This window comes from Hyperolius riggenbachi, chromosome 11 (genome assembly GCF_040937935.1).
Source record: "Hyperolius riggenbachi isolate aHypRig1 chromosome 11, aHypRig1.pri, whole genome shotgun sequence".
Classification (NCBI taxonomy): Eukaryota; Metazoa; Chordata; class Amphibia; order Anura; family Hyperoliidae; genus Hyperolius; species Hyperolius riggenbachi.
The window spans coordinates 159,813,698-159,957,876 of record NC_090656.1 but is presented as its reverse complement, the minus strand read 5'-3'; the positions used below and the strand labels follow the sequence as shown (position 1 = coordinate 159,957,876).

The 144,179-nt window shown below is 45.8% G+C and overlaps 1 protein-coding gene across 1 annotated transcript; it reads left to right on the top strand.

Annotated features, from left to right (window-relative positions):
- Nucleotides 1–37,093: 37,093 nt before the first annotated feature.
- On the top strand, nucleotides 37,094–133,254 carry WDR74 (WD repeat domain 74). The gene is made up of 11 exons (XM_068261363.1): nucleotides 37,094–37,358; nucleotides 58,602–58,708; nucleotides 63,368–63,489; nucleotides 71,353–71,416; nucleotides 84,625–84,768; nucleotides 101,026–101,127; nucleotides 110,288–110,388; nucleotides 115,358–115,413; nucleotides 120,565–120,707; nucleotides 123,452–123,508; nucleotides 132,707–133,254. The coding sequence occupies exons 1-11, from the start codon at nucleotides 37,301–37,303 to the stop codon at nucleotides 132,893–132,895; spliced, it is 1,143 nt and encodes a 380-aa protein (XP_068117464.1). The 5' UTR covers nucleotides 37,094–37,300; the 3' UTR covers nucleotides 132,896–133,254.
- Nucleotides 133,255–144,179: the final 10,925 nt, after the last annotated feature.

The window sequence follows — 144,179 nt, the reverse complement described above, 5'->3', positions numbered from 1 at the left end:
CCCCCTTAGTGTGTCCTTCTTAATCTTGCTACCCCAGCAATCAAACCCTTCTCATGGACTAACCCAGACTTGATTTGCTGGGTCTCTAAAAAACGCATTTTACACCCTGATTGCATGTATAACCTTGTGCTATGTTGTATAACCATTTGCTCCCTTTCAGTCTGTCATCCCTTGTTTACAATGTATGTATCCCTATATATTGCCTAGTGCTGCGTAATAATGTTGGCGCTTTATAAATACAATAAATAATAATACCACAGCTCGTCGAAATGGCTATTAGAGTTAATGAAACATGGCACACTGCCTGCGAAGCGATGGAAGTGCTCCGGGTAACGCATAAACTGCAATGCGTTACAGTGCAAATTCTGCAGTAATCCTGGAAATGCATCAGTAGTTACTTTTTTTTTTTTACACATCGCACCGCACCAAGTGTAAAAGGACCTTTAATGTTTCCTACGTTTGCACAATATCATTTTGCAATAACAAAAAAAATATAGGACTGGCACCACCCAATAAATGTGCATATAAGTCAATTGCATGACAAGAGAATGGGGGAACAGTAAAACTCAACAAAAGACCCAGTATTTAAGAAATGGAGACTGTTAAAGTAGAGTGACCAGACGTCCCGGATTGCCCGGGACGCGTCCCGGATTCGGGGTCCGCTGTCCCAGGCAGCATGAGGTCCCGGGAAACATCCTGCTTTTAGCTGCGGGACGTCTCGGCCTCGGGCCACTGTAACTGCATGAACTGGCAGCGGAGTCTATAGACGCCGTGCCAGTTCATTGCCCGCAGTCCCGCTCCAGCCTCCTTAGTCTTCCGGTGTTCTGACACCGGCAGGCGAGCAGGGCTACGGTAAGATGGCTGCCGAAGCCCTGTACTGGAGACTATTTGTGTCTCCAGTACAGGGCTTCGGGCGCCATCTTGCCGTAGCCCTGCCTGTCAGCGTGGGAGACTGTAGGAGGAGGAGCAAGACGGTCCTAGGAGCAGCGCGCCAGAGGCCATCCAGGAGTGAGAGGAGTCTTCTGCCAGGTGAGTAAATTCTTTTTTTTTCCAGGTAAAATGTGCCCCCATTGCGTTTATTTTGTGCTGAAATGTTGCCCATTGCGTTTATTTTGTGCTGTAATGTGCCAACATTGCGTTTATTTTGTGCTGAAATGTGCCCCCATTGCGTTTATTTTGTGCTGTAATGGGCCCACATTGCGTTTATTTTGTGCTGTAATGGGCCCACATTGCGTTTATTTTGTGATGTAATGTGCCCACATTGCGTTTATTTTGTGCTGAAATGTTGCCCATTGCGTTTATTTTGTGCTGTAATGTGCCCACATTGTGTTTATTTTGTGCTGAAATGTGCCCCCATTGCGTTTATTTTGTGCTGACATGTTGCCCATTGCGTTTATTTTGTGCTGAAATGTGCCCACTTTGCGTTTATTTTGTGCTGTAATGTGCCCACATTGCGTTTATTTTGTGCTGAAATGTGCCCATATTGCGTTTATTTTGTGCTGAAATGTGCCCACATTGCGTTTATTTTGTGTTGAAATGTGCCCACATTGCGTTTATTTTGTGCTGAAAGGTGCCCTCATTGCGTTTATTTTGTGCTGAAATGTGCCCACATTGTGTTTATTTTCTGGTGTCTGGGGTAACTGTTGCTGCATTTATTATTTAATGGTTATAGTTGGCTATATTTGCTGCTTTGGGGTTACGGTATACTATTAAATAGCATCACACAGTTTCTGCACACCCATGATGCGAATCCGCGTTTGACCACATCATGGCGTAAACACTGCTTTCTTATGCCTCGCTGTTACATCATTATGTTAGCTCCACCCATACAATGTAATGGCCACGCCCATTTTTAGGCACGGCACGCGCCACAGCCTCCAGTTCTTTGGCGCGGCGCGCATTCCCATTTTTCGTCGCGCCGCGCCCCGCCTCCCCCCCTGTCCCAGGTTGAACCGACAAAAATCTGGTCACTCTAGTTAAAGGAACCCTGAGCAGAACCATAAAATGGGAAAATTAACGTACCTGGGGCTTCCTCTAGCCCCCTCATAGTTGGTGAGGTCCCACGGCGTCCTCCGGGATACCTCTGTTCTGCCCCCTTCGGTTCCATTAGAGCGGCGACTTCGGTCGAAGTTGTGCGCCACTGTGCATGCCTGGCCCCTCCATGCACTTGTCACCCTAAGTGTTCTGCGCACATGCAATTCTCAAAATGACGAGCCGCGCACGACTTTGGCCAAAGTCGCCTCTCTAATGGAGCCGCTAAGGGCAGAACCGAGGGAGCCTGCAAGACGCCGAGGGACCTCAATGACTACGAGGGGCTGGAGGAAGCCCCGGGCAAGTTCATTTTCCCATTTTATGGTCCTGCTCAAGGTCCCTTTAAATGTTGGTATATGTATAAAGTGTCAGTAGAAGACTACAAGGCATAAAACAATTAAAAAAATAATAAATTAAATGAATGCGGTGATATTATGATATCATAGTAAATAAGAATGCTCTTGGGAATTAAACCTAAGCAAGCCCACCAGCTAAGATGTACAAGACAGCCAAATCAAGTTGAAATTCTAGTGGAAGGGATCACCTACACTGCTGGTGAGTGCTGAACAAGAATTACATGAGTTTACCGTTGGTCAGTTGTTTTAGGGCTCATTCACACTTAAAAGCGCAAAGCGGTAGCACTTAGCAATATCGGTTTGCGCAGATGATTTTACCGCGATTAGTGAGCTAAAAATCACTGTACACTCTCGTGATTTCCAACTATCACGATCAGCACTTTTATAAGCACTGTGTTGTAATCGCTCCTGAATCGCAAGAAAATGCTGCAGACACGTTTTGCGATAGCCGTTAATCACGAAATAGCCCGCGGTCGGCAGCAATCACAGCAGTGAGGTCAGTACCATAGGGTAAATACTGCGCTAGTGCTTTAAGAAGCGCTTCAGTGATTAACGGGAATCACCCGCTAATCGCTCTAGTGTAAATGGGCCCTTACTGTTTACAGTTGTGTTCAAAATTATTAAACCCCAAATGCTATACGGGGTTTTAGGGAATTTAGTGTACATTTGTAATTGTGTTCAGAATGAAATCTTACAAGGACTTTTTAAAGAACCAAATGCAACTAAAATGACATCAAATTGTTTTTGTAATACAGTATTAATTTTTTTTTTTTGTGATTTCTTCATTGACACAATAATTCAACCTCTTAAAGGGACACTTAAGTCAAACAAAAAAAATGAGTTTTACTCACCTGGGGCTTCCAATAGCCCCCTGCAGCTGTCCGGTGCCCTCGCCATCTCCCTCCGATCCTCCTGGCCCCGCCGGCAGCCACTTCCTGTTTCGGTGACAGGAGCTGACAGGCTGTGGACGAGAGTGATTCTTCGCGTTCCTGGCCACAATAACGCCATCTATGCTGCTATAGCATATATCATATACCATATAGCAGCATAGAGGGTGCTTATGTGTCTGGGAACGCAAAGAATCACTCGCGTCCCCAGCCTGTCAGCTCCTGTCACCGAAACAGGAAGTGCCTGCCGGTGGGGCCAGGAGAATCGGAAGGAGACGGCGAGGGCACCGGACAGCTGCAGGGGGCTATTGGAAGCCCTAAGTGAGTAAAACTCATTTTTTTTGTTTGACTTAAGTGTCCCTTTAAAGAGAGTCTGAAGCGAGAATAAATCTCGCTTCAGACCTCATAGATAGCAGGGGCATGTGTGCCCCTGCTAAACCGCCGCTATCGCGCCACTAAACGGGGGTCCCTTCACCCCCAAATCCCCCTCCGTGCAGCGCATCCCCTCTTCCGCATAGAGGCAGGGCTAACCGCCGCAGCCCTGCCCCACGTGCGTCTGTCAGCGCGTATCTCCGCCTCTCCCCCGCCCCTCTCAGTCTAACTTCACTGAGAGGGGCGGGGGAGAGGCAGCGATGCGCCGCTGATAGACGCGACTGGAGGCAGGGCTGCAGCCATTAGCCCTGCCTCCAGGAAGAAATAAATCACAACCAAGTTTGCGACCAAGGTGTGCGGGGGTGGGTTTGGGGGTGAAGGGACCCCCGTTTAGCCGCGGGATAGCGGCGGTTTAGCAGGGGCACACATGCCCCTGCTAACTATGAGTCTCTTTAAAGACTACCACTCTTAAGAACAGAGGTTCATTCAAGTGTTTTCGTTCAGGTATTAAAAACACCTGTGGGTGTTAACGAGCAGCAATCAAGCATAATAAGCACCAATTAGGCAGATTTAAAATGACTGTGATACTCAGCTCCTTCTAGACATTTACTGGTGTGTTTACAAACATGGTGGAGTCAAGAGAATGGTCCAGGAAGACAAGAGAAGAGGTGATTTCTCTTCACAGGAAGGGCAATGGCTATAAGAAGATTACAAAGATTTTAAACATACCAAGAGACACCATGGGAAATATCATTCGCAAATTCAAGGTAAAGGGCACTGTTGAAATGCTACTTGGTCGTGGCAGATAGGGATGCTCGTCGGATTCAGCGGAATGGAGATTTCCGTGATTCCGGTCGGAAATTGGTAATTCCGTTCCGTTGAGCCGGAACGGAATTATAGCTATGGAAATAATCGGAAATAGCGGAATTTCTATGCGGAATTCTGTCGGAATTTAATCAGAAGGGTGTAAAAGCTGCATTATCCAATCAGAAGGGATAGACCCATCACAGAAGCTTAAAACATGCTGATTTCTGCATTAAAAACAGAATTTCTGCACCAATTAAAGTCTTAACAAAAACCAACCAATCCTACGTTAGCAACCAGCTTCTAGCTACCTATCATCAGCTATCCCACCCATTTTGTATATGAGAGAGGTGTGACAGGCACGAAAGCTTGTGGGTTTCAGTCTAGTGTTGGAGAGAGGAGAGACAGACCCATATTATTTGTTTCAACATAAAACAAAAGTATTTTTAAAGACTGTGTGAGAGAATTAGATTGAGTGTGAGCTATATTAGTAGTAGCTAGCTAGGTGTATTTGTGAGGGAGTGACGGTAGATTGTTAGTTTGAGTGATAGATTGTAGTGTAGTGTACTAGTAGTTGCTGTGTGGAGAGGGTTACACAGTGCTAGCCAGGCCGCAGGCTTAGGGCCCGTTTCCACTACATAGCCGCATCGCACCGCGGATGTCAGCACTGCGTAATATGTTGGCGCTTTATAAATACAATAAATAAATAATGTGCTGAAACACATGCACGCCAGTGGAAGAGTTTCCACTGCGTGCATGTTGTGCGGTGCGGAGCGATCCGAAAATCTGCAGTATGCTGCAGATTTTCTCACGCCCGCATCCACTCGCAGCCGCATCCCATCTCCTCCATGGACTTCTGCATCGGGAGATGCGGAAGTGATGCAGACGGCGGCGGAAGTGATGCGATACGGCTACGTAGCCGCATTCGCATCACTTACTAGTGGAAACGGGCCCTTAGTGCTTGACAGAGTGAGAGAGGTGATTGATTAGTTGAGTGTAGTGCAAGTTTTTTTTTTTTATTTGTTTTCTAAGTTTATTTTAATTTTTTTTTGTTTTCTTTATTTGGTTTTTGATTTATTTTCTTTCTTTATTTTACTTTGGTTCTGTCGTTCATACCATTTCCCTAATAAAGTTTTTGGCCCCCAAAGCAATGGAGCGAGAGCAGCAGCAATTTCCTGCCACTCCTAAAAGAAAATGGAATGATGGTGGTGTTGGTGGATCACGTGAAGTACGTGATCAGGTTGAGGGTGGCAGCAGCAGCATGAAGCGTTCCCCCCTGGTCAGAGATGTCTTCCCTCTGTTCGGACGAAGGAAAATGTTGACAGAGCAGCAGGCGAACAGAGTTGTTGATTATTTAGATCAGGAACCCTCTACCCAGTCTGAGGGACTTGAAGCTAGTGGCAGCAGCACCAGTAGTGGCCACCAGGTTCCTCATGACCAGAACCCGACCGCAGCTGCTTCTCTTGACGAGGTTGCTTCCTCCCAGTACTCTCCTCCATAAGTAAAGCACACCTACGTCGATGAGAGAGATGTGGAGAAGGATTGGGAGGAGACCATGGGACCAAGGTCCCAAGAAGTGGTGGGTTCTGTGGTGACAGAAACGGCCAGTGTTTTCTTCATCCAGTAGTAATCCATCACAACTGGGAGCTTGTGTCACCACCAATCTACATCATCACCAGTCAAATACAAAGGTGTTTTGTGGCCAGGTGGAGGGTCCAGAAGAGTTCCTTATGGGTGCCAGTGATTTAGTTGAACTGGATGATGTTTTGGATGATGAGGCGGCTGAACCAATGTGGTCGCTATCTGGTGGGTTAGGCACTAGCAGGCATGAGCAGCATGGAAAAACAGAGCAGACGGTTGGCCAGCAGCCAGCAAGTGCTTTACCGTCTGTCAGTACCCACCAGTCCATTGCTGAGCATGGATGTGCTAGAACAGGTCGCACCACTGCTCCACGTGCACGCACGTCCCGTGCATGGAATTATTTTACTGTTCTGGAAGAGGATGAATCCAGCGCAGTCTGTTCTGTGTGCCGTGAATCGGTGAGCAGAGGAAAATCGGGCACTGGGTTCAGCACTTTAGGGCTGATAAGCCATCTGCGCAACCACCACAGATGGGAGTTTGAATATGTAAAAAATCACAATAAGATGGGTGGAAGAAAAGCAGCAGCAACAGGCCCCTCCCCTTCTCTTTCTACTCGTCCTGTCCCTATCCAACCTGCTCAGTCCCATTCTAGTTCAAATCCCTATGTATGCCAGGCTGGATGAGGACTCCAGACTTCGGCAAGCACTTCATCATCACCCTTGTTGGTTTCCTCTGAATCACCAGTGTTCCAAAGTCAGGCCTCTGTGCCAGAAATGTTGCAGATAAAGCGGATGCTCTCTGCAAGTGATCATTTTGTTGTGAAAAATAATGCGTTCCTGGCAAGGCTGTTAGGCCAACAGCTGCTGCCCTACCAGTTTGTGGACTGTGCCCCCTTCCGCAGACTGATGAACAGTGTTGCTCCACAATGGCGGATCCCCAGCCGCCATTATTTTGCCAGGAATGCCCTTTACCAGCACATTGTGGAGTGTGTCGGCCAGTCTATGGTTCACCCTCTATGGTGCTGCTGAGGAGGGTGCAAGATCTGGGGCATCTCAGCTGGTGGTGCCGCCATGTGGGTTGAAGGGGAGGCCTGTTCTACTTCCCTCTGCTACCTGTTCTGTCCAAGGCCAGTCTGCCATTGCTGAGCCTCCCAGAAAGTGGTCCCGCTCCTTCACTGCACCATTGATGCCAAGCAGTGCTGAAACTCGAATCCATGGACGAGAACAGGAAAACCGGATCTGTAATCCTTGCAGCCTTACAGGATCAGATTCGGCAGTGGCTTTTCCCCCGAAAACTGGACACAGGTGTAGTGGTGTCTGATAATGGTGCCAACATGCTGGCCACCATTTCGGAAGGTGGCTACACTCACTTACCTTGCTTGGCCCACGTCTTCAACCTTGTAGTCCAAAAAATTCTACACACTTTTGATGGGTTGAAGGACGCTGTGGCCTCAGCATGAAAAGTGTCAGCCCACATCCGTCGAAACCGCCACCGCGGCCTTGAAACTGCTGCAGCGCCGCCATAGCCTGCCGCAGCACAGGCTTATTTCTGATTGTTCAATGTGGTGGAACTCCACCCTCCACATGCTGAAGAGGTTGTGGGAGCAGAGAATGGTGGTCAGGCTATACCTGTCTCAGACATCTTCCTACAGAACAGGGCCACTAGACTACATTACTGGGGACCAGTGGCAGCTGATTGGACAGGTCTGTAAAGTGTTGGAGCCGTTTGAGCAGGCAACAAAATTGGTCAGTGAGGAGCACTGCAGCATATCAGAAGTGCTCCCTATTATCTTCATGCTGGACAAGGCTCTTGACAAAGTGCTCGGACAGGGGGGAGGAAGCCCTACTAAACAGTGGTCAGTCAAGTGGGGGAGTGAGTGAGAATGGAAGCGGAAGAACCCATTGTCTGGGGGTGGGAAGAAGATTCTGATGATGTGGAGCTGGAGCATGAGGACAGTTCTGACAGCCAGGAAGAGGTGATTAATGTCAGACATCGCTTCCCTATGGCTGTGCATATGCTCCAATGCCTCCGTAAGGACCCCTGATTAAAAACTTAAAAATCAAGGCTCGACATGTGGGTGGCCACCATCTTAGATCCAAACTCTGTCCTCATGTACCACCAACTGTGAATGTTTTGTAGAAAACCACAATCCTTCATAGATGAGGTAATTAAGTCTCAGTAGGGCTGATTAACTACCTCTGTGGATTGCCATAAAACATGTACTGTTGGTGGTACTTCAGGACAGGGTTGGGAAGCCCTAATGGCTGGTGCACACCAAAAGCACTTCTGAGCTCTTTTAATAATGCTAGCGCTTTTAAAAGAGCTTGGCTAATGTATTTGAATGGGATGGAGCACACCAGAGCGATGAGCTTTTTTCCCACAAACGCGGGTCCTGCAGCATCTTTGCCGATTTCGGAGGCGATTCAACCTCAATGTTAAATATAGGAAACTGGAAAATAGCTCTGAAAAGCGCAAGATCAGAGCGATTTTCCAAACATTTTTGTTTTAAGCTGTTCAGTTACAGCTGTACTGTAACAAAAAATAAAAAAGCTACACCAAAACGCTCCAAAAATCGCTAGGCACATGCCTACAAAAATCACTTCAATAGGCGTTAAGCATTTGCGACTACGTTAGCGCTTTTTGGTGTGCACTGGCCCTCAGACTACGTAAAGTGGACCTCAAGATGTTGTTAAAACAAAGTTTCACATACCTGGGGCTTCTACCAGCCCCCTGCAGCTGGACCTGTGGCTGCAAAGTTACCAAACTATTCTCCAGTCCCCAGCAGCAGCTCACTTTCACTTCTGCAAATCCATAGCCACTGTGCCTGTGCGCCCATGGACGCACGCATCCTCGTTCGCGCTCCTGCTGCCTGGAGCGTAGTGCACATACTTTTCTCGTACTGTGTCTGCGCAAGACGCTCCTGGCCACGGGAGAGCGAATGAGGATTCGGCACAGTGAGCCTCGACTTACAAGTCGGCGGTTCCCGAAAGTCAGCCACACTGGAGAAACGGAGGATCATTTGAAAAGGGCATGGGTACAGGACAGCTTCAGGGGGCTGGCAGAAGACCCAGGTAAGTGAAACTTTTTTTTTTAACATCTTCAATCTGCTTTGGGGGCTGATCAAAGCGCTGCTACTAATGGATACATTCACACTGCAGTGTTTGTGATTTCGATCAATCGCAAATGTGCCGCATGCAGCGTCTTTGGGGCGATGGCGCCGATTCTCGTTCTATTGACAGAAATCACAAGCACAAATCGCGCTGAATCATGAGATTCTGCCCGCAAATCACAATAGTGGAGCCGAACGTGATCATGGACAAGCGGCACTCCAAGCGCCAAGTGTGAACTAGCCCTATGGGATTTTATCAAAATCTTTTAAGTTAGAGATCTGGTTCAAAACACTGAGCACACCATGTATGTAAAACTGTGCCATTAGAAAGACAGCCTTGAAAACATCTGGGGGAAGAACCACCATGCATTATTTGATGTCTTTAGCAGGGTTCACATATACCAAAATTGTGTGCAAACAGCGATCCTCCAAAATCATCATTGCCGCACAGATACATAAATTAAGTAGCATCAAGTAGTCACTTGCCTCCAAATAATAGAATCAAGTAGTCACTTGCCTCCAGATAAAAGAAACTAGATGTCACATGCATTCAGCAAAAAAAAAAAAAAAATAACAGAAAAAGACAAAATAATTAAGTAGTCGGCTGCCTCAAGAATTACACAGCCAGATGCCGCAAGATAAAATTAATAGTCAAGCGTTCCTTATAAATAGGTAGTAGTGTTCCCGGTATAGGTAGATAGGTGCTTCGGAATAGGTAGCAAGGTGCCCACAGTATAGGTAAAAAGGTCCCCCCAAGCATAGGTAGAAAGTTGACCCCAGTAATGGTAGAAAGTTGCCCCCTGCCCCAAGTATAGGTAACAAGGTGCCCCCAAGTAAAGGTAAAAGGTTGCCCCCTGTCCCCAGTATAGGTAACAAGGTGGCACCCATATTATAGGTAACGAGGTGCCCCCAGTATCCTATACAATAAAACCTAACTGTCACTGCGTCACCCACTTTCACTGTCTGTCGTTTTTTTGTACTGCGCATATGCGCAGTACAGTCAACTGTTGGGACGGGAGGACAGGCCAGGGAGCAGGGTGGCCGCGCGCGCGCACTGAATAGCGGCGGCGGCGTGGTATCACTACCAAGAGCCGTTTTATAAACGGGCATAGGTAGACTAGTTATAGATAACACGGTATCCCAGTATAGGTAAAGACATTTTTTTTCACACAAAAAAAAAACAACACTCCTGATCTTTTATCGAATAAAAATGGGAAATTCGATCAGATTTCTGGAATTAATGAAAAAACTGCTTTCGATTTTTTGGGGGACAACTGATCGTTTTTATGGAATTGCCATAAAATTGGATCATTGTATTGTACAGTATGTGGCATCCTTTAGGGCCTGTTCATACTAAGGCCCTAAAGGATGCCACATACTGTACAATACAAAGATCCAATTTTATGGCAATTCCATAAAAACGATCAGTTGTCCCCCAAAAATTCGAAAGCAGTTTTTTTCCTGCTAATCGTCAAACCGCTTATTAAATCGCTAGTGATATTGTAAACTATGGCAGTAATCTCACTGCTGGAATTGGCGCAGATCGCGGGCGTTTTGCGATTAGCGCCAATCACGTTACATGCAGCATTTTGCTGAGATCGTGGTACAGTGCTTATAAAGCGCTGACCGTGATCGATCTGAATCATGTAAGTGTGAGCAGTGATTTTACTGCGCTAATCGTGGTAAATTCACCCTCGCAAAATGGTAGCAATAAGCACTACCGTTTTGCAATTCATAGTGTGAATGGGCCCTTAGGCTGTAAAAAAAAAAACACAAAAAAAAAACCTGAGAAATTGCTACAATATTAAGTGGCAAAATACAGTTTGGAACATCCTGAGTAAGAAAGTAAGCACTGGCGACTTCAGCAAATTAAAATGACCTGGACATCTACGGAAGACAACAGTGGTAGATGATTGCACAATCACATAATCATTTCCATGGTGAAGAGAAGCCCCTTCACAACAGACAACCAAGTGAACAACACTCTCCTGGAGTTAGGTGTATCGAAACCCAAGTCTACCATAAAGAGAAGACTGCATGAGAGGGTGCCACTGCAAGGTGCAAGCCACTCATTGGAGTTTGCTAAAGGACATCTAAAAAAAAGGCACCACAGTTCTAGACAAACATTCTTTAGACAGATGAAACAAAGATCAACCTCTACCAGAATGATGGCAAGAAAAAAGTATGGAGAAGGCGTGGAACAACTCATTATCCAAAGCATACCACATCATCTGTAAAACAAAATGGAGGCAGTGTGATGGCTTGGGGTTGCATGAGTGGGACACTAGTGTTTATGGATGATGTGACACAGGACAGAAACAGTCCAATGAGTTCAGAGACATACTGTCTGCCCAAATCCAGCTAACTGCAGTCAAATTGATTTAGTTGCCTCATTTTATGCAATAGTTATATACACCTAATTAAATTAAAGCTGAAAGTCTGCACTTCAACACTAAAAATAAAGCAGACCGCTCAAAATCCTCCATTTTAACTTACAGCCTCTTGTAATGACAGCTCAGACCAGGTGATAATTCCTCACACACTGGGCCATATGTAATTCAATTTTTTCACCTGAGTTTTCTCCTACGAGACAAATGTAAATCTTCGATTTTAACCTGCCTGGCGTTCTGATTCCCACGGCCCTGCGAACGTTTTTTGCAAAAAAATTTTTTAATTTATTATGTAGCTAGCCTAGCGCTAGCTACATGATTCCCCCCTCCCTGCGGCGTCCCTCCCACCCCTCCGATCGCCGCTGGCTCAATCACCCCTCCGGAAATCCCGTTCTGAACGGGATTTCCAGGAGGGCTTCCCCCGTCGCCATGGTGACGACCGTCGTGACATCATCGAGTCACAGGGAGTCCCGATCCACCCCTCAGCGCTGCCTGGCACTGATTGGCCAGGCAGCGCACACGGGGTCTGGGGGGGGGGGAGGCTGCATCGCGGCGGGTAGCGGCGGAGATCAGTCACAACACGCAGCAAGCAAAGTGCTTGCTGCGTGTTTTTTAAAAAGAATTATTCAAATCGGCCCAGCGGGGCCTGAGCGGCGACCTCCAGCGTCTCTGGACGAGCCTAGCTCGTCCAGAACGCCAGGGAGGTTAAATAACATTTTAGCATTTTGCAATGGAAAAAGTATCAAAAAGTAGGCAAAAAGTACTATCAAAATTATTTTGAACATTTTTTAGCTTGCAGATGGTTTAAAATTCATTTTACTGACAAGTTGCAAAATATCACCCAGGAGAAAAATTTAATTGCATATGGGCCACTGAGTTATTTGCATTCACTCTGAAAAAGGAGAGCGAGCGGGCGAGCGTAAGTTGTGGTGTTTAGTGCGTTTGTCAGATGTAGCACTACATATTTGTCTCTATTTGATGAGTTCAGAGGTCAGGAACCTTTTTGGCTGAGAGAGCCATAAACACCGCATATTTTAAAATGTAATTCCATGAGAGCCATACAATGTGTTTCAAACTGGATCGGTAGGGCTCACGTACCTGTTGCCATGGCGATGTGTATACAGTTGATCCTCCAGGTAACGAAAGTGTCAGACACATCTTTAGCTTCTCTTGGGTTTCAGCAACATCAGCAATTTCCCAGAGAGCCAGACAGGAGAAATACTGACTAAGGGGCAACTTCCACAGGAGCGTTTGCGTTTCCCAGAAACGCAAACGCAGGACCTGCAGCATTTTGGGAGCGTTAGCGCTTCAATGTAAAGTATTGAAACGCTAGCAGAAACGCTCAGCAAAACCTAAACTGAGCGGTTTTGCTAGCGTTTTGCGGTTCAGCACACTGTAACAAATGTAAAAATAATTCACAGGACCAATCAGGATAAAAACGCGAAACGCAAAACGCTACACAACCGCTGAGCAAAAAAATACACTGTTGCAAAACGCGACCGAAAACGCGCATGAATCCGCTTGCAAACCGCTCAGACAAAACGCTAGCGGTTGCGTTTTGCGTTTGCGGATTTCAGTGGGTTCCAGGCCTAACAGCTTGTACAATTAGCTAGCAGACTTGGGGGTTGATTCACTTTGTAGGATGAGATCCCTGCACTTTGGCTCAATAGGCTGCCTGTCAAGTGAAAGGCAGCCTATTGGGCCAATCAAAGTGTGGGTATCTCGTCCTACAAAGAGTGGAACAATTGGAGTGGCCGTTCATTTTTATGTAGTGCAAGTAAATTAGTAGTGCATGCTACAGCAGTAGCATGCCTACTTTGAAAATTTTATTTGCGCTGCCACACTAAGCTGCGCTGCTTGAGCAGTGTAGCTTAGTGAATCTACGGATTTGTATGTGAGCCAGATGTAGCCATCAAAAGAGCCACATCTGGCTCCTAAGCCATAGGTTCCCTACCCGAGTTAGTAGCTATTGACACTAAATGGATGGTGAAATGTGTAATAATGAAGGATGCTTTGAGCAGAGATTTCCTTTAAGATCTCTGAATATGCAAGGATATCAAAGCCCAATCGTTGTTCTGGTGCTATGCATGTCTGATCACATGGGGGGGGGCAAAAGCATCACGTGATTGGGTAACTGATGGCCGGCCCCACCTCCTAGGTTCAGCCCTGCCCCATGGGTCAACATGCATCAGACCAAACAGTTAGAACTTATGCGACTCTTGGCGTGTCATACTGGCGTTTTTTTAATGAGACTTTGTGGCAATATACTCCTGGATGCAAATGCAAGAAGGAAAACACCTTTGGTAAAGTAACTGAGCAGAATGGTAGTGTTGAGGATAGCACTATAGCCTTGTAGCACTGGGTCTCCGGTTCGAATGCCAGCCAGGGCAACATCTGCAAGGAGTTTGTATGTTTTCCCCATGTCTGCATGGGTTTCTTCCCACATCCCCAAATCATACATGTAAGTAAATCAGAATCCATTTATCTCGCCAAACATGACTGGGTCATTCCCGGAATTGGTTTTAGCAACAAGCAGACACTTAGGTGGTACATTGAAAGTGCAAAAGAAAGCAACACAAAAACAGAAACAAAACAGTAGTGGCAAGGGTACCACCACTCCCAGTAACATGGCGTGGCAACTTAAAGGGATACTGTAGGGGGGTTGGGGGAAAATGAGCTGAACTTACCCGGGGCTTCTAATAGTCCCCCGCAGACATCCTGTGTTGGCGCAGCCACTCCCCAATGCTCCGGCCCCGCCTCCGGTTCACTTCTGGAATTTCTGACTTTAAAGTCAGAAAACCACTGCGCCTGCGTTGCCGTGTCCTCATTCCCGCTGATGTCACCAGGAGTGTACTGCGCAGACACAGACCATACTGGGCCTGCGCTGTGCCCTCTTGATGACATCAGCGGGATCGAGGACACGGCAACGCAGGCGCAGTGGTTTTCTGACTTTAAAGTCAGAAATTCCAGAAGTGAACCGGAGGCGGGGCTGGAGCATCGGTGAGTGGCTGCGCCAACACAGGAGGTCTGCGGGGGACCATTAGAAGCCCCGGGTAAGTTCAGCTCATTTTCCCCCAACCCCCCTACAGTATCCCTTTAAAAAAAAGTGCATCTTTAAGTGGGGATCTCAAAGCCAACCCCCCTCCCCCCCCCCCCCCCCCCCCCCCATTAAAGAAGCACTTTTTTACTTTCTTTTTTTATTAGGGGAAATTGGCTTCCCCAAAATTGGCCTATATGTAGACTACAATAGACATATGATTATGGTAGAGATTAGAATGTAAGCCCATCTAAGGACCGTTAGTGACAAGTATATATCACCTGTAAAGCGCTGCGGAAGATGTTGGTGCTATATACTGTAAATACTAAATAATAACTATATCCATCCTTTTACTCTTGAAAACTACTTTTTTAGAATTCTAGATTTGTTTTTTTTTTCTTTAAAAGCTAAAAAAGTAGGTTAAGGTTGTAATCTCATATGACTAATACAGTCTTTGGTCTGGAACCCAATAGCAGGACTGTGAAGTCTAGAGTTAAGGAGTCGGAGCAATTTTGGGTACCTGGAGTCAGAGGTTTCAATATACTGAGGAGTCTGATCATTTTTTTAACCAAATCCATAGCCTTTGTAAAAATTAGACTAAAGGTGGGTACACACGTCAGATAAAAGTCTTTGGAAAATGAAAGATCACAGACCAATTTTACCCCCTTTCATGTAGTATGAGAGCCATACTCTACACAGTCTATTCTATGGAGCTGAACTCCCCATCAGACAGAAATCTTTGCAAAATGCTGCACACACAGATGCTGTACACATGCAACAGATCAGTATCTACAAAAGATCTGTTCCTGCAAAAGATCCATTCCTGCAAAATGCATTCATAGTCTATGATATCTGCAGATCTCATACACACCTTGTTTAACGGACAATTATCTGTAGATCAGATCCACCAGGTTGGATCTTCAGATCGGCAGATAATTGTCTGATCTGCAGATGAATGTCCATTAACCACCCTGGCGTTCTATTAAGATCGCCAGGGAGGCTGCGGGAGGGTTTTTTTTTAATAAAAAAAAAACGATTTCATGCAGCCAACTGAAAGTTGGCTGCATGAAAGCCCACTAGAGGGCGCTCCGGAGGCGATCTTCCGATCGCCTCCGGCGCCCAGAATAAACAAGGAAGGCCGCAATGAGCAGCCTTCCTTGTTTCGCTTACCTCGTCGCCATGGCGACGAGCGGAGTGACGTCATGGACGTCAGCCGACGTCCTGACGTCAGCCGCCTCCGATCCAGCCCTTAGCGCTGGCCGGAACTTTTTGTTCCGGCTACGCTGGGCTCAGGCGGCTTAGGGGACCCTGGATCGCCGCACTGCAGCGGCGATCAGGCAGCACACGCGGCTGGCAAAGTGCCGGCTGCGTGTGCTGCTTTTTATTTGAGCCAAATCGGCCCAGCAGGGCCTGAGGGGCAGGCTCCGGCGGTACTGGACGAGCTGAGCTCGTCCAGACCGCTCAGCTGGTTAAACAAGGTGTGTATGAGGATCTGCAGATGTCATAGACTATGAAGGCATTTTGCAGGAATGGATCTTTTGCAGGAATTGATCTTTTGCAGATACTGATCTGTTGCATGTGTACAGCATCTGTGTGTGCAGCATCTTGCAAAGATTTTTTTCTGATGGGGAGTTCAGCTCCATAGAATAGACTGTGTAGAGTATGGCTCTCATACTACATGAAAGGGGGTAAAATTGGTCTGTGATCTTTCATTTTCCAAAGACTTTTATCTGACGTGTGTACGCACCTTAAAGGGAACCTTAACTGAACGGGGGGTAAAGAGTTTTATTTACCTGGGGCTATTACCAGCCCTCTGCAACAGTCCTGTGCCCTCGGCGCCGCTCTGGTATCCTCTGGTCCCCAGCTGTCACTTAGTTTCGTTTTTGACGACTCACCAGTCGCCGGCCGCCATGCGTATTATTGGACGCATTCACCAATGCAATTAGCGCTATTGCGGACCGCAACGTGTACAAAAATATGCGTTGCCGCATATCTACGCGTGCGGAATGCGGCAACGCGTATTTTTGTATGCGTTGCGGTCCGCAATAGCGCTAATTGCATTGGTGAATGCGTCCAATAATACGCATGGCGGCCGGCGACTGGTGAGTTGTCAAAAACAAAACTAAGTGACAGCTGGGAACCAGAGGATTCCAGAGCGGCGCCGAGCGCACAGGACTGCTGCAGGGGGCTGGTAATAGCCCCAGGTAAGTAAAACTCTTTACCCCCCCCCCCCCCCCCGTTCAGTTAAGGTTCCCTTTAAGGAGTTGGAGTAATTTTGAGTACTCGGAGTCGATGGTTTCATAAGCTGAGGAGTCAGGAGTCGGATGATTTTATACCAACTCCACAGCCCTGCCCACTAGCAGTACATTTCTAAACGCTTGTGATTGGAAAAGCTCTTGCCAATGTAATGCTATGGGTGTGATCCCACTTGAGCGATGTGATTTTATAAAAATCAACCATAGCCTTGCATTAGCAAGAGCTTTTCAAATCACTAGCAGTTCTGGAGCATTTTCTAAAACGCTAGTAGGGGTAAAACCGCTTGGCTAATGAAAGTGAATGGGATGGTGCACACCAGAGCGGTACATTTTTTCCACAAACGCAAACTCGGGGGCTGCAGCATTTTTTAGATTTCTGAGGCGTTTCTGCCTCAATGTTAAAGTATGGGAAAGTGGAAAACAGCTCTGAAAAACGCTAGATCAGAGCGGTTTTCCAGGCGTTTTTGTTACAGAAGCTGTTCAGTAACAGCTTTACTGTAACAATATTTGAACTCTGCTACACAAAAACACTGCAAAAAACGCTAGGCATGTTTACAAAACCTCTCTATACATGCCAGGGGTCTAGTCCTGGGAGAAGAAGTGAGTGGACTCACCTAGAAAACCCATGGGCCGAGCTGTGCGCGGCGCTCCAAAAAAATGGGCGTGGTCAAGCATGCTGTGGGCGTGGTCATGGGTGGGGCCAAATACACATGACCTTAGCAGTGATGTAAAAGGAAAAGGTCTGCCGGGGAAGTTTGAGCTCTGCCGTAGAGTATCCCCCCAAAATAGATGTAATCTGACAGCATTTCACCAAAAAGACACATAATCTGGTAGAAGTTCCTCCAAAATACAGATAATATGGCAGTGGTTCCCCCAAAATAGACAATGTGGCAGCAGCGGTTCCCCCAACATACACAATTTGGAAGCAGCTCCCCAAAATGTGCGAAACCTGGCAGCGGACCACCCAAAATACATATAATCTGGCAGCAGTGGTCCCCCAAACATACACAATCTGGCAGCATTTCCCCAAAATACGCATAATCTGGCAGCAGCCGTTCCCGTAACATACACATAATCTGGCAGCGGTTCCCCAAAATGCATGTAATCTGGCAGCAGCCATTCCCCTAACATACACATAATCTGGCAGCTGTTCCCCAAAATAAATAACAGCGGTTCCACAAAAATGCAGATAATCTGACAGCAGTTCCCCCAAAATAGGTACCCCCAGCATAGGTAGCCAGGTCTATAGGTGTCCCCAGTATAAGTAGCCATGAGTATAGTAGTCCCCAGTATATGTAGCCAGAGGTATATGTGCCTAGTATATGTAGTCAGGGGGTATATGTCCCCAGTATATGTAGTCAGGGGGTATATATGCCCAGTATATGTAGCCAGGGGGTATATGTGCCCAGTATATGTAGCCAGGGGGTATATGTGCCCAGTATATGTAGTCAGGGGGTATATGTGTCTAGTATATGTAGCCAGGGGTATATGTGTCTAGTATATGTAGCCAGGGTTATATGTGTCTAGTATATGTAGCCAGGGGTATATGTGTCTAGTATATGTAGCCAGGGGTATATGTGTCTAGTATATGTAGCCAGGGGTATATGTGTCTAGTATATGTAGCCAGGGGTATATGTCCCCAGTATATGTAGCCAGAGGTATACGTGCCCAGTATATGTAGTCAGGGGTATATGTCCCAGTATATGTAGCCAGGGGTTATATGTGCCCAGTATATGTAGCCAGGGGTTATATGTGCCCAGTATATGTAGTCAGGGGGTATATGTCCCCAGTATATGTAGTCAGGGGGTATATGTGCCCAGTATATGTAGCAAAGGGGTATATGTCCCCATTATATGTAGCCAGGGGGTATATGTCCCCAGTATATGTAGCCAGGGGGTATATGTCCCCAGTATATGTAGCCAGGGGGCATATGTCCCCAGTATATGTAGCCAGGGGGCATATGTCCCCAGTATATGTAGCCAGGGGGCATATGTCCCCAGTATATGTAGCCAGGGGGTATATGTGCCCATTATATGTAGTCAGGGAGTATATGTCCCCAGTATATGTAGTCAGGGGGTATATGTCCCCAGTACATGTAGCCAGGGGGTATATGTGCCCAGTATATGTAGCCAGGGGGTATATGTGCCCAGTATATGTAGTCAGGGGGTATATGTGTCCAGTATATGTAGTCAGGGGGTATATGTGTCCAGTATATGTAGCCAGGGGGTATATGTGCCCAGTATATGTAGTCAGGGGGTATATGTAGCCAAGGGGTATATGTCCCCAGTATATGTAGTCAGGGGGTATATGTGCCAGAATAGGTAGCCAGGTGTCCCCCCAGCAGGAGGGGAGCAGCACAGAGAGGACGGAGAGCTGTGAGCAGCAGTGGAGAAGGGGGCCATCTCCCCCCCTTCTCTCACCTCGGGGCTCTCCTTCCCTCGCTCTCCCCCTCCACAAGTAATGTGCGGGCAGCCGGCAGGACTTACCTCTCCTCCTCGTCGGAACACCGGATCTGCATGCCGCAAGTCTGGTCTGGTTCAGACCAGACTTGCGGCATGCAGATCCAGCGCCGGAACAAGGAGAGGTAAGTCCCGCCCGCTGCCGGCTACCTGCACATTACTTGGAGGGGGAGAGCGAGGGAAGGAGAGCCCCGAGGTGAGAGAAGGGGGGGGGGAAGATGGCCCCCTTCTCCACCGCTGCTCACAGCTCTCCGTCCTCTCTGCGCTGCTCCCTCCACACATGCCAGCGTGGACGGCGTCCACCCCAGGGAAATAGTAAGTGGACGCCGTCCACGCCCCACTCGACTCCTGATACATGCCTAGAATCGCTCTGAAAATCTGCTTCAAAAACCTCCTCTAGCGTTTTGCGGATCTGCTAGAGGTTTTTGGTGTGCACTGGGCCTTAGAACAGGCTGCTAGTGGGTTTAAGCCCTTTCAGTGTCCCAGAAGCTAAAATAAATGAACTATACGCATGTCACGGACGGTTGCGGGGCCGCAGGCGCGTCCTGGAACCGCCCGTGAAGAAAAAGCAATCGCACTCGATTCCCTGCATCGATTGCGCTTCAAATCGGTACAATCTGGGTTGAGTGTGTAGGGACAGCTGAAGTCCTTTTCTTAGCAAAGAGAGCACCATCCTAAAGGCTGGATGGCTCTTTTGATATGCTAATGAGCCTGAGCCTAATCTGCCCCAGAGAGTCCCTGGCTTCAAGCTGTGCTGATGGCCCATCCATCAGGTATAAGGTGACAAGCATCATGGCAGAAGCAATCTAGTTGGGCTAAAAGCCAGACCCACTGGCTCATTCCCAGCAGGGGAGGCGACACCTCGCTGGCTGCTCCAAACTTCAAAGAGCCTTTGCCTGGGAATAACCTGAGTCTCATAGCAAATCCATAACTTCCCAGATCTGTCATATTTCTGGGGTTCCTGAGATGGCAGCTTCGCCAAACGTGGGGGAAGTGTAGCATGAGCCCCGGTGCTGGTTCTGAGGAAGTTTCAGAACATTCTGAGGTAAGGACTGCCAGTTAGGCAGTTTGAAAGTGCCTGATGATACCACAGGGGTCCCACCCCTCATGTCTGGTATCAGGGCGCTAGGTAAATCGAGACAGACCTGAAAATGTTAATAAATCTGCCCTGACCTGTACGGTTCGGTGAGATAGAGCCCATATATGGGTAGATATGATTTCTAGCCCCAGTACAAGGGGAGGGCTCATCTCATCTTCTAAGGGGGTGTATGGCTCCCCGCCCTCACTCCCTCCTACTGAAGCAGGGGCATAAGAATGGCAGAGGACCCAAACTCACTGTCCTCCAGCCTGAAACATCTTGCACTCATCAGATGCCAGCTTGAGGATATGCTGGCATCCACCTGGTCTGAACTCTGAACTTTGATTGAAATCCAGAACTGATTTTTCCCACAAAAAGGACATCTTTCCAGGAACTAAGTATTTTTCTCCCTTCTTTTATTTTCTATACTGGCTATTACTGTTTTAATAATTGTTGATTTTAATAATTGTCTGTATATATTAATTATTTATATTGCGTGAATAAACGACTTTCTCCAAGTCATTCACTGTCTGCTACCCTGCTTATCAGCACACACAGAACTGATCCCGGGTCTCTGAAGATACGCTACTGTTTGTTTGTTGTTGGCTAGACAGAATATCGTGTGTTTAACCGTTTTATTCGCAGGATTAGTCAGTTAATGGGCTCCACGGTCCCATGGTAACCGCGGTGGTGGCAGTACCCTGAACCAGTGGGTGAAGTTGTAATCACCCGTGTCTCACAGGCTCCCTTCTGAGTTGTCTGCGGCTAATTCTTAACGGTTCCTGCGCATTGACTGCGACCAGAGTTCGCACGATCTGTGCGCTGGCACCGTTTAGAAGGCTAAGTGCGGTCAGCCACTAGGGCTCCTGTGACAGTGGTGGCAGCGGTGGGATCTGTGTTGTTCCCTACCAATTTAGTATACCAGATAGTCTTCATGTGCTTAAATTCGTTTAATTACAACTTGCAAAATTTTCATACAAAAGGTGAATCACAGACACATTTAAAACATCCTAAAATCATTTACAACCAGCACTGGAACTGCATCTTGCTTAAATCCCACTGTCACTGTGAAATTATAATACCAAATTGGCCGCCCAGCCTCAGCCTATGCATGCCAATCGGTTGTTATTCACATTGTGACAATAGTGGGCCCACCACCAGGCGCACACCCGAGGCCTCAGCATGCACCCCCCTGCTGCAGCAAACTGTTGCTCAATGTTGGCCGGCAAGTCTCTCATAACAGGTAGTGTTTCCACTTGCTGTCAACCGTTAGGTACACAGTATTGGGAGTATAGCACAATTATTATATCCTTCTCCTCACTTCAAACAGAAGGGCACTCTCCTCACTCCCCACTGTATCGCTGCCCCTTTCGTTAGTAACTGTCCCAACTGCCACTTAGCCTGGCTATGAGCATACATATCTTCCGCCTTCTCGGGTTGCCATGCTGCTGGCTGGGATAACTTCCCACTACTCACGGACAATTCTCTGGCTTTTCAGCTTCTCAGCGTGCACGAGGGAGCAATGCTCAGGGCTCCTGTGATTGCCCGACGCGGATACCGCATCACCTCACTCCGCTCCGCTTCCTACTGCTGCCATCATCCTCCGCCGTAGAGTTGCGTTGGTGCGGCCCGGCGTCCCGGGCTTCGTGAGCACTCACGTGTGCTGGTCAGTCCCCGCCCACTGACGCGTTTCGCCCTGCCCACGGGGCTTTCTCAAAGTGAATTGGGGTCTGTGTTGTGCTGAAAGTATCTGCGGTAGCGCTAGCGCTATCGAGAAACGAACTAATTCGTTGGTGTAGCTGGAAGGCAATATATTTTTTATATATACAGAGAGACTGTGTAGCCAGTACCCCTCCCCAAAAGTTTTATTTTATTTGGCGTGGAAATGTCCGGGAACTACAAGAAAATGTGCCTGGCGGACCTGCAAAATCTTTGCCAAGAGAGAGGCATTGATGTCGGCCGCAAGAAACAAGGGGACCTGGTAACGGAATTGTTTCAATGGGATACCCAGCAACTGCAGGAGCTGGATGTGTCTGCTGAGGTAGACGCTGACCCATCTGACTCAAGGCAAGGGGAACCAGAGACTGAGACTCCTGACCGTACAGAGGTTGTGCATCCTGAGGGCCCTGCATCAACAGTTACGCAGGAGAATGTCAGTGTGGACCCCAATCCCAGAGTTTCTGAAAGTACTCGCCTGGAACCGGCCAGTACTGGACTGTCCGTTTGTACTGATCCGCTAATGCAGCAGGCATTACAAAAGCTGATGGACACTGACCTGGACAAGTACCTGCAGTACATGCGTGAAGAGCGCCAAATGCGGGAGGAACGGGAGCGGCAAGCTGCTGCTGCTGCTGAACGCCACGCAGAGAGGGATGCCGCTGAGCGAGAACGGGAGCGCCAATCTGCAGAGGCGCGGGAGAGACGACAGCATGAGCTCAACATGGCAAAGGTTCAACAGGCCAGCCGGAGTTCACCGCCCAGCCTCCCTGCTGAAGGAGCTGCACCACCCGTAAGTGCAAAATTTAAATTTGCTAATATTGAAAAAGACACAGACATTGACTTGTTTTTGCGGTCTTTTGAAAAAGCATGCCGTCAGTATCGTCTGTCCCAAGACCAGTGGGCCAGACATCTGACACCTTTGCTGCGCTACAAAGCGCTTGATGCCTTCGCAGAATTGCCTGCGGAGAAGGATAATGATTATGCTGCTATAAAAGACGCTATCATTACTAAGTACCAGCTGACGCCAGAAGCCTATCGGAAAAAGTTTAGGGCCTGGCAGAAAAAGTCTTCTGATTCGTACCGAGATGTGGCCAGCAGCTTGCTCACCACACTCCGCCAGTGGACACTAGGCCTCACCAAAGGGTCTTATGATGTCCTGGAGGACTTGATAGTCCTTGAACAATTTCTGAACATTTGCCCTGCTGATGTACGACAGTTTGTGTTAGAACGCAGGCCGGCTTCAGCCACTGTCGCTGCAGACCTTGCTGAGACTTTTGCAACTACCCGGGTGTCTGATACACGCAGAACTGTCCCATCCAGCTGGAGAGGAGGTCAGCCCAATACTCTGGCAGACTCTCCTGCCCCTGTGAGCCGTCCGCCACAGAGGCCACCCAGCGCAGCTGCTGCACCCAGGCCTGCAGCGCCTGGAGAGGTCACCTGTCACTACTGCCGCCAGCCCGGACACATGAAATTCGACTGTCCGGAGCGGAGACAGACACCACCAGCACCTGGATCATCTGCATCACCTGTTCCTCACCCACAGCAGAGGCAACTCGCCAGCGAACCACAGCCTTTTTGTCCTGTTTGCTCGCGGAAAGGAAATCCGCGACCGAACCGACCAGCAGCAACTTGTTAGAGTGAACGGCAAAGTTGTCACCGGATTTCGAGACACCGGAGCTGACATCACGTTAGTTCACTCACATCTTGTGCCAAAGGAGAGCATCAGCTCCAGCCGATCCCTTGCCCTTACTGGAGTAGAGGGCACCCTTTTTCACATAGCCCACGCGACAGTGAAGCTGGATTGGGGAGTGGGAGGAATCCAAGAAAGGGTTGTTGGGGTTATGAAGGATCTCCCAGTCCCTGTGTTGCTGGGTACTGATTTGGGCAAGCTTGTGTCCTACTATGAACCTGCCACGACCATCTTGTCGCTCACGGGAGGAGACGGACTCTCCGCCCACCACCAGGTACTTTATACACTTGGGGGAGCACCAGGGGGAGGCGGGTTGAATGTGCCCAGTTCAAGGGTACCAGGTTCAATAGTGCCTGCTTCAAAGGCACCTGAGTTTGATGTACAGACTGTCTGTTGTGATGATGCTGTAACTGTACCTGAGTTTACTGTACAACCTGTCTGTAATGAAAAAATGTCTATACCTGTCAATGTCATTACTGCATGCAATGATGATTTGAGTAATGTCCGTCTGTGCCATTCTGACAGTGTACCTGTGCTAGCAGTACCAGGCAGCTGCACTGCTCAGAACCCGAGCTCAGAACAGGTGGAGGGGGTTCCGGCCTCCTCCCCCTCCTCTGACCACAGGGATGAGACCTTTCAGCCGCTGGCCTCGTGTGACATGAGCCAGTTGGCTGAAACTGACAGCGCCGTATTCTCAGCCGCACTACAAAGTGACCCAAGCCTGAAGGTGCTCAGGCAGCAAGCCGCTGAGCCCCTCGCAGACGGGGCCGCTTTCAAGGTGTACTGGGAAGGTGGGAGACTGTACAGTGAGTCTGTACAGCCCCCTACAGGTAGATCCCACGCGAATACCAAATGGCTTGTGGTCCCGAGTGCGTTCAGGGGACATGTGCTGAAATCCGCACATGGTAATCCTCTGACAGGGCACTCAGGGGTCCGCAAGACACTTGCCGGTATTCGGAAACAGTTTTATTGGCCCCGGATGAACAGGGATGTAGCAAACTACTGCAGAGCATGTGCCGTCTGTCAGGAGCTGGGAAGGTCCAGGGATCCCCGCGGGGTTCCCTTAGGTCCACAGCCACTTAGCAGGGGAACCCCGCGTGGGCTGGCTGTTGACCTAACCAACCCACTGCCCGTTGTCAGCAGTCCCGGCAGACACCACGTCCGACTGCAGTGGCGCAAACGCCCTGTCCAGAACGGTCCATGTCGGGTCAACCCTGAGGGTAGCAGACCGCGCCCGGTCCAGGGAAACCGAGCCACAGGCTCCAATAGGTTTTCCCGCCGCACCGGCAACCCGAGACCCGTCAGCCAGGTTGGCCGACACGCAGCGGGCAGCCGACCCCAGAACGCCAACGGGGAACTAGATCAGATCTCGCAGGTTAGCGGCAACGACACACATCTTGCTGATGAATGTCTATCTGCCTTCTCCCCAGGGGGGGCTGTCACGGACGGTTGCGGAGCCGCAGGCGCGTCCTGGAACCGCCCGTGAAGAAAAAGCAATCGCACTCGATTCCCTGCATCGATTGCGCTTCAAATCGGTACAATCTGGGTTGAGTGTGTAGGGACAGCTGAAGTCCTTTTCTTAGCAAAGAGAGCACCATCCTAAAGGCTGGATGGCTCTTTTGATATGCTAATGAGCCTGAGCCTAATCTGCCCCAGAGAGTCCCTGGCTTCAAGCTGTGCTGATGGCCCATCCATCAGGTATAAGGTGACAAGCATCATGGCAGAAGCAATCTAGTTGGGCTAAAAGCCAGACCCACTGGCTCATTCCCAGCAGGGGAGGCGACACCTCGCTGGCTGCTCCAAACTTCAAAGAGCCTTTGCCTGGGAATAACCTGAGTCTCATAGCAAATCCATAACTTCCCAGATCTGTCATATTTCTGGGGTTCCTGAGATGGCAGCTTCGCCAAACGTGGGGGAAGTGTAGCATGAGCCCCGGTGCTGGTTCTGAGGAAGTTTCAGAACATTCTGAGGTAAGGACTGCCAGTTAGGCAGTTTGAAAGTGCCTGATGATACCACAGGGGTCCCACCCCTCATGTCTGGTATCAGGGCGCTGGGTAAATCGAGACAGACCTGAAAATGTTAATAAATCTGCCCTGACCTGTACGGTTCGGTGAGATAGAGCCCATATATGGGTAGATATGATTTCTAGCCCCAGTACAAGGGGAGGGCTCATCTCATCTTCTAAGGGGGTGTATGGCTCCCCGCCCTCACTCCCTCCTACTGAAGCAGGGGCATAAGAATGGCAGAGGACCCAAACTCACTGTCCTCCAGCCTGAAACATCTTGCACTCATCAGATGCCAGCTTGAGGATATGCTGGCATCCACCTGGTCTGAACTCTGAACTTTGATTGAAATCCAGAACTGATTTTTCCCACAAAAAGGACATCTTTCCAGGAACTAAGTATTTTTCTCCCTTCTTTTATTTTCTATACTGGCTATTACTGTTTTAATAATTGTTGATTTTAATAATTGTCTGTATATATTAATTATTTATATTGCGTGAATAAACGACTTTCTCCAAGTCATTCACTGTCTGCTACCCTGCTTATCAGCACACACAGAACTGATCCCGGGTCTCTGAAGATACGCTACTGTTTGTTTGTTGTTGGCTAGACAGAATATCGTGTGTTTAACCGTTTTATTCGCAGGATTAGTCAGTTAATGGGCTCCACGGTCCCATGGTAACCGCGGTGGTGGCAGTACCCTGAACCAGTGGGTGAAGTTGTAATCGCCCGTGTCTCACAGGCTCCCTTCTGAGTTGTCTGCGGCTAATTCTTAACGGTTCCTGCGCATTGACTGCGACCAGACTTCGCACGATCTGTGCGCTGGCACCGTTTAGAAGGCTAAGTGCGGTCAGCCACTAGGGCTCCTGTGACAACGCATTTTTAGCTATCTCCTATACTCAGAAGCTGTTTTCTTTATGGCAAGAGTTTTACGGATGGTTCATTTGTGAAAACGGACAAAGTTCACAGAATGCAGGAACTGATGTGTAAACAATCCTATGTTAGGTATAGGACTAGTTTACACTTGCCATTATGAATGGATCCAATACAGGAATTAGAATGCACAATGCAGACCTGCACATTTTTTTTTTTTTTTTTTTTTTACAGATTTCACAGATGATACTGATGCCACCGGAGTCAATGATAGACTAGAGCAGTGATGGCTAACCTTGGCTCTCCAGCTGTGACAAAACTACAAATCCCATCATGCTTCTACCTCCCTGAGTTATGCTTAGAGCCGTCAGAGTATTGCAATGCCTCATGGGACTTGTAGTTCCACCACAGCTGGAGTGTCAAGGTTAGCCATCACTGGACTAGGGGTACAAACGTAAAGTGTCAGTTCTCACTATGTACTTTTCCCCATATGTTCCTGCTTTACTCCCATGTTCTACCTTGTTTTCAATCAACTTAGGCTCGGAACAAGTGCAGGTATACAGATTGGAAGCATCAGGATCCCACTGGAATGCAAAACAATGTGAATCCTCCACAAGCCTGATACTTCTGTCAGGGCTCCAATCTGTATAATAGCGCTTGACCCCGTGCAGTGAAGCTGAGCAGCGGTGGTCGAACAGAATGGCAGCGTTGGACCAGATACACAACAGTGAGCAATGTGAATATATAGGTACAAAATAGCCACTCAGTGTGGACCTAGATGTAGGCCAGGGTCACACTTAGTAGAATTACATGAGTTTTCCCACTATGTGCTATGGGGAAAACTCATGTGATTCTGCTAAGTGTGACCATGGCCTTATAATTCCCTATAAATGTGAGGCATCCTGCGCAGTGGAGCCATATGCATTCATGGACATCGCTTGACAAGCTGACTATCAATGTATATATAGAAAGGACCATAGTACAAAAAAAGCACAAAATATTGCAGGGTCTTGAGGTACAAAAATATCACAACCTTTATTGACACAAAAAATATTATTTTAAAATCAGTCTCTGTTAGAAGCTCCTTAATTGCATAGACATTCGTCCAAAGCAGAAAAATCTTAATTAGTTGTAGAATAGGCTTAATATATCTAGCAAAAGCATTAGGCAATGACACGCTCGTTTCGGGCACATAGAGCCCTTCTTTAGCACCTTTGAGGCTAGAAACCCACTAGGTGAGCTTTTCTGAGCGCTTTGTGATTTGAAAAGCTCTAGCTAATGTAATGCTATGGGTGTGATCCCACTTGAGTGATGTGATTTTATAAAAATCCCCCATGGCATTGCATTACCAAGAGCTTTTTCAAATCACTCACGCTTACAAAGTAGAGATGGGAAGTTCGGATCTTTTCAATGATCCGGATGATTCGAATCGGATCATTGAAGAGATCCGGATCTTTGATCCGAATCTCGGATCATTTTACTACCGGAAGCATTCGGGGGTGAAATGAACAGCAGGACAGGTCTGTGGACAGGAGAAGGAGAGGGGGGTGGACACACAGAGAAGGGGAGAAGATGGACAGAGGGCAGGGAGTGGACAGAGATGGGAGGAGGGACGAGCAGAGAGCAGAAATGTTTGCACGTAATACCCACATTTATGCTTTACATATATTTCACCTATATGTTCATCTGTACACTTTGAAAGAAAAGGTCGCACAGTGAAAGAAAGCATTCCCAGAAGATAAGTGCAGCTGTTTAGTGCCCAGTGCAGGAGGATTATATTGCCTTTCAATCACACTGTCTGCAAAGTTACTGAGCTGTGCTGAGCCAAAAGCTTCCAATGTGATCACTGTGCAGCACTACGGAACAGACAGCCTGTAATGGGCAGTACATTATAGCCAGTATGTGTGCTCTACACATATCTGGCAGTGGCACCCATGTCCCCTCTACCTGTCTCCCTGCAAGGCTGCCTCCCTTCCAACAGAGCGATCCATCTCAGCTCTGCTTCCAGGACCCCGCTGCCCGCTGAGAGGGGGGCGTGTCGCTCCTGGCCCCGCCCCTTTTGCGATCCGAATCGTTCATTTGATGATTCGGATGATCGACTCATAAAATAGATTCGGATCAAAGATCCGAATCGTTCATGATCCGGACAACACTATTACAAAGCGCTCCCAGTGGGTTTCTGGCCTAAGAGTAAGGCCTGGGGCACACCAGAGGGGTTTTTTGAGCGTTTTGAGTTTTTAAATCTGCTTCTAATGTTATCCTATGTGTCTGTGCACACTGGAGCAATGAGGTTTTGTAAAAAAAAACCATAGCATTACATTGGGAAGAGCTTTTAGAGGTTTCAAAAGCTCTTCCCAATGTAATGCTATGGGTTTTTTTTTTACAAAACCTCATTGCTCCAGTGGGCACAGACACATAGGATAACATTAGCAGCAGATTTAAAAACTCAAAACGCTCAGAAAAACTCCTCTGGTGTGCCCCAGGCCTAAGAGTCTATTGAAGTGAAGTGGATCACATCAAAAAGGACTTGATGTTTTTTTAGATTTTTCCTTTTGTGTAAAAAAGTCTACTCCCAACTATATTACTATTTGCCAAGCTGACTAGCCAGAACAGTATTCTATAATATAATCAGTAAAAAGGCTTTAACTGCCCAAGTTATTTCATGCACCATGAAAATGTCTAATATGTTACAAATTACAAAATACTATATACATTCAATAACAGATTACCATTTCCATAATAAACCGCTATTTATTAGCAATTAAAGGGAACCTGAGATGAATGATTAGTGCAATTTATACTTACCTGGGCTTTCCTCCAGCCCCACAAAGATTGTGGGCTCCCTTTGCTGTCTTCTCCGGTAGCTCCGTTGTCCCAGGTTTTGCCTCCAGTATCTTCTTCAGTGGCAGTGTTCTGTACCTGCACGCCCCCACAGCTGGAATTGTTCTGCATCTGTGCAATAGTACTGTGCAAAACACTCCCGTCCACGGGAGCGTGCACTTGCGTGCGCAGCCAGGCAGGCGCAGAAAACCACGACTTTGGAAGATATTCAAGGCAATCCTAATACAATGGAGTATTTGGTGATGGAGCCCACTCTCCTCATGGGGCTGGAGGAAGCCCAAGGTAAGTAGAAATGGTCCCTAATTATTCATCTCAGGTACACTAAACACAGATTAGGCTTCACAGATTAGGATATAAATGCATTACTTTGCAGTAAGATTTTGTATTTATCTTTACCCCACATCTATATATGTTAATAAGAGGGGTTATTTTATGAGAAGTCTTTTTTAAGCTTTAGTCTCTTTAAGGTCTTGATCTGTCCTCCTGGTTCCAGGGTACTCGTAATCCCATCTGGTTTATTTCAGGGATATCTCTCCCCGATTTTATTGCATCCTCTCCAGGAACATTCAGATATCATCTTCAATGAAAATGATATCTGAATGTTCCTGGAGAGGATGCAATAAAGCAACACCCCACGATACAGAACACGGAGCAAATCCCATGAAGTTTCACATGAAACTTTATCGCTTAATAATTCAGTATCCGTACCCACAGCAAGCCATCACAGAAATATTGCGCACATTCCCGAGACAGCTCACCTTACAATTGCATAGCATCCAAGCTCGCACGGGAGTTTAAACCGCACCAAATCAGAGACCATATTAACCACTTAACGACCGCCCCCAGCCGATGGGCGGCGGCAAAGACCGGTCCCAAACGACCGCAATACGCCCATCGGCGGGGGCGGCTGCGGGAGTGGCTATGCGGCGATCGCGTCATTCGTGACGCGATCAGCCGCCGGGGACTGGCTCCGCCCCCCGTTCGCCGTAACCCGCCGGCCGTTCGGAAGCGCCGGCGGGTTACTGGCATCCGGATCGCCGCTGCAACAGTGTATAATAGGCTTTGTAATGTACACAAAGCCTATTATACTGGCTGCCTCCTGCCCTGGTGGTCCCAGTGTCCGAGGGACCACCAGGGCAGGCTGCAGCCACCCTAGTCTGCACCCAAGCACACTGATTTCCCCCCCCCTGCCCCCTGATCGCCCACAGCACCCCTCAGACCCCCCCCCTGCCCACCCCCCAGACCACTGTTTGCACCCAGTCACCCCCCTAATCACCCATCAATCACTCCCTGTCACTATCTGTCAACGCTATTTTTTTTTTAAGTCCCTAATCTGCCCCCTACTCCCTCCTGATCACCCCCCCACCCCTCAGATTCTCCCCAGACCCCCCCCCCCCCCGTGTACTGTATGCATCTATCCCCCCTGATCACCTGTCAATCACCTGTCAATCACCTGTCAATCACCTGTCAATCACCCGTCAATCACCCCCTGTCACTGCCACCCATCAATCAGCCCCTGATCTGCCCCTTGCGGGCAATCTGATCACCCCCCCACACCAATAGATCGCCCGCAGATCCGACATCAGATCACCTCCCAAATCCATTGTTTACATCTATTCTCTCCTCTAAACACCCACTAATTACCCATCAATCACCCCCTATCACCACCTGTCACTGTTACCCATCAGATTAGACCCTAATCTGCCCCTTGCGGGCACCCAATCACCTGCCCACACGCTCAGATTGCCCTCAGACCCCCCCCCCCTTATCAATTCGCCCGTGCAATATTTACATCTGTTCTCCCCTGTAATAACCCACTGATTACCTGTCAATCACCCATCAATCACCCCCTGTCACTGCCACCCATCAATCACCCCCTGTCACTGCCACCCATCAATCAGCCCCTAACCTGCCCCTTGCGGGCAATCTGATCACCCACCCACACCAATAGATCGCCCGCAGATCCGACATCAGATCACCTCCCAAATCCATTGTTTACATCTATTCTCTCCTCTAAACACCCACTAATTACCCATCAATCACCCCCTATCACCACCTGTCACTGTTACCCATCAGATTAGACCCTAATCTGCCCCTTGCGGGCACCCAATCACCTGCCCACACGCTCAGATTGCCCTCAGACCCCCCCCCCCCCTTATCAATTCGCCCGTGCAATATTTACATCTGTTCTCCCCTGTAATAACCCACTGATTACCTGTCAATCACCCATCAATCACCCCCTGTCACTGCCACCCATCAATCACCCCCTGTCACTGCCACCCATCAATCAGCCCCTAACCTGCCCCTTGCGGGCAATCTGATCACCCACCCACACCAATAGATCGCCCGCAGATCCGACATCAGATCACCTCCCAAATCCATTGTTTACATCTATTCTCTCCTCTAAACACCCACTAATTACCCATCAATCACCCCCTATCACCACCTGTCACTGTTACCCATCAGATTAGACCCTAATCTGCCCCTTGCGGGCACCCAATCACCCGCCCACACCTCAGAACGCCCTCAGACCCCAGCCCTGATCACCTCGCCAGTGCATTGCTTGCATCTATTTCCCCCCTCTAATCACACCTTGAGACACCCATCAATCACCTCCTGTCACCCCCTAGCACACCTACCCATCAGATCAGGCCCTAATTTGCCCCGTGTGGGCTCCTGATCACTCGGCCAAACCCTCAGATCCCCCTCAGACCCCCTTCCGATCACCTCCCCAGTGCATTGATTGCATCTATTTTCCCCTCTAACCGCCCCCTGAGACACCCATCAATCACCTCCTGTCACCCCCCTAGCACTCCTATCCATCAGATCAGGCCCAATACATCCTGTCATCTAAGAGGCCACCCTGCTTATGACCGATTCCACAAAATTTGCCCCCTCATAGACCACCTGTCATCAAAATTTGCAGATGCTTATAACCCTGAACAGTCATTTTGAGAAATTTGGTTTCCAGACTACTCACAGTTTTGGGCCCGTAAAATGCCAGGGCAGTATAGGAACCCCACAAGTGACCCCATTTTAGAAAGAAGACACCCCAAGGTATTCTGTTAGGTGTATGATGAGTTCATAGAATATTTTATTTTTTGTCAAAAGTTAGCGGAAATTGGATTGTTATTGTTTTTTTCACAAAGTGTCATTTTTCACTAACTTGTGAGAAAAAATAAAATCTTCTATGAACTCACCATACCCCTAACGGAATACCTTGGGGTGTCTTCTTTCTAAAATGGGGTCACTTGTGGGGTTCCTATACTGCCCTGGCATTTTAGGGGCCCTAAACCGTGAGGAGTAGTCTAGAAAACAAATGCCTCAAAATGACCTGTGAATAGGACGTTGGGCCCCTTAGCGCACCTAGGCTGCAAAAAAGTGTCACACATGTGGTATCGCCATACTCAGGAGAAGTAGTATAATGTGTTTTGTGGTGTATTTTTACACATACCCATGCTGGGTGGGAGAAATCTCTCTGTAAATGGACAATTGTGTGTAAAACAAATAAAAAAATGTGTCATTTACAGAGATATTTCTCCCACCCAGCATGGTTATATGTAAAAATACACCACAAAACACATTATACTACTTCTTCTGAGTACGGCGATACCACATGTGTGACACTTTTTTGCAGCCTAACTGTGCTAAGGGGCCCAAAGTCCAATGAGTACCTTTAGGATTTCACAGGTCATTTTGAGACATTTGGGTTCAAGACTACTCCTCACGGTTTAGGGCCCCTAAAATGCCAGGGCAGTATAGGAACCCCACAAGTGACCCCATTTTAGAAAGAAGACACCCCAAGGTATTCTTTTAGGTGTACGATGAGTTCATAGAAGATTTTATTTTTTGTCACAAGTTAGCGGAAATTGATATGTATTGTTTTTTTTTTCACAAAGTGTCATTTTCCGCTAACTTGTGACAAAAAAAAAATCTTCTATGAACTCACCATACTCCTAACAGAATACCTTGGGGTGTCTTCTTTCTAAAATGGGGTCACTTGTGGGGTTCCTATACTGCCCTGGCATTTTAGGGGCCCTAAACCGTGAGGAGTAGTCTAGAATCCAAATGCCTCAAAATGACCTGTGAATAGGACGTTAGGCCCCTTAGCGCACCTAGGTTGCAAAAAAGTGTCACACATGTGGTATCGCCGTACTCAGAAGAAGTAGTATAATGTGTTTTGGGGTGTATTTTTATACATACCCATGCTGGGTGGGAGAAATCTCTCTGTAAATGGACAATTGTGTGTAAAAAAAATCAAATAATTGTCATTTACAGAGATATTTCTCCCACCCAGCATGGGTATGTGTAAAAATACACCCCAAAACACATTATACTACTTCTCCTGAGTACGGCGGTACCACATGTGTGGCACTTTTTTGCACCCTAAGTGCGCTAAGGGGCCCAAAGTCCAATGAGTACCTTTAGGATTTCACAGGTCATTTTGCCACATTTGGTTTCAAGACTACTCCTCACGGTTTAGGGCCCCTAAAATGCCAGGGCAGTATAGGAACCCCACAAATGACTCCATTTTAGAAAGAAGACACCCCAAGGTATTCCGTTAGGAGAATGGCGAGTTCATAGAAGATTTTATTTTTTGTCACAAGTTAGCGGAAAATGACACTTTGTGAAAAAAAACAATTAAAATCAATTTCCGCTAACTTGTGACAAAAAAAAAAAATCTTCTATGAACTCACCATACATCTAACGGAATACCTTGGGGTGTCTTCTTTCTAAAATGGGGTAATTTGTGGGGTTCCTATACTGTCCTGGCATTTTAGGGGCCCTAAACCGTGAGGAGTAGTCTTGAAACGAAATTTCTCAAAATGACCTGTGAAATCCTAAAGGTACTCATTGGACTTTGGGCCCCTTAGCGCAGTTAGGGTGCAAAAAAGTGCCACACATGTGGTATCGCCGTACTCAGGAGAAGTAGTATAATGTGTTTTGGGGTGTATTTTTCCACATACCCATGCTGAGTGGGAGAAATATCTCTATAAATAGACAATTGTGTGTAAAAAAAATAAAAAAATTGTCATTTACGGAGATATTTCTCCCACCCAGCATGTGTATGTGTAAAAATACACCCCAAAACACATTATACTACTTTTCCTGAGTACGGCAATACCACATGTGTGGCACTTTTTTGCGGCCTAACTGCGCTAAGGGGCCCAAAGTCCAATGAGCATCTTTAGGCTTTACAGGGGTGCTTACAATTAGGCACCCCCCAAATGCCAGGACAGTAAACACACCCCACAAATGACCCCATTCTGGAAAGTAGACACTTCAAGGTATTCAGAGAGGAGCATAGTGAGTCCGTGGCAGATTTCATTTTTTTTTGTCGCAAGTTAGAAGAAATGGAAACTTTTTTTTTTTTTTTTTTTTTGTCACAAACTGTCATTTTCCGCTAACTTGTGACAAAAAATAAAATCTTCTATGAACTCACCATGCCTCTCACTGAATACTTTGGGATGTCTTCTTTCCAAAATGGGGTCATTTGGGGGGTATTTGTACTATCCTGGAATTTTAGCCCCTCATGAAACATGACAGGTGCGCAGAAAAGTCAGAGATGCTTGAAAATGGGAAAATTCACTTTTGGCACCATAGTTTGTAAACGCTATAACTTTTACCCAATCCAATAAATATACACTGAATGTTTTTTTTTTTATCAAAGACATGTAGCAGAATAACTTTCGCGCTCAAATGTATAGGAAATTTTACTTTATTTGAAAAATGTCAGCACAGAAAGTTAAAAAAGTCATTTTTTTGACAAAATTCATGTCTTTTTTGATGAATATAATAAAAAGTAAAACTCGCAGCAGCAATCAAATAGCATCAAAAGAAAGCTGTATTAGTGACAAGAAAAGGAGGTAAAATTCATTTAGGTGGTAGGTTGTATGACCGAGCAATAAACCGTGAAAGCTGCAGTGGTCTGAATGGAGAAAAAGGCTCTGGTCCTTAAGGGGCGAAAAGACTGTGGTCCCGAAGTGGTTAATAATCACGCCATTGTTTTACTATGTACAACATATACACGGGATATATCATACACATCTACATCATAACTGTAAAAATGTACACACTGTAATTCATCCATATGCCTAGCCTACTATACACGTCTTACAATTGTATTTGCTTTTGCTAGCCCTGACTAGTGTTGTCCGGATCATGAACGATTCGGATCTTTGATCCGAATCTATTTTATGAGTCGATCATCCGAATCATCAAAATGAGTGATTCGGATCGCAAAAGGGGCGGGGCCAGGAGCGACACGCCCCCTCTCAGCGGGCAGCGGGGTCCTGGAAGCAGGGATCGCTCTGTTGGAAGGGAGGCAGCCTTGCAGGGACAGGTAGATGAGAGAAAGGGGACATGGGTGCCACTGCCAGATATGTGTAGAGCCCACATACTGGCTGCAACGTGCTGCCCATTATAGGCTGGCTGTTCCGTAGTTGTGCAGTGATCACATTGGAAGCTTTTGGCTCAGCACAGCTCAGTAACTTTGCAGACAGTGTGATTGAAAGGCAATATAATCCTCCTGCACTCGGCACTAAACAGCTGCACTTATCTTCTGGGAATGCTTTCTTTCACTGTGCGACCTTTTCTTTCAAAGTGTACAGATGAACATATAGGTGAAATATATGTAAAGCATATGACTTCAGCATGTGGGTATTACGTGCAAACATTTCTGCTCTCTGCTCGTCCCTCCTCCCTTCTCTGTCCACTCCCTGCCCTCTGTCCATCTTCTCCCCTTCTCTGTGTGTCCACTCCCTCCCCTTCTCCTGTCCACAGACCTGTCCTGCTGTTCATTTCACCCCGACTGCTTCCGGTAGTAAAATGATCCGAGATTCGGATCAAAGATCCGGATCTCTTCAATGATCCGATTCGAATCATCCGGATCATTGAAAAGATCCGACTTGGGAAGTTCGGATCTTTTCAATGATCCGGATGATTCGAATCGGATCATTGAAGAGATCCGGATCTTTGATCCGAATCTCGGATCATTTTACTACCGGAAGCATTCGGGGGTGAAATGAACAGCAGGACAGGTCTGTGGACAGGAGAAGGGGAGGGGGGTGGACACACAGAGAAGGGGAGAAGATGGACAGAGGGCAGGGAGTGGACAGAGAAGGGAGGAGGGACGAGCAGAGAGCAGAAATGTTTGAACACAATCCCCACATGCTGAAGTCATATGCTTTACATATATTTCACCTATATGCTCATCTGTATACTTTGAAAGAAAAGGTCGCACAGTGAAAGAAAGCATTCCCAGAAGATAAGTGCAGCTGTTTAGTGCCCAGTGCAGGAGGATTATATTGCCTTTCAATCACACTGTCTGCAAGTTACTGAGCTGTGCTGAGCCAAAAGCTTCCAATGTGTTCACTGTGCAGCACAACTACGGAACAGACAGCCTATAATGGGCAGCACATTATAGCCAGTATGTGTGCTCTACACATATCTGGCAGTGGCACCCATGTCCCCTCTCTCTCATCTACTTGTCTCCCTGCAAGGCTGGCTCCCATCCAACAGAGCGATCCCTGCTTCCAGGACCCCGCTGCCCGCTGAGAGGGGGCGTGTCGCTCCTGGCCCCGCCCCTTTTGCGATCCGAATCGTTCATTTTGATGATTCGGATGATCGACTCATAAAAAAGATTCGGATCAAAGATCCGAATCGTTCATGATCCGGACAACACTACTAGCCCTGACTCTAGCCCCGCTAAGCATCAATTCTGCCTACTTCCTGCCTTGCCTTCACCGTGCATGACTTCCGGGTCATTAGCTCTCAGACTTGAACTAGGAAGTTTTAGTATTAAACAAAAAAAATATGGCGGCGCCCGCTTGGAATCACGTGTGGGTCGGTACTGAGACAGGAATCCTTAAAGGTTAGTATTGCCTGTACAAGCGGTTTATGGTTAAAGGTAAATTATAGCCATTGAGGTTGTCACTGCAACCTAGCAGCTTTTGTTAGCTCATTTTCGTTCAAAACCCCCTACTACCTTACGATTTTCTTCAGTTCTCCAATCACAGCACCCTCTAAACCTCGAGGAATTGTAGTTAGCTGCATAGTGTGTGCCTAGTTATTATAAACAACCTATTCAAACCAAAGGGCCCGTTTGGACTGCCGCTGAAATCGAGCTGAATCCGCAGTTTCCCTGTATGCAAATCGCATGGGGAAACTGCCATAGGGGTTAATCTGCCACTGTCTGAATCGCTTGCTTTAGCGATTTGTCCGACATTGCAGCATTTTTTAATTTGGGAGGTAGCGGAACTCATAGCCGTGGCACAGCTTCCAGGATTCCGCTGCGCCCTTGCACAGGAAGGAAGTGCTGCAATGCGTTTTGCAGGATGTACGGTGGCTAGTGGAAATGGGCTCTAAATGTTCTAGAACAGGGGTCCCCAAACTGTTTTGGTCAAGGGCTGGGTCAACATACTTCAAACTAATGGGGGGCTGGAGCGGAGCAGTGCTTTTTAGCGCAGCTAGATTTGGGTGCAGCTGGCGCCACCATAGACTGTAATAGGAATTACATCTATAGCGTCGCTCAGTGATTAACGTCGGCGCCGTCAGAAGATGGCAGTGTCACCTGGTGCAGAGATGGATTGGAAGCCAGTGAATGGCTGCTCGCTGGCTTGCCTGTGGATTGGTGGTGCCAGCACTGCTATTCTATTTGTGAGCCACCGATATGTAAAGATGCAGTGGGCTGCATCTATAAGTAATAAATGTTGTGAGTGGAGGGCCGGTGAAAAAGCCTCAGTGGGCAGCATTTGGCCCGCGGGCCTTGAGGACCACTGTTCTAGAGGGTGCTGCTGTCCACCCAATCACATAAACAGAATTTCTGTATGAGGTACCTAGACCATGCTAATGTAGGGTAGCAGGAGGGTTAGTGTGAGAAGTAGGTTGATTGATGCGTTAAAGGGGCAGTATGGTGAAGGACTTAATGAGATCATTTAATATAACATTTTCTAAGTGGAGCAGTGTTTTAGGATTGTATTGTTGTAGACTAAAAGTCAACTACAATAGTGCATTAGCCACATTCAGTGAAGGAGTGGCGTCAGGAGAGAAACCTTACTAACGCACAGTTAGCATATATACCATTGTGGAGTAGGAGGCAGCCTGTTAGCTGTTTGTATTTTCGTTATTCTTCCCCCCTTTGATCATCCCAGAGAGGAGTGCTCCTACTTGTAACGGCAGGCACACTCGTGCAGTTTTACAGCTCATCAGAGCCTCCTCAGGACAATGATTTACGGCTCTTACCACCTTCCTCCGAAAGCGAAGAATTCTCAAAGAAAAAAAAAACTGTTTACCTAAATTTAAAGAATACAGGACACAGCTATAGTACTTGTGCCTGCTAAAACTAGTCACTGGGAATCTGCGCAATAGCAGAGAGCTGGTCTTCATAGCAACAGACAACAACAGTTGTCCATGGTTTTGCCAGCTTCTCTGAAGGGTGTTTCAAACAGCATTTTTCATCAGAGCCGTAAATCACTGTTCTGAGGAGGCTCTGATGAGCTGTAAAACTGCACGAGTGTGCCGTTACAAGTAGGAGCAATCCTCTCCGGGATGATCAAAGGGGGGAAGAATAACGGAAATACAAACAGCTAACAGGCTGCCTCCTACTCCACAATGGTATATGCTAACTGTGCGTCAGTAAGGTTTCTCTCCTGACGCCACTCCTTCACTGAATGTGGCAAATGCACTATTGTAATTGACTTTTAGTCTACAACAATACAATCCTAAAACACTGCTCCACTTAGAAAATGTTATATTAAATGCTCCTATAATAAGTCAATTCACCATACTGGCCCTTTAAGGTGCCGACTTAACAGTACAATTTAATTTTCATTGTAGAATTGCCTGAGCAATCAGTTAAAATAGAGTGACCAGATTTTTGTAGGTCCAACCTGGGACAGGGAGGGTGGGTGCAGGGAGGGGGGGGGGGGGGGGCGGGGGCGCCGCGGCGAAAAGTGGGGAGGACTGAAGAGTGCACAGCGATGAAGACCGGGGGAGGGGGGGGCTGCGGCGTGCGCCGCGGCGCATTGTATGGGCGGAGCTAACGTAATGATGTAACACCGAGGCATAAGAAAGCAGTGTTTACGCCTTGATGTGGAAAAACGAGACTTTGCATCATGGGTGTGCAGAAACTGTGTGATGCTAATAGTATACCGTAACCACAAAGCCGCAAACATAGCCATCTATGACCATTAAATAATAAATGCAGTAACAGTTACCCCAGACACCAGAAACTAAATGCAATGGGCAACATGTCAGCACAAAATAAACGCAATGCGGGCAAACATGTCAGTACAAAATAAACGCAATGCGGGCAACATGTCAGTACAAAATAAACGCAATGCGGGCAACATGTCAGTACAAAATAAACGCAATGCGGGCAAACATTTCACCAGAAAATTACTGCAATGCGGGCAAACATTTCACCAGAAAATTAACGCAATGCAGGCAAACATTTCCCCAGAAAATTAACGCAATGCGGGCAAACATTTCCCCAGAAAAGAAACGCAATGCGGGCAAACATTTCCCCAGAAAAGAAACGCAATGCGGGCAAACATTTCCCCAGAAAAGAAACGCAATGCGGGCAAACATTTCCCCAGAAAAGAAACGCAATGCGGGCAAACATTTCCCCAGAAAAGAAACGCAATGCGGGCAAACATTTCCCCAGAAAAGAAACGCAATGCGGGCAAACATTTCCCCAGAAAAGAAACAATGCGGGCAAACATTTCCCCTGAAAAAGAAACAATGCGGGCAAACATTTCACCTGAAAAAGAAACAATGCGGGCAAACATTTCACCTGAAAAAGAAACAATGCGGGCAAACATTTCACCAGAAAAGAAACAATGCAGGCAAACATTTCACCAGGAAAAGAAAGCATTTACTCACCTTGCAGAAGTCTCCGGCCTCTGGCGCGCTGCTCCCGGGACCACCTTCCTCCTGAAGTCTCCCGCGCTGACATCCTGGCAGAGCAGGGCTACGGCAAGATGGCACCCGAAGCCCTGTACTGGAGACAAATAGTCTCCAGTACAGGGCTTCGGCAGCCATCTTGCCATAGCCCTGCTCGCCTGCCGGTGTCTGAACAGACACCGGAAGAGGAGGCTGGAGCGGGGCTGCAGACAATGAACTGGCACGGCGTCTATAGACGCCGCTGCCAGTTCATAAGGATAGAGTGGCCAGAGTCCCGAGGCTGGGACGTCCCGTTGCTAAGAGCGGGACGTTTCCCGGGACCTCATGCAGCCTGGGACAGCGGACCCCGAATCCGGGACGCGTCCCGGGCAATCCGGGACGTCTGGTCACGCTAGTTAAAATGCAATCTGAAATTAAATGTCACTACTGTACATCGATTACCATCACCTAACCAAGCTGTACGTCCTATCCATCAGAACGGGTTATAAAAAAAATATATAGTTTTTTGGTACTATTCCGTTAGCCGGGCGCAACCAAAAGGTGGCGTGATTACTATTCCCCCTCCAGGCCGCCATGGATAGTAGGGAAAGATGTAACTCTGGTACAGTTTTCTCGCCACTTAGTGGATGTGCCCGGCTAACGGAAAAGAACCTTTACTTTTATTTTTTTTGATCCACTAAATTGTCATTGAACAATCACCATACACACCATACAATTTTCTGTTAGATTTGTCTGTTATGCTGGGAATACACCATACAATTTTCTGTTAGATTCTTCTGTTAGATTTTCTGCTAGAATACATAATTAGATTATTTTCTGTAGAGAATGGTTGTTACAGTGGAGGAAATAATTATTTGACCCCTCACTGATTTTGTAAGTTTGTCCAATGACAAAGAAATGAAAAGTCTCAGAACAGTATCATTTCAATGGTAGGTTTATTTTAACAGTGGCAGATAGCACATCAAAAGGAAAATCGAAAAAATAACCTTAAATAAAAGATAGCAACTGATTTGCATTTCATTGAGTGAAATAAGTTTTTGAACCCTCTAACAATAAAAGACTTAATACTTAGTGGAAAAACCCTTGTTTGCAAGCACAGAGGTCAAACGTTTCTTGTAATTGATGACCAAGTTTGCACACATTTTAGGAGGAATGTTGGTCCACTCCTCTTTGCAGATCATCTCTAAATCCCTAATGTTTCGAGGCTGTCTCTGTGCAACTCTGAGCTTGAGCTCACTCCATAGGTTGTCTATTGGATTAAGGTCCGGAGACTGACTAGGCCACTCCATGACCTTAATGTGCTTCTTCTTGAGCCACTCCTTTGTTGCCTTTGCTGTATGTTTTGGGTCATTGTCGTGCTGGAACACCCATCCACGACCCATTTTCAGTTTCCTGGCAGAGGGAAGGAGGTTGTCGTTCAGGATTTCACGATACATGGCTCCGTCCATTTTCCCGTTAATGCGATTAAGTTGTCCTGTGCCCTTAGCAGAAAAACACCCCCAAAGCAAAATGTTTCCACCCCCATGCTTGACGGTGGGGACGGTGTTTTGGGGGTCATAGGCAGCATTTTTCTTCCTCCAAACACAGCGAGTTGAGTTAATTCCAAAGAGCTCTATTTTGGTCTCATCAGACCACAGCACCTTCTCCCAGTCACTCACAGAATCATTCAGGTGTTCATTGGCAAACTTCAGACGGGCCTGCACATGTGCCTTCTTGAGCAGGGGGACCTTGCGAGCCCTGCAGGATTTGAATCCATTGCGGTGTAATGTGTTTCCAATGGTTTTCTTGGTGACTGTGGTCCCTGCTAATTTGAGGTCATTCACTAACTCCTCCCGTGTAGTTCTAGGATGCTTTTTCACCTTTCTCAGAACCATTGACACCCCACGAGGTGAGATCTTGCGTGGAGCCCCAGAGCGAGGTCGATTGATGGTCATTTTGTGCTTCTTCCATTTTCGAACAATCGCACCAACAGTTGTCACCTTCTCTCCCAGCTTCTTGCTAATGGTTTTGTAGCCCATTCCAGCCTTGTGCAGGTCTACAATTTTGTCTCTGACATCCTTGGACAGCTCTTTGGTCTTTCCCATGTTGGAGAGTTTGAAGTCTGCTTGATTAATTGATTCTGTGGACAGGTGTCTTTTATACAGGTGACTAGTTAAGACAGGTGTCCTTAATGAGGGTGACTAATTGAGTAGAAGTGTCTAACCACTCTGTGGGAGCCAGAACTCTTAATGGTTGGTAGGGGTTCAAAAACGTATTTCTCTCAATGAAATGCAAATCAGTTGCTATCTTTTATTTAAGGTTATTTTTTCGATTTTCCTTTTGATGAGCTATCTGCCACTGTTAAAATAAACCTACCATTGAAATGATACTGTTCTGAGACTTCATTTCTTTGTCATTGGACAAACTTACAAAATCAGTGAGGGGTCAAATAATTATTTCCTCCACTGTATCTCTGGTTCATTGTCTTCTGTTTATCTCCTGCTGAGTAGAACAATGCCTAATTGCTCAGCAGATAGATAAAGTTCAGCATGTTGGAAATGTATCTGGCAGGTAAATCTAACAAAAAATTGTATGGTGTATTCCCAGCATTAAGGGGCCCATAAACCTAATGATTTTGCCACTGATATACAGCAGATTCGATCACTGTGATCGAATCTGCTGTTAAATCGTTGCGCAAATGCAAACAATTGATTTCCATCCGAAATCAATGGTTCCCGTCGAGCCGTCCGTGCGGAAGACTTTGTTTGAACTCCGGCGGGTCGGGGCGTTCGAATGCCCGAGGACCGATGCAATACAGCGGCAATGCATTACCTGCTCCGGCCGGCACGAGTCCCCGCTGTCACTTCTCCGCTTTATTCCTGGTTCCGGCTGGCTACTTCCTGTCCCGGCAGGAAGTTTAAACAGTAGAGCGCTCTCTATTGTTTAAACTTCCCCGGACAGAAAGAAGTGAAACCAGCCGGTCCGGAACCCGGAAGACAGTGGGGACTCGCGTTGGCCAGAGCAGGTAGTGTGGGTGGGGGTTGATTACCTACCTTTAAGGTAGCCATACACTGGTCGATTTGCCATCAGATTCGACCAACAGATAGATCCCTCTCTGATCGAATCTGATCAGAGAGGGATCGTATGGCTGCCTTTACTGCAAACAGATTGTGAATCGATTTCAGCATGAAACCGTTCACAATCTGTGGTGGTGGTGGTGCTACCGCCGCTCCCCCCCAGCCCCCAAGACCCCCCCGGCATACATTACCTGCTCCGCCGGCGTGACTCCCCAGGTCTCCGCTGTCTTCTCCGCTCTGGTCTCCGGGATGCTTCACTTCTTCCTGTCTGGGGGAATTTTAAACAGTAGAGCCCCCTCGCACGGAGCGATCGGCGGGATCGATCTATTTCGGGACGAAATAGATCGAAATTTAGCGTGTAGCGTGAACGATGTGACAGCAGATTCGATCCCAGTGATCTGCTGTCGATCGGCAGGGAATCGGCCTAGTGTATGGCCAGCTTTAGAGTTTCTGTAAGAAGATTATTTTCTGTAAAGTACTGGTAGAGACTGGTCATTATCTCTGGTGCATTGTCTTCTGGTTATCTCCTGCTGAGTAGGACAATGCTTAATTGCTAGGCAGATAGATGGTTAGATAATTTCCAACGTGTTGGAAATTATCTATCTGGCAGGTAAATCTTACAGAAAATAGTATGGTGTGTACTAGGCATAATGCCGGGCATACACGGCACGTTTGCCGGCGTGTCACCGCTCGTGCGCGGCGATCGATCCCCGCTCGTCCTCGCGGGCTTCCCTCATCAGCTGCTCGATTCCCCGCTATTGTCCGCCCGCGGGGATCGAGCAGGGATTCTATCCGGCAGGGCATCGGACGTGTCGGATATTATCAATTGAGCCATCAGCGGGTGGATTGATAAGTCTGCGGTCGAGCCGTGTATGCCTAGCATTAGAATATTTAACAGTTGATGTGGGACATCAATATCTATTTTCTTCCCATCCAATTGCATTTATCTGATCGCTCTGGCACTGGATGAAATTTGTACCGTTATTGAGCACCTTTAGTGGAATACCGGTGTACCAACAAATCAGCATACATTGTCAAACCAGCATACATACTGGCAGTATATTCACCCAGTCCCTGAGTTTAACCAGTGGCTACTACTTTTCCCACAGCTGCTGATGTTTAGGCCAATTTTTATTTGCTCACTTTATTGGATTGGTAGAAGACCACAATGGTCAAATTGACCCTGAGGGCCCGTTCACACTTTAAATCGCAGAACGCCGGCGTTTTGCGGGTGTGATTTTCCAGCGATTAGCGCGGAAAAATCACTGGACACTGTGGCGGTTTTGGAGCGATCTCGATTAGGTAATCACGATCGCTAATCGCGGGATGCTCGTCGCCGGCAAACCGCTGCATGCAGGGCGGTTGTGGTTATCGCTAACCGCAACCGCGGCAGTGAGAACACTGCCACTCACTACATTGTGTAGCGGTTTGCCGTGAGCGGGAATCGCGATTCCCGTTTAGGTGAGAACGGGCCCTCAAGGATAGGGAGGCTTAAATATTTATTTACTTTTAAATAATGCCAGTCACATGGCTGTCCTGGTTATCTTTTAGCTTCACTAGCATTTGAATTACACACCTGAATCAATTTGATTAAAGGACAACTGAAGTGAGAGGCATATGGAGGCAGTCATATTTATTTCCTTTTAAAGGGACTCCGAGCTCAAAATAAAAATGGAATTGGTACTCACCTTGGGCTTTCTGCAGCCCACCGTAGGTCAGGAGGTCCCATGACGCCTGGCTCTTCTCCTAGGCCTTCCCTCAGCAATGGCTGCCCAGCAGCTCCCTGCGACACTGGGCCCGAGTGTCGGGCTCCTGCTTCCTCATCTGTCACTGCTGTCGTCACACGCCGGCCGCCTCGCGTCATCACGGCGGCCGGCGTGACAGTACGGCGCATGCGCGATTAAAGCGCGCATGCGCAGTACCGTCACGCTGGCCGCCGTGATGACGTGGCACTGCCGGCGTGTGACAGCAGTGATGGATGAGGAAGCAGGAGCCCCACACTCGGGCCCAGTGTCGCCAGGAGCCGCCGGGAAGCCATTTCTGAGGGAAGGCTTAGGAGAAGAACCAGGACGCCGTCGTGGGACCTCCCGACCTACGGTGGGCTGCAGAAATCCCAAGGTGAGTACCAATTTCATTTTTATTTTGAGCTCGGAGTCCCTTTAAAGCAGACCTGAACTTTAAAACTTCCTCACTGTTCTCACTACACTGCCCCCCCCCCCCTCCTTCCCGCCCAACAGCGAACCCTCTTCTGGCTGGTTCCACACATGCACAGTACAGTTTTTTTTCGTACTACGCATGTGCAGGACCCTCCTGTCCATGGGAGCGTGGTCAGGTAGCGCGCGAACCGGGGGCTTGACATCAAAATGAAAGTAGGGTGCTGAGAGGAACCACAGGATCGCTTTGTGACACTGCAGGCACAGGGTGGCTGCAGGGGGCTGGTAGAAGCTCCAGGTAAGTTAAACTATTTTTCCCAGAACGTCATTGGACAGCACCCCTGGTGAGACTTGTCTCCCTCCCAATCGTGGACAGGAACTGCAAAAGAAAAGATTTGCATAACAAATTGGCAGCCATACATAAGCCACTATCTTACCACCAGTAACTCAGTTCAGTTTCCTGTCCCGGACGGAAATGCAGAGGAGAGGTCTCCAGGATGCTATCCATGACAGATGGTCGGGGGCAACGTCTTTCAGGGCTCCAGGCATGCTGTACAGTGGACAGTCGGAGCCCTGCAGCGTGGAGGAGGCTTCTCCGTATGAGGCAGCAGAGATATAGCGCAGGCGCGCTTTCAGACCAAGGTACTTCCGGGTCAACCCGGAAGTTGTCACGCGCGGCGTCCGGCGTGACTCTGATCGGGCGGCAGGGGCCGCGGAGGTGATTGCGAATCAGCATCAGCTGATTCGCTGAGGTAATTAGCAAATAGCGCGGCAGGGGCTGCGGAAATACGAGGTAATTATGCATATCTATTAAGCGGCAGGTGCCGCGACGGGGGACTATGCAAATAAATTATGCTATTGGGCTAGTCAGCTGAGCCCTATTGTTCATGTGATTCTGGATTTAATCCTTTTCCCTGTCTCACTCTGGTGGTTTATGTGAGCATGGAGGACGCTTCTGGGTCAGCTCCTGCGCAGTCTGCCAGGCCAGCCCAAGATACCTCTCTGGCAAGTACAATGGAAATATAGATATGCAGTGTGTATATATATATATATGTGTGTACTAGAGAGGGTGCTAATGGTTGGCTTATTATTATGTTTTATAGCCTGAAAAACATGAAAAGCCTGAAAAACATGATAAAACTGACAAGGGTCAGCATGCATCAAGTGGATCTAGCAAATCTGCGAAGAAATGTGCCATTTGCTCCACTCGCTTGTCATCCTCATCCTCAAAAAAGTTGTGCCAGGATTGCACAAATAAACTGGTTAAAGATGAATCCCCTGTCATATTTAAAGATCTGATGGGTTGGATGCGGGCGGAAATGTCTTCAGCAATCAAAGAAATTAAGGATTCTGCTATTTCTTCTCAAGCTGTAGCCCCCAACCCTGCTGATGTTCCTGGCCCTAGCAGTGACGCTGCTGTTATACCTATCAATACTGGGTCTTCTCCTACTCCGGCGGCACGTATTCCTGTGCAGGCTAGGAGAAGTAGGGAGAGTGATATAGAGGGCTCAGAACTCTCTGAGGGGGAAATATCTGCATTAGAAGAGATATCTGAGGGTAAAGAGATGGAAAAACCTGAGAAATCACAGAAATTTGCTTTTTCCCCAGATTTAATGAAAGATCTCCTAACCTCCATGCATGAAACAATGGGTATTAGATCAGAGCAAAAACCCCTGACACCCCTTGACCAGATGTATGAAAGTTTGGCGGACCCCCAATCTAGATTCATTCCGGTCCATTCTACTCTTAAATCTATGATTAAGAAAGAATGGGAAAATCCTGAGAAAAGGGCCTTTTGGCCCAAATCTTTATCTAAGCGCTACCCTTTTGCCCCGGATGATCAGGCTTGTTGGGGTCCTCCGCCAAAGCTGGATCCTTCCTTTTCCAGGGTGTCAAGAAAATCAGACCTGTTGTTTGAAGACTTCGGTAACCTAAAAGATCCAATAGACAAAAAAATGGATAATGTTTTGCGTAGGGCTTGGGAGTCGGCTTCATTAACTTTCAAACCGGCTGTGGCATCAACAGCAGTTAGTCGTTCTCTGAAAACTTGGCTATCAGACCTACAATTTAAGATTGCTAATGGAGTTTCTAGGGAAGAAATTCTTAATGACTTCCCAAAAATTACGAATGCCTCAAATTACATGGTTGATGCGGCAGATGATACAGTAAAGTTGGCAGCCCGAACCACGGCGCTAGTCAACTCGGCTAGAAGGGGAGTATGGGTTAAGATCTGGAATGGGGATACTTCCTCAAAATCTAAGCTTTGTGGTATCCCCTGGGAAGGTAATCTGCTGTTCGGTTCAAAGCTGGACGATACACTAGATCGTACGGCGGATAATAAGAAAAATTTCCCAAGGAAGCGCCCTTTTCAAAATAAGCGGCCATTTCGGGCCCCCGCCAAAAATGAAGCGGATAACAAATCTTCCAGGGGTAGAAGATGGGCCCCTTATAGACAACAAAGACCCCCCAATACCTCTACTAATACCAAAAAGACAAACAAGCAATGACGCCATCATTCCAGTGGGGGGGAGAGTCACCAACTATTTCGAAAAATGGCAACAACTGTTCAGCAATCAGTGGTTACTGAATATAATATTAGAAGGTTACAAAATAGAGTTCGAGCAGCCTCCCCCTCAAAATTTTGTCCTAACCCCTTGTCCAAAAGACCCATCTTTAAGAATAGCCCTTCAATCAGAAATAAGGTCACTTCTTCAGAAAAGGGTAATTCGTCAGGTTCCAGCATGCCAAAAAGAACAGGGATTCTACTCTCCAGTCTTCCTGGTGAAGAAACCTCAGGGAACCTATCGATTTATTCTAAACCTAAAGAAACTAAATCTGAGGGTCAAATACAGAAAGTTCAGGATGGACAATATCCGATCTGTAGTTCATCTCTTACAGAAAGACGACTTCTTGGCATCTCTAGACCTGAAGGATGCATATCTTCATCTGCCAATCCATTTGTCCTGCCAACAATACCTAAGGTTCGCCGTGTGGATGGAAGGAGAGGTAAGACATTTTCAGTTTAATGCCTTACCTTTCGGATTATCTTCAGCTCCATGGCTATTCACCAAGGTTATGTCTGAGGTACTAGCCCTTCTCAGGTTAAAACAGATTAATATTGTCGGTTACCTTGATGATTTTTTATTATGGGGGTCTTCTGAGAAATCCGTTTTTGATAAGATAACTACAACTTTGAGCTTCTTCCAGGATTTGGGTTGGTTGATTAATTGGGAAAAGTCTGCCCTAGTCCCTTTCCAATCCTTAGAGTTTTTGGGTTTCATTATTTCTACTAGAAAGGAGCAATTGTTGTTTCCTGATAGGAAGATCAGTGCTATTATTGACAATGTTCTCTCGTTTCAGAAATTGAGAAGCATATCGCTAAGAAAGGCCATGGCACTTCTAGGTCTTCTAACTTCTTCCTTTCCGGCAATCCAGTGGGGGCAGTTCCATGCAAGATTCTTACAGATGTGGATACTAAAATCTTGGAACAGGTCTATGACGTCACTGGACAAGAAAATCGTCATTCCACAGAGTACAAAGGCTTCTCTGCTTTGGTGGAAACAGCTGGATCATCTATCTCCAGGTCGTCTGTGGAGTTTTCCTCATCAGAATACAATTACAACCGACGCCAGTTTATGGGGTTGGGGAGCCCACTTCAATTCTCAACCGGCCCAGGGAGCCTGGAGTATGACGATCAGTTCACAGTCATCAAACAACAGAGAACTGCAAGCAGTGTGGCAAGCTTTACTACATTTCGGGCCCCAAATCAAGAAGTCTCATGTGAGGATAAGGACAGACAATCAGAGTGTGGTGGCTTTCCTAAACAAACAAGGGGGTACGAGGAGTCAATCCTTATGGGAAAAGACGACGAAGATCCTATTTTGGTCAGAAAGGAATCTCTCATCCTTAACAGCGACACACTTAAAAGGACCCTCAAACCAACTGGCAGACTACCTCAGCAGGAAGAGGTTGGATGCGAACGAATGGTCATTAGATCAGGAAATATTCCAGCAGGTGACGTTACAATGGGGCTGCCCAAAAATAGACTTGTTTGCAAGGAAAGTGAATACGAAATGCCAACAATTTTGTGCCCTGTTTCCAGAAGATCTACCATGGAAAGTAGATGCCTTCTCGATCAATTGGGGGGAAGTAATGATGTATGCATTTCCTCCAGTTCCGTTGCTAGCACGAGTGATAAAGAAGATTATACAGGACAAGGCTCGAGTAATCTTAATAGCTCCACTGTGGCCAAAAAAACCATGGTTCACGTCACTGAGGGCACTAGCAGTAACAGATCCAATAATATTTCCTCCTCTGCCACACTTGCTATCTCAGGGTCCAGTATGGCATCCGAACTTACACATGCTTCACCTTTCAGCTTGGAACCTGAATGGGGCATCCTGAAGTCCAAAGGGTTTTCAGATGAACTATCAGAAACTTTGATACAGAGTAGGAAAAAAGTGACTCGAGAAATATACCAAAAAGCCTGGAGAATATTTAACGATTGGTGTAGGAAAAGATCCTTTAACAATGCATCTCTTAAGTCCGTATTGGAATTTCTTCAGTGTGGATATAAGAAAGGTCTTAGTATCAGCACCCTGAAAGTACAGGTATCTGCTCTTAGTGTGTTTTTAGAAAAACGGCTGGCAGAAGAAAATCTAATTGTACGTTTTTTTCAGGCTTTAAAGAGACTTAAGCCAGCAATTAAAACAAAAGTACCTGCTTGGGATTTAAACATTGTTTTACAGGGTTTGTGTGAGGCTCCGTTTGAGCCATTAGCGCAAATTTCGGAAAAATTTCTTACCTTAAAGACCATTTTCCTGCTGGCAATTACTTCAGCCAGGAGAATTGGTGAATTACAATCACTATCCATTAGAGAGCCTTACTGCACCATTTCAGAGGATAGAATAACATTACGTCCTGATGCAGCCTTTCTACCCAAGGTAGTTTCCTCTTTTCACAGAAATCAGGAGATCTTCCTGCCCTCCTTTTGCGAGAATCCTAGTAATGAAAAGGAAAGGAGACTCCATTCCCTTGACGTAAGGAGATGTCTTATACACTACATGGAAAGAACAAGTTCCTGGAGGAAAACTGACGCAATGTTCACCCTTTTTGCTGGAAAACAAAGAGGCAACAAAGCTTCCAAAGCAACGCTGGCACGATGGATAAAACAGGCTATCACATCAGCATATCAGGTTCAAGGAAAGCATTTAATCTCTCCAATCAGAGCTCATTCTACAAGAGCAATATCAACCTCCTGGGCAGAGAGGGCAGGGGCATCTATAGAACAGATATGCAGAGCTGCTACCTGGTCAAGTCAGAACACTTTTGTGAAACATTATCGCCTAAACATCTCGGCTGCAGCAGACTTATCATTTGGAAGGAAGGTGCTGCAGGCAGTGGTCCCTCCCTAGATCCTATATCTTGTACATCGTCTCACCAGGGGTGCTGTCCAATGACGTTCTGGGAAAGACAACTTTACTTACGGTAACGTCTTTTCCAGTAGTCAGAAGGACAGCACCCCTGCAACCCGCCCTTCTTTTGGGTGGAATAATAATTATGTAAGTAAGCATCTATGCGGTCCGTGTCATCTATTGTATTAACTGAGTTACTGGTGGTAAGATAGTGGCTTATGTATGGCTGCCAATTTGTTATGCAAATCTTTTCTTTTGCAGTTCCTGTCCACGATTGGGAGGGAGACAAGTCTCACCAGGGGTGCTGTCCTTCTGACTACTGGAAAAGACGTTACCGTAAGTAAAGTTGTCTTTTTTCTTTTATTCATCAGTTTAGGCTCCCTTTAACAAATGTGGTAATGCTTTGTGAATTGAGCCCATTGTGTATACAACTCCTTGGCTGAGATGTACTTGCATTGAAGGACTATATCTCCTGGCATGCACTGCAGCAGCTGAGGACTTGTGCTACTGCCGTGGGTTGCTCAAAACTGATGCAGCAGCAAGTATAGATGGAGCAGATGAGGGGGGAGGGATCAGCCCCCATTTGCACTAAGATCCCTTTCACTATGTGTCCGCATGTAGCACGTGGCGCCTGTGACATAAAGCCTGATGTGTAATTCTCACTAGTAGGGATGGTGATAGTAGTAAAAATGTTTCTGTACCGTGGTAGGTAGGTAGAAAAAAAACAGTCTTGTAAAACTAATACCTTTTAATGGCTAACTGATAAAATTAAATTATGCAAGCTTTCTGGGATCTAGTACCCTTCTTCAGGCATATTTCCAGATGTTAGCTGAAGTAAAACACTGATGTAGGTAAATAGTAAACGCGTAGATGGCAGTTGTGCTGGTTGCTGTTTAGCAGTTAGATGTCAGGTGATCAGCAGGCTGGAGCCAGTGAGTTCATGCAAGCAAACATGAAATCTAGCAGGTTTCTGAAGATCATGAAGCCAAGTAATTCATGTTACATAAGGAGTCATGAATCCCATTCCACAATTTAAACCTTCTGTTAATGTCTTAAACATTTTCATAAATTTGTACTCAGAAATATTTCTTGCTTGTTCATTTTTGAAGTTACCCTTAAAGCTGACCCAAACCAAACATTTTTTTAATTCAAAATATTTAGTTGCACCACTCTGACATATACAAAGATAAACACTCCTTCAACCCTATGAGCATTTCAGTGCATGCTTTTCACCCTTCTCTTTTCAAAACTACGGTTATACAGGTGGCAGCCATTACTTCTGAGCTTAGTAGGAGGTTTTAGATCATGGGTGTGTTTGTCATCAGCTACCCTCCCTCACAGGGGCGTCGTCTATGTGAAATCTCACACAAGCTGAGATCACCTCCCCTGTGACATCATCAGTAGCAGCCTGTGTTTTGTTTTTGTTTTTTTACCTCTTCCAGTCTGCCGTATTCTGTCCTGGCAATATGAAAGGAAGGGAGGGGTTCGTCCAGTAACTGTAAAATGTTTTATATTTGTCATCATGAAGCTAAAAAAAAGGTTGCTATTTGTGACAGTCAGGTTCACCAGCAGAACCACGCCATCTGCGCAGTCATATAAAAATGCGCACAAGATGTGAGTGCCCCTTTATATTCATTAGCCTTTTCTGAGAAGACAGTGTTCCTTTCAAAACCAGACCTCCGCCACACAGGAAAAAGGTTACCTATCAGGGGGGCAATAAAGCTCCTCCCAGGTAGTTTCCCCATCCTAGTTTTAAAGATAAGAGGATGCATGGAGGAGGAAGCCAGACCCCTCATCAAGTCATTAAGACACATTCACATTCCTGCTCTTGCCTGATGAGAGTTAGAGAAAATGACTTTGTTCGCCTTGATGTAAAGGAATAAGCCATTTAGACATTTTACTAAATTTAATCAGTTTTCTGTCGATGCTAGCCATTTCAAAATTAGCAGACATTTATTAAATAGAATTTGTGTGTGGTTGGACCACTCAGCACGTCCCTAACATCTTCTGAAAGGAAGCTACAGTGTGCTCTGCAGTGGAAGACATCAATACACCCGTGTTTGGTACCTGTGTGATACAGAGAACACCAGAAGCGTGCTTGTGTCACTCGCTGCGGGTTACAGTCGGCTGTCGCCGAGTTATGACCCTTCCAGTTATTGCATATTTTTCTGCTTGTCATGACAAAGGGCGGGACAAGGCATACACCACTATCTCCTCTTCCAACTCCGCCCTCTGGCAGAGGAAGAGTTAAAACAACACTGCTGGACACAGGGAGAGAGACTAGAGCCATCATTATACCATCACAGATTTGGCTGGTCTATCAAAGGACTTCTATCCATTCAACAGAACTTTTCCATTATTGGACTTCATATTTTCTGTTTGACTTGAGGGCATATAGTAACTTGACACATTGTTCAGACTAGGGCTGAGCGATTTGCGGTTTTAAACCGAAAATCGTGATCAAGGTTAAGACGATCTTGAGATCGTCAGAGCTTCGGTTTTGCTGCGGTTTTCTCTGCCGCTGGTACATGCTCTGCCCTGCGTATGTAAATAAAAGAGCTATTCCCTTGTAGATGCTGAAGAGGAGGCCAGTGAGGGGTTAATAAATTGGACCATGCACCCTCCCTCTCTGGGTGACAGCCAGGCTGGTGAATGGGGCAGACACGGGAAGGACGGCTGGTCCTGCCCCTACCCCGGAAGATGAAGAGAGCCTGAGACGCCGCTGCCCGGGAGAGCCATTAACACAGCAATTAACTAACAGGTGACAGTCTGCGACAACTACTATTAGGGCGGTCCCCTCTCTGCCTGTCCCGTGTGCTGCTGGCTGGAGGGTGACAGTGACTGACACTGAAATGTCACCTAGCTGCAGCTGCTGGCTGGACAGCTTCTAGCAATCACACAACTATTACACTCCTCTCCCCTGAGCACTGATAGGTTACATGGTGGAGTCACTGCTGTCATGTCACACTGTACTGAGCAGTGTATAGATAGGAAGTCAGCTAGATATATGTAGAGGTAGGGGAATATGATTTAAATATATGAATATATATTCCCCTACTTCTACATATGTCTAACTGACTTCTTACCTATATACTGCTCAGTACTGTGTGACATGACAGCAGTGACTCCCCATGTAACCTATCAGTGCTCAGGAGAGAGGAGTGTAATAGTTGTGTGAAGAAGCCAGTGGTTGGGTGATTGGTAGAAGCTGTCCAGCTAGCAGCAGCGACGTGACATTTCAGTGTCGATCACTGTCACTGCCCAGCCAGCGGCACACACGGGACAGGCAGAGAGGGGATTGCAGTAATAGTGGTTGTCGCAGACTGTCCCCCGCCAGGTAGAGAGCGACTGGATGGCCAGAGCGATCTGATCCATCGTTGTGTAGCAAAAATCGTGTGCAGAATTGAAATCGCAATTTTTGACTAAAATCGTGCAATTCAATCTTTTTCTAAAATCGTTCAAGCCTAGCTCAGACTGTAATTAGTTATTATTTTCATATTTAAACCTTATTTCTGTATCAATTTGTTTCTATTGCTATATTTTGTTCTGCATTATTTATTTAAATAAACAATTAAAAATCGTCTAATGGTGTGTACACACTTGAAAGATTAATGAAAGATCTTAGACCAATTTTACCACTATCCATGTAGTATGAGAGCATACTCTACACAGTATATTCTATTGAGCTGAACATCAAATAAAAATCTTTGCAAGATGCTGCACACAAAGATGCTGTACACATTCAAAAGATCAGTATCTGCAAAAGATCTGTTCCTGCAAAATGCATTCATACAATAAAAAAAGCCTTAAAGAGAACCTGTACTGAGTAAAAATATTTAAAATAAACACATGAGGTAACTTCAAATGAACATTACATAGTTACCTTGCCATCAGTTCCTCTCAGAAGCTCACCATTTTCTTCTGACAATGATCCCTTCTAGCTCTGACAACATTTTGTCAGAACTGAAATATATCAGTTGCTGTCAGTTATATATCAGTTGCTGTCAGTTACAGCTGAGAGGAGAACTGATGTGTCCATGTTTCCCTATGGCTCAAGTGGGCGATGTTACAGTTTAACTGTGTGCTGACCAGTAAGCTGTTAGGGGTAATGGCCATTTTCAAAATGGAGGATGGAAAATTCCCTTGATCACAGTGAACAAACAGGACGCGGGACAGGAGAAAGACACTGAGGAGTAGACTACATGGGAAGGTAAGTATGACTTGTGTATGCTTATTTTGACTTTTAATTTTCAGTTCAGGTTTTCTTTAAGGTCCGTACACACGCCGGACTGGAGGCAACGACGGGTCCGTCGTCACCTCCCGCTGGGTGGTCGTTCCAGCGACAGTCCGGCGTGTGTACAGTCTGTCTGCAGACTGATACGGCTGTTTCTGAGCGATCCGCCGGGCGGATCGCTCAGAAACAGCCGTATCAGTCCGCCGACAGACTGTATACACGCCGGACTGTCGCTGGAACGCCCACCCAGCAGGAGGTGACGACGGACCTGTCGTTGCCTCCAGTCTGGTGTGTGTACGGACCTTTAATGTGCGCTCCTCCACTAGTTTCTATAAAAATATTTACTCGTTTGGCTTGGATCGCACCTGTATTTCAAGTGTGTGTATGTCACTTTAAATGTAAGTTATAAGGCAATAACAGGGTGCTCAACAACAACAATACATATACAGATTTCCACTATCTCGCACATAAAACCTAAAAAACAGTCCCCAAAGTCCAGGAAAGATTCCTTCCAATATCCTTGAGGGTAACAGTAAAGAAATGCCACGTCCTCCTGTATTAATAGTATAAGTTTACGCTTACCAGATGTCAAGCTACCCAAGTTAGGATCAGCAAACAGCGCTTTTGGCCCAGCCACTAGTCAGACTTTTTTAGTGTTTTCTTTCTCCCCTTCAGTGCTCCAGGCATGAAAGAGATAATAACACTGCTATAGCGTAATACTGTATGGCAAGACTATATCAAATATCACCAGTGTTCCCCATTTGGTACATTGGCACCCAGTGCACCTCCACCGAGCAGTCAATAAAGCCTCTCACCAAACATCATGGCTGACCCGGCACAGACCAGCAAAAACAGCGCTCTGCAGACATCAGCGGTTTTCTCCACCAGCAACCTTCCTAAGACTCAAACAGGCTCAACATAGTGTAAAACTGCTTTTTATTTTAAAAGTAGTGCACTTACAATATCCCAATGTTATGCGCATATCAGAGTTTTATCATCGAGCTCGTTCATTGTCCCTCTCACTCCTTAGGCTCCGCGGAGCCTAAGGAGTGAGAGGGAAATAGATTTTCTTTTCTGATCTTAGATCTAAGATTTTATTTCTGAAATCTTGTATTTTTAATTTCGGTCCACTTTAACTGTTAAAAACTTAAATAGAAAGCTTTTCAGAAGTCTCTGATCACAACTTGTGTGAAAAAAAAAAAAAAAAAAAAAAAAGCTTTATCAGCTGTTGTAACGAAGTCAGCTTCAGGATGGCAGGGGCTGTACTATGTGGAAAGGGTCCATTTTCTCTGTCACTATTCACAGAGGAATGATTTACTGTTTGTTTTCTCCATTGCCCACACATAAGTACTTTTAGATCTTGCATGCTGTGTCCTGGTTCACAGAAGTGTTGGCCCACTGGTGTGTCCATTTTACCCTCATTGATTTTAAAGCGGTGATGGTTCATTCTTGTGCGCAGTTTTTGTCCTGTTTCTCCTATATAGATTCCTCTTGATGGGCATTTCATGCAACGTATCATGGATATAACATTGGATGACTCGCAGGAAAATTGGTCTGGTATTTGATGATATTTCTGTGAGTTTGGTATTTGTATTTGGCTTGTGCACAAGATATAAGGGCAGGTTTCACACCTTGTGTTATTGCAGGGTAATGTGCCTGGAGTTTCTGGTGTTGATAATAGTAGGGATGGTTAATGAGATGCAAATAATTCTGTGTTGATGCAGGTTTATGCACATTTTTATGTAAATGTTTGCACTCCCTTTGCTCATGAAATAAATTAATTTGATATGCAGTTAAATTTGGTGTTGGTGGCTACAAATTAAGTTACACAATAGTTCTATACTCTACATATGCACTCCCTGCAGAGCTGCTGTGAATTTACTGAGAATATGGTGCACAATAAACACAGATGTGTTGTCTGTCTCACCCGTAAATCTGGTTCAGATCGTGCTTGAAGAATGTGTAAGAGGAAGAATCCTCTCATTCTTCTGCAGAGTACCTGTACATCACTCTTACATGTACCCACAGGTAGATTGACTAGGGCCCGATCGATATTCTTTTGTTCTCGTCTGTCCCCCTCTACAAGTACTCTTACCAAGAACTAGTTTTGGCTTAACAACTGCTTTATAGTTATACCATAAAGGAACCTTGAGCTGTAATTAAAAACAGAATTTGGACTTACCTGGGGCTTCCTCCAACCCTCCCCAGCCCGCGAGGTACTCTTCTTCCTTCTCCTGGTCCCGATTGTGGCTCCGATCGATCAATGGCTGAAATCGACCAGTGTATAGGCCCCTTAACTTGTCTATATATTTTATCTAAAGTTTAGATAGTTTACACAGAAAATCGAGCTGCAAACAGCTTCAACAGTATATGATTATTTCATCCTGTGAAACAATGAGAGCAGCCATGTTCTACTTGTCTTCATTACACCCAGGCAAGCTGATCTGAATCTCTAACCCTCAGCCTGTGAAAACTTCACTCCCCTCTCTCTCTGAAATCTCTGGCAAATAATACCTCTTCCTCCTGCCCAGACTGAGCTCCCATAAGCCCTTGCTACATCGGTCTCAAAATGCCAAGGCACTGGAGAAGCTTGTTTAGTTTATAGGGAATTACAGTATTAAAACAAAAACAAAAAAAGTATTTGGCTTGAGGAATGCCCTATAAACTATATGAAAGGAACACAATTATGCAATGAGTAAAAGTTTATCTCGGATCCACTTTAAATCTTGCATCTTTCCATATTATTTAAAGAGAGTCTGAAGCCATTTAATTTACCTCTTTTTATTGCTCAATTGGCTTAAGCATTAATCAGCTTTGATCTTAATGCTTAAAGGACAACCGAGATGACATGTGACATGATGATAGACTTGTGTTTGTATAGTGCCAAACACACAAATAACTAGGCTGTGTTCCTTTTTTTTCTTTGCCTGAAAGAGTTAAACATCAGGTATGCAAGTGACAGTTTCTGTCCGGGTCGGACTGGGTCAGACTATAGCATAACCCTCACTGATAAGTAATTACAGCCATAAAATAATTTCCTGTCAGTAAATGGCTTCTACGAGCTGGTAACAGAAAAAAAAGGGTCAATAATTATTAGATTTGAGCTCTAGCATACTTTAGTGAAAGTGTCATTGATCAGAGACCATGAAACAGTACAAACTTAAAAACTAGATTTAAATATAAAACTGTGGGATATCGAAAAATTTCATTTTTAGGAGGAGGAGGACAGGTATAATTATTTTTCTTATCAATTTATATCCACCTCGGATGTCCTTTAAGATAACTGGGTAACAAAAATAGGTAAATTAAATGGCTTCAGACTAAAATGATTTTACTTTACATTGCCATCTACAGGCATCAATCTGGTGAAGAAACAAGCCACAAACTACACAGAGGTTTCCTCTCTAGACCGGGGTCAAGAAGTGAACGTCATGTGCTTTGGAGATCCACAGGAAAGTGAGGTGAGAAGAGCATCTGCAAATATGAACAAGTGGAAACAAACATAAAAACCTGCTTTATAATAACTGTTTAATAAGTAAGTGTTTAATAAAGTAAGTTTAATATTCACTCCATAAAGAAACCTCCATCATCACAATTAAGTGGAAAACCAGAAACAACTCTTTGTTTCTTCTTTACCCTAGATGACACAGTCACCATATGTAACCTTCTACAGGCAATAAGCACATAGTATTGCGGTAAGGAAGTCTTTCACATACTGATAGTGACAAGACAAGACAAGACAAATAACATTTATATCGCGCTTTTCTCCTGGCGGACTCAAAGCGCCAGAGCTGCAGCCACTAGGACGCGCTCTATAGGCAGTAGCAATGTTAGGGAGACTTGCCTAAGGTCTCCTACTGAATAGGTGCTGGCTTACTGAACAGGCAGAGCCGAGATTCGAACCCTGGTCTCCTGCGTCAGAGGCAGAGCCCTTAACCAGTACACCATCCAGCCATGTGCCCTTTATGCTGCAGAAATGTGTCCCTGGCTGTGCCCTGAATCCATAATGGTAGACCTAGTTATGTAAATAAGTTGCTCTGACACACACACATACTGTGCGGGAATCTGTTAAGCCCCATCTACACTATACGATTCTTTATACGCAGTGTTCTCCCCAGGCTCTTTTAGCCGGGTGCTCCACCCGGCTAGATTTGGTGACCACCCAGCAGTCATCGGCTCAGCTCCTCACCTCCTCCTATGCTGTAAGCAGAGTTGCCCTGCATTTTCATCTCGTCCCACCCGGCTGCTTTTTCATGCCACCCGGCTACTATTTCATGCCACCCGGCTGGAAAAAAATTCTGGGGAGAACACTGATACGGTTCGATTACGATTCTATTTACTATTCGATTAAATCCAACATGGCCGATCGGGATTCGATTTAGTTCGATTTGCCATTGTTTTGCAATGGCAAATCAAATTGAATTGAATCTCCATCGGACATGTTGGATTTAATCGGATCATAAATAGAATCGTATCGTGTAGATTGGGCTTTAGATCACTGTTCTTCAGTGGAAGCCACTGCGCCCTGATGCACTGCAAGCAATTCTGTGGGGTGCCGCAAGAGTACAGCAGCCCTCATAAAGAATACTTCCTTCCCTCGCTCTTACCTGCAATACTTTTTAGCCAGGTCCTGTGTATCAAGCATTGTGGCTACGAATGTTGATATCCAGTGCAGCCACATTAACCAATGGTTACCACATGGTCCCAGCATCCGGCATTAATGACGTATTAGAGTCTAAAAAACACTATTGGAAATGACCTGTACAGTATATCTGATATCAGGTATGTATAGGTCTTACCTCCTCAAAGGACAAACCACTAGGATAAGTATACGTTTTTTTTCATGCACAAAAGACAAGGCTTTTCACAGGTGCTGGCCCGCTTCGTCAGATCAATACAAAGGTGCCTTAATTGCCGTAACCATGGACATGAGCGCCTGTAAGAGATGAGGAGCTTATTTCTGTAGCTGAGGAACAGGGTGAAGCCTGGCCTTGGCCTTGGACCGGTAAGGCATGGCTTCCAGCCTGGTGTGGGTTTGTCACTGGCTATCTGTAAGGATGGATGCTACGTAATGGAGATCACTAGCCACCTGGGGAGGCGAAGCTGCCTAATTAGATGAGATCACTGCATACTTGGACACTTTACTTAAGAATGTCAACGCAAAGCTAAGGGGATTCAGTACTTCCTCACTGGAGGGTGGTACTGCCTACTAAAAAAGAGGGGTGTTCAACGCCTGAGAGGTAGTGTAACCAAAGTATGGCAATGCCTGAACCATCACCTATACCAGAAAAAATACTAACTTCTTACTATAATTTGTAATCCTGCTCATCTCATACATCAAACTAAGCTGTCAGCAATATGTAACACAGGTACCAAGAGGTGTCTACATGCATTATTATGTGCCTTGCAGAGTGCTTTATGAGTTGACAGGCTTCCATACCTACTATATATGCCACTTAAAATGTGTTTTCTTTAGGGACTTGTAAACACTGATCCCCTTTTTTGATTTATGAACATACAATAGTCAAATCGTTGTTGCCCGTCATTGGTACAATAATGATCATAAACTGTTTAGAACACAAATGACAGTTTGTTGTACAATGCAACCTGGACATTGTTTATATTATATATATATATATATATATATATATATATATATATATATATATATATATATATATATATATATATATATATTTTGTTTATATTTTTAAAACAACACTTTATGATAATAATTTTCACTTAAGGCCCCAATCACATTACAAACGCAGACGGCCGTGCGTTCGGAGCGCAATGCGTACAAACGCACGCCATCCGCGTTTGTATGCGTTGCGTGGCTGATCCCATTCACTGAAAGTGAATGGGACAGCCAAGCGGTTTTGGAAAAAATGCGTGCAGCATGCGTTCCCGGACCGCACTGGTCCAGAACACATGCAGTGTGAACATCAGACAGTGCACTCTATGCACTGTCTGATGTTGTGCGTGTCGGCCTCCTGCACGCATTCCCAAAACGCGGCTGGAAACGCGTGCAGTGTGAACGAGGCCTAACGGTGTTTCCTGAGGGTGAAGCTGTGTTCATTTTTTTTTTTAAATAGGCTGTTGAGATCTAATGCATTCATTATATTTGGATTGGAACAGAGGGTGGTTTATGCTCTTATGGATAGAAAGGAAACGTGGCCCTGTCCTGTAAAGTCTAGTTTTGTCAAATGACCTAACATGAAACCAGCCTGTAATAGTCTAGTGGATGGGGTATTATGGGTGGGTTGTCATGCCTCCTTTCCACCCATGACTATGAGCCAGTTTCTTCTCTAATTCAGAGGTTGAGTATAGTCAGGTGGGTACCGTAAGTGAAGGAGGTGGCTACAGTTGCTCTTTGTTGGACTACATTATCAAGATATACTAACTGTAGAATGGCTACCACAGCTCCATATAGTGCTTATTTTTCCAAATTAGCACTAGAAACGGTATGAATGGTAAGGCTGTGTATATAATATAGCCTTACCCTCAGTATTTGTCACAGGGTGTTTTGTGAAGTGCTGTCTGAATCTTTTATGTTCTATAATTTGTACTATATCATTTGGTAAATGTACTAAGCTAGGTAAGGTTGCTCATAGATATAGCAGAGTAACTAAGCAGCTCGGGGTGACCCAAAACCACAAGGAGAGTGTAGGAGACAAAAAGAGCCTGAAAAGCCCTCCTACTAAAAAGCCTATAGCTTTACATTTTACAGAACCACACCAACCCCACATGCAGACAGCCTGTTTTGGACTTTTAGTCCTCCTCAGTGCATGGCAGGGATTGATAAGGCTCTATGTCTATGGGATAGGGCTTGGACGAGTACAACAGAGTCAGATTTAAAGCTATAGGCTTGCTATACACCAGCAGTTCTGGATGTTAGCCTGGCTTCAGGGGCATAAAGAGATAATTTGCATATTAAGTAGAGGTGCATTGTGGGGTACCACAGATATTCACTTAAAGCTGAATTATCGCAAATGCCTTCTGTTTTAAGAAGGCAACCCACACTAAGCATTGCTTTTTACCAGGAGAGCTTTTGGGCCTCTTTTAGTTCCCTATACTTTCCTTGTGGCTTTGGGTCACACCGAGCTGTTTGGTTACTATGTTGTACTGGTCCAAGCCCTATCCCATAGAGCCATATCAATTCCTGCCATGCACTGAGGAGGACCAAAAGTCCTAAACAGACTGTCTGTATGTGGGGTTGGTGTGGCTCTGTAAAATGTAAAGCTATAGGCTTGCTATACACCAGCAGTTGTGGATGTAAGCCAGGCTTCAGGGGCATAAAGAGATAATGTGAATAATCGGTAGCGGTACATTGTGGGTAACCACAGATGTTCACTAAAAGTTGAATTTATTGCAAATACCTTCTGTTTTAAGAAGGCAAACCACACTAAACATAGATATGGGTAATTGTTGTTACAACTGATTTCCATTCACATTTGCTTTGCACATAAACGTTATAATCGGTGTTCTCCCCAAAAAAATTTTACCAGCCGGGTGGCATGAAAATGTACCTGGGTGGCATGAAAAAGTAGCCGGGTAGGGCAAGATGAGAGAATGCAAGGCTAGTGCTTCTGTGTGCAACTCTGCTTACAGCATAGGAGGAGGTAAGCTGATAACAGCCGGGTGCTCACCAAAACTAGCCGGGTGGAGCACCCGGCTAAAAGAGCCTGGGGAGAACACTGGTTATAATATGTACACAATTTAAACATATTACATGTACAGTAACTTAGGCTTACTTTACTGGTGTTGTAGAACCTTTTTCAATGTTATACATGCATTGATCAATTGATTGCATGTTTATACTGCAGAATAAAACTAGAATGATTGCACGAAAAGTTGTAGTGGGAACCGTCCCTATTTCTTTAGTAGTTTCTTTTTAATAGTTCTCTCCAGCATTTGGTTCAAAGATTTAACAGGCAGATCAGGCATGGTATGATTATGTCATGACCATGTAGTGGTTAGCTTCTACAACCATCCTGTCACATCTCTGGTTAACCTGATTTCCTTCTTGAGAATAAACTAGAAAATCCTTTCTCGCTGTAACTCTGGTGACAGGTTTTGAAGGTGGTATGTTTTTACTATATTTGTCTTTTACTTTTCAGGTTTTAGTGGGTTGCAGTAATGGAACAGTCAAAGTTTTCAACACTGAAAAATCTAAATTTACAGAAATTCATGAGTGCAGAGGAGGCGAGGGAGTGTTCCAAGGCCTTGGCACCTTAGACAAGTAAGTTATGGCTGTTGTAACTGGAGTCGTTCATCAAAACAACAGATTGAAAAAGCAACTACTGTATTTTTTGGACCATAAGACTCACTTTTTCTCCCCCAAAAGTGGGGAAAAAATGTCACTGCGTCTTATAGTCCAAATGCAGGTCGTTCCTGACTTGTGAACGCTGCCAATAATACGCATCTCCAACAGCCGTAATGTCAGGGACTCCCTGTACTGTGCCCATGCAGAGGAGGACACAGGGGGACAAAAGGGCATAGAGGAGAACACAAGGAGGACAGAGGCGGACACAGGGAGACACAAGAAGTACAAGGGGCATGAGGTACAAAGGGGACCCCTTCGCCATGGATGCACCAGGTTTAGTTTATATTTTTTTTTTCCCAAGAAGTCTACTGAAAATAAGGTTTTTATTTTAAAAACTTCATTACCATTATTGTCCCTCTTAAAACGCAGCAGAAAAGCGGCTGAAAACCCCCTCAATCACTCCAAACTCACGAGGTACATTGCGGACTCCTTCCGCATAGAGGCAGCGCAGCTCTGCCTCTATGCGTGTCAATCAGCCCGGATCGCCGCCTCTCCCCCGCCTCTCTTAGTCTTCCTTCACTGAGATGGGCGGAGGAGAGGCGGAGATACGCGCTGATTGACGCGCATAGAGGCGGCAGCAAAATCCACGACCAAGAAAGTCGTGGATTTTGCCTGCCGTGTACCCCTGTGAGTTTGGGGTGATTGAGGGGTTTTCAGCCACGGTTCTGCGGCGTTTTAAGAGGGTCAATAATGTTAATGAGGTTTTTAAAATAAAAACCTAATTTTCAGGAGACTTCAGAGTCTCTTTAAAGCGGAATTGTAGATATAAAATAAACACATTGTTTCACTTACCTGGGTCTTCCCCAAGCCCCCAGCAGCCGTCCTGTCCCGCGCCGCTCCTCAACGAGCCTCCGTTCGCCCGCCGCCAGCTACTTTCGGTTTCGCCGCCGGGCCACTGCGCCTGCGCAGCTCTGGCCACGCGTATCCTTTCTTTGCGTTCCCCGCTATTGCAGAGGGGAACACGGGGAAAGGATACGCTTTGCCAAAGTCGTGCTGGCATCGACTTACAAATCGAGGTACGGGACCGAGCGTCGTCGGGGGAACGGAGACTCGTTGAGGAGTGGCGCGGGACAGGACAGCTGCTGGGGGCTTGGGGAAGCCCCAGGTAAGTGAAACAATGTGTTTATTTTATATCTACAGTTCCGCTTTAAACCTAGGTGCGTCTTATGGTCAGGAATAGTTTGTTAATTTTCAATCTTTTTCTTTTTTTAAAATGGATTAAATTCTAGAAAAAAAGCATTAAATCTAATGATAATGTATTAAAAACTAGGGCAGTTCAGATTACTTGAAAAATATTATGTAAAGTGTGTTGCTAGTCCCGCAAACATGGATTGGTATACCCATTCTGTGTACTTGTGATGCATGCAGAAGTGTAGTGGGGAGATGGGGTGTTACTGCAGAATGTGAGTGTCTGCTTCATAGGTTTGTATTGCATCCCACACTACATAGCTAGCTGCGGTAATATTGATATTCGACAAGATTTATGCTGGAATCTTTTCCAACATCTGCAGGTGAAAGATAATGGACCTTAAAGCAGGATTGTCAACCACGAAATCAAATTCCATTTAAAGAGACTCTGAAGCGAGTATCAATTTACTTTTTTTTAACATGCAGTAATATTAATCAGTATAACCGCTGCTAAAACGCCGATATCCCGCAGCAAAACGAACGGTCTTTACCCCCCAAATCCCCCCTGCAAAATCCACGACTTTCTTGGTCGTGGATTTTGCTGCTCATGGAGGCAGAGCTATGAGCTGCAGCTCTGCCTCCTTGCTCATCAATCGCCGCACGGATCTCCGCCTCTCCCCCACCCCTCTCTGTGAAGGCAGATTGAGAGGGGCGGGGAGAGGTGGGGATTGACGCGCTGAGAGGCAGAGCTACAGGGCTTAGCTCTGCCTCTTCAGGAAGCGCTCCCCCCGAGCTTACAGCGGGGATTTGGGATAAAGACCCCTCGTTTTGCCACAGGATTGCGGCGTTTTAGCAGGGGTTATACTGATTAACATTACTGCATGTTAAAAAAAGTAAATTGATACTCGCTTCAGAGTCTCTTTAACTTCCCTGGCGGTAAACCCAATACAGTGTCGGGCTAGCCGCCGCAGGGGATCGCATCGCCCCGGGAGGATTTTTTTAAATAAAATGTTTTACATATTGTTAAGCTAGCACTTTGCTAGCTAACTATGATGCCCAAGTCCCTCCGATTGCCCCCGATCACCTCTGGTTTACATACCCCCCCCAGGGATCCCGTGATGCCGCAGCCTCCCAATCGGCACCCGGCTTCGCTATGGGGAGGATCGGAACTGCACATGACGTCATGTCCGATCGTCGCCATAGCGACGAGTGATGCTAACTGGGAAGCTGCGGGATCGTGGGCGGGTGATCGGAGGGGGGGGGGGGGTCTGAGAGGTGCCAGGGGACTTGGGCAACATAGTTAGCTAGCCTAGTGCTAGCTAACATACAAAAAAAACATTTAAAGGATACCACAGCTGAAAAAAAAGATTGTTGCAGTGTGTGGGGGGTCTAAAGTACATACCATTATCTTCTCCTGCCCCCCTCCGTCTGCAGCTGTTAATCTAATATTGATCCCGGTGTGCGGCGACTTGATTGACCCCACCCGGAAATACTGCGCCCTGTGTGCGCAGTATGTCCTCCCCTCTTCACTTCTGGCCGGTGCATAGCGATCAGCTCAGAAGCACGCTGATCTCTCTGTCTCCTCTGGGCTGCGTGTGCGCTCCACTACATGAAGCGTCATGTGACGCTTCTTTTGCCCATTCTTCTTTGCAAAACAGCTTCAGCTCAGTCAGATTATATGGACAGCGTTTGTGAACAGCAGTTTTCAGATCTTGCCACAGATTCTCGATTGGATTTAGATCTGGACTTTTACTGTGCCATTCTAACACACGGATATGTTTTGTTTTAAACCATTCCATTGTTGCCCTGGCTTTATGTTTAGGGTCGTTGTTCTGCTGGAAGGTAAACTTTTGCCCCAGTCTCAAGTCTTTTGCAAACCACTGTACATCTGTTATGTAAGTAGATCTTGTATTTCTCTACTTATATATGTGGGTTTTTTTCTCCTGCCGTAATATGGCTGACCCTCCTGCTTTAAAGTACAACTGAAGTGAGAAAAATATGGAGGCTGCCATAAACAATACCGGTTGCCTGGCAGCCCTGCTGATCTATTTGGCCGCAGTAGTGTTTGAATAACACCAGAAACAAGCATCTGGCTAATCCAGTCAGATCTGACAAAATGTCAGAAACACCTGATTTGTATATGCTTGTTAGGGTCTGTGGCTATAAGTATTAGGGCCCGTTTTCACTGGAGCGGAATCTGCTCCGAATCCGCAGAGTTTCCCCGCACACAAATCGCACAGGGAAACTCCGCCATAAGGGATAATGGCGCCACCGGCCGAATCACTTGCGCTAGCGATTTGGCCGGTACTGCCCACAGAATTCGCACGGGAGGCTGCGAATCCCATAGCCGTGCATGGCACGGCTCATGGGATTCGCCTGCGATCCCGCACACCCCGGAAGTGCCGCCGCGCGTCTCCCTGACACGTGCGGTACAAGTGGAAATGGGCCCTTAGAGGCAGAGGATCAGCAGGGCAGCCAGGAAACTGGTATTGCTTAAAAGGTAATAAATATGGCAGCCTCCATATCCCTCTTGTTACAGTTGTCTTTTAACTAGTTGAGGACCACAGGCTTACACCCCCTTAGTGACCAGGCGATTTTTTACAATTCAGGCCACTGCAGGTTTAGTAGCTCGCTGCAGAGCCATACACCTAAGCACACAATTGAATCTTGTCCCCTTTTCTTGCCAACAACATAGCTTTCTGTTGGTGGCATCTGATTTCTGCTGCGGCGGTTTTTCATTATTAATTTACTTGTCTTTTTTTTTTTTAAATTAAAAAAAAAATCACTTTTATTTACATTTTATGCCTCCCCTCTTCCTCCGCCCGAGATCCAATCATAGAGATCATCTCTCATAGGCATCAGCTGACCCCTGGTAAGAGGTGACTTAAATTGGGATGCTGGGTTGTGCTTGTTTTACACTTATTTTGAGTGAGCACCATTATTGTTTACAGCTGCAGCCAGCTATCCATTCATGTTATATTACTTACGTATATACTGCCAGTACTTATATATTGTCAGTGATTATCTCACTTTGCCAGTGTACTATTGCTCTAATTCATTTCTCTTGCATTGATTATTTGACTGTGACTATTGCCCAGCCTCCGTAGCAGTTTTTAAAGGGATACGTCCCCAATAAACTTGTTATAATTTTGCATACTATTGGTGTTTATGCGATTTGCTTTTTGAAGCCATGGTTGTCTGTGTTGCTGAGTACAGTTAGCGGAATCACCTCAGATAATGAGCTGGCCCACTTATCCGTCGCCGCCAGTCTGTTAAGGGGACAGCATCTGTAAGGTACATTGTTTACCTGTAGTGACAAATGCTACAGAAGCTCAATAGATCTGAACACTGAGGATGTCTTTTTACATTTCACAGGGGGTACAACTGTGTGACATCATGTCAAATTGAGCCTACACAATCATATATAATGCCTGGTACACACCATGCAATTTCCCATAAGATAGATGGGTCGATAGATCATTTCCGATAGGTCCGATCATATTTCCAATCAATTTTCTGATCACCTCTTTGGAAATCGATCAGAAAAACTAATCAGATCGGACCTGTCGGAAATGATCTATTCGACCCATCTGTCTGATGGGAAATTGCATGGTGTGTTTCAGGCTTAAAGGAATACTTAAGTGAAAAAAAAAATGATCTTTACTCACCCAGGGCATCCCTCAGCCCCCTGAAGCTGTACGGTGCCTTCGCAGCCCCGCTCCGATCGTCCTGTCCCCGCCGGCGGCTACTTCCGGGTTCGGCGACAGCCGCCGACAGGCTGGGAACGCGGGTGATTCTCCGCGTTCCCAGCCGTTATATCACCCTCTATGCTGCTATAGCGTATATACACGCTATAGCAGCATAGAGGGTGATATAGCGGCTGGGAACACGGAGAATCACCCGCGTTCCCAGCCTGTCGGCAGCTGTCGCCGAACCCGGAAGTAGCCGCCGGCGGGGACAGGATGATCGGAGCGGGGCTGCGAAGGCACCGTACAGCTTCAGGGGGCTGAGGGATGCCCCGGGTGAGTAAAGATATTTTTTTTTTTTTTTTGACTTAAGTATTCCTTTAACCACTTCAGCCTTCAGTTGTTTTCACTTTATGCATCTGAGCAATTTTCACCTCACATTCATTAGCCTATAACTTTATCACTACTTATCACAATGAACTGATCTATGTCTCGTTTTTTCCGCTACCAATTAGGCTTTCTTTGGGGGGTACATTTTGCTAAGAGCCACTTTACTGTAAATGCATTTTAACAGGAAGAATAAGAAAAAAACGGAAAAAATTCATTATTTCTCAGTTTTCAGCCATTATAGTTTTAAAATAATACATGCCTCCATAATTAAAACTCATGTATTGTATTTGCCCATATGTCCCGGTTATTACACCGTTAAAATTATGTCCCTATCACAATGTATGGCGACAATATTTTATTTGGAAATAAAGGTGCATTTTTTCCGTTTTGCATCTATCACCATTTACAAGTTTAAAATAAAAAAAAATTAGAAATATTTCATCTTTACATTGATATTTAAAAAGTTTAGACCCTTAGGTAAATATTTACATGTTTTGTTTTTTTATTGTAATGTTGTTGTTTTTGTTTTTGTTTGTATTAACCACTTCAGGATTCTGCGTACGCTTAACTACGCCCCTGAATCCTGAAGTGGTTTCCATTCCATGTCAGTTCACGGAGGGTGTCTACGTGAACACCCTGCGAGCCGCCGATCGCAGCTCGCAGGGTAAATGTAAACACGCAGGGAAGATCTTCCCCGGTGTTTACATATATACGGCGCTGCGCAGCAGCAGCGCCGTAGAGGAGATCGGCGATCCCCGGCCTCTGATTGGCCGGGGATCGCCGGCATCTGATAGGCTAAAGCCTATCCTATCCGGCACAGGACGGCTTTCCGTCCTGCGCCGCACACAGGGGACGGGAGAGGGAGGGAAGGAGGCAGAGGGAGGACTAGTGCTGCGGAGGGGGGCTTTGAGGAGCCCCCCCCCCGCTAGGCACAGCAGCGCGGCGGCGATCAGACCCCCCCAGCAGGACATCCCCCTAGTGGGGAAAAAAGGGGGGAAGTCTGATCGCCCTGCCTGATTTCTGATCTGTGCTGCGGGCTGAAGAGCCCCCGCAGCACAGATCAGCCAAACCACCCGGTATCCGGAAGTGGTTAAACATTTTATTTGGGTATTTTTGGGAGGGTGGGATGTAAGCCATAGTTTTATAATGTAAATGTGTCTTGAGTTTTTTTTTCACTTTTAGTTGTAGTTTTACTTTTTGGCCACAAGATGGCGGCCATGAGTTTCTTTACATGACGTCACTCTAAGCGTAACATACGCTTAGAGCGACGTATGGGGGACGTTACAGCCAGAAAAAGCGCAGCTTCCGAGAGAAGCTGTCGCTTTTTCAGCGGGGGAGAGGAATCAGTGATCGGGCACCATAGCCCGATTCACTGATTGCCAGGCTAACGAACCACGGCGCACGCGCGCGATCGGCCGCGGGAGCGTGCGGACGCGCACATGGCCACCTGGGCGTAGCTACTACGTCCAGGAGGCCAAAGTAGTTAAGTCTGCATGTGATTCAAAACTTCTTGTGCGGTTCTAATACATTTCTGTATGCATGAAGAAGAAACTCAATGTTCCGTAAGCTTGCAATAAACCATGTACAGTCATTAGTCAGGTATCAACGTTTGTTGGTTTGATGTCTGCATTTACTGTATTTTGTAGAAAGGCTAAAATTAAAAGGAATTATATCTTTGTGGGGATTACCGGTATGATACTATCAAAAGTACTGTTTTAGTTGTGGGGCTACTTTAACCCATTAGCATCTTCAAGCAAAATATTTTGATTGAAGATGCGTTTTAATATATGTCCTTTACAAACTAGCGATGCAATTAGACCTGCTTCTATCAATTTTGAAAATGCAAATCTAATTTTTTATTGCAACAGAATACATTTTTTAAAGGGATACTGTAGGGGGGTCGGGGGAAAATGAGTTGAACTTACACAGGGCTTCTAATGGTCCCCCGCAGACATCCTGTGCCTGCGCAGCCACTCACTGATGCTCTGGCCCCGCCTCCGGTTCACTTCTGGAATTTCAGACTTTAAAGTCGGAAAACCACTGCGCCTGCGTTGCCGTGTCCTCGATTCCCGCTGATGTCATCAAGAGCGCACAGCGCAGGCCCAGTATGGTCTGTGTCTGCGCAGTACACTCCTGGTGACATCAGGGGAAGCGAGGACACGGGCGTGCAGGCGCAGTGGTTTTCTGACTTTAAAGTCAGAAATTCCAGAATTGAACTGGAGGCGGGGCCGCAGCATCGGTGAGTGGCTGCCCCAACACAGGGTGTCTGCGGGGGACCATTAGAAGCCCCGGGTAAGTTCAGCTTATTTTCCCCCGACCGACCCCCCCCCCCTACAGTATCCCTTTAAGTTCTGGCTACAGCTGGGTTTATTGCCATCTATGACGTCTTTATGGGCTTTTAGAGGATCCTAGGGTGCTTTTCCACAGGCATGTGGTGCAGCACCTCTTGTCAGATCAGCGCTAAAGAATTTCTGGGTAGTGATTATCTTTATGATGCTGACCTAATAGGTGAGTTGGAGATTATGCTTCACGACTTTGCTTTAGCATCTTAATTGTAACTTTTTTCTTTTACTAGTGCCATCATTACGTGTGTAGAATCTGGACTTCTGAAGGTGTGGAGAGAAGGCACATCTGATATTGTGAGTACACTGTTCTGTTATATAACAATAAGATTATATTTTCTAGTATATTTTGTGGTCTACATGGATAATAATTATTTCGGTCACCATGTTAGTTTTTTGATGCCACTTACCTTTGTTAAAGTGAACCCAAACTGAAGCTCTGGTCAAAAATGAAATGCTTGCTTAAAAAAAAGGAAAGCCTTTGGATCCTATAGATTCTGGATCCTCTATTTCTCCCATTCATCAGCCGGGACACCCTCTGGAAGTATGGTTCCGCCCCAATCCTAGGAAACACAACCCAAAAAGTATAAAAAGCTCCCGCCCCCCCTCATCTCCAGTTCTTTTGTGTTTCCGCCCGGAGACACAGCTCAAAATCCAGCTCCCAGTTTATTGTTTTTTTCCTCACCAGAGGGTGAGTTGATTGGGCACAGTACCTGAAGAGGAACCGCTGTCGTTGCTGGAGGAGGGTACTGCTGTCATGGCGGGGACACGCTGAGCAGAGATTGCTGTTCCCTCGCCGCCTTCCTCCTGCGCGGCCGCTCTTGGGCAGTTTTATGCGGAGCTGCGTTGACGTCAGTTCCGCTGACGTCACGGGAAGGCGACCGGAAGTACGCGGACTTCCCCTACTTAGGAGGCGACGGCTTGGCGTGGCGTGGTGGAGAGATGGAGGAGCAAGGGACCAACGCTTCTGCCGTTGCCGCCGCCGCCGCCACCGCTGCCACTACTACTGGCACCGCTACTACCGCTGGACAGGGGACAATAGCGGCAGGTGCAGCGGGATCCTCGTCCTCTACCTCGACCAGATCTCAGTCGGAGGGTGGGGTGAGTGGGAGATGCTTCTCCCTAAAACACAGTTCTCTGTTGATGTGCACGTTGTGGTAACAGAACTATGTGTATCTCCCTTTTTGTTTCCCTCTTATGTTTTATTCAGGCAAGAGTGGAGTCTAAATCTGCTGACAGGCCTAGATCTAGGAAATGCTGTCAGTGTGGGGCTAGATTGTCATCTGGTTATAACAAGTCATTATGTCAGGCTTGTATTGATGCAGTGATAGCCTCTGAATCTTCAGCAATATTTAAGAATGTACTTAAATCTGTGAAAAAAGATATTGATGAGACGTTGGGTAAATTTAAGGAGTCCCTGTTACCGGTCCCACAGGATTTGCCAGGGCCATCGTCAGCCCCTCCTCATTCTAGTACTACAGGTCAAGTACCGGCTCCCGATTTAGGGAATCCTCTCCCCCAGATTCCCTTAGGGTCTGACGCACTGGGGGAGGAGGAGGAGGAGGAGGACTTACAAGGTAGAGAAAATTTCTCTGAGGTGGAGGAGGGGGAGAATATCATATCAGATGAGGAATCTGATGTAGATTTGAGGAAAGCTGCTAGGTTTTTATTCAGTACAGAGGAAACAGATGAATTACTCAAAGCAGTATATGCCACTGAGCAGATTCCTGAGATTCAGGAAGCACTCTCTGCACAGGATCAGGTTTATTCTGGCTTGGCGCAGAAGCCTAACAGAGTTTTTCCCTTCCACCAATCTTTGAAAGAAATCATTAATTCTCAATGGCGGGAACCTGAACGAAAATTATTTATTCCTAAGTCAGCTAAAAAGAAGTTTCCCTTTGCTCCGTCTGACATGGATCAATTTATTAAATGTCCCAAATTAGACGCTGCCCTCTCAAAGCACTCAAAAAATACTGATTTGTCATTTGAGGATGCAGGGGTGTTAAAAGACGCAATGGATAAAAGAATCGAATTAACCTTAAAGAAAGCCTGGGAATCTGCAGCCTTTGCTTTTTTACCGAGCGTGGCTTCAACATGTATCTCTAGGAACTTAAGAGTATGGATGGATAATTTAATTGATCATGTGAAATCAGGTTCCGATTTGAGTAATTACATCAAATCCTTGCCCACAGTTTTGAAATCAGTAGCCTTTCTGGCCGACGCTGCGGTGGAGATCGTCCGAATTTCCGCACGCACCACTGCACTAATCAATTCGGCTAGAAGGGCTCTCTGGCTCAAAACCTGGGAGGGGGATTTGACATCTAAAAATCGTTTGTGTACTATTCCTTTTGAGGGGAATCTTCTGTTTGGTCAGGAGTTGGAAAATGTACTCTCCCGTTCAGCAGAAAAGGGAAAGCAATTTCCTGAAAAACGTAGAACGTTTAAGGTAAACAAATCAGGTTTATTTAATAGGCCATCCTCAGGCAAGCCTAGGCAGCCAGCTCAGCAGAAGAGGTGGTCCTTTCCTGCCGGTAGGGGACGGGGAGGTTTTGCCCTCGCCAGGCCTGGTCCCCCCAAAGAAAGTAAATGACGCTCTACCAGTCGGGGGGAGGCTTCGTTATTTTTTGTCCCAATGGGAAGCCATCAGTCCAGACCCCTTCATTTTGAGTATAATAAAGGACGGGTATCGTCCACAATTTTCAGTTTTTCCTCCCCCCAGGAAGTTTATAAACAGGTTTCCCAGGGATCCAGCCAGGGCCAGTGGCCTTGCGCGGGAAATTCAGAGTTTAATTTCAAGAGAGGTGATAATCCCGGTTCCCCGAGCGAAGCAGTTTCGGGGTTACTACTCCCACATTTTTTTGGTGACCAAAACCAATGGGGAGTTCAGATTTATCCTCAATCTAAAGAGGCTGAACCCTTATTTAGTTTACAAAAAATTCAGGATGGACAACATCCAGACAGTCAGGGCTCTCTTACAGGGAGAGGAATATTTTGTGTCAATAGACCTTCAAGACGCATATCTTCACATCCCTATTGCAGAATCCCATCAAAAGTATCTGAGATTCGCGGTGCGTCTGCCAGATCAAATATGTCACTTCCAGTTCCAGGCTCTCCCTTTCGGGATCTCAACGGCCCCTCGCATCTTCACAAAGGTGCTTGCAGAGCCAATGAGACTATTGAGGAACCAGGGGATAAGTGTCGTCCCCTATCTCGACGATCTGCTCATTTTTGCCAGGTCAGAGGCGGTCCTAATTCAACACAGAGATTTGGTGATTCAGACTCTATCTCAGTTGGGTTGGATCCTGAACTACAAAAAATCGTACCTAAACCCCACCCAGACCATCGTTTTCCTGGGTTATACGATCGATTCTGTTCGACAAAGAATATTTCTGACTCCTCAAAAGGTGGACAAGCTGCAATCAGGAGTCAGAACTCTTCTTCTGTCCCATCAGGTGGCTATCCGGGAGGTTATGCGAGTTTTGGGGTTAATGACAGCCACCATTCCCGGAGTAAGCTGGGCCCAGTTCCATTCGCGGGTCCTTCAAAATTGGTTGCTGGCAACTTGGGACAAAACCCAACAATCACTGGAGCGGGAGGTTCCCATCCCTGCTCAGGTAAAGGCAACCCTCCATTGGTGGCTACAGCGCCACAACCTAGAAGAGGGCAAAGTATGGAGACAGGAGGACCCTCTAAGGATTTATACCGATGCCAGTGCTTGGGGTTGGGGGGCCACTCTCATGGGTCTTCATTCACAGGGGAGGTGGCTCTCCACAGTTGCAGAGAGATCGTCCAACTACAGAGAACTCTTGGCGGTAAAGAGGGCCCTTTTGGCGTTCCTAGACAGGATTCGGGGTTCTCATGTGCTTGTCTTCTCGGACAACATCTCCACGGTGGCATATATCAACAAACAGGGGGGCACCAGGTCAGGGAATCTCTCCCTCCTGGCGTCGGACATTTTTCGGACGGCAGAACAGAACCTACTTTCTTTACAGGCGGTTCACATAAAAGGTGCGCTCAACACGGAAGCGGACTTTTTAAGCCGCCAGATTCTCGACCACTCCGAGTGGGAACTGAATCAGGACACCTTTCTTTGGGTCACCGAGATCCTGGGAGTCCCGGAGATCGATCTGTTTGCGTCACCAACAAACGCAAAGATCCCGCAGTTTTTTTCCCTTCACAACAGCAGGAGTTCTCTGGGATTGGACGCTCTCTCTCTACCCTGGACCTTCAATCTAGGTTATGCGTATCCGCCTCTAAAATTATTGCCACAGGTCCTAGCGAAGGTGCGAAGAGAACGCGTAAAGCTGATTCTCATAGCGCCAGTGTGGCCCAAGAGACCTTGGTTTTCCACGCTTCTGAGTCTCTCCGTTCAACCGTATCTAGAGCTCCCGATCAGGCAGGACCTTCTTCGGCAGGGACCTATCTTTCATCCCAAACCGGAGTTATTCAAGCTAGCGGCATGGACCCTGAAAGGTTGATTTTAAGAAGCAAGGGAGTTTCGGATAAGGCTATTGATACCTTACTAAAGTGTAGGAAGCCAGTTACCCACAAAATTTATAGGAAGGTGTGGAAAGTATACGGTTCATGGTGTGCTGCCAATAAAAGAGTCCAATCGGAAATGGGAACGATTCTTGATTTCTTTCAGAGTGGAGTGGAAATGAGGTTAGCCTTGAGTACCCTTAAAGTACAATGCTCGGCTCTCTCAATCTTGTTAGACAGACCCCTGGCACAGGAAAAATTAATCAGGGATTTTTTTCGGGCAGTTCAGAGATCTTCCCCCTTAAAGCAGAAGATTATACCTCAATGGGATCTGTCTCTGGTCTTAGGCGTATTATCCAGGGTTCCATTCGAACCCATTGATGAGATTGACTTAAAGCTTTTGACGTTAAAGGTGGCCTTCCTGATAGCCATCACTACGGCCAGAAGACTCGGTGATCTTCAGGCCCTGTCAATCAAAGACCCCTTTCTTACCATTTTTCCGGACAAGATTATTTTACGTCTGGATCCAAACTACTTACCGAAAGTCCCTTCGGACTTCCATAGGTCTCAGAACCTGGTGATTCCCTCGTTTTGTGATAATCCTTCCTGTGCCAGGGAACAGGAATTCCACTGCTTAGATGTTAGGAGAGCTCTTTTAGCTTATCTTTCAAGGACTAGAGAGTTCAGGAAGTCTTCACATTTATTCGTTCTATTTATGGGACAGAATAAGGGACAGCAGGCTTCTAGGCAGACTATCGCTAGGTGGATCTGTCAGGTTATCTCCTTAGCCTATGAGATTTCAGACTCCACTCCACCACCTGCTATCAAGGCGCACTCGACTCGATCCATGTCGACTTCCTGGGCAGAGAGAGCGGGAGCCACAGTCCAACAAATATGTCAAGCGGCAACTTGGTCGAACCCTTCCACTTTTATTAAACATTATAGAGTGGATGTCCTGTCCCAGCAAGATTTGTCGTTTGGCAGGAAGGTGCTTCAGTCTGTGGTCCCTCCCTAGGTGGGTGTTTTCTTGTGTATCCTTCCAGAGGGTGTCCCGGCTGATGAATGGGAGAAAGCACCTGTTAGTCTTACCGGTAACGGTGTTTCTGTTCAGCAGCCGGGACACCGTCTACTGCCCACCCTTCCTACTGGCGCACTTCCTTATACCTATTACCTTCCTTTTCGGGGTCACTAGGAGGTGCTTCGCTTCTCCTTTTTCTCTGGTGTCCCGGTCGGGTTTTTTCTTTATATACACTGGAGATGAGGGGGGGCGGGAGCTTTTTATACTTTTTGGGTTGTGTTTCCTAGGATTGGGGCGGAGCCATACTTCCAGAGGGTGTCCCGGCTGCTGAACAGAAACACCGTTACCGGTAAGACTAACAGGTGCTTTTTTGCCATCCGGGGCCCTCCAGAAGATCCAGGCCACGCTCCTCTTCAAGCACGTGCACAGTATGCTGCGCCTGTGCGAGCATGGCTGCACAGGCGCAGTACGGATGTGCTCATGCTTACACGCAGTATGGACGTGTTCATGCTCAAAGCCATTGTCAGAAATCTTTGGGGGGTGGTCTGCGAGCTGCAATGTAGGTTCGGAGGACAGCATGGGAAGCCAGGATGCAGAGGCTGACCTCTTCTTAGGCATTTCCTTTTTTGACATGTGCTTCAGCTTAGATGCACTTTAAGTATACATGTATATGTCATACATGGTGTGCAGCAAAACATTTCTGTGTGAACAGAATGGTGACATGGTGTGCAGCAAAACATTTCTGTGTGAACAGAATGGTGACATAACAGACAGCACCATTGCCCTGCAGTGCTAGCGTCCCAGGTTTAAACATGAGTCTGGATACTATGTGCGTGGCGATTGTTGTCCCTTGTGTCGGCGTGGGTTTCCTCCGGGCATTTCCTCCTACATCCCAATAGTGTACCAGTAAGTTAATTGGCTCCCCCTCATAATTGGCCTTTAGACTATGATGGAGACAATTGGCTACAACTATGGATTGAATTTAGATTGTAAGCTCCTTTTGAGGTGCAGAATAAAAAAAAAAAAAAAAAAAAAAAAGGTTTTGCTCCATTCCCTTTAACATACTTGCTCCACATTCACACCTGAGATCTTGTAACACTGATAAGTAACATTACCCCAGGGAGGAAAAATATAATTTTAGCCCAACTGAGCAGAATTTTGATACTCTTCACTTGCCAGCGTATAGCCATTAATGGCTGTGTTAAGTTATTTTGATGGGACAGCAATTTTACACTATTATACAAGCTGTATGCTTATTACAGGGGCTGTAACAAGTACAGAGAGAAAAAGAAAAAAACCCCACAGGGGTACCAGGCGGAGCAGTGTTTTTCAGCGCTGCTAGATTTGGGCGCAGCCGGCACCTCCATAGACTTCAATAGGAATCACTCCTATTGAAGCGCTCAGTGAGTAACGTCGGCTTCGTCAGAAGACGGAGCCGAGGTTGCTTAAAAACATAATAATTCGGCCTCCAGCAATCGCTGGAAGCCGAATTATATCATTCCCCCACTATCCATGGCGGCCTGGAGGGGGAATAGTAATTAAATCGGCCCGGACTTGTGCAGAAGCAGGATCAGCCATATACCGCTGTATCCTGCGCCCAAGTCTACCGGCGCCGATTTCAAATGTACTCGTACCAGGAGCCCTTGTGGTGTATTATCTTCTGATAATTGGTTAGGAGGTAAGAGTAGTAATTATACTCACAAGCGTAGGTTGCTATAGAGGCCACAACTCTATATATAGCATGTAAGGAAGTCCCGTCCCCACTCGGTCTTTGAAAAGATTGGTCGCAGCTCCTAGAAAAAAAGTTTCACTTCTGGGTAGTCGTGAAGAGCCCCACCAAAGGGGTGATACTAAGTCGTAGTTTCGAAAAGGAGAAGGAGGCGCCCTTGAAATATGTTCGGTTTAAACTTATGCAAGGAGACTTCGCTTGGTGTAGAATTCAATGGTTTTATTAATAAAAGCACTTTGGACAACACGTTTCACTGATCAAACCGCTTCCTCGGGTCAAGTAGAGGTGGTGAACATGTCTCTCATCGCTGAGGAGCCGCTTCGCGTGAATTCAGAAATCAGCAGCCGACACGTCAATCACCCCCCGAGATCACAGTATTCAGGCCACCATTCAATACCTAAGAGAATATTGAATGGTGGCCTGAATACTGTGATCTCGGGGGGGGGGGGGTGATTGACGTGTCGGCTGCTGATTTCTGAATTCACACGAAGCGGCTCCGCAGCGATGAGAGACATGTTCACCAGTTCACCACCTCTACTTGACCTGAGGAAGCGGTTTGATCCGTGAAACGTGTATGCTTATTACTTTTCATTGTATCAAAGTGTCTTATGTTTAGTGTTGTCCCATTAAAAGATTTTAATAAAATATTTACAAACATGTCAGAGGTGTACTTACTTTTTTTATCCTCATAATAAAATGTACTTACCAATGGAGGGGGTGGTACTACACTATATTTTCTTGTCTATATTTCTTTTGAGGAAACTTACAACTGTGAACAACTGGCAAAGTTCAAAGTTGGACATTTGGAGGAAGAGAACGCCTCCTCTAATGCTTCTAGGCCAATTGGAACTGTGACCTGTGGAATACTGAGATTGTTGACTGTTGAGCACTACACCAGTACAAGAGTGATAGCTACTTAATTTATGGAGCGTTTCCAAAGTTATTTGTATATTTGATTTTAACCCTTGCATATTAGGTAAAACATGCACATTTGCTATAGGTAATAAAGCCCAAATATATTTATTTGAAATTAGTGGTAACATGATGTATGCTTCCAGTTTTTTAGCACACAAAACTGTAGGATAGGGTTACCGCGGTATACTGGTATGACTGTATACCACGGTTTCATTGTGCATGGTAATCGTACCATGCGCAATCACGGTTTACCGGTTTTCAGGGGCAGGGGCAACATAGCGGCGGGGATAAATAAATACTTGCTGGCAAGTCCTGCACGTGTGTACTGGCTTCTTCTCCTTCCTGTTCTTGTGTTCCATTTCCCTGAAACAGCACCCTCTGGACGCTGTTACAAGGAGATGGAATGCGAAAACAGGAAGAAGAATGAAGCCAGTTGACTTGTGCAGGACCCGTCGGCAAGTATTTGTACCCCCCACCGCTGCGTTCCCACCTCCCTCTCCCCCAGTCTCTCTATACTGCGGGCACCTATCCCTATCTACTGTCTACACCTATCCCTGGCTACCTATGCTGCGGCCTCCTACTACTGGCTACACCTATCCCATGCTACCTATGCTGCGGCCACCTACTACTGTCTACACCTATCCTTGGCTACCTATGCTGCGGCCTCCTACTACTGGCTACACCTATCCCATGCTACCTATGCTGCGGCCACCTACTACTGGCTACACCTATCTCTAACGCCACCAGGACTTTTTCAGTAGCAGGGGCCGCCTTTTTACAGTTTTACCCTGTACCCCAAATCCCGGCACATGATTGTGCGGGCAAATGCCTGCGATCGCAATGTTGCTGGTAGCAGGCGGGATTGGCTGCAGGGGGGAAAAAGTTCCCTGTGCCAATCCATACATGTCCGCCCAGACAGAGCTGCAGCGCTTCCTTCCGCTGCCACCTTCCGTCACCGATCGTTTGATTTATGAATAGGAACAAAATTCGCATTCATTAATCTCCCCACAGGCCACCTGTGATGCAGGCTTCCATTGAAGCCTGCGTCACTTCCCTAGTTACAATGTAGCAACACAGAGGGCCTGATTCACAAAGCGGTGCAAAGTGTTTGCACGCCAGTGAAAAGCCCTTTATCACGCCTAAACTCAATTTAGGCATGATAAGAAGAAACTCGCGCAAATTTTCCGCGCGCAAACTTTTGCGCACGCAATCGCGCGGCGCACGGTGCACTGCGCCCATTAAACCCTATGGGCGCTGTGCGCGGAGTTGCGCGGTTTTGCACGCGATAAAGAGCACAAAGCGGTGCTAACTCAGCGGTGCAAAGCTTATCACGCCTAAAGTCTTTTAGGCGTGATAACTGAGTTATCACCGCTTTGTGAATCAGGCCCATTGTTTCCTATGTAGCGTTCTTGTACTTTACATAGGATTTGCTCAGTGGGGACATCTTGTGGCCAAATAATAAAATTACACCTACTGACTTTAGGGATTAAAAAAAATTCATATGTATGTCAAGAGGGCATATTATTATAAATTTATGGTCTAAAAATTAGCGATGGATGTAAAACTGAAAAAATTTACTTTTATTTCCAAATAAAATATTGTCACCATACATTATACTAGGGATATCATTTTAACGATGCAATAAGTGGGACAAATGGGCAAATACAATGTGTGAATTTTAATTACGGTAGCATGTGGTATTTTATAACCATAATGGGCGAAAACTGCGAAATAATGATTTTTTTCAATTTTTTCTTAATTATTCCCGTTAAAATGCATTTAGAATAAAATAATTCTTAACATAATTTACCACCAAAAGAAAGCCTAATAGGTGGCAGAAAAAACAAGGTATAGATCATTTATTTGCGATAAGTAGTGATAAAGTTATTGGGGAATGAAAGGGAGGAGCGCTGGAATGGGAAAATTCCTCTTGTCCATAAGGTGAAAAATACCCGCAGGCTGAAAAGGTTAATGTAAGGGGGGCCGCGGGTTCAAATAATTGTATAATACCGTATGCCATCATATCGTGAAATTTTTTTTAGACGGCTACGTACACGGGCTCGATTAAACTCGGTTGAGGTTCTGCCGAGAATCTACCTTGTTTATGATGCACCTCTGTGCTCCAGCGAGCAATCTGCCTGGTGGATTGATTAGTCCCTAGCGCCGGTCAAGGGCAATGTTCTTTTCACTCACTCTGTGACGCTGCTTTGCGTGCCCCTCTGTCAATGTTTACTTCTTCAGGAGGATTAAGTGGTTCGAAACCGAAGTTGATTTGAACACTCTGAGATTACATTAGCATTGTAAATTGTATCCCCGCTTGTATTACTAAAAAGTTATAGGAGCAATAATTGTGATAAATCAATCAAAGGGAAATCTAAGCATCCGTGATGTGTAATTTGGTCTAAAGGTGGCCAAACATCAGGCGACTTGGCGATTGACCATCTAATTCAGTTATTATAATTGGATGAAAATCAGTGCCGCCAAGTGCATGCCCGACCGGCAATACGACCAATCACGCGCCGAAATTGATCGCATTCGCCGATCACACATCCTGCAAGTTGTAGGGCCAGCTTGCTCAATCGGGTGCTTGGCGGTAACGGCGAGTGATATAAGGACGAGCGACGAATGCAAAGAAACCCTCGGCTCTGTTCCCCCTAATGTTTAACGTGTCGTCATCCCCGGTGCCCAGTACAAGCTATACTTTGCCTATCCGCGATCGCCGCTTGTCCTCTGCTGGCTCTGGGCGCACTCCTTGCTCCATACGTGCGCATCCCACATGGTTGCCTAGTAAGGGCACGTTTGTGATGTCAGACTTCACGCACGTGCCCACGTTACAAGACAACCACGTGGCCAGGGGCGTAGCAATAACCATAGCAGCTGCCATGGGGCTCTGGAGCATAGGGGGCCTAGGTGGTACTTAATGTATTCACCATTAACTTTTTGTGTTCCTCCACACTCAAACTTTGCCTCAGTGCCCATGAGCTATATGCAGTGTTGATCAGGGCTGTGGAGTCGGAGCAATTTTGGGTACCTGGAGATGGAGTTGGAGTCGGTGGTTTCATAAACTGAGGAGTCTGAGTCGGATAATTTTTGTACCAAATCCACAGCTATGGTAAGTATTAGACTAAGGAGTCAGAGTCAAGAGGTCAGAGCCATTTTGGGTATCTGGAGTTGGTGGTATCATAAATTGAGGAGTCAGAGTTGGAGTCGGAAGATTTTTGTACTCACTCCACAGCCCTGATGTTGATTGCATGAAAATGTAAGTTGCCCAGTTAACTAATATCCATAGGGTAGGGGCAGGCAGTTTTGCTTATGAGTGGCTACATCTGAGGGCCCGATGACATTTTTGCTATGGGGCCCCATGATCTCTAGCTACACCACTGTACGGTGACGCACGTGTATGGACAGCGAAGGAATCTCGGAGCAAGCAGAAGCCACATACACACTTCATACTTACCGTATATACTCGAGTATAAGCTGACCCGAGTATAAGCTGAACCCTCAACTTTTACCAAAAAAAACCTGGGAAAAGTTATTAACTCGAGTATAAGCCGAGGGTAGGAAAAGGCACGGTGCAGGTAGAATTTCAGGGTGAATCCTGCCTATAAGTCTTGTAAATAAATGCCCCAATAGAGTAAGTAAATGAAAAGTGGAGCATAGGCAGATTCTAACTACATAAAATTGGCACTACATTTACGCAGTTCTGTCACCATATGCCATAAGTTTACTCCTGGTCACTTTACATATAATAAGACATAATGTAGTGATTAATACCTGCAATAACTGTCATCTTATGATTGATACCCACAATAGCCATCTTCTCCCTGCTGTACATGTTATGGATGTGTTCCCTCGGGTGCATGCCATTCAAACTCACTGATCCGCGCTGTCAGGTCCTCTAACTTCCGAGCTCTGGGTCGGGGGGCGGGCCTTTGTATATTCAGAGCCATGCATGCCATTCAAACCGACAGTTGCACTCCGGGTCACCGCAGTACCGTGGTCGAGGGGCGCACCTTCGCATATGGTCCTGCGGTGACCTGGAGTGCGGCTCTGTCAGTTTGAATGGCATGCTTGGCTCTGAATATACAAAGGCCGGACGCGGAGCTCGGAAGTTAAAAGAAACTTGACAGCGCGGCTCTATCAGCTTGAATGGCATGCATGGAAAGGCTCGCCCTCCTACCCGAAGCTCAGAAGTTAGAGGACCTGACAGCGCGGATCAGTGAGTTTGAACGGCATGCACCTGAGGGCACACATCCATAACTTGTACGGTGGGGAGAAGAAGGCTATTGCAGGTATCAAGAACAGCGGGTGGGGACAAAGCCTTTGCCGCGCAGCTCTGCTCTGCCAATGGTGGGGGTGTCCGCTTGGGGGAGATTTTACATTTATGGTTGGTGTATAGAGTATAAGCTGAGACCCCACTTTTAGGCCACTTTTGTGGACCCAAAAACTCTGCTTATACTCAAATATATGTGGTACCTTGCGTGTAGTAGTCTACTAATCGATCCCTTTTTCCACTGCTGCCTCCTGTTTGTCCACTGTGATCAATGGAATTCTTCATCCTCCATTTTAAAAATGGTGATGACCGTGTAATAGCTTCCAGGTCAGCACACTGCTAAACTATAATATTGCCCACTTGAGCCATAGGGAAGCATGGACATTATCTTGCACATCAGTAGTCCATATCAGTTGGTGTCAGTTATAACTGAAAGAATATTTCAGTTCTAACAAAATCTTGGAAGGAGTCATTGTTAGAAGTAAAGGTGTGCATCTGAGAGGAACTGACAATGAGGTTAAGGTGTCATTCTAATTTTCAGGTACAGCTTATATTTATTTTAAATAATTTCATTCGGTTCAAGTTCACTACACTTATGATTTGTATGTGTAGTACATCTAAGAAACAAAACGTTAGCAGCAGAGATATGAGTCTAATATTGTTTCCAGTACAGGAGGAGTTAAACTCCAGTTTTTATCTATGCAAAAGAGCTTCGCTGAACTTTCAGACTTTCAAAGTCGCAGAGAGCTCTGTCTTCTGAAGCTTAATATCTCAACTGTCTGTCACTGTATTTTGTTTTTTTCCGCAGAGGAAAGTTCAAAGGGTCATTCGCTCTGCTCTGTGAAATCATTAGAATGCTGAGTGTAGTGTTTAAACTGCAAATATTAGAGAATGATGCAATGTAAATTTTTCTTTGCTACTAATGTTCTATTAATTATCCATACTACACAACCAATTCATTATATCAGAATTCTTTTTTTGCTTCAGTGTCACTTTAACTGTTGACATTATTTTACTGTACGTGTATTTGTGCTCTGTTTACTCAAGCATTGTCCTTCTCTTTTTCTCTGATAAAAATATATTTGTAACAGCTCGAGGTGCACGTTGGCGCTGGAGTTGAGAAGATGCGGCAGTGTGATGTTCATCGTAACAAAGTTGGGACCGGAGGCAAAGAAAATGACTTAAAGATATGGGATTTGCAAAGAGCAGAGGAACCCATTTTCAGAGCCAAAAATGTAAGTTGCTGAAGTTGTGAGAGACTGTGCAACAGCTAGCTGTAGCAATGATGTTAGTTTAGATAGTGTCATCCTACCTAATAATAGGCAAGTGTCTCTGCGTCCCATGTTTCTGTGTCATTCCTTTTTTCCGTTATGCGCATGTGCAGGGACGCAGAGACACTGCCGAGAGCTGGGGGGAATGACGCGCTGCAGAGGACAGGTCCAAAAGGGGGCCGGCGTGTGCGGTGCGCGTGCTAATGAAAGGGAGGGGGAGAGAGATCTGGGGGGGGGGGAGAGGGGGTGGTCGCGCCCGCTTTTAAAGGGGCCCAGTGCTGGGAATACACAGCCATTTAGATGGCTCGATAGATAATTTCCGCCACGTTCGATCTCCCACCCGCCCGACCATTTTTCCGCTCGATTCCTCATTGAACACAATGGAAAAAGATAAGAAAACCGAGCGGAAGATAAGAGAATCACCTGCGGAATCAAGCGGGGAATCTATCGAGCGGGAGAATCGAGCAGCAAAATTAAGCCGTGTATGCCCAGCATTAGGCCTAGTGCACTTATAATAAAGCACTGCATAACACTCTCGTATCTCCCTGAAGATCAAAACACACACCCTTTCAGTAAATAAGTTTATACACAATTAAAAACAATTTTTTGTCCATTATGCAAAGATTTTGTTGGTTATGCTTAGTTGAAGGAGGGATTTAGTCCTACACGGGTAAGCTTCTTACTGTTTCTGTTCTTCTGTTCATGCTGTGCTGTAGATTTATCAACATCAATGTGCAGTCAACTGGAGCAAAAGTGGAGAACTTTGCTGTGACAAGAATCCTTGTTTTTCCTGCAATCCTTCAGGGCAAAGGTTAGACGTCGACTTATCAGGGACAGCACCTCCCCTATAAAACAATGACATAGTTAGTCCACCCTCATTGCTGTTTGTTCCTGCGTCCAGGCAGGTCAGCATCTCCCCTTTGGATGAATCCTGTGTGCTGGGCTGCAGGTGGATCCTTCTGAGTGACTGAGACTGCAGCACTGAGGCAGTCTGGCCGTGCACCCCGGGCTGGAACTTTTGCTGGGGTTTGCCTACCTTTCTTTCCCGCTTCCAGTGAGAGCAAGTGTGGAAGGCATGGGTTCCCCTTGCGGTGGAGGTAAGCCAGCGACCATGTGCAGCGTGGAGCGCATTGGGCCGCATGGCCGCGTCCGAATGTGTAATTTCCAGTGGATATGCCCGATGTAATATTTTATAGAGGCTGGCTTGGGACTTCCTCCTAACTTCCGGTCCACCTGTCGTCCAATCACGGCAGGCCGGATATGTTTAAAGGGGAGGATGGGCGGGCCTGTGTAGCACTGTTGCTTGGAGGGAGTTTTTCCTGCGCTGGATGTGACAGTTTGGAAGCATGTCAGACGCTGAGAGGATTGAGAGCAACCAGGCTGCCCAGAAAGGTGAGATAATGGCTTTTCTTTCTGGGCTGAATGTGCTATAACTATGAACAGAGTTTCATACCTTGTTGTTTTGTTTGTTTGCAGGCTAAAACTGCTGAAGCTGCTGCTGCAGATAAGCATAGGCCCCCTTCTAATTATAAGAGATGCTCTTTGTGCAATTTTAAGCCGATGTTGCCCTATGCAAAGACTCTCTGTCAGTTGTGCATAGAAAGGGTTATAGGGGAGGAGCCAGGTCACTCTATTGAGGATACATTGAAATCCTTTAGGGTGCGTTTCCACTAGTGCGGTGTGAAATCTCGGATTGTCCGCGGACGAATTCGCATGCAGGAGCGAAATCGCATGCGGTTGTATGCGAATATTACTGCGAATTTGCATACGATTTCGCATGGATGACGCTGTGTGCGAATTTAACCATGTCAGTGCCTGTGTGCTTTTTCATTGATTCCATGCGAAATCGTATGCGAATTCACATGAAAATTCGCATGAAAAAACACCATGCGAATTCCCTATTAAATACATTGTATGCGAATCGCATGCGTGTGTGCGGTGTCCGAATTCGGATGGCTCTGCTGAGCAGATTTTTCCTGCACAAGAAAACGCTCCATTTTCCTGACAAGTGGACACAGGCTCATTCACTTTTATTGGTTATGCGAATTTGCATGCAGGGAACGCATGCGAATTCGCGTTAGTGGAAATGCACCCTCAGAGAGGATATTAATGCTTCATTTGAATCATTTAAGTCCTCATTATTGAATGCTTATCCATCTACTTCTCAGGTTGCTGTATCTGGAGTATCTGATAAAAGATAGGATAAAATTATTTATGCACTAATGAGGGGTGATAGATGGTGAGAATATATGTAGTATGTGGTGTATTGATTTACTGTGAATAATATGGGGTAGTAGTAGCACTCTGTGGAATATGAACTCTGGGACATGGTATAAGTATAGAATAGTATTAGCACTACAGTGGTTTGCAAAAGTATTCAGTGAAGTTTTCCACATTTTGTCATATTACTGCCACAAACATGAATCAATTTTATTGGAATTCCACGTGAAAGACCAAAACAAAGTTGTGTACACGTGAGAAGTGGAACAAAAACCATACATGATCCCAAACATAAAAAAAAAACTGAAAAGTGGGATGTGCGTAATTATTCAGCCCCTTGAGTCAACACTATGTAGAACCACCTTTTTCTGCAATTAGAGCTGCCAGTCTTTTAGGGTATGTCTCTACCAGCTTTGCACATCTAGAGACTGAAATCCTTGCCCATTCTTCTTTGCAAAACAGCTCCAGCTCAGTCAGATTAGATGGACAGCGTTTGTGAACAGCAGTTTTAAGATCTTGACACAGATTTTCGATTGGATTTAGATCTGGACTTTGACTGGTCCATTCTAACACATGGATATGTTTTGTTTTAAACCATTCCATTGTTGCCCTGGCTTTATGTTTAGGGTCATTGTCCTGCTGGAAGGTGAACATCCGCCCCAGTCTCAAGTCTTTTGCAGACTCCAAGAGGTTTTCTTCCAAGATTGCCCTGTATTTGGCTTCATCCATCTTCCCATCAACTCTGACCAGCTTCCCTGTCCCTGCTGAAGAGAAGCACCCCCAGAGCATGATGCTGTCACCACCATATTTGACAGTGGGGATGGTGTGTTCAGAGTGATGTGCAGTGTTAGTTTTCTGCCACACATAGTGCTTTGCATTTTGGCCAAAAAGTTCCATTTTGGTCTCATCTGACCAGAGCACCTTCTTCCACATGTTTGCTCTGTCCCCCACATGGCTCTTGGCAAACTGCAAACGGGACTTCTTATGCTTTTCTGTTAACAATGGCTTTCTTCTTGCCACTCTTCCATAAAGGCCAACTTTGTGCAGTGCACGACTAATAGTTGTCCTATGGACAGATTCCCCCACCTGAGCTGTAGATCTCTGCAGCTCATCCAGAGTCACCATGGACCTCTTGACTGCATTTCTGATCAGCGCTCTCCTTGTTCGGCCTGTGAGTTTAGGTGGACGGCCTTGTGTTGGTAGGTTTACAGTTGTGCCATACTCCTTCCATTTCTGAATGATCGCTTGAACAGTGCTCCGTGGAATGTTCAAGGCTTTGGAAATCTTTTTGTAGCCTAAGCCTGCTTTAAATTTCTCAATAACTTTATCCCTGACCTGTCTTGTGTGCTCTTTGGACTTCATGGTGTTGTTGCTCCTAATATTCTCTTAGACAACCTCTGAGGCCCTCACAGAGCAGCTGTATTTGTACTGACATTAGATTACACACAGGTGCACTCTATTTAGTCTTTAGCACTGATCAGGCAATGTCAATGGGCAACTGACTGCACTCAGACCAAAGGGGGCTGAATAATTACGCACACCCCACTTTGCAGTTATTTTTTTTTTAAATGTTTGGAATCATGTAAGATTTTCTTTCCACTTCTCACGTGGAATTCCAATAAAATTGATTCATGTTTGTGGCAGTAATATGACAAAATGTGGAAAACTTCAAGGGGCTGAATACTTTTGCAAGCCACTGTATGTGGGATTAGTAGATATAAGGAGGGTAATTGTTGCCTAATTAAATTATGTTGTGTAGACTGCTATGGCTGGCCTCATGAGCTGCTATTATAATGTTGGGTTTGGTTTTGAATGTTGCTGGCCCAGCTAGGTGTTGCCTTGGCAACAGGTGATGAGAAGCTGCACATCGTTTTTAAGGCCAGTCATTGTTTGTTGGCCTTTTTTTTAAGCCACTCCCATTATGCTAAATGATATGTGTATCACTTTTGTTGATATGGATATCACCCTCATTATAAGCCCTCCCTTGTCATGATACCATTAAGATAATTCAGGTTATAAGTAGGAAGAGTAAGCTAAAGAATTTCATCTACTTCAATTTTAAATTTAATTTTAGGTGCATTAGTTTTATTATATTACGTTTTTATTTCCCCTTCGGATCAACATCTATGGGCGCAGACGGCACAGAGGACATTTTTGTCTCTGTAGTCCGTCTGTATACATAAAGATGGCCGCTGCCGAGCCCACAGGAATTCTGGGTGATGTAGTCCTGGAAAGCTATAGGGTGGGTTGCGCAAAGCGGAGGTTTGTTGGGCAGTGTAGTTCACATTCAGGCCGCCAACCAATAGGAATTGAGATATAGAGAGTTTATGGGAACTGTAGGCCTTAGAGAGGAGTAGCCAATAGCATTAGCTGCCTGTTTGGAATGGCAGTGGCGAATGAATACAGCTGAAGCAGCCGATCATGTGATGTTAGAAGAAGATACATATAGCGTCTCTCAGCTCTGATTGGCCAAGCCCCTGAGTAGTCATTGGACGAAACTAGTAGGGCGGTGCCTAAGGAGCTGATAAAACGCTGGAGGATCCTTTTGGAATTGATTTTATATGTGCGTTTTATCTGATTTGGATGGAATCCATCTTTTCAGTAAGGGAGCTACTGTTTCCATGGGCCTTTATGGCATCTCTGGATCTAAGAGCTGCATATCGGCATGTGCCGATTCACCAAATATCTAAAAAAAATTCCTAAGATTTGCAGTAAGAGTAAATGGGATGTGTCAGGAACTGGCCCCACGGCATGCCTGCAGATACGGTTCCCGACTGAGGGTTTTGACCAGATCGCGAGGGGAAGCAGCCTTATTCAAGCTAACACAAAGCTGTCACCCCTCAAAACACTTCTCACTGCCACAACTAGCTGCTGCTAGACACTCTAACAATTCCCACTCTGCTGTCGAGTGGTCTGCACTCAGTCCGGCGTTTTCGTATTTGGGTCAGCTTTGCGCTTTAGGCCAAATACGGGAACGCTACACACACACAATACAATCACACAGTAGCAAGGCACAATCAGGCACTGAACTTGTAACGCAAATTACACTGCAGTCTCTCTCTAGGCTATGAGCTGTTAGTACATCAGAAGTCAGGCTTATTAAATAAATATTTAATATTACAAAAAGTGGAACAGTGCAGACAGGAATATGTACAAAAAGATTTACAAAAACAAAGTAAAAATACAAAGACACACAACAAGACAGTTTGCTAAAAAATAAAAATGGAAATAAAACGTTACCAGCATGAACAGAGCATTGTTTGCGAGGAGCATGCAGTCCGACCAGTAGCCGGGGCAGTTCTAGCTTCTCTATCTCCTGGGAACTACACATTTTTGAGTGTTCTCTGTTGACTTTTATAGCACGCAGCATATCCCGAGGGTACATGTCCAGATATAATTTAATTTCCTCGAAGGTTTGCACAGAAATCATATCCTTGCTGGCTGTGATATGCAAACTTCAAAGGTTCCTGTTTTAGCTTCCAACTTTCCAGACTTCAGTCAGTCCGATTGTATATTGGCTGTTTACATATACACAGAGTTCAAAGCAATGCAACACCTTTTCAGCAGATTCAGGACAAAATAGTGGGTCGTTACCTAATTACCTGTTTCCTTGCTAGAGGCCGCAGTGTCCAGAGGAGACTGACTGCTAATGTACTTTACATGGCCATACAGACAATTAAATTTGCAGCTTCCTTCAGCCAGGTGACAATTATACCAGGGCTGTGGAGTCGGAGTCGTGGAGTCGGGCAATTTTGGGTGCCTGGAGTCGGAGTCGGGAAAAAATGCTCCGACTCCTAATGAATTTGTAACTGTAATTAAAATAGAAAATATGATAAAATGTTCTATTTCTCAGATAATAGTCATTAAAAATAATGTATATATACAGTAATAGCTGTGCTTAGTCCACAAAAATGAAATAAACCAATCAAAATTACTTACTTGTGCTGCTCCAATAAAGCAGTCCCGTATTTTTAAGGTCAGATATACAGATCTGATTGTGACTGTATATATGATGTGTACACAGGAATCTCTTATATATGTTACGGCCAGAACCCGAAGTTTGGCCACTTCTAGTTCTGGCCGGCCACTTCGGGTTCTGGCCGGCCAATGCGCGAAGTGGCCGCTGCGCTGCGGCCAATGTTAGAAATGGAATGATTCCTCAGAGGTTAATGTATCTTCTGGCCGCAGCGCAGCGGCCAAACGTATAACAACTTAGTGAATTTATTGCAATTCAGCCGGCGGCAATGTAACAATTCAAGCCGCCGGCTTTTTTCTTCTGCCTCTCTCTCCTACCCCCCCTCTCCCCCCCCCCCTCCCCCCCGCCTCTCTCGCTCTCCTATGGGCCGCCGGCGGGGACACGCGTGTCCCCCCGGAGTCGTTCGTCGCGGGGGATCCTGCTGTTTTTTGCAGAGCGGGTGCTGGCAGAAGCAATGTCTGCAGTCTCCCCGCTCTGCTGCCCTGGCGCCACGAACGACTCCCGGGGACACGCATGTCCCCGCCGACTGCCCATAAGAGGAGAGAGAGAGGCAGAAAAAAAAAGCCGGCGGCTTGAATTGTTACATTGCCGCCGGCTAAATTGCAATAAATTCACTAAGTTGTTATACGTTTGGCCGCTGCGCTGTGGCCAGAAGATACATTAACCTCAGAGGAATCATTCCATTTCTAACATTGGCCGCAGCGCAGCGGCCACTTCGCGCATTGGCCGGCCAGAACCCGAAGTGGCCGGCCAGAACTAGAAGTAGCCAAACTTCGGGTTCTGGCCGTAACATATATACTAAATAACATCTATGCTGTAAGAATAAAGCCTGATGTGTAGCTGTGTCACTAGAGATGGTCACTGAGATGGAAATAATTCTGCATTGATGCTGGTTTATGCAAATGTATGCACTCCCTTTGCTGATGAAATCAAATAATTTGATATGTTGTTAAAATTTGGTTTGGTGACTACAAATAAAAGGGTACCTGAGACGGATGAAAAGTAAAGTTTTATACATACCTGGGGCTTCCTCCAGCCCCCTTCAGGCTAATCAGTGCCTCGCTGTCCTCCACCACCTGGATCTTCTGCTATGAGTCCTGGTAATTCAGCCAGTCAGCGCTGTCCGGCCGCATGCCGCTCCCACAGCCAGGAACATTCTGCACCTGCGCAATAGTGCTGCACAGGTGTAGTATGCTCCTGGCGGCGGAGTGTGTGCATGCGCACTACGCCCGGCTGGCTCAAGTACCTGGACTCCTAGCAGAAGATCCAGGTGGTGGAGGAGGACAACGAGGGACTGATTATCCTGAAGGCGGCTGGAGGAAGCCCCAGGTATGTATAAAAATTTAATTTCATCTGTCTCAGGTTTACTTTGTTACACAGTAGTACTATACATATGCACTCCCCACAGAGCTGCAGGGAATCCACTGAGAATGTTGTGCACATTGAACACAGAAGTGTTGTCTGTCACCCATAAACCTTGTTCAGATTGTGCATGAAGAATGTGTAATAGAGGAAGTATCTCCTCATTCCCCTGCAGAGTACCTGCACATCATTCTTACATGTACCCACACTTACATTGCCTAGGGCCTGATAGATGTTCTTTGTTCCGGTTTGTACCTTTTTACAAGTACTCTTACCAAGGACTAGTTTTAGTCTAAAGGGAATAAATATAGTAGTCTACATATCCTTCTCACTTCAGTTGTCTTGTAATATTCCTAAGCGTTGGCAGTTAAGAGACTTATTTCATGTTACATACTTTTAATCAACAAAATTGTAATATGCAAATTAGAGGAGTCGAGCAGTCGGAGTCGGTGGAATCCTAAACTGAGGAGTCGGAGTCGGTGGATTTTTGGACCGACTCCACAGCCCTGAATTATACCCCCAAAGCCAGCTGCCAGACTGGCCTCTTAACATACATACACATCTGAAATAGTACACAGCAGATAGAAAAATGACAAATGTGGCTTCCAATGGATACAGGTTATACCAAATGGCCGCTGTATTATATGCAATGTCACCAATGGCTGCTATGTTATGACAGGATGGTAAAATCCTACCAATTTGTTTGCCTCCCGTTTGGGATCACTTCTGCCCCAAAAGTGTTCACAAAGATTCTGTGAAAAGCATTGATTCCGTTAAGAGAGCAGTGAATTTTTATCATTCGGTATTTAGACGACTTGCTTATTCTCGGAAGTTCAGCAGAACAGCTGAAAAACCATTTAGATCTGGTATCGGAACATCTCCAATCCACAGGTTGGATCATCAACCGGGAGAAGTCCTCTCTGATTCCAAGTCAGAAAACTCCCTTTCTCGGCATGTTAGTGGATTCAGTAATGCAGATGATTTTCCTTCCTCCAGAAAAAATTCTATAGATAAGTTTGGCAGTGAAATTATTACAGAGGGGAAGACAAAGTTTCCCTAAAGATTATTTTGTCTGTGCTGTGATTAATGTCATTCACAGTGGTGGCAGTACGCTGGGCGCTGGCGCACATCAGGAAGCTGCAGAGTTTCCTTCTAGAAAATTGGAACGGTCGTCCACAAACATTAGATTTCAAAGTCAAAATCCCTCAAACTGTTGTGTTGTCTCTGCAATGGTGGTTGGAGGAATCCAACCTTGTGAAGGGCAGGCCTTGGAAGGAGCCTGTAGACAAGGTAATAACTACGGATGCAAGCGCTTGGGGCTGGGGAGCTCATATAACTCACCGATCCTTTCAGGGGAAGTGGACAAAACTGGAGTCTCAAAGGTCATCCAACTGGAGGGAATTAAGGGCAGTAAAGCTAGCCTTATGTCAAGCGCAATCGACACTGTCACAGTCCAATGTTCTGATCCAGTCGGACAACGTTACGGCAGTAGCATTTGTCAACAACATCCAGACAGATTGAATCTGTCAGTCTGGATCCTGGATCCTGAATTAGCCTTACTCAAAAAATTGGGAGTATCTGACAAGGCGGCCTCTACATTGATTGTTAGCCGTAAAGAAGTTACTAGGAAGATCTACTTGAAATACTGGAAAACTTTCCATCTTTGGTTGTCTGGCTCTAAGTTTGATAGCCTGTCAGTTCCAGCAGTCCTAGAATTTCTTCAGGACGGTTGGGATACAAATATTTCTGTAACTATGCTTAAAGTGCAGATTGCTGCTTTATCTGCTTTTTCAGGTATCCCTTTGTCTTCCTCTCCTTTGATAGTGAGGTTTCTAAAGGCTCTTTCTAGAAAACTGCCTGTTTATAAACAATACATTTCTCCTTGGAATTTATCGGTGGTTTTAAAGGGACTGTCCAAAAGTCCTTTTAAGTCCCTAAAGGACAGTTCTTTTAAATATCCTACATTAAAGACGGTATTTTTAGTAGCCATCACTACAGCCAGAAGGGTTAGTGAGCTACAAGCCTTGTCTATGAATAGTCCTTATTTTCAGGATTTTCAGGATAGGTTAGTGTTACAGATCCTAAGTTCTGTCCGAAAGTTATGTCTAGATTTCATAGGTCGCAGGATATTATTTTGCCTACCTTCTGTGTGAATCCAGAGGGCGCTCCGGAGGCGATCTTCCGATCGCCTCCGGCGCCCAGAATAAACAAGGAAGGCCGCAATGAGCAGCCTTCCTTGTTTCGCTTACCTCGTCGCCATGGCGACGAGCGGAGTGACGTCATGGACGTCAGCCGACGTCCTGACGTCAGCCGCCTCCGATCCAGCCCTTAGCGCTGGCCGGAACTTTTTGTTCCGGCTACGCTGGGCTCAGGCGGCTGGGGGGACCCTCTTTCGCCGCTGCATCGTGCTGCTTTTTATTTGAGCCAAATCGGCCCAGCAGGGCCTGAGCGGCAGGCTCCGGCGGTACTGGACGAGCTGAGCTCGTCCAGACCGCTCAGCTGGTTAATGGTTGGTAGGGGTTCAAAAACTTATTTCACTCAATGAAATGCAAATCAGTTGCTATCTTTTATTTAAGGTTATTTTTTCGATTTTCCTTTTGATGTGCTATCTGGCACTGTTAAAATAAACCTACCATTGAAATGTTACTGTTCTGAGACTTTTCATTTCTTTGTCATTGGACAAACTTACAAAATCAGTGAGGGGTCAAATAATTATTTCCTCCACTGTATATAGCACCGACTATACCGACCAGCACTGCAGCAGCGATGTACAGAGTATATTGTCTTGTCACTTAACTGTTCCTCAGAGGGGGCTCCTAATCTAATCCCTACTAAAGTCATAGTCTATGTATTTATTGTGTAGTGTATGGCCAATTTAGGGGGAAGCCAATTAACTTATCTAAATGTTTTGGGATGCTAGAAGAAACAGGTGTGCCCCGAGAAAACGCTTGCAGACATGGGGCGAACATACAATCCAGCTCTGCAAGGCGAGAGTGCATTGTGCTGCCCAAGAGTAGCTGAAGCTGTGGAGCTGACAATGAGGATTGAATTATGCAAATGAGATGTATATTGAGCATGTGTGAAAGTTCCTAGCTCCTCGCAGGCCTCTCTAGCAGGCAAAAATTGTTAAAATGATAAGTAACCCAGTCAGTTTATAGAGAACCTAACAACTCCTTGACTGGCAACAAACAGGTTAAGGCCTGGGCCACACTAGCTCCGGGTGCGGGACACATCCGCGGTCCGGGCTCCGATTTTCAAAACCCGGAACGCAAACGGATCCGTGCTGCTTTTTTTGCAGCACACGTTTTGGATCCGCTTGCGTTTTTTGTTTTTTTTTTTGCTAGAGGGGGTAGCAGCCAGGACGGGGGGCTGCGGGCAAAGCGGCGGCCAGGGGGGTCACATCCCCCCCCCCCTTGCTCACCTGGGTGCCCCCCGTCCCCGCTCCCCCTCCAGCTCGCATATAATGTAATAATTTGTACCTAATGAAGTTCGGCGAGCCGGGCACTTCCGCCCACACCGCTCGCCGTCACTTCCTGCAATGTCGCCCTCTGTATTTCAGTGGGCGGCATCGCAGGAAGTGACGGCGAGCGGTGTGGGCGGAAGTGCCCGGCTCGCCGAACTTCATTAGGTACAAATTATTACATTATATGCGAGCTGGAGGGGGAGCGGGGAGGGGGGCACCCAGGTGAGCAAGGGGGGGGTGGATGTGACCCCCCCTGGCCGCCGCTTTGCCCGCAGCCCCCCGTCCTGGCTGCTACCCCCTTCAGCATGGCGGCCCCCTCCTTCACCATGGGACACTGGAAACTGATCCGTTTCCAGTGTCCCAAAATGTCAGTGAAGAGGGAGGCCCGTTTCCCCATTGATTTTCACTACCCGTACGTGTATACGGGTCCGTGAAAAATGCTGCAAGTCCGGACTCAGCGTTCCGGGTTTAAAAACGTATTCCGCGGATCGCACGCGGATACGTTTTTAACTTGAGTGTGTGCTGTTCCTATTTTTAACATTGGTATCCGTGGCTACGTTTTTCGTCCGGGACAAAAAACGTAGCTACGGATACGTTTTTAAATTAAGTGTGAACTAGCCCTTACTCTCATATCGGCCTCTGTTGGCAACCCTGCAGAACTGTGTGTTACATAGAAAGGAACAGAAGCGCTCCAATAGTGCATTAACGTCTTTTTAATCAGCGAATTAAAGAATTGCACTTACATTTAAGTTGCTTTAAAATGTATGTGTATGTAGATCCTTCCTCTGCACCTAGGTCTGGCCAGGACCCGGGACAGCTCTCAGATTCCTCCTGATGTTCGGCGGTGTATTGTGGGGAATCTGAGAACGGTCCTGGCCAGACCTAGGCGCAGAGGAAGGATCATGGGCAGGCCACATACACGCTCGTTTTAAAGCAACTTAAATGTAAGTGCAATACTTTAATTCGCTGATTAAAAAGAAGTTAATGCACTATTGGAGCTCTTCTGTTCCTTTCTTTGTTCCACAGTTTCTAGCACCTGGTTCCACCCAGAGAGAAGCAGCTTGATAGTGCACCCACAACGGGACATCATCTTATATGTGTACACCACCGTATAGGAATAGTATATTAGCGCAGGGTAAAAACGTTTTGTCCTTTCTTAGAACTGTGTGTTACATGTAGGCCTGAAAGATAAATCGAATTCAAATCGAAATCGTGATCACCAAGCTCACAATTTCGGAATCGTCAAAGTGGCAATTTCTGCGATGATGTTATTTCCACATGGGGAAGGTTTGAAGAAGTGGCTTCAAACTTCCCCCAAGTCTCAGTGCGTGCAGCCCGCAGCATCGGCAGTGTTGGCCATACCTTTTTCATAGGAGTCGAATGCTTTCCATCCTCTCTCGCCATCTGCCAAGCTCTTGTGCACAGCATACTTCCTGGTTCCTGTATGTCACATGACATACAGGAAGTATGCCGTACATTAGAGCCTGCAGGAGGCTAAGTGGATAGATGGGCATTGCTGGACTCGTGCTGGAAGGTATGCCCAGCATAGCTGCAGCTTGGGGATCAGGGGGCACAGAGAGAGAGAGGAGGACAGAGAGGCACAAAGCTTGATTTGAAGGAAATCGTAAATCGAATCAAAATCGTGATTTCGGACAGAAATCGCTCAATTAAATTTTTTCCTAAAATCGCTCAGGCCTAGTTACATGTACACTTTTTTACATGTTACTAAGCTGAAATGAGGTTTTCCATTAATCTCTGCAATATATGGAGTTGTACTGAAAGTATTGTCCTTTTGACAGCTGTAGTAAGATGCCTGTGGTCATTGAAATAATGAAAGTAACACATACACGCATTACTTCCTATTAACGTACTAACAGTACGCGCAGGAGGAAATGTATGAGGACATTTTGTGGCCGTAATAGTAAGAGTACACTTACATACATTTATTTCAATAAATAGACCTACATTTAAAATACACACACGCACGCACCTTTAGCATAACATGGCTCAATAACCGAATAACCATGGAGCCATTGCCATTCCAAGCAGTTTTGGTTCTAGTTGATGCTCTCCTGAATCAATACTTCACCCCTTCTCAAGTCATGCCCACACTGCTTCAGAATGCCAACTTTCAGATGTCACCATAGAGGTTGACTGCTGTGACGATGTCGCCCATCTACCTTTTGCAAGATTTCAAAACTGTCTGGGACACTTCTGGAGAAATTACTCCATGTTGTGCCTGAAGCATTTTTCGAAACGTCTCGTTTTGATACCCAAACTGTGATCGCTGTAGCCTCTCTGGTGGTAATGACGAGGCTAATTCGTTGTTAAAAAACTTGCTACAATGGGTATAGACGTGTTAGGTTCATCCACGCTGAAAACTGGTCTGGAAAGAGTTATAATTGTGTATGTGAACCACCTACTGGCAGTAGGTACATATTACAGCATTACAGAAAATTCAAACTAATACCATACTGCAGGCCTGAACAATTTTAGGAAAAGATTGAATTGCACGATTTCTGGCAGAAAATGCGATTTCAATATACAACGATGGATCAGCACACTGATGGTGAGTATGAGTTCCCCCAGTATAGGTAGCCACATATAGGTGCCCCAATATAGTTTAGCCAGCCATAGGTGCCACAGTACAGGTTAACCAGTATATAGGTGCCACAGGACAGGTTAACCAGTATATAGGTGCCACAGGACAGGTTAACCAGTATATAGGTGCCACAGTATAGGTTAGCCAGTGTATAGGTGCCACAGTGTAGGTTAGCCAGTGTATATCTGCCACAGTGTAGGTTAGCCAGTGAATAGGTGCCACAGGACAGTTTAGCCAGTGTATAGGTGCCACAGGAAAGGTTAGGCAGTGTATAGGTGCCACAGGACAGGTTAGGCAGTGTATAGGTGCCACAGGACAGGTTAGGCAGTGTATAGGTGCCACAGGACAGGTTAGGCAGTGTATATGTGCCACAGTATAGGTTAGGCAGTGTATATGTGCCACAGTATAGTGTACGCTGTGTATATGTGCCACGGTATCGGTTAGGCAGTGTATATGTGCCACGGTATCGGTTAGGCAGTGTATATGTGCCACAGTATAGGTTAGGCAGTTTATATGTGCCATACTATAGGTTAGCCAGTGTATAGGTGCTGCAGCTTCCAGATCTCCCTCGCCTCTGAATTTACCTGCTCCACTCCCTTCCCCTGCTCGCGGACCCCTCCTCCAGTTCAAGGCAATGATGATCCTAGGATCGTCAAAGCGGCGGTTTGCTGCGGTTTACGCCGCTGCCGCCTGGTCTGCTCCGCTCCCTTCCCCTGCTTGCGGCCCCCTCCTCCAGTAAGTTCCCGTTACACTCAGGCTCACCGCATTGCGCGGTGAGCTGCATTGAAGAGGCAGTGAGTGTTGCCTAGTAACGGTGGCTGCCAGGAAGTGATGTCACACTTCCAGATACAGGCCGAGAACGCTCGCCGGCTCTTCCCTGCGGCTCACCGTGCGGTAGTGCAATGCGGTGAGCCCGACTGTAATGGGAACTTTACTGTAGGAGGGGGCCGCAAGCAGGGGAAGGGAGCGGAGCAGACCAGGCGGCAGCGGCGAAAACCGCAGCAAACCGCCGCTTTGACGATCCTAAGATAATCATTGCCTTGATCACGATTTTCGGTTTAAAAACAAAAATTGTTCAGCCCTACCATACATATTGTACAGAGAATGACACTTGTTGCCACACTGTTTTGAACTCAGCTGTGACGAACTAGAATGACCACCATGGCTAAGAGTTGTGCAGCAGACTAGAATGTGTACAGTGGCCCAATGACGATCCTTGAAGATCTGGCAAGTCGAACCTTTAGCTATGCCTAAGCATGACCCAACAGCATTGTTTTTGGCACCGCCCCACTCGCTGGAAGCCGCTAAGTCAGATGCGCTTGTCCCTTCGCCCCCACGCACCGTAACAGAGGCGTCATCAGCCAAAGGCGACTGCACTAGCAGTGTCAGCAGCCTTTGCACATGATGCGTCTTTTGCTATGCAGGGGGAGAAACGATGAGCGTGTGTAATGGGAAGTTTCTGGTGGTGGGAGCAGCGAGAACAATGCTATTGTGCTGTACTCGGACATTGCTAAAATCATGCAATCTTTGTGAGCCTGATGAAGTCACGCAGATCTGACCATAATGACCACCCCCGCCATGGCAGTCGTTATGGTGCACCACTCAGAGTTCAGACCAGCGTGTGTATGGGCCTTTAGGTCTGGTTCAAGCGGATGTCTCAATCACCTGCCCAGAGTCTCATCCAAATGCTTTACTGCGAACATGCAGAAAAGCATTTGTCGACTTTCAGCGGCGGTTCCCAGCGATCGTCATTTTTCCTCCCGCAGGGGGACACAAGAGTGCGGTGCTAATGGACCCCAGAACGACCAGACCGTGCTGCTTCCAGACAGTGGAAAAAATAAAGCTCAAAATGCTGCTTTTGCATAAACGACGTGCAAGTGTGCGTGTGAACTGGCCCTTAGTTGTTGTACCACACGAGAGATGTTTCAGGTAAACACTGTACAGTATTTATTTCTTAATCCATATTTGAGGATGATTTTTCTATTTGTGATTAAAGAGTTGAAATTGTAATTTCATTTTTTGACATGATTTTGTTTTGAAACTTTTTTTATTATACTCAAAATGGATACTAGACCCTTGCTTGATGGATTTTAGTAAGTTGCAAGGAAAAATTTCATGAAAATTAATTGAACCACTTTTTGCACAGAAATCCTGCAGAAATTGAACGCTAGGGAGGTTAAAGCTAAATTCAACTCCTAACTCAAAGTATGCTGTGTTTGTGTTTTTGGGACTGATATGAACATCTATCTTTTCATCCATTTGTAAGCACTCTAGATGTTTCCATGGTATGTTGTTTTTATAAATGTACATACTTTTGCAGTCTAAGGGCCAGAGCACATGAACGCGTTTCTGTCCACTTCTTTCCGCTTGACAGCAACCAGTATCAGTCTGTAACATTTGTATGTTGCTGAAAAGCCTACTACTTTGTATTATGGAATTGAATTAAAAGTTGCTTATGTTTTTTCTCCCCACTGAATATTTTTAAGCTGTGCTGACAGGATATAAGTGGTTATTGTTACAAACACTGTAGAGCTTCTTTGTTTTTGTAAATTTTTTGTTGCCCCTTTACTGTCCTCTCCAATGTTTGTGATATTTTAGTTGAGGAATGATTGGCTAGATCTTCGTGTACCTGTGTGGATTCGTGACATAGATTTCATACCAGATTCAGATAAAATAGTCACCTGCACAAGCTATCACCAGGTAAGTGTGAAACTTCTGAATCATACCTAAATTTCTAATTGGGGACTTTATAAATATGAAGCTGTGCTCTTTAAAGAGAACCCGAGGTGGGGTTCTAAGAATGAAATCTGCGCTCAGAGGCTGGGTCTGCTTATATTGCCCAGCTTCTGTGGCTATTTCAATCCCCTCTAAGTTCCCCCTGCGCTCCGCTCTCCCCCATAAATCACAGCCGCACTGTCGAAACGCAGCGTGTTGCAGCATGCTGTGTTTACTTTTGTACTGGCAGTCTCGGCGCTCCCCCGCCTCCTGCATAGCTCCAGTCCCCGCCTGCGTCCCTTGCCTCCAATCAGCGGGGAGGGAAGGGACGCAGGCGGGGAGTGGAGCTATGAAGGAGGCGGGGGAGCGGCGGAGAGTGACAGGACAAAGGTAAACACAGCCCACTGAGTGTCGACAGCGCGGCTGTGATTTATGGGGGAGAGCGGAGCGCAGGGGGAACTTAGGGGGGATTGAAATAGCAACAGAGCCTGGGCAATATAAGCAGACCCAGCCTCTGAGCGCAGATTTCATTATTAGAACCCCACCTCGGGTTCTCTTTAAAGACTGTATAAAACCGCTAAAGGCATTTAAAGTGGTTGTGTTATTTGTCTTGTGTGGTTTGTGGTATTCATATATGCATCCTATTGAAGATACCAATTATAGCCCTAAGGACTACGGTTCTGTCTGCAGGAAACGCATACAAAGTGTGATTGACCACATAATATACTCATATGAGGAAGATAGCACACTGAGTGAGTGCGCTTTAAGTTGCCGTAGCTCACCATGCACTTTCAGTAAAAAAGTACTTTAAAGAGACTCCGTAACAAAAATTGCATCCTGTTTTTTATCATCCTACAAGTTCCAAAAGCTATTCTAATGTGTTCTGGCTTACTGCAGCACTTTCTGCTATCACAGTCTCTGTAATAAATCAATGTATCTTTCCCTTGTCAGCCTGTGTCTGGAAGGCTGCCAAGTTCTTCAGTGTTGTGGTTCTGCTATGAATTCCCCCTTCCAGGCCCCTCTATGCACACTGCCTGTGTATTATTTAGATTAGAGCAGCTTCTCTCTTCTCTCTTATCTTTTACAAGCTGGATAAATTGTCCTCTGAGCTGGCTGGGCTTTCACATACTGAAGAATTACAGACAAGAGCAAAGCTGTTTGCAGGAGAAAAAAGAGCAGCCTGAAACTTCAGTGCATGAGAACTGCAGGGAGAAAGAAACACACAAATGATCTCTTGAGATTCAAAAGGAAGGCTGTATACAGCCTGCTTGTGTATGGTTGTATTTTCTATGTGTGGACATACAGTACATCAACCTACTTCCTGTTTTGGTGGCCATTTTGTTTGTTTATAAACAAACTTTTTAAAACTGTTTTTAACCACTTTTAATGCGGCGAGCAGCGGCGAAATTGTGACAGAGGGTAATAGGAGATGTCCCCTAACGCACTGGTATGTTTACTTTTTGTGCGATTTTAACAATACAGATTCACTTTAAAAATGTTAGTTCATTTTTTTTTTAACTCCATATCCTCTCTCCTCTACTCCTCAGTAATGCCCACCTTCCTTCTCTCCTATTGTTACTTTCCTGCTCCCCTTTTTACTGATCCTCATTTCTGTCCTCCTCCTGTCTCACTTGACCCTCAATACCCTCAATACTGGCATTCTTCTCTCTCACCTAACTATACCATCCAGTTCCTTTTACACCTAGCAATTAAACATTTTAATTGCTATTGGTCATAACTTTTTATGATCCAAGGTTGGTGGATTTTTTAGACCTTTTATTTTGGCCATTTTTCCCCTTTTCCTACCCTGAATTCACTGCAGTAAGGGGGTGTCATTTAGTCATCATCTGTATATTTCAATAAAGATTGTTTATTTTATTTGCTCTAACTAGCACTGTGGATTTGTTTTAAAATTAAGATTTATTAGATAGAATTGTGCAGCTGCAGAGTGAATAAGATAGTTGCCAAGTCCAATTGGCACATGACCATAATGAAAAAAAAAACAAAACGCATTAGCTTGAAGCTGCTTGAAGAGTTTTGTTCAGAATCGTTTATTTCTCGCCAAGCACGACTGGGTCGTGCCCAGAATTAGGCTTGGCACAAAGCAGGGTTTAACTACTAGTTGACCGTGTCACGCCAATGGGCGTGGCCACGGCGGCAGCCCCAGATCCACCTAACACCGATTGACGTAAAGTCCTGGGGCTTCAGTTTGCAGGAGATCGCACGCAGTCTGCGAGTGCATCTCCTTCTTGGTAGGCAGAGCGGAGCCGCTCGGAGACTGTTAGACGGCGATACCGCCGTCTAATTAGGGTGTACAGCACTGTGATCTACAGCAGCGCTGTACTGGGGACAGCCATGTGACACAGCTGTCCCCCCATAGGCTGAAGCCTATGACAGTTGATCACGGGGATTGGCTGGCGGAGGGAGCGGGGAGTACCAGAGGAAAAAAACAAAACACATTTTTATTTAAAGAGTAGAGAAACCGAGAGCCCAATATAGTGTAGTATGTTAAGCATAAATGAAGTAAAGGTTATCGTGAGAAAATTATACTCACAAACATGGGTTACCACACAGGCAACCACTGTATAGGCAGGTGAGGAGATTAGACCTGTCCTCACTCAGGGATAAGAAGTCGCTCTCTGTAGATGCGAAAGGGGGTAGATCACCCCTCCACCAGGGGTGGACACGGTATAGCAGTAGGAGAACAGAGGCGCCAGCAGGATAAAAGTGGATAAAAACTTTAAAATTTGCTGGGAGGAAGTGGTGGACTTACCTCCATAAAGCAGACACGAAAGACTGTCTGAATAGTAGTCACATTTATTAATTAGTACCCCAAAACAGTGCAACGCGTTTCGCAGGCCCAGCCCGCTTCATCAGGCAATAAAAATGGGGACAAGACAGAATTTCAGCAATAGCAGGTGTAGCGCCTCAGTGAAGCGCGTTGCACTGTTTTGGGGTACTAATTAATAAATGTGACTACTATTCAGACAGTCTTTCGTGTCTGCTTTATGGAGGTAAGTCCACCACTTCCTCCCAGCAAATTTTAAAGTTTTTATCCACTTTTATCCTGCTGGCGCCTCTGTTCTCCTACTGCTACATTTTTATTTAACCACTTCGGGACCGGCCGCCTAACCCCCCTTAAGGACCAGGGCATTTTGCGGTGGAGGGGGGTGCGCGTGTTTAGGGGGGGTCGTGCGGCCGGATCCCGTCTGTGGTGTGCTGGGCTGTGTGTCCCCCGTGGAGGCAGGTGTCCCCCCTGTATCTGGAAGCAATCACTTACCTTCCAGGCTCCAGCGATGAGCCGGAGAAGCCACCTCTTCTCCAGCCGGCATCTCCGCTCCAAATGACGCTCAGGTTGGGTCGCGACTTGATGACGTCATCAAGCCGTGACCCGGCGCTGACATCAGACGGAGCGGAGATGCCGGCCAGAGTGGAGGGGGGCGCCGATCGTCGCTGGAACAGCAGGGAGGTGAGTGGATCCTCTTATTTTCCCCCCTTCCGCCGCCGCTGTCAAAGTGATCACTACGATCCGACGGCGATCGTAGTGATCACGTGATCAGCAGCCATACGCGATGGCTGCTGATCACTCGGGGGAGATATCAGCTGTCATATGACAGCTTAATCTCCCCCTCCGGGTGCGCACGATCGCGTCAGGAGCGGTTCTTTAGTGCGGATGTTGAATGAACGTCCGGTCATAAGGGTACCACCACCTGCCGGAAGTTGATTCAGCCTACGGCGGTCCCCAATAGGTTAAAAAACAGACACATAAATATTGATAAATAAAAAACCCTAACATTGGGGGAGCAATCAGACCCCATCAACAGAGAGCTCTGTTGGTGGGGAGAAAAGGGGGGAGGGGAATCACTTGTGTGCTGTGTTGTGCGACCCAGCAGCTTGGCCTTAAAGCTGCAGTGGTTATTTTAGAAAATATGGCCTGGTCTTTAGGGGGGGGTAAAGCCTGTTGTCCTTAAGTGGTTAAGTACAGGAAAGGACACACAATGGATATAGCAGAGATAACAGCGTAGCATACACCAAACAAATACAATACAGCAATTGCATAACAAAAAAAAAAATACAAAAAAGTGTTCTGCAGTGCAGACATGCTTAAAAGATGATTCAGCTAGTAGAGGAAGAACGGCCTAATGAGAGGGGGTTGGGGAGGTGGTGGTGGATGGGAGTGAGTCGAGAGAGTTTCTGTGATTTGACCGCTGAGGGGAAGAAGCTGTTCGTGCCTTGAGGTCCTGGTGTAGATGCACTGATACCTCTGGCCTGAGCAGAGCCGACTGAAAAAGCAGGAGCCGGGGTGTGAGGGATCTTTTGCCATCCACAGTGCTCTGGAGCGCAGTTTGGTGTCGTAGGTGGAAGTGGTTTTCCGATGATTTTCTCCGCTGATCTGATGACCCTCTACAGTTTGTGTCTGTCGCTGGCGGAGGAGCCAGCGTACCAGACCAGGATAGAAGAACAGAGGACAGAAACAATTGTGGCTGAGTAGAAGCTTGTCAGAAGTTTCTGGTCCATACCAAACTTTCTCAGTTGGCTTTCCTCTGGATGAAAGTGGTGTTGGCCTTCCACCTCAGGGCGTTGGAGATGGTTGTGCCCAGGAGACGAGCACAGGGAACTCTTGCGACTTCTGTGCCGTCAATATGGATTGGGGGTGGGGTGGGGGGCGCGCTTCCTAAAGTCAATGATCATCTCAATGGTTTTTGCGGTGTTGAGGACCAGCCTCTTCTTCCTACTCCAGTTGCAAATACCTTCGACCTGATGATGGTCTGCCTGCTCGTCGTTATTGGTGATGAGGCCAACAATGGTGGTGTCATCAGCGAATTTGATCATTTTGACAGAGCTTTCAGTGGATCTGCAGTTGTTTGTATACAGGGAGAACAGGATCGGTGACAGGACACTGCCTTGTGGGGGCCCCTGTATTGGAGGTCCTTGTTTGAGAGAGGATATTGCCTAGCTTGACAACCTGGGATCTGTTTGTGAGGAAGTCAATGATCCACAGGCGCAGGGTGAGGTGGACTTTGAGCGCAGCAAGGCTCTCCTGAAGTATTTGAGGGCTGATGGTGTTAAACGCTTAGCTAAAGTCAGGGAAGGAGGATCCTGGCGTATGAGTTCGATCTATCCAAGTGCTCATTGACTGACGCTAGGCAGATGTTAATGGAGTAATCAGTGGATCTGTTTGCTCTGTACACAAATTGGTGCGGGTCCAGCAGGGGCTCTGTGGAGGCTTTCTTAATGATGGATGTGAGTGCCTCAGGTCTGAAGTTGTTGAGGTCGGTGACTCCCTGCTTTTTTGGGACAGGGTTGATGGTTGACCTCTTGAAGCATGGAAGGACTTTGCCTTCCTGAAGGGATCTGGTAAAGATGGAGGACAAAATATGAGCTAGCTGTTGTGCACAGGTTTTCAGGCATGCCGGTGACACTCTGTCTGGGTCTGAGGTTTTTCCTAACATTTAGCCTTGACAAGTGCTACAGAATGTCGCCCTCGTTCACAGCCAGAGAGGGTGAGTTTGGACATGCAACAGATAGGGTGGAGGAACGAGCAGACGGCTCTGGGAGCCCTTCAGGTGCTGCTTGGTTTTCAAATCTGCAGTAGTAGTCACTGAGGTTCTAGGTAACCTCAGCACTGGGAAAGTTGCATGTTGGAGGGGGGGGGGGGGGCTTATAGTTGGTGACAGCTTTAAGCCCTTTCCAGACAGATCGTGAGTCATTTGAGGAGAGGTTCTGTTTCAGCTTTCCCATGTAGCTCTTTTTGGCATCTCTCGGGCCATTCAGATTGTAGTTTTTTGGTGAACCCTGGTTTGTCGTTTGGATAACGTTCAAAGGTTTTCATTGGTAAACATTGGTCCTCACAGAAGCTGATGTATGATGATAAGTTATCCGCCCACTCATCCAGGTTTGGTGCTTTCAGGGCCTCCCAGTCTGTACAGTCGAAGCAGGCTTGAAGTTGTAGCTTAGCCTCACTTGACCATACTTTGGTGGACTTCAAGACCAGTTTTGCATTTTCCAGGCGCCTCTAGTAGGTGGGTATCAGTTGGATGAGGCAGTGATCAGATGAGCCTAGTTCTGCCCAAGATATGGCCTTGTATACATCTTTCAGAACAGTGTAGCAGTGGTTGAGGGTCTTAGCGTTCCTAGTGTGGCAAGTGAAATGCTGATGGAAGCATGGTAGCTGGTGGAGGTCAGCCCCGTTAAAGTTCCCCATTATAATGAACAGCGAGTCTGGGAGGGACGTTTCCCACTGTGTGACGGTGTTGCTGAGAATGCACAGTGCAGTTTTGACCTCTGCATCCGGAGGAATGTACACGCCAACAAGTACATAGGACGAGAACTCCCTGGACAATTACTGTGGCCTGCAGTTTACAAGAAGCTCAAGTTCCGGGGAGCATATCTTGTCAAGGATGGAGGTATTGGAGCACCAGTTGGAGCTGATGTAAAAACAGATGCCGCCACCTTTCCTTTTCCCAGATAGGGTGCTGTTGTGGTCTGCACGTTTGTGGCTGAATGATGAAAGATGAAGGGCGCGATCAGGGATGTCGTTGTGAAGCAACATTTCTGTGAAGCAAAAGACTGGTGTGTTGTTGCCGAGTTTTGCCTTATCACTGAGGAGCTGCAGTTCATCCAACTTGTTGGGGAGGGAGCGGACATTTCCCAGGAGGACCATGGGGATAGCTGTCCACAGACCTTTCCTCTTCAGCCTCACCCTGGCACAAGCCAGACATCCTCTTGTCCACTGGCCCTTGCGCAGGGGCAGTGATTTCCTGGACATGGCTCCATACAGTCGTACAGGAGCCTACCCTCTGGGGGCAGATCTGCGTTTTGTTCCAATTTGAGGACCTGGTAAAGGAGGTACGGGGGAGGGGGGGTGCTGGAGGCATGGCTGTAAGTGCCGACTCACTGTCACCAAGGGCATAGTGCAGTGATGTCACTGCAGGCGACATGCAAACAGAGCAAGAAACAGTCACCTGACCTTGCTACAGTGACAGTGCAATGCAGAACCTGTGCAGAAACAGTCCATCACATAAGCAGCACAAAACAGTCCATCGCATGAGCAGTGCAATACAGTTAATCACATGAGCAGTGCAATGCAGTCCATCACATGAGCAGTGCAATACAGTCCATCACATTAGCAGTGCAATAAGGTCCATCACATTAGCAGTGCAGTACAATCCATCCCATGAACAGTGCAATACGGTCCATCACGTTAGCAGTGCAAAACGGTTCATCACAAGAGCAGTGCAATACAGTCCATCCCATGAGCAGTGCAATACAGTCCATCACAAAAGGGCATAAGAGCTACAGAAAGCATAAACAGCTGCACAGTACATATAGCCGAGGCCCAGAAGCAGCAAGCGCCCCCACGGGTATGGTGCAAGCAGGGTAGCAGGCAGGCCGACGCCCAGGCAAAGAGGCAGTAGCAGTGTATAGTGCATAGCTAGGGTGCATAGGTGATCCGTTCCCTAACCTGTGGGTTGCACAAGGGGTCCAGCAGTAGGGCTCTCACCTGATGGTGCCGTTGTGGGAGTCCTGTGTCAAGCGGTGGAGTTGCTAGAGCGATGGCTGCCCATGGTGGAGTGGCTTAAGCGGTGTTCAGCAGTTTACATCTGTGGGAGGGCTGGAACCGGTATGCGTAGCTGGAGCGGCTTTCAGCTGTGAGATGGTTGCTGGTTTGTTTTCTTGGCAATAAATTCTTATTCTTCCTTCCCTCTTGTTATCCAGTGGTTATGTTTATTAATTTTTAAAATTTTCAATAAAAACTTTGAAACACAAAAACTCTTAGACTGGAGTAGTACTTTGATCTTTTGGAGAAACTTGCACCTAAAAAATTATGTAGAATTCCTCTTGCTCACGGTCAGATATGCTCTATGTTCACTAGTTTAGTATCCATGCCAGCTCAGGCTAGATTTGTGCTAGCTTTCAACAAGGTTAATCAGTTAATCTAGCTGTGATGCATAAAAACTTGTTCAAGATGAGAAGCATTGAAAATATCATGACCAGAATGCAACAGCTGATTAAATACTCACAAAGTAAGTCCAGGGATGATCTCAGGATCTTGGTCCATGACACAAAATATATTGATTTTCCCAAATTCTTTTGAAAATGTTAAGAACAATGAAAGATTAGATGTACTTGACGTCACAGGAAATTGCCCATACAATGTTCATTGTAGTCTGTTTGAGATAAAATGGTTTATTTTGAAATGTTATTTTATTAGATCTAGTAATTTGTTACTTTTTCCTCACCCTCTCAATGGGGAAGTTTGGGTATTAAAAGAGGAGAAAAAGCACTCCTTTTTTTCCATGTTTCTTCTTCCTTCTTTCAGTTCTCTCTTCTCCTTTAAATCATAAAACAATGTCCTCCTGGCCACTGCTCCCTGTTTCTACTACCCCTACACCTGTCTCTTGCCTCAGCCACCCCGGAACCCGTCCAACATCCGGCTCTTTTGGCACCGTTGCTTCCCGTCACTCTGCGCCGAACCAGCTGAGACCGCCACTCTCTGCTACTGCTTCTTCTTCTAGGGAACACTGGAGCCCTGGCAAATGCATCTTCATAGCTCCGGCTGGGGCTCCCCATTGGACCAGCAGGTGGGGTTCAGCAGTGCCAGGAGAGCCTGGCATGCAGCGTTGGATGAACTCCTTTCTGGCCTTAGCCAGAAAGCATTGGGTGAGTGGCGGGGGAACTCTGTGGTTCTAGCGGCAGACATCAGGTGACCACAACAGGTTCACCTGCTTCTCCAGGGGGATCAAGGAAGCAGTGTTATGGTTATGAAGAACAGCACAATACCTTGCTCCCCATCGCTGGCTACTATTCGACTGAGTAATGCTCTTAATGCTTGGCCATTGCACAAGTGAATCCGGGCAGGTGTTATATAGCGTGAACTCTGCAAGCTACTTATCACTCCAGATAGGTTACGTCTATGTGTGTATGGTAAACAAGTACAGTTGTAACTTACTGCAAACCAAGATGTAGTGATCACCTATGAGCTGCAACTTACCCTTAGGTAAAGCCATTTGCATCAATTAACTAACTTGTTTCAAAATGGTGAAATTGACAAGGAAAATAACCTTTACTACATATACATTAATTAAGACATAATAATTACAAATGTTGCTGTATAATTATATGAATTATGTCCATCCTGCAGATTAGAGTATATGACCCCAGTTCTCCCAAAAGACGTCCTGTTTTGGAAGCTCTGTTTGGTGATGATCCATTGACTGCACTAAGCATCACACCAGATGGCAGGTATTGTAACTTCTCAAAGTGTACCTGAGGTGACATGACAAGGTAGACATGTGTATGTACAGTGCCAAATATACAAATAACTTGTTTGGTTCCTATTTTTCTGCCTGAAAGAGTTAAACTTTCAGGTATGCAAAGTTTCAGTTTCTCTCCAGTCAGGACCTAGTCAGGCTATTATAGCCCACATTTCATTGATCAGGAATTAAAGCCATAAAACTCTTTCCTGGAAGAGAACAGCTTCTGAGTTCAGGGGATAGATTATAGGGCCTATTGTTCATATATTTTAGCTGCTGGGATAATGAAAGACTGTATCAGTGATATAAGACAACATCATTAACTACTTTGTAGTTGATTCACAAAAGGCCAGTTACATTGCCCACCGCACGGCAATGTTACTGACCTGTACTGAAAATAGTAACACCCAATGCACCGATAGCTGTTATCATAGCAACGCACATTCACAGTGTACACATGGTATTGAAGTAGTGTAACTCGCCCTACACTATTTTCCAATGCGTGGTACACTGTTTACTGCGTTGCTATGGTAGCGCTCGTTGCACTATCGGTGCAACAAGTGTTACTTTTTTCAGTACAAGCTGGTGGCATTGCCGCATAGTGAACAATGTTACAGCCTTTTGTGAATCAACCCCTTCATGTCAAACAAAGCGCAAGGAGAAATACAGCACACCACCTTTACAATCACCCAGGAGCTGGATCCAGGTATAGCCAAACCAGAAGAAAGCTGCAAAGAGAAATGTCCACTCACTGGAAATGAGCCAATATGCCTGCGTCAAATTTTTCTTTGTGGAATAAAGATTAGACATTTTAATCTTCAATAAGTGAGTCTTTGCAACTTCATGCCATAGGCTGAAAGGTTCAAATGTGCATGCACGAGCACGCTCTTGTGGCGCATGTGCGCTTTAGTGGAATAGTTGAACTTTTATAAAAGTCCTATTTGCACTAAAGTTGCACATATAGGACATTATAAACAACCATTTTGCAGAACATTTTTATACTTTACCTGTCTGTGTCCACCGCTGTCTCACTACTCCGTCCACATACACTTGTTGCTGGCGTAATGTGGGCGTGTGTGATGTCACACGTGCAGCCACGTATACGCCAGCAACCACTTGGGGCACATGTATGTTGACGAAGCACAGAGCCTGCGGCGGACAGCGACAGGTAAAGCATACGGATTGAGTTTGGGGGAACATTTTACACTAGGGGGGGGGGGGGGGACAGAGGGGGCGCAGAGAGAGATACACAGAAGGGGCACAGAGGGGGAACAAAGCTTGGGAAATTGTGAATTGAATCAAAAATTGCAATTTCGGACAGAAATCACTTGCTTCAAATTTTTTTCCTAAAATCATTCAGGCCTAGTATTTTATTCACACTTGGTTCATAAGTTATCTGATCATTTTTTTTTCAGTTAAAATAATTTCTCAGGGATATGGCAAATTAGGTTCTCAGTTGAACTTGTTTATCTCTGATCGCTATCAATGTTATCATATGAAACTCCTCTAGTTCTGACTTTATTCGGTTCAGGTTCATGCATCCCCTATTGTTGTTTCCGCCAGCAGTCAGCAATGGTAGCTGTTCTCTGCAATGCCCATCTCCCTCGTATGTTTTGAGTCGTAAACAGTGTCAGATGGAAGTAATGTTATTTTTTTAATACACAGAGAACAAGATAGTAGCCCTCATGACACAGACGCTACATTCTGTATCTTTTGTGAGCTAGGTTAGATAACAAGTGTGCATTAGTGAAATAGTGTTATTTACAACATGGCCAAGATTACTTAAAGGGATACTGTAGGGGGGTCAGGGGAAAATGAGTTGAACTTACCCGGGGCTTCTAACGGTCCCCCGCAGACATCCTGTGTTGGCGCAGCCACTTACCGATGCTCCGGCCCCGCCTCCGGTTCACTTCTGGAATTTCAGACTTTAAAGTCTGAAAACCACTGCGCTTGCGTTGCTGTGTCCTCGATCCCGCTGATGTCATCAAGAGCGCACAGCGCAGGCCCAGTATGGTCTGTGTCTGCGCAGTACACTCCTGGTGACATCAGCGGGAACGAGGACACGGGCGTGCACGCGCAGTGGTTTTCTGACTTTAAAGTCAGAAATTCCAGAAGTGAACTGGAGGCGGGGCTGGAGCATCAGTGAGTGGCTGCACGGGCACAGGATGTCTGCAGGGGACCATTAGAAGCCCCGGGTAAGTTCAGCTCATTTTCCCCCGACCCCCTACAGTATCCCTTTAAAGTAAAAAAAAAAAAAAACTTCTGTTGAGGTTTGCATTGAAGGAAACCTTAACTCTGGCAAAAAAAAAAAAAAGTTTCACTTAACTGGGGCATATACCAGGGGCTGATATATGCCCCAGTTAAGTGAAACTTATTATTTTTTTTATTTTTTTTTGCAGCCATCCTGTGCCCTGCTGGTGCATGACACGATCGGGGGTAGTAACATTTATCTGTATAAAGATACACGTTACCACCCGCGATAGCATCCTGCACCAGTGGGAACGTGTGCAAAGGTACGCGTCGGGGGCCACGGACTCAGAGTCGGCAAAATCGAAACTAGCTGACAGCGGGGGACCGGAGGAGACGCGACTAACGTCGAAGTCACAGGATGGCTGCAGGGGGCTGGTATATGCCCCAGGTAAGTGAAACTTTTTTTTTTTTTTTGCCGGAGTTAAGATTCCCTTTAAGTTACAGTACAGCATAGGACTCCGGCATAGAGTCAATAATACTCAACTGGTGGCTATACTTTAGTTAGTGTGTGTGTGTGTGTGTGTGTGTGTGTGTGTGTGTGTGTGTGTGTGTGTGTGTGTGTGTGTGTGTGTGTGTGTGTGTGTGTGTGTGTGTGTGTGTGTGTGTGTGTGTGTGTGTGTGTGTGTGTGTGTGTGTGTGTGTGTGTGTGGGTGTGGTGTGGTGTGGTGTGGTGTGGTGTGGTGTGTGGTGTGGTGTGGTGTGGTGTGGTGTGGTGTGGTGTGGTGTGGTGTGGTGTGGTGTGGTGTGGTGTGGTGTGGTGTGGTGTGGTGTGGTGTGTGTGTGTGTGTTGTATTGTAACATTCAGTATTGTATTTAAGGTCCAGGTTGTACATATCGTAAATGATGCAACATTATTGAGTTCCATAGACAAAATAGTAGTTTACATGAACTGACACTATATCTTAGTGGACTCTATGCCTGGGTAGTCCGTAGCCGTAAAAGATGAGAGGAGGGAAGCAAGTAAAGGAGGAACAAAAGAGAGGAAATTAGAAAGAATAAAAGAAGATTTTCTCCTGGGCCCTACCCCCGGCCGTGCTACGCTCGCCACTAAGTAAGAGTGTGGCTATAATCAATCCACCCCACTAAGGGGCCATGAAATAGTGGCAAATTACTCAGGACCAGATTCATTTGTTTCTATATTATTGTTGTCTATCCTATTTCTATGTGTAGGTTCACTTACCCTCTACATTTTCAGTATTATAGCTATTGCTGTCAATTGTAATGTCTATAACTTACAAAAATATATTTTGCTAACTGAAAACTACAGTACTCACCTACAAATAGCTATGTGTTGATCTGGTCAAAGAAATCTATGGTAAAAAGCTGGCACGGCATGTCCCACACAATTTGAGTCTCAAGCTGGCTACACCAAAGTTTAAGTGAACCCTGAGCCTATTATGTCCTTGGGGGTACACCTACCACATGTTGAGAACCTACAATCTAGGGCAGCGGTGGTGAACCTATGGCACGCGTGCCCGAGGCGGCACGCAGAGCCGTCTCTGTGGCCATGCGTGCTGCGTACCATCGCCACCGTAGACTATCTGTCTGGCCGCACGCCTGGAGGGGTTGGAGCAGGAAGCTCAGTTGTTGGCGGGGACAGAGCGCCCGACCGGGAGCAGTGTCGAGGGGGGGGGGAGGGACTTCTTCCTTTCTTTTCCTTTAGGCCCCCCCCCTCCTGTCTCCATGCTCCTCCATAGTGCTGCCGCTGCAGAAAAAACAGCTTCACACTCACCTTCCTTGGCTCCGGGTTCCATCAGACGCTAGAGCTCCAGGTCCACGCTGTCTCCTTTACATTGTCGCTCATGTTGCTTCCTGATGCCGTGCACAGGAGACAGTGCGAACTTGCAACTCTAACATCTGATGGAGCCCAAAGCCAGGGAAAGTGAGTGTGGAGCTGTTTATTAGGCAGCTGCAGCACTATGGAGGATCGCGGTGACAGGAGGGGGGCCCCGATGTGCGTTTTCCACCCCACAACAGCCACTAGCAGCAGCCCATGGAAGCCACCCATCCCACAGCAGCAGCCCCCCCCCCCCCCCCTTGAAGAAACCTTCCCTCCCACCCACAGCAGTAGCCCTCCTTGGAGATACCTTCCCACCCACCCTACAGCAGCATCCCCCCTTGGAGATATCTTCCCTCCCACCCACCCCACAGCAGCAGCCCCCCCTTGCAGATGCCTTCCCTCCCACCCACTCCACAGCAGCCCCCCCCCCCTTGGAGATACCTTCCCACCCACCCTACAGCAGCAGCCCCCCCATTGGAGATACCTACAGCAGCCCCCCCTTGGAGTAGCCTGACCACCCACCCCCCACAGCAGCCCCTTGAAGACACCCTCTCATCCCACAGCAGCCCCTTGAAGACACCCTCTCATCCCACAGCAGCCGCTTGGAGACACCCTCCCATCCCACAGCAGCCCATGGAGCCCCACGCCCGCACCCCGATCTGTCGCCAATCTGTCACTAATCTGTCATTAACTGTCGGGGGGGGGGCACTTTGCGATAAACGACTTTTGGGCCGCAGTTTGGGCATCCGGTCCCCAAAAGGTTTGCCATCACTGATCTAGAGTATACACAATCTGAGGTGCAGGAAGTAGCCGGTGTCTGGACTACTGACCATGGATTGTAAATGTGTGCAAAACATCTGTGCCTGGAATTAAACTTCATAGATTTGTACAAAGGCTGAACATTTAAAGAATCTGATTTATTCTGCAGGTCCGTGGTCGTTGGAAATTCTCATGGTAACATGGGTGTGTTTGACCTGAGAAAAGGTAAGAATTTTTTGTACTTCTCAAGCTTTCTTGGTGTCACCCTGGACTCCACACTCTCCTTCACCCCCCCCCCCCCCCCCCCCACATCCAAAACCTCACAAAGTCCTGCAACTTTCACCGTTGTAACATCTGCACGATCCGCCCTTTCCTGACCTCTGTCACCACCAAGCTCCTCATCCATGCCCTCATAATTTCCCGCCTTGATTACTGCAATGTCCTTCTGTCTGGTCTCCCTATGGCCCGAATTTCCCCGCTGCAGTCCGTCATGAATGTGGCAACCAGAATTATCCACTCCACTTTGGCGGCTCCCCTCTGTGAATCCTTCCACATGCTTCCTATCCAGTCCAGAATCAGATTCGAGATACTGGGCTCGATTCAATAACTCAGTTATCACGTGTAAAGGCTTTGCACGTGCAAACTCGAGTGTAAAGGCTTTGCACGTGCTAACTCGAGTGTAAAGGCTTTGCACGTGCTAACTCGAGTGTAAAGGCTTTGCATGTGCAAACTTGGGTGCTAAGTAGTTTGCACGTGCAAAGCGGCTTTTCACTGCCATGCTAACACTTAGCACCCTTTAGTGAATTGAGCCCACTGTGTCTGGCCTACAAATCTGTCAACAAAACCTGCCCAACCTACATTTCTGACCTTACTCAGAGGTACACACCTAGCTGCTCCTCCAATGAACTTCGCCTGACTGTCCCCCCGCCCCCCGCATCACCCAGTCCCATGCACACCTCCAGGACTTCTCAAGAGCTGCTTCAAAGCTATGGAACTCCCTATCTTCCCCCTCCTTCCACATCTTCAAGAAGGCCCTCAAAACTCACCTTTTCTTTCTGGCCAAGGGTACCCCCTCTCCCCTTCACTGGAGCTCTAGACCCGCAGCTTAACTCTGGTCCCCTACCTTTCGTATCCCTACCTGTCCCTCTAGATTGTAAGCCTACGGCAGTGTCCTCCTCTCTCCTACCTGTTCATGCACCTAAATATTGTCTGTAACCTTAACTGATGTCCAGCGCTGCATAATATGTTGGCGCTTTATAAATACAATAAATTAATAATAAATCTAATTTATAAACAAAAAATCACAGCTAAGCTGGTTGTACTACAATCCATATGGCACTAGGCATGTGCCTCCTTGTTTGTCGTGCCACCCTTTATGGTGGCCTGCATGTTTTGTGACCTCTATGCATTGGCTTCTTCCCCCTCTGTTGTTTTGCATACCGAGTAAACAGTGATTATGTTTACCTGTCCCTTTTCTTACTGCCTTTACAGTGTTCCTGAATCTTTTATGCTAGCCTTCACTTGCGGTCCACTGATTACTGGTCTGACAATAAAGCTGTCATGTGAAATAATGGAAACACGCTCTGCTCCACAAGCCAGGGGACACAAGTCGTCTTGAGCAGTGCACTCTGCACACCATGTTGCAGGGTATGGAGAGCATGAAAACCGCAGGGAGCTAGCTGGCCACAGCAGAATCACTAGTGTATGATTCTTATGCTCCTCTGCCAGTAATAAAACTTGCTTCGTCTGTTCTGTTCCACTGACTCTGATATAAGCTGAAGAGATAACTTTTCAGCTCATTTGTGATGAAAAATTAGGCTTATACGCGAGTATATAAGGTATACCAACAGCATAGAATGTGGCAAAGATGTTGGTTGTTTAGTCAATTTTGTCTAGATTTGGAGTAGTTACAAACAAAATGGGAAGGTTGTGAAAGGGATACATACAGGTAGAGCAAGGAAGACATCAAAGTGTCAGGCCAAAAAACTCAAAGCAATATATCTTGGAAATAGTAAATATGCAACAAATATGTGACCAACCTGTATAAAAATCGGTTGAAGGAAATGGGATTTGGGTACAGAAAAGCTAGATGTGAACCATCATTAACACCCGAATTGGAAAACACACGGTTATCATTGGCTACATATGACTGTGGATGTCCAGATAAAGTAGTATTCAGTGATGAATCTGGTATCTGCACTGACCAAGGAGATGATGCTGGAAGGTTTATTTGGTGTTATCCCAATTAAACATATCAAGACAACTGCTTGAAGAAAACAATTTCCACAGTAGATGATTTTGAAGTGCATATCCGGTCCAGAGCACGGCAGATGTCATTACCTCTCTTTTAAAGGACACCTGAAGCTAGAGGGATATGGCTGACATATTTATTTCCTATTAAACAAAAGGAACTGCCTGCAGACCCTCTTCTCATAATACTTTAAGCCATAGGCTCTGAACAAGCATGCTAAGCAGATGTTTCTGACATACGGTTTTCACTAGATTTACTGCGTAGTTGTAAACGTTTCTGAATAGAGTACCAGGGGAAATGTACTACTAATCTAAGTCCAAAGGACATCCCTATAAGGTGCTTAAGGTCAATAGTTGTAAAGTACACAACATATAATATACAGGACACGTGTAGAGGCCTCCCCACATGAGTTTCCCAATTGCCCTACAGGTGTGTTCGGGTTCTCGCTGATCCCCCCCACCTCCCCAATATGTGATTCGTAGGGAGGGGTGTAGCTATCTCACTCACATGTAGGGCTAAGCAGTGACAGAAGTAGGTCAGTGTAACCAGTGGGTGAAGAATCACTGCCCCAATTGAACACAACAAGGCCCTGTGCAAAGTCTACTGCTCACTATACTGTGGGAATAACATAAGAGGGTGCAAATATATACAGTGACACCAGTTTCCACATGTTAAACCCTGAAAAGCTTTGTCAGGAAAAAAAATAGTGTGCAGTGCAACAAAATATACAGTAGAGACATAAGACCCCACCACCCAAAAAAATCCTAGCAGCAACAGCACAAGCCCCCTGCAGCTGTCCTGTGCCTGCGCCATGATTCTACGATCCTCCTGTCACCCGCAGCGCCCTTCTGGATACGCGGCCCTGGTCCGTGCACATCCCGTGGGCGGGAGCACTCTGTGCATGAACAGTACGTGAAAAAAGCTTTTTGTTTGCTCTTTGCTAATGTGTGCAATAAAATAATTACATTAGTCCTTATGTGCCTGAAACTTCTGCTGTTGGGAAGACCTATGAGGTAGGAGTAAGTGGGCTGATAAAACCCTCTGCTAAACATTTAAATGCAAAAAGAAGAGGTAAAAAATGTTTTTATTATTATTGAGCCCACATTGTTTCCAATGTATTAACCACTTCCCAACCACAGTTTTTTCCCCCTTAAAAACCTGAGTGATTTTCACATCACACTTCTCCCATTCATTCGCCAATAACTTTATTGTTGCTTATCACATCGAAATGACCTATATATTGTTTTATTCACCACAAATTAGGCTTTTTTTGGGTGGTACTCTTTGCTAAGAATTATTTTAATTTATATGTATTTTGAAGGGAATCTTAATAAGAAAATGAAAAAATCTTTATTTTTCAGTTTTCAGCTATTATAGTTTTAAAATAAAATGTGATACAATAGATAAAACCCACACATTTTTATTTACCCATTTGTCCCAATTATTACAACGTTTAAATTGTGTCCATAGTACAATGTATGGTGATTAATATTTTATTTTGAAATGAAGGTGTATTTTTCCGTTTAGTGGTTTTTATACTATATCAATAATTACCCTTTATTTACAAAAAAACAGTAAAATACCCTCATGACATACATATTAAAAAGTCCCTACGGTAACTATTTATGTATTTATTTTTTTAATGTTTGGGGTTTTTTTGTTTGTTTATACAAGTGTTTTATACTAATAACTATATGGCAGGGGTGAAAGGGGTTAAAAAAAAGAAATGTGTTTTTCTTTACAATAGTGTCTGTGGGTGCATTTTTATTTTTTGGTTGGCTGCACTTAATTTCTGAGTACTGTAAACCATACACAAGCATTAAATGGAGGAAAAAGATGAAGGTCGGCACTGCAATCTTTAGTATTAGTGTCTATCAAACGCAACAAGCAATAAACAATTGTAGTGGGCATCGGTGGTTCAAACAAGTTAAAATACACATACCAGTCCTGGTGAGCAGGCACTGGGTGGGTGCAGGGCACTAGTAGCCTGACGGCCATTTCGCACCGAACGCACTTCTACAGAGGCTAGCGCCTAGCGTGCTCAGCGCATAACGGCCGTCAGGCTACTAGTGCCCCGCACCCACCCACTGCCTTCTCACCAGGACTGGTATGTCTATTTCAAATTGTTTGAACCACCGATGCTCACAACAATTGCTTGTTGCTTTTGATATCCACTAATAAATGCTGAAGATTACAGTGCCGACTTTCAGCTCTTTCCTCCATTTAATGCTGTTATCAACTCATAGGTCAGAGCACGCAGTATCTCTATAAGTGAGCTTACTGCTCCTGTAACAAAGCAGTAGCAATTCTCCAGTGATTTTCATGCACTGCAGGGTCAGCAGCTTTTTCTCAATATCTGTTAAACCATACATGAGGAAGTACTGTTTACTTTCACTTTGGTGAATGAAAGCCTGTGTCTCGTTGACGCTGGCTCTCATTCATCACATGCACTGTGAGTGAGTTTGGGAACAAGCTATTTCTATCCACTGATCATGGAACGGCGGGAATGCAACGGAAACAAATGGCAGCATTGCAGCATTTGGGAACGGCGAGGTAAACAAACAAGTACAGATATTTACGCCCCTGGCACGCAAGTGAAGTTTCCAGGGGTGTAAATATGCATACCAGCAGTTGGGAAATGGTTACATGTGCTATTGAGATGCCCTGGGTGCTAAAGATGGTGCTTGGATCACTTTAACTAGGCAGTAGTGGCAGTTTGTACTTGGACACAAAGGTGCGTAGATGGTATTGGGCGTGAGCTGATTGAAATTGGTATTGTACCTAAGAGTAGTGTCAATTTACTGAGCAAGAGTGGAAGTTTGTTGGTGAAGGGTGGGGGTGGAGTCAGGTTGCTATTATTTTGTTGTAAGGAGGGAGTGGCAACCTGAGGGATGTGTAGGTAAGGTTCTGGGAATACCAGTGAGTAGTAGGTTTGTACAAAGAATTCAGGCTGTTATCCAGATGTTGTTTTATTGTTTGTTCAGCATTTCAGGGGTGCTCCTATACAGTGATTAAGCCCTAGGAACATCAGAAAGCTTTATCTTTATTATACAGTGTATTTATTTTTTTAATGTGTTTCTGTTTAGTCCATTCTATTATTTAAATTGTATTATTATTCCTTTCAGGTCAGTTGTTGTGTTCCTTGAAGGGAAGTGCAGGTTCTGTGCGCTCCATTCAGTGTCACAAGTCTATGCCGGTAGTTGCTTCTTGTGGCCTGGACAGATTTATGCGGCTTCATAGCCTGACTGACAAAAAACTTCTACACAAGGTAGACTATCAAGCAATTTTTTTTACCACTGTGAATGCAAATAAAGTTATTTTTATATATATTCGTGCGGGTGTATTTGCCGTGATCACGTCTCATGCCCCACCCCCTATACCTGGGAGGAACAACAACAGCGAATCAGATTTCACCCATTCACATCAATGGTAAAATTTAGAAGGCTGCCATTCTCACAGTAATAAATCCAGAATCCCCAAACTATTTCAGGGAAAGTTGTTGGAGTATAAAAAAAAAAATCACATTTCAACAATTCATTTTAAATGTGAAAATGTAAACTGCAGCCATTCTTAGACTGGTAATCGCAGAGTTCTCAAACTTGGCACAGTTGATCACTGGGTGATTGGAATTAATATCTAGGAATTTGGTGGAGCCTACAGCAGCTAATCAAAATGCACCTATTGATTTTCAAGGGGAATGAGTTAAGTGCTGCCATTTCTACACTGTTAATGGCAGAGACTTCAAACCTGCTACAGTCTGTCATTGCATGACAGGCATTCGAATTCAGAAAAGGGTCAGAGCCACAAACAGCCAGTCACATTTGTTTGGTTGATAAACTGCTTCCATTCTCACACTATTGATGCCAAGGACCCAAGCGCTCACAAACTTGGTCATTAAGTGACTGTGTCATGGTTACAAAAAGGGCAGAGCCAACAACCACCAAAATTATAAATGGGAAAATTGAAGCTGCAGTCATTCTTATACTGTTTAATGGCAGGCTTCTAAAACTTGCCACAGTTGGTCACTGGGTGACTGCCATTAATATTCAGGAAAGTGGGTGGAGCCTTCAACAGCCAATCAAAACTCACCTATTGATTTTCAAGGGGAATATTTCAATTGCTCCCATTTTATACTGATTATAGCAGAGGCCTCAAACTTGGTACTGGTGGTTATTGGGTGATTGGGGTTCAAATTCAGGGGCAGAACCACAAACAGCCAATCTAATTTGTTTGAATGATTTCAGTGGAAAATTTAAACTTCTTCCATTCTCACATTATCAATGCCAAGAACCACAAACTTTGTCATTGAGTGACTGTCTCAAGGTTATAAAAAGTGGGCGAAACCAACAACCAAATATTTACATGGGAAGATTTAAATTGCCACCATTCTTAAAACACTCTTAAAGCGGGCCTGAACTCAGAATTTTCTCTCTGCTGTAAAGGATAAACAGCATATTAACCTTCAAAGAAAAACATTTCTTTGTTACAGGTGATATAAATCTGTAGTGTCTACTTCCTGCTTTCATGGCAGCAGACACAGGGTTAACATCTTGTGTTTACAAATTAACTGTTCTTCCCAGGCAGCCAGATGACACAACTGAAAGCTCAAATTACACTCCTGATTAGTCACCGATGAGGGGGATTAGACAGCATAAATTCTCTAAATCCATACGGGGTGCATTTCTCTATTCTTTTTGTGCAACAGTTCAGGTACACTTTAATGACAGAGTTCTCAAACATCGCAGAGCTGGTGACTAGGATTAATATTCATGAAAGTGGGTGGAGACTACAACAGCCAATCAAAATTTGCCTATTAATTTTCAAGGGGAATATTTAAATTGCTGCCATTCTTACACTGTTAATAGCAGAAGCCTCAAATATGCTTCAGTTGATCTTCGGGTAACTGGGGTTCCAATTCTGAAAACAGGGTGGAGCCAAAAACGGCCAGTCCAATTTGTTTGATTGTAATGGGAAAATTTCAACTGCTTCCATTTTCACATTATTGATGTCAAGGACCCCATAGCTCACAGACCTGGTCATTGACTGACTGTGTGTCAAGGTTAGAAAAAGTGGCCGGACCAATCCACAACCAAATGCATATCCGAGCAACCCCCAGTCTTCAGCTAATTTCAGATAAAATGGGCAAGGAAAATGCTGGGGGACTGCAGCAACGTTTGTAAGCATTCAAAATAGGGGGGAAAATTGAATTTTTCACGATGAACAGCATACAGGAGGCAGCAGAAACATTAGGCCAAGGAAGCGGGACCTGAGAATGCGAAATGGTGGTGCTACATTGTATCTCGCCGTACTAGCAGTAGTTTGTTTGCCATTAAAACAGTAGGAGACTGCATTGGTTGCTGGCATCATGAACTGGTTGACATCTGGAATGAATGCCACCCATAAAGGTGTCTAGGAGTAGTGCGGTGACATTAGCCCTGAGATGGAGCGTGGGTCAGTGAGAGCAACAGCATTGTGTGGCCTCTGGTCAGCTTTCATCCAGAAGACTACATTGCTAGCTGGCAACAAGTGCTGGGTGGAATGCATCAGCAATGCCACCCAGAAATGTAAATACAAGTTGTGTTAATGAAGTACTGAAAGGCAGCACGAAGATGAGATGAGGGGCCCTGCAATAAAACATGGACCGCATTGCTATGTGGCAATGTGAGCTGGGTGGAGTGCATCAACAATGCCGTCCAGAAGTGTACATACAAATAGCAAAATTATGTCTTATAGCTAATGGATGCTAGGTGATAGACACCATGCATCCCACCTCCCTCCAAGAAGCACACATGGCCACTGCTATGGTGTAGTGACCTGCCTCCAGACTACACCAGAAAACCTTTGGTGGAGGATTCTGTTTTATGGAATGAAAATATTTAAACTTATATTATATGGTGTCTGCTTTTTGCCTGCATTAGTACTATGTCTGAAATGCTTTATTGCTGTCTTGATTACATTTTAAGAAATCTGTAATATATTCTTATTTGCATTATTTTTCTTAACCTTTTACAGGTGTATTTAAAATCAAGGTTAAATTGTCTTCTATTAACATCACATGACAAGTGGGAGGTAAGAGGGGCTAAGCTATAGAACATCTAGAATGGTTGTTATAATGTTTGCTTTCAGAAGCATTTAATTTCATTTTGTTGCTAAATATTAGTCTGGGAAGAACTGCTTAATCTAAAATATCTAAAGAGGACAGCTATTATTATTTACCCAGCATATTCAGAAAGTTGACTGTCATTGTGTGATGTTCCCTTGCACACGTACCAATGGCTAAGTTGACTTGCTTGTTGTTAAAGGGAACCTGAGGTGAGAGTGGTGTGAAGCCAGCCAGATTGATTACCTTCCAAGCAACTTTAGTTTCCTGGCAGTCCTGTTTCTGGCATCAGTAGTGATTTGAATCACACACCTGAAACAAACAGAGCACGTCATCTGCATGCTTATTCTAGGTCTACTGCTAAAAGTATTATAGACATTATCAAGAGGACAACCAGGCAACTTGCATTTTTTTAAAGGAAACAAACATCAGCTTCTATATATTTCACCTCAGGTTCCATTTAAGTACTCAAAGCCCATAGCATGTCTCAGTTCAATAATAAAGCCTTGTAAACTTGTACACATGAGGCATGTCGCTGTTTTAAGTCATGTGGCTGTTGCATCATATAACCACTGTTCCGCACTTATTAACGGCTACATTGGATGCCAGTACTCAAGACAAGCAAGTGAAGAGAAAGCAAAAAGGCTGACCACAATACAGGAATACAGGTAGTCCCCAACTTAGGAACGTCCGAATTACGAACGACTCACCGATACAAACGGCATGGATTCTGTGTTTCCATGGGAACAAGTTAAAAAAATTCAAATTGGACATGTAGTTTTTGAGAAAATTGATTTAAAAAAAAAAATTCAAGAAAAAAATGACTTTTAAACTTTATAAGCAGTTACAGAGGGCAGAGGTGACACAGAGGGAGACACCAGCAGCAAAGGTGAGCACAGAGGAGGTACAGGGGACAGAGATGGCACAATGTTCTGACTTAAGAACAGATTCAGGTTAAGATTGAACCTACAGTCCCTATCTTGTTCGTCAACCCGGGACTACCTGTACTATGACCGGCACACTCATGCCAATCTCTGCAAGAGGGTGGGGAGTGCACATTAACTGGGGCACTTTAATGAAGAGCATTATATTTGAGGGACATTAAAATAGGGGATTGTGTAATAAGAAGCACTGTAATGTACTGGATGTGTGAGCGAGATAGCACTCTCGCCTTGCAGCCCCAGTATGAAACCCAGCCAGGCAAATCATCTGCAAGGAAATTGTATGTTCTCCCCGTGTCTCTGTGGGTTTCATTCAGGCACTCCGGTTTCCTCCCACATTCCAAAAACATACAGATAAGTTAATTAGCTCCCCCCAAAAAATTGACCCTAGACTACAATGGACATATGACTATGGTAGACATTAGATTGTGAACTCCTCTGTGAAATATTTGGAGACAAGTTTATGCACTCTGTAAACTTAAGCACTGCAGAAGATATTGGTGCTATATAAATACTAAATAATAGTAAAGCACACTAAATTAACCTCTTTCTGTATGTAATATACTCAGGGCCGGTCCTGGACTTTCTGCTGCCTGAGGCAAAGATCGTAAAGGTGCCCCCCACAATATTTCTACATAACATGAGCGGCGGCCGGCGGCAGCCAGCCAGCCTTATCATCATCATCGACACATCGGCGGCGCTCGCTGCTCAGTGACTGACCGTGACAATCAGCCGCAGCCAGGGCAGCAGAGCGGGCGGCAGCCGCCGCCATCAAATCAGCAGGCTTAGGCACTAGGCAGCGTCACCAGCATGCAGCCTTGGAGGAGACCGGAGAGGCCGCAGAGCTCAGAGTCATCGGACTCGGAGGCCGGCGGCAACAGTGCAGTTTCTAGGCTAAAATGCACCCAGGGCGAGGGTGTAAAAATTGCGCCCCCCCCCCCCCGGTATAGGTAACCAGCTATAGGTCCCCCCCGAGTATAGGTAGCCAGGCATGGGTGAGCCAGTAAAGTTGCCCCCAGTATAGGTTAGCCAGGTAGTTGCCTCCAGTATAGGTAGCCAGTATAGTTGCCCCCAGTATGTTAGATAGGCAGGCACCCCCCCCCCCCCCCGGTATAAGTTAGATATGTAGGTGCCCCCAATACAGGTTAGCTAGGTAGGTGCCTCCAATATAGGTAGCCAGTATAGTTGCCCCCAGCATAGGTTAGTTAGGTAGGTACCCCCAGTATAGGTTAGTTAGGTAGGTGCCCCCAGTATAGGTAGCCAGTATAGTTGCCACCTGTATAGGCTAGCTAGGTAGGTAGGTGCCCCCAATACAGGTTAGATAAGTGCCCCCAGTATAGGTTAGATAGGTAGCTTCCCCCCAGTATAGGTTAGATTAGGTCGCTGCCCTTCAGTATAGGTTAGATTAGGTAGGTGCCCCCAGTACAGGTTAGATTAGGTAGGTGCCCCCAGTATAGATTAGATAGGTAGCTGCCCCCAGCATAGGTTAGACAGGTAGCTGCCCCCCAGCATAGGATAGATAGGTAGCTGCCCCCCAGTATAGGTTAGATAGGTAGCTGCCCCCCAGTACAGGTTAGATTAAGTAGGTGCCCCCCAGTATAGGATAGATAGGTAGCTGCCCCCAGTACAGGTTAGATTAGGTAGGTGCCCCCCAGTATAGGATAGATAGGTAGCTGCCCCCAGTATAGGTTAGATAGGTAGCTGCCCCCCAGTATAGGTTAGATAGGTAGCTGCCCCCCAGTACAGGTTAGATTAGGTAGGTGCCCCCCAGTATAGGATAGATAGGTAGCTGCCCCCAGTACAGGTTAGATTAGGTAGGTGCCCCCAGTATAGATTAGATAGGTAGCTGCCCCCAGCATAGGTTAGACAGGTAGCTGCCCCCCAGCATAGGTTAGATAGGTAGCTGCCCCCCAGTATAGGTTAGATAGGTAGCTGCCCCCCAGTACAGGTTAGATTAGGTAGGTGCCCCCCAGTATAGGATAGATAGGTAGCTGCCCCCAGTACAGGTTAGATTAGGTAGGTGCCCCCCAGTATAGGATAGACAGGTAGCTGCCCCCAGTATAGATTAGATAGGTAGCTGCCCCCCAGTATAGGTTAGATAGGTAGCTGCCCCCCAGTACAGGTTAGATTAGGTAGGTGCCCCCCAGTATAGGATAGATAGGTAGCTGCCCCCAGTACAGGTTAGATTAGGTAGGTGCCCCCCAGTATAGGATAGATAGGTAGCTGCCCCCAGTATAGGTTAGATAGGTAGCTGCCCCCCAGTGTAGGTTAGATAGGTAGCTGCCCCCCAGTGTAGGTTAGATAGGTAGCTGCCCCCCAGTATAGGATAGATAGGTAGCTGCCCCCCAGTATAGGTTAGATAGGTAGCTGTCCCCCAGTATAGGTTAGATAGGTAGCTGCCCCCCAGTATAGGTTAGATTAGGTAGGTGCCCCCCAGTATAGGATAGATAGGTAGCTGCCCCCCAGTATAGGTTAGATAGGTAGCTGCCCCCCAGTATAGGTTAGATAGGTAGCTGCCCCCCAGTATAGGTTAGATAGGTAGCTGCCCCCCAGTATAGGTTAGATAGGTAGCTGCCCCCCAGTATAGGTTAGATAGGTAGCTGCCCCCCAGTATAGGATAGATAGGTAGCTGGCCCCCAGTATAGGTTAGAATAGGTAGGTGCCCCCCAGTATAGGATAGATAGGTAGCTGCCCCTAGTACAGGTTAGATTAGGTAGGTGCCCCCCAGTATAGGATAGATAGGTAGCTGCCCCCAAAACAGGTTAGATTAGGTAGGTGCCCCCCAGTATAGGATAGATAGGTAGCTGCCCCCAAAACAGGTTAGATTAGGTAGGTGCCCCCCAGTATAGGATAGATAGGTAGCTTGCCCAGGTAGGTGCCCCCTCATAATGGCGGAGGGGGGAGCCGGAGCCGCGGGGAGGGCAGCCCGACCTCTCCTTCCCTCTCCCCGGGCCGCCCTCCATGCTCCCCCCTCGGACTTTAGGCAGCAGAGTTAGCGCGCAGGGAAGCGCTGCTGTACACAGCCTGTTACTCACCTCCCTGGATCCGATCGCCGCTCCCGCCCTGCTGGTCTCCTCTCTGCCTAGCCGGCTGATACACACGCGGCTGCTTCCTGTGTAAACAGGAAGCAGCGTGTGTAATGTATCAGCGGCTACATTGCAGAGAGGAGACCAGCAGGGCGGGAGCGGCGATCGGATCCAGGGAGGTGAGTAACAAGCTGTGTACAGCAGCTCTTCCCTGCGCGCTAACTCTGCTGCCTAAAGTCCAAGGGGGGGAGCATGGAGGGCGGCCCGGGGAGAGGGAGGGAGAGGTCGGGCTGCCCTCACCGCGGCTCTGGCTCCCCCCGCTCAGTCACAGCCACTTCATCTGGTGCCGCCCCTCCACTTCCTGCCGCCTGAGGAACCCGCCTCACCCCGCCTCATGGGCGGGCCGGCCCATACTCATATGCTTAAACCAACACAAAAATAAAACCACTTAAAAACAAATAATTGCACAGCCTCGCCACCTGGTCAATATTGCACATCCCCACAATGATAAACCAATTAATTAATAAATCTATCTCCACTCAGGGTTTAGTGTAAAAACCCATAAAGTGAAGGAACCCGGGTTCAGTCTAAAGTGCAGTGCATAAACATGAAAACAAACACCATAATATGTATTATAAATAGCAAAATTTCCTGTGATAACAGCCTAACTTATTACCATCATAATGGAGCAGCAAATAGATAAAGTGCACAGTGTAGAAAAATATATATATATAGAAGAAAGTGCTAGAAAAAATACTTAGACCGGGTCAAGGTAAACGGGAGCACAGGGTGGCAAGGCAGGCAGAGGTTCCCCTCAAAGTAGATCCCACTACTTCCGCGGATCTCCGTCCGCTTTCTCAAGGAGAGGAGAGCATCCGTGTTGGTTTAAGCATATGAGTATATTCTTCTGACTATTTTTCCATATATTTCATATGAACTCTACGTTGTTACTTTATCATGTGTGTATTAATAAAGATTTTTCTTGACTAGATATGATAGTAGCTGGTTGGTGCTTATTTAAAGGGCCGCTTTTTTTCTTAATTTTAAGAGGGTATATTACTGTTAATTTCAAAAATATGGGCTTGTAATTAGTGACGGATGCAAAACTTGAAAAAAATGCACCTTTATTTCCAAATAGTCTTGGCGCCATACATTGTACTAGGGAAATATATTAAATGTTGCAATAACCAGGACAAATGGGCAAATAAAATGTTTGGGTTTTAATTACGGTAGCTTGTATTAATTTAAAAACGAAAATTGAGAAATAATGATTTTTTTTTTCCATTTGTTTTCTTATTTTTCCAGTTAAAATGCATTTAGAATAAAATAATTCTTAGCAAAATGTCCCACCCAAAGAAAGCCTAATAACAAGATATAGATAATTTCGTTGTTATAAGTAGTAATAAAGTTATTAATGAATGAATGGAAGGAGTGAAGTGGTTAATGGATACTATCGTTAGGAGTTCTATAATAGAGGGCACTATAATAAGGGCAGCAAAAAAGGGGAACCATATTGGTGGCAATATAATAAGGAGAACTGTTACAGAGAGGCCTTACAAATAGTTACATATTTAGTTTGGTAGGAAAAAAAACACATCTGTTGAAGTTCAACCATAGAACAAAAAATGTACACCATTGTCCTAGACCCTCACATATCCAAGTTGAACTAAAGAAAGGCTCAAGTTTTGCTTAACCTTTTCCGGACCGCCTATATGAGATCCTAAACCGCACTTGTGGCTGTTCTAGCCTGATGCGGTGTAGGATCTACGCCGCCCGCCGTTTCCACTCCCTGACGCGATCGTGCACACCCGAGAGGGTAGATGAAGCTGTCATATAACAGCTGACATCTCCCCTCAGTGATCAGCAGCCATCGCTTATGGCTGCTGATCACTTTGTTCGCCGGCAGATCATAGTGATCACAAGTAACAGCTGCGGCGGTAGGAGAGAAAGAAGAGGATCCACTCACCTCCCTGCCATTCTCGCGCCAATCGGTGCTCCCCACCGCTTTTGCCAGCATCTCTGCTCCATCTGACATCAGCGCCGGGTCCCGGCTTGATGACGCCAGCGATGGGTCCCGGCTTGATGACGCCAGCGATGGGTCCCGCCTTGATGACGCCAGCGCCGGGTCCCGCCTTGATGACGCCAGCGCCGGGTCCCGCCTTGATGACATAATCAAGCCGCAATCCGGAACTGAGCAGTAGTAGGAGCAGAGATGCCGGCCGGAGCAGAGGGGTCCACTGCGGCTCATCGCTGGAGCCTGGAAGGTGAGTGAAGGCTGCTGCGCACAGGGGGGGCACCTGGCCACCATGGGGACACCTAGCCCAGCACACAGAACTGGGGATCCGGCTGCCTGACCCCCCAAACACGCCTCCCCCTCCTCCCATGCAATAATGGCTGGTGCTTAAGGGGGGTTAGGCGGCCGGTCCCCAAATGGATAAGTTAAATTTGTTAGACATTGCTACCAAATATTAACGCAGTGTATGTAAATTTGTGATCCACCGGAAATATAGTGTAATGCAAAGTTAAAGGAATCATCAGCCAAAATCACAAAAATCCGCTTTACTTACCCGGGGCTTTCTCCAGCCCCTTGCAGCCGACTGTCCTACGCTGACTGCTCTGCTCTCCGCCGCCGTCCCGGGCTCCCCGCACAGTGCAGAAGCCGACCTCGAGGTCATCCTTACTGCGCCTGTGTGAAGCGCCGCTGTCAATAAAGCCCACGTTGTTCGCAGTAGTTCTGCGCCTGAACAGTAAGTCGTGGACAACGTCGGCTTGATTGACGGCGGCGCTTCACGCAGGCGCAGTAAGGACAACCTCGAGCTCGGCTTCTGCACTATGCGGGGAGCCTGGGACGGCGGAGGAGAGCGGAGCGGTCAGCATGGGACAGTCGGCTGCCAGGGGCTGGAGAAAGCTCCAGGTAAGTAAAGCAGATTTTTGAGCTTTTGGCTGATGATTCCTTTAAGAGAGCAAGCAGCAGCTCAATCTTACTTTGAGAATGCAATTCACTAAAGTTTAACTATAAGATACAGTGTCAGCACTAAAATTGATAACACAGACAGCTGTACCAGAATAAAGTTAAATTGATTTAATATAGGGTTCTCAAAGAGCATACAAAGGAAACATAATCATAACATACAAAAGACTGATTACATTAATCGGTGGAAGTTACTTAGCTTCGATTTATATCTTCAAGTCCAGGTAGATGAAATGTCCAGAAATGTTGACCGACAGTCTCTGCAGACCAAGAGTTCCTCGCAATTATCCGGGTGTTGTCGTCCTCCGCTCTCAGCACCTTTGTCTTAAATGCACTCCGGTAAACAAGCTTGAGCAATCTGGACCACTGAAACGACAATCCCAGTCGGACTCAACCCAGCATGGATGTATATCCAATCTTTATTGCATATGTATCGGTAGCAGTATCAATAGCAGCAGTACAATAGCATTACCACAGCATGCATGACGTTTCGGGCGAAGGCCCTTTCTCAAATGCAGGAGTGATGGACCTCTAACCCTGACGGGACTCCCCAAGATAAGCACATTTTTCCTGAGGCGGGCAGATTTACTACAGATTGCGATTCAATCTGGACCACTGGACAACAAGCTTTGCTAACTAGCTGTTTGGACACTAAAACTTGCTAAATTTGGCAAAATACATGTTTGCCTGCTGACATACACACTTAGGATAACTAAATTGTTGCAACATACTTGTTTATATGATGAAACAGACCCTACCACTATCAAATATACCAATTAATTTGCTGAATCACAATTACATTTATACATTTACCTACTTATAGTTAGTAAAATACGCCAAGTTTAGAGATTTTAAGTGTATATAAACTTCTGGCTTTGACTGTATAATTTACATTAGTTGAACTGCTTTGAGAAGTTGCCTTTTAAAGGCAACTGAGCACCAGGAACAATGTTTTTTTTTTCTTTAAATAAATTTCCCCATAAGGGAGTTTCATAATGGTGCGTGCCATTGAGGGCAATGGTTGCTGCTTTTCTGGCTTCAGGTCCATATTGGATCCACCATGTTGTTTAGGGAGAGACTGCAGCTAATGAATTGGTACATAGTTACTTGGGTTGAATTAGATTTTGTCAAGATGGGCTCAAGTATCTAGGGATTCCGCTAATGCCCAGTTATGACAACCTATAAAAGGCCAACTATACGCCCTTGTTACATAGTTATTTGGGCAGAAAAAAGACATACGTCCATCGAGTTCAACCAGAGAACAAAGTACAACACCAGCCTGCTCCCTGTTGATCCAGAGGAAGGTGAAAAACCCTTACAAGGCATGGTCCAATTAGCCCCAAAAGGGAAAAAATTCCTTCCCGACTCCAGATGGCAGTCAGATAAAATCCCTGGATCAACATCATTGGGCATTCCTAGTAATTGTAGCCATGGATGTCTTTCAATGCAAGGAAAGCATCTAAGCCTCCTTTAAATGCAGGTATAGAGTTTGCCATAACTACTTCCTGTGGCAATGCATTCCACATCTTAATCACTCTTACTGTAAAGAACCCTTTCCTAAATAAATGGCTAAAACGTTTTTCCTCCATGCGCAGATCATGTCCTCTAGTCCTTTGAGAAGGCCTAGGGACAAAAAGCTCATCCGCTAAGCTTTTATATTGCCCTCTGATGTATTTATACATGTTAATTAGATCCCCTCTAAGGCATCTTTTCTCTAGACTAAATAAACCCAGCTTATCTAACCTTTCTTGGTAAGTGAGACCTTCCATCCTACGTATCAATTTTGTTGCTCGTCTCTGAACTGCTCCAAAACTGCAATATCTTTCCTGTAATGTGGTGCCCAGAACTGAATTCCATATTCCAGATGTGGCCTTACTGTGTCAACTTCCCAGCATTATTGCGTTTCGCAGTTCATGCCAGGAGATCTAGTTTGTGGATGTGAGAACATCTCTGTACTCGCATACATGGACTACATTTCTTGACATGCATTGCGGCACTGACGGGAAGTTGAAAATTTGGCAACTGCGGTCTCTCCCTGGAGGATTGGCAGATCCCATACGGACAGGGGGCCAGAGGAGCAGCACCCCATTTGCAAGTAATGATGATCAGCTCAAAAATTCCCCTCCCCCCATGTTCATTCTTAAGAAAAAAAAAAAGCTCTGATTCATGCTCTGTTTCTATCACCTGGGTTTACTGCTTTTAGGCAATGTAATTTCATTCAATCATCAGGAAGAAGAGGTGACTCTAGTCCCCACACAGGATGTGAAGGATGAAGATGATGAAGTCTGGGATATTATGGAGACTGTAGTGGACAAAACGACTTCCAAGCAGCAAGGAGGGAAAAAAAGAGAGAACGTTTCAGAGGACAGAGTTATAGCAAGCAGTTCTAAAATAAAGAAGAAAAAGAAGGCAGTATGAATTTTGGAAAATGTTGCTTGTAAATTCAACTTTAGACTGGTTCTCCTTTGCACTTATGCAGAGGTGAGTGCAGCAAACTGCACTGTACACACATTAAGTTCATCCCATCTTGATGTAACGTCTTACAAGATTTGTTAACAAAACCTGCAAAATTTAAATAATGGCCATATTCTGAAACCTAAAGTTTCTAATGTGTAGAAACTTTGGGTTTTTCATGTGGATTGTACATAATTACTATTGGTATTTTGTAAATGACTTCCACTTTTTGGCAAAGTCATGACTTTTAGTCATATTATTTAATAAGATAACTTGTTAGTTGTTTACAGTAAAAGGAACAATATATTGCGGAAAGGAAGGTATCAATGGTGCCGGACTCTGGTCTTCTTTGCTTATAAACAATATAGTGTGTATCTCCTTTGAGTCAGGAAGATTCAATTCCAGTAATCTGGGTGAATGTTAATTTAGGCAAACTGTATCAGGAATATCAGCAGTCCAGATGCTAATAGGAAACTATCATTAAATCCTAAAACAAGATGAAACACTGATTTTAAAGTTAATAAAAAAAATAAATTCAGCATTGAATAAAATGTATATAGTTCAGTTCTCTGCCTATAAATAATAATTGCACATTCAGGAGAATGTATGGGTTTAAACCTGCAGTCCCTTAGTGACCGATGCGAAGTAGGAAGAAGTCGATTTTTCTGCTATTGCAATTTGTCTGTGTTCTCCCTACATTTGCAATTCTGGTGATTTTGAAGATATTGCATTTTCATGCAGAAGTGAGCTGAAGATCTCACCCAGGATTAATATAAAAAAAAAGATAAATATTTACCATGGTGCCAGTCTTTGGACACAAGAAAAGGTGTTACAGGTACAGTACTTTTATTATGAGTGTGCCAAATGCCAGTTTGTTTGTTTGTTTTTTTAAAGTTTCATCCCGCTTTAAGGGAACACTCAGAGTACATCATGTGAGAACCCAAATGATGTGTGACCAGCTAATTTGCACAAAATCCACCTCTGCTCTTACTGTGGGTAGTTGAAAGTCCTGTCTAACCGTTAAAGGAATCAAAATGTCTCAACATTGCATAATTTTCTGCTATCATAATGTATATTTATAAATACTGCATTATTTCATGTGTATCGTGTAAAGTACTGTTTCCTGAAAAAGTCTGGGAGTCTGGATTGCTGTTATCATGGTTATCATACAGTAGTGCAACACAGGTCCAGGGACAGAATTGTCCCAATGCGTTACACTGTAGTCAATCTTTACTGTGGAACAAATATTGCATTTGCAAGTCAAGCAATGGAGGCCTCTCATGAGGACATTTATTTATTTTACTGACCAGACTGTTAACTTCATGAGTCAATAAAAAATCTTTAACCTCTTTCCAACTGCGTCACGCCGATGGGCGTGGACGCGGCGGCAGCCCCAGGACCGCCTAACTCCGATCGGCGTAAGGTCCTTGGGGCGGGGATTGCAGGAGATCGCGAGCTCTGATGTGCACGCATCTCTGCATGTATGACGGAGCAGAGCTCCGCCATCAGTCTCCCAGCGGCAATCGCCGCTCAGAGAATGTTAGATGGCGAAACCACCGTCTAATAGACCTGTACAGCGCTACGATCTAAGGCAAACTGTATCATGTACTGGGCTCCATTGGCACAGGGTTGATCCACTGCCATAGGCTGAAGCCTACGACAGCCAATCACAGTGATAGGCTGGCAGGGGGAGGGAGGAGCCAGTGGAAAAAAATACATTTTTATTCAAAAATAAAACAAATATTTAAAAAAATATAAACACTGGGGGAGCGATCAGACCCCACCAACAGAAAGCTCTGTTGGTGGGGAGAAAAGGGGGGGGAATCACTTGTGTGTAGAGATGGTCGCTGCATTCCGTGGAATTATAAATTCCGTGATTCCGGTTCCGAAGGAACGGAATTGCTATAGCCCTTATTCGGAATTTCCACGGAACAAAACAGATTTCCGCGGAATTTAAATTTTTTTTCTCCCCTAACTGATTTCTGTCTTCCAGGAAATTGTAGAATTTCAAAAGCCAGCTCGTCTTCCAGGGAATTGTAGAATTTCAAAAGCCAGCTTACATACCTTGGCCGGGAATTGATCCCAGGTCTTGGCCGGGAATTGAACCCAGGTCTAGTGCTCGGTAGGTAGCTCTCTTCACCACTATACCACCACCAACACTACATGTTGAAGCCAGCCTAGCATGTACCATTATGATATATCCAAGAGAAAAATGAGCTCATTTTTCTCTTGGATATATCATAATGGTACATGCTAGGCTGGCTTCAGCATGTAGTGTTGGTGGTGGTATAGTGGTGAAGAGAGCTACCTACCAAACACTAGACCTGGGTTCAATTCCTGGCCAAGGCATGTAAGCTGGCTTTTGAAATTCTACAATTCCCTGGAAGACGAGACCCTCCGGGCGGAAGCAGAAAAAGGACTAAAGGAACAGTCAATAGGGTCTATGGGCTACCATATAGCATAAACAAGGTTCCATTTGCAATTATTTTAATGTTTCCACCGGAATCCGGAATTCCGCGGAATTTCGTAAAAATTCAGGGGAATTTTCATAGCCACAGAATTCAGCTCTGGCGGAATCCGCGAATTCCGGCGGAACGGAATTTGCTCCTTCCGATCATCCCTACTTGTGTGCTGTGTTGTGCTGTCCTGCGGCGAAGCCTTAAAGCTACAGTGGCCCTTTTTGTGAAAAATGGCCTGGTCTATAGGGGGGTTTAACACTGCGGTCCTCAAGTGGTTAAAAGTGATATTGTACTTATTGTACTAATCTTAAAGGACTACTATCCCAAAAATCACAACATTGAAAATACATGTAACACATACAAATAAGTAAATTTCTCCCAGAGTAAAACGACCATAAATTAATTTTCTCCTATATTGCTGTTACAGTAGGTAGTAGAAATTAAAAAATGTGTGCAGCGAGCAGGAAGGCTGGCCAGCATCTTTGTATAAATCCTTTTCAACGAATGTCTTAATGAAGAATAAAAACCTTGCTGAGAATCCCCAAGAGACGGACTTGTTCAAAACCTGTCGGGTCTGTGAGATTTCTACTACTTACTGTAAGTGACGGCAACATAAGAGAAAAGTAATGTATGGCTTATTTTTCTCTGAAATAATTTTACTTCTGATATGTTTACATGTATTTTAAATTTTAAAAAATTTTGCAATCATGGCCCTTTTAAAAAATTAGGAAACTGAAAAAAAAGTTAGTAAGATAATTTATATCTGTAAAACTAATCTTAAAAAAATAGGAAGCTGGTTTGCAATAAAATATCTAAAAAAAAAAATTAACACAGGTATGTATTGGCTTATCTCTAGAATTCCAGTATTTAATGTAGTACAAAATCAATTTATTAACTTCCCTGGTGGTATTGGCAGTTATACACGTCAATACAAAACATGCTGCGAACGGTGTTGACGCGCATACACGTCAATACTCCCCTGCACTGTATACAAGATGTAAAATAAAACATGCACGTGAGTGCCACATTTGTACTTTTTTCCTCATTTCTTGTTGGCATAAATATGTTAATGATGGATGAACTTAAAGCATACCTGTGCTGACGTGGCATGATGTGGTAAACATTCTAATACTATTATCCTGCCCCGAACAGTAGCTTTTAGGGCCTCCCATAATACTACAGGGGACAAAACTGACTCCCCTGTAGTATTATGTAGTATTTTGATCTGTGTCAAAAATGTGTGAGGACCTTGGCCCGCAAAGGACCGGTTTGACATCCCTGATCTAGTTCCTTACTAAAAACAAAATTTGTATATTGGCAAATCGGTAGAGTGCCTTCCGCATGCTGGTCTATTACCTTCAGCAAGTGCAAGAAAAATCTTTCCTGAAAAGTGTTTGGAGCATAATAGGATAAAATAGTAAGTATTTCACCTTTCAATAGCAAATATCTACCGGTTAGGTGTGAAATATGCAAACTACATCTAAAAGGGCGTCCTCGACGAAACTCTATTGCTACTCTCCACATTTTCTCACGAGCACAAGGATTGTAGACCAAAGGGTAATGAAAGCTTAGGTGGGAAGAGGCTTAAAACCTTGTCTCCTGTAAGCAGACAATATCTGCCTGAAGCTTATTAGTCACCTGACGATGCAGAAAGATGGATCCCAGTGACGTTTCCTGATCCATCTTGCGACATTACATGACAGGCAAGGAAGTCAAGTAATCGCAGTACTTTGCGTGGAGTCATCAGGGATCTTAAAGATCATTATCCCCGCACGTAGCTAAACATCACAGAAACAATCACTCATGGCTCAAAAAAATCACCGGTCGTCGGAAAAATCATTGTAGAAATCACATAGTGGGTAGGTGTCTATACAGGTCTAGTAATGGAAGGCCTTGGACCATTTCTGAGGGGAATTGAATCCCTGAACATTGTGAGACATGGTGATAAAAGGAGGAGAATGAGAGAAATAAAGATATGGGTGCAGGGAAGACAGCCAAGAGAACAACCAGTAGGCCAACGACCAGAAGAAAGACAAATAAAGTCAAAAGAGAAAAGTTAATCGAAAGAGAAAAAAATACTAGCAACGAAGATTGCACATCATTGCTGCCTGTTAAAGCCCTCTATAAGAACCCTGGATGAAGTAGTATGCTATTTTTCCTGACATGGGTATCTTAAATTTGTTCTGTTTTTGCTTGTTGTATTCTGGTTTGATTTATTTTGAAATATCTCTCTGTGAGAATAAGACCAGTTAAAATGAACCTAAACAGTAGGTAGGAAAAAGAGTTTCACTTACCTGGGTCTTCTACCAGCCCCCTGCAGCCGTCCTGTGCCTGCGCCGGTCCTCAACGATCCTCCAGTCCCCCGTGGTGGCTCAGTTTCCATTCTGCCAACTAATCAGTCGGTGGGCCACTGCGCCTGTGCGGGCCTGGATGCGCAGCATCCTCGTTCACACTCCAGCTGGCAAGAGTGTCCTGCGCAGGCACAGTAAGGGAAAATATCTTACTGCACCTGCGCAGGATACTCGCCACCAAGAGCGCGAACGAGGATGCACGCAACCAAGGCCGTTTTATGTTGTTTTTAAAACAAACAAAAAAATAGATTTATGGTTTTGTCTCAGCTCCAGGGCCAGATTTAACATAAGGCACTGTAGGCACTGTAGGCTCACTCCCCTCCCCGAGTGCCTCTCTTTCTCTTTCCCTATGCAGAGTTCTGATGGGATTAAATGAGTTTACTCACCTAGCTCTCGGCATTCCACTGACAAGATCTCCCTTCAGCCAGTGGCACATCTAGTTACTTATTACAGAGGTTCTTCTAGCTACCTATTACTTGGGGGCACCTCCAGCTACCTAATAGTGAGGATACTTCTGGCTACCTAACACTAAGGGGCACCTGTAGCTACCTAAGATGGGCAAGGGAAGGAAGGGAGAAGTGACAGGTGGGCCAGCCAGCACACTTGTGGTGTGGTTCAGCGGGTGTTTGTAGGTTCCTGAAGGGCAAAGTCTAAGGTGCCAGGACATCTATGCCTAAGGGCTTCAGTGAGGTAAATCCAGGCATGCTCAGCTCAGTGAAACAGTCTGAGTACTAAAATATATGAACTATTGACCTTTTTTTATCTATCCCCTGCTCTCAGAAGCCCAGCTCTCTGCCAGGAAAGTACTTTATGGCTCTAATTCCATTGGGTGATGCTACAGTCAGACAGGTTCCCAACTGGAGAAAAATGGTGAGTTGCATAGCTAAATATGAACTCTTTCTGGCAGAGAAAGAAGAAAAGCCAATACATATTTGTGTGCTTGGCAGTGGACATACACATGGCTATCTCTTCATGTCACACGTCACTTAAGATTCCCTTTAAAGGACACCTGAAGTGAAAGGGATATGGAAGCTGGCATATTTGTTTCCTTTTAAACAATACCAGTTGCCTGGCAGCCCTGCTGACACTACCATTCGCCCTACCTCTCAAGCCCACTGTCTGGGTGTCACCCTGGACTTTACACACTCCTTCACCCCCCACATCCAAAACCTCACAAAGCCCTGCAACTACCACCTCCGTAACATCTGCAAGATCAACCCTATCCTGACCTCTCACCACCATCCATGCCCCCATAATTTCCCACCTTGACTACTGCAACGCCCATCTGTCTGGTCTCCCTATGACCTGAATTGCCCCTCTGAAGTCCGTCATGAATGCGGCAACCAGAATTATCCGCTCCACCACAGCGGCTCCCCTCTGTAAGTCCCGCCTATCCAGTCCAGAATCCGATTCAAGATACTGTGTCTGGCCTACAAATCTGTCCACAAAACCTGCCCAACCTACATTTCCAATATTACCCAGAGGTACACACCAAGCCGCACACTCTGCTCCTCCAATGAACTTTGCCTGACTGCCCCCTGCATCACCCCATCCCATGCAGGCCTCCAGGACTTCTCAATAGCTGCTCCAACACTATGGAACTCCCTACCTCCCCCTATTAAGATTTCCCCCTCCTTCAACATCTTCAAGAAGGCCTTTAAAACTCGCCTTTTATCTCTGGCCTACCCAACCCCCACCCACAAGTGCTGTAAACTCGCAGCTGAACTCTGGTCCCTTACCTTTCATGTCCCCACCTCTCCCTCTAGATCACGTGTCGAACTCCAGGTTTGGAGGGCCAAATTCATTCCAGTGTTTAGGAGGGACTGAGAAAGAAAGGAATGTGTTCTACCTGATGGACCACACCTTTCCTGATTCAGACCCATCAATTAATTTGAGCTGTATCAAAAATGTGTGAGGATCACGGCCCTCGTAGGACCGGTTTGACATAGCTGCTCTAGATTGTAAGCCTTCGGGCAGGGTCCTCCTCCTTATGTCTCCAACCTGATCACTCACCTCCATTACCGTACACCCATTCTATGGATCTGAGTAAACTTGACTTGCCTAATCTCCATGCTCCCATCCAGTGACTGACTAAGCATTAGCTTGTACTCATACTGTGCTGCGTGATCTGGTTTGCATGTATTCATGTATTGTCTTATTGCTGTATGTCACCCCGAAATATTGTCTGTAACCGTAACTAATGTCCAGCACTGCGTAATATGTTGGCGCTTTATAAATACAATAAATAAGTAGAAACTGCAGATTTATTTTAGGATTTTTATCAGCTGTAACAAATAAATGTTTTTTGTTTAAAGGTTATTATGCTGTTGTGTATCTTTTAGACCAGAGAGGAGTTCTGAGTTCAGGTCCACTTTAACGCACAAGCTATAGAAACTGGTAAGGTTAAAGGACAACTGAAGCAAGAGGGATATTTATTTCCTTTTAAGCCATACCAGTTGCCTGGGAGCCCTGCTGATCCTATGCCTCTAATGCTTTTAGCCATAACCCCGGAACAAGCATGCAGCAGATCAGGTGTTTCTGACATTGTCAAATCTGCAAACACAATATGTGACCTGTAAGAAACCTAATAAAACATAACTTTTACTTTATTTTATTAAAATCATTCCATTTTTTCCAAAGATTCTTGCTTTTTCCTTTTTTTACAATTTTTCAATGTTTAGCTGGGCAGTATAAATTTTTCTTATCCCCAGAGGGCCCTATATAGTGTCTGGCCGCCTGAGGTTACTGTCTTCAGCCTAACAGTAATATTTATAGATGTGCTGAGTAAATCTACTTAAATTAAGAAACCCCCACCAAAACCGACATGTTTCGTCTGATAAAGAATAGAGCCGTCGTCAGGGCAAGAATAAGTAAAGTGCTAGGGTGCAAAGTGCATAATAGTAGAAACACACTTATTTACAATACATTATCAAGGAAAACCACAAATGAGAGATGTTCTCTCAAGCAAGATTAGCTATCTTGCTTGAGAGAACCGAAACATGTTGGTTTTGGTGGGGGTTTCTTAATTTAAGTAGATTTACTCAGCACATCTATAAATATTACTGTTAGGCTAAAGACAGTAACCTCAGGCGGCCAGACACTATATAGGGCCCTCTGGGGATAAGAAAAATTTATACTGCCCAGCTAAACATTCAAAAATTGTAAAAAGGAAAAAGCAAGAATCTTTGGAAAAAATGGAATGATTTTAATAAAATAAAGTAAGTTATGTTTTATTAGGTTTCTTACAGGTCACATATTGTGTTTGTAGTAAAAATCAGAAAGTGTGAAATTATCAAATCTGACAAGATTAGCTGCATGCTTGTTTCTGATGTTATTCAAACACCACTGCAGCCAAATAGATCAGCAGGGCTGCCAGGCAACTGGTATTGTTTGAAAGGAAATAAATATGGCAGCCTCCATATCCCTCTCACTTCAGTTGTCCTTTAAGACAGTGGTACCACCAAGACTCAATAGGCAACAGTCCAGACAGGGCAGTTTCTAGGCTAAATTGCTCCCAGGGCAAGGGAAGAAGTAACCCCTTGCCCCCTGGGCCTGCACGCTTAAATTTATCACCTATAATGTCAAAGGGCTGAACTCCACGAAAACGTAAACTGGCAATCAACGCGTACAGAGATCTGCATGCAGATGTAATTATGCTGCAAGAGACGCACTTCAAGAGAGGTCATGAACCTAAGTACTGGCCTCATAGTTATGCTTATTATGCTTCCTCCAGTAAAAAGAAAGCTGGTACCGTTGTAATATTACATAAAAAATTCCACTTTCTAGTGGACAATGCGATTAGAGATGTGGGTGGACGGTATCTCATCCTGGCGGGCTCATAATGGCCAGCCTCTTACATTGGTTTTGGTTTACTCTGAGGGCCTTAACCACTTGAGGAACGTAGGCTTTACCCCCCTTAAGGACCAGGCACTTTTTTTCCATTCAGACCACTGCAGCTTTCACGGTTTATTGCTCGCTCATACAACATACCACCTAAATGAATTTTGGCTCATTTTCTTGTCACTAATAAAGATTTCTTTTGGTGCTATTTGATTGCTGCTGCGATTTTTACTTTTTATTATATTCATCAAAAAAGACATGAATTTTGGCAAAAAAATGATTTTTTTTTACTTTCTGTGCTGACATTTTTCAAATAAAGTAAAATTTCTGTATACATGCAGCGCGAAAAATGTGGACAAACATGTTTTTGATTAAAAAAAACCCATTCAGCCTATATTTATTGGTTTGGGTAAAAGTTATAGCGTTTACAAACTATGGTGCAAAAAGTGAATTTTCCCATTTTCCAGCATCTCTGCCTTTTCTGACCACCTGACATGTTTCATGAAGGGCTAGAATTCCAGGATAGTATAAATACCCCCCAAATGACCCCATTTTGGAAAGAAGACATCCCAAAGTATTCACTGAGAGGCATAGTGAGTTCATAGAAGATATTATTTTTTGTCATAAGTAAGCGGAAAATGACAATTTCTTCTAACTTGCGACAAAAAAAAATGAAATCTGCCACGGACTCACTATGCCCCTGTCTGAATACCTTGAAGTGTCTACTTTCCAAAATGGGGTCATTTGTGGGGTGTGTTTACTGTCCTGACATTTTGGGGGGTGCTAAATTGTAAGCACCCCTGTAAAGCCTAAAGGTGCTCATTGGACTTTGGGCCCCTTAGCGCAGTTAGGCCGCAAAAAAGTGCCACACATGTGGTATTGCCGTACTCAGGAGAAGTAGTATAATGTGTTTTGGGGTGTATTTTTACACATACCCATGCTGGGTGGGAGAAATATCTCTGTAAATGACAATTGTTTGATTTTTTTTTTTTACACACAATTGTCCATTTACAGAGATATTTCTCCCACTCAGCATGGGTATGTGTAAAAATACACCCCAAAACACATTATACTACTTCTCTTGAGTACGGCGGTACCACATGTGTGGCACTTTTTTACACCCCAAGTGCACTAAGGGGCCCAAAGTCCAATGAGTACCTTTAGGATTTCACAGGTCATTTTGCGACATTTGGTTTCAAGACTACTCCTCACGGTTTAGGGCCCCTAAAATGCCAGGGCAGTATAGGAACCCCACTAATGACCCCATTTTAGAAAGAAGACACCCCAAGGTATTCCGTTAGGAGTATGGCGAGTTCATAGAAGATTTTATTTTTTGTCGCAAGTTAGCGGAAATTGATTTTAATTGTTTTTTTTTCACAAAGTGTCATTTTCCGCTAATTTGTGACAAAAAATAAAATCTTCTATGAACTCACCATACTCCTAACGGAATTCCTTTGGGTGTCTTCTTTCTAGAATGGGGTCATTAGTGGGGTTCCTATACTGCCCTGGCATTTTAGGGGCCCTAAACCGTGAGGAGTAGTCTTGAAACCAAATGTCGCAAAATGACCTGTGAAATCCTAAAGGTACTCATTGGACTTTGGGCCCCTTAGTGCACTTGGGGTGTAAAAAAAGTGCCACACATGTGGTACCGCCGTACTCAAGAGAAGTCGTATAATGTGTTTTTGGGTGTATTTTTACACATACACATGCTGGGTGGGAGAAATATCTCTATAAATGACAATTGTTTGATTTTTTTTTTAACACACAATTGTCCATTTACAGAGAGATTTCTCCCACTCAGCATGGGTATGTGTAAAAATACACCCCACAACACATTATACTACTTCTCCTGAGTACGGTGATACCACATGTGTGACACTTTTTTGCAGCCTAGGTGCGCTAAGGGGCCCAACGTCCTATTCACAGGTCATTTTGAGGCATTTGTTTTCTAGACTACTCCTCACGGTTTAGGGCCCTTAAAATGCCAGGGCAGTATAGGAACCCCACAAGTGACCCCATTTTAGAAAGAAGACACCCCAAGGTATTCCGTTAGGTGTATGGCGAGTTCATAGAAGATTTTATTTTTTGTCACAAGTTAGTGAAAAATGACACTTTGTGAAAAAAAACAATAAAAATCAATTTCCGCTAACTTTTGACAAAAAATAAAATGTTCTATGAACTTGTCATACACCTAACAGAATACCCTGGGTGTATTTTTTTTCTAAAATGGGGTCACTTGTGGGGTTCCTATACCGCCCTGGCATTTTAGGGTCCCAAAACCGTGAGTAGTCTGGAAACCAAATGTCTCAAAATGACTGTTCAGGGGTATAAGCATCTGCAGATTTTGATGACAGGTGGTCTATGAGGGGGCGAATTTTGTGGAACCGGTCATAAGCAGGGTGGCCTTTTAGATGACATGTTGTATTGGGCCTGATCTGATGGATAGGAGTGCTAGCGGGGTGACGGGAGGTGATTGATGGGTGTCTCAGGGGGTGGTTAGAGGGGAAAATAGATGCAATCAATGCACTGGGGAGGTGATCGGAAGGGGATCTGAGGGTTTGGCCGAGTGATCAGGAGCCCACACGGGTCAAATTAGAG

Excerpts from the sequence above, each read along its gene's own strand:
- WDR74 (XM_068261363.1), top strand. The coding sequence starts at position 37,301 with ATGGCGGCGCCCGCTTGGAATCACGTGTGGGTCGGTACTGAGACAGGA. Across the intron at positions 58,709-63,367 it reads GAGATCCACAGGAAAGTGAG|GTTTTAGTGGGTTGCAGTAA; the intron begins GTGAGAAGAGCA and ends TTTACTTTTCAG. Across the intron at positions 120,708-123,451 it reads ACAAAAAACTTCTACACAAG|GTGTATTTAAAATCAAGGTT; the intron begins GTAGACTATCAA and ends AACCTTTTACAG.